Here is a 139,986-nt window from a genome sequence, read left to right as displayed (position 1 = left end):
TTATATCCATGGATGGTGTCCCGGGCCGTGCCACGAACCCCCAACATCTCCTGGGCCTGCGCAGAGTTCCCGTGAGGGGCCTGGGAAAAGGGTTTTTCCTGCCTTTCAAGATTGGTCGAGGGGGGATGGGCTTTGATGGGCCATCAGAGGTCTAATGCAAAAGTCCTGCAGAAGCTGTATTATATGCCACCCTTTAGCACAGTAGTTTACACAGACCCAATCTTATTACCCCATTTGATATCAAACTTTCTAAATTCCTTTAGCGTGTTTAGACTTCTTTTCAAGGTAGAATTGTAGAAAAACACCTCTATTGAACACCATCACACCCTAGGCCTGGACAACAAGATCCCACAAGAGACAAAGCAACCGTCAAGCCCAGAACTTTGGAGGCACTCCAAGGACTGTACGTGCTGTGAAGAAGAGAAAGATGAGGAAGAAGGGGTCCCAAAGCCCCCAAACCCAATTCCCAAGGGGTGTGTCGGGGGCAGAACTGGGCAGAACTGGGGGGTGGAGAGTTCTGGCATTGGATGGACCATCTTCTAAAACTGTAGAACCATTGCCTGGGAGGGCGCGTCGTGTGTGTTCCCCTGGGCCTGTGGGCCTGATTAAAGGACCTGCTCTTTTGAGCTGATCTTACACACTGAATTGGCCTGGAGTTTTCTCTCTTACAGGTTACAGGATTAACTAACTAGGTGGCTTTTGCTAAATGCACGTCCCAAGGTTTGAAGGTCCCACTGCCCATTGCTTTCCAGGTGGTTTGGAACAGTCCACTCTACCATTCCACTTTCCCAGAGGCTGGTGCAGGACAGGGAATATGATCCATCCACTCCATGCCGAGCTCTCTGGTCCAGGTGTGCACAAGGTTGTTTTGGAAAAGAGTCCTGCTGTCCAACCCCAGTGTTTCTGGAGGGCCATGTCTCCAGGACTTGCTTTTCCAGGCCCAGGATGGTGCTCTGGGCAGTGGTGGGAGGCACAGGGTGTGTCTCCTGCCATCCAGGGCTTGTGTCCACCATGGTCAGCCCGTAGAGCTTGCCTTGGTGGGTTTGGGGAGTGTGCTGGGATCAATCTGCCAGGCCTGCCCACATCTCTAGTTCAGCCATCATCCCCCACCCCACAGGGGCTTTACCCTCTTGGCCTCTTTGATGGCAGCACACGTTTCCCAGTTCTGGAGAACCTGGCAGTTGGTGTCCAAGGTTAAATGCACCCCTGGATCACAAGCCCAGCTGGATGTTGCACCTCTTCCCTGAGGACCTGAGGTGTCCTGGGCCCAGTGAGCCAGGAATAATTCCCCCTTGTGTTGCCAGTCCAGCTCTGCCTGAGACACTTTCATCTGGTCAGTCCCATCCCCCTGTCCATTGTTGGATGTCACTCAGGAGCCCAACTCTTGGCTCCCTGTGCATCTCCAGGATGGACTTTCACAGCCAACCTCTCTGCCCAGGTGGCAGGAGGGCCTGCCCTGATAAGGCCTAAAATGCCATCAGACAATGCCAACAGTGCCAGCTCTCATGCCAGCTGTCTGTGAGATCTGAGAGTCACCGGTGCCACCATGGGAATGGTTTTGGTGTTGGATGATGCTCAAACCAGCCTGGTTCACCCAACTCCAAACACACATCCTGCTTTTGGAAGTTGGATGGGACAGAGAAGCTGGTAACTGGCCTGTCCATTTGTGAGGAGCAGTCAATCCCTTCCTACTAGAGAAGTCCAGTCCCCTTTCACACCGGCAGGTTCTTCTGACACAGCCCTGCTTGGGGTAGATGTGTGGAGATTCCTGCCTTGGCTGGGACGCCCTCCAAGGACACTCCTCAAGGCTGAGCAAAAGAAATCTCCCCACGACCGTTGGTCTGGGTGAGTTCCATCAGATCTCTACATAATAATTATTTCTTTTGGCTAACTTTAATATAATTGTTCCAATAATTGCTTCAATATAGTGCACTATCCTATCTTATACTGTACTACTAGTAGTTTTAACCTTCATACTGTGTAGTAAATAACTCTGATTAAGATCTTTTGTCTGATCATTTGTAAGAATAAATGATTCATTTTATATAAATATTCTCATTTGGCCAATCATTGAAATTTGTGGGACAAAAATGTTCCAATCCCACTTCTGTAATTCCTTAAATTTAATTTGTTGACAAAATCTGAGGCGAAGATTGGATCCCTTATTCCTTGAGGCTCTGCAGTGCAACAATGGCTCCTTGATTCCATGAAGTTGCACTGTTTCCCACCGTTCTTGGGCTCCATAAGGCCCTACAGTGTGACAACGACCCACTGATTCCATCATTTTCCCCAGTGTCACAATGGACCCTTGATTCCATGAGATTCCTCAGTGTCCCGTTGGTTCCCTTTGGTTTCAAAAGGTTCTGGGATGTCACACTGGCCCCTTGATTCCCTGACATTCCACAGAGTCCTGGGGTCCTTTTGATTCCATGAGGTTCCGCAGTGTCCCACATTCCCATTGGTTCCAGGAGGCCCCAGTGGATTCCAATGGCCCCTGGATTCCAGGAGATTCCACAGTGTCCCAGGGTCCCTTTGTTCCCAGGAGGTTCCTTTGTTTCCATCAGGCCCTGCCACATCCCAGACTCCCTTTGGTTCCATGAGGTGCTGCAGGGTCACAATGTCCCCTTTATTCCATGAGGTTCTGCCATGTCCCAGGTTCCTTCGGTTCCATGGGGTTCCAGAGGGCCAAAACTCCCTGGTTCTTATCCTTCCAAAATGTGTGGGCCCATTCTCTCCCTGCCTGGGATGGAGCCCCATTGTGTTTGTGCAGGAATGGATCCATGGCCATCCTGCCACTGCACCAATTGAATGCTGCACAAACGTCACTGCAGGCCCGACCCTGGATGCAGGAACAGTCTGGGAACTCCAGGCCTGCTCCCATTCAGCAGAGCCAGTCGGGGTCCCAAAGAGCACAAGTGATTGACTGCAACCCCTGCAGGTCTCTGGCATTGCTGGGGACAAATGCAGGAACTGCCAGGAGCTCTGCAGAGCCCTGACAGTGCCACTGCAATCCCAAGCTGCATTGCCCGGGGCAACCCTCAGCACAGCCAAGGCCACAACCCTTCCTGAAAGGTGTCCCTTCTGGGCAGGGCCAGGGGGACAAACCCCTCCATCTGTCCCTGCACATGTTGTGTCCAATTCTCAGCCCCCACTTAGGGACAAAGTCAGGCTACATTGGGTGTTTAGCTTTGCATTTGCTTCACTCTTTTGTGCTTCCAACACACACAGAACTCTGGGCAGAGTCTGCCCCTCAAAGAACACCAGACCTGACTAGTTGTGGCTTAGAAGGGTTTCTCTAAAAACATGGCAATTCATGTCCTAGATATGGCAATTCTTTGGAGAAGGAGTTTGGGACTGAAAGAACCACAGAATGATTTGGGTTGGAAGGGAGCTAAAAGGTCATCTGGTCTAAGTCCCTGGACATGGACATCTTTTACTAATTGAGATTACTCACATTCCCTGACCTTGGACAAATACAGAGATGGGGCATCCACTTCTCTGGGAACCTGTTCCAGTTCTTGCCACCCTCAATGTTAAATATTTCTTCTGATTATAAATAAAATACTCCAGTCTTTCAGTTTAAAGCAATTGCTCCGTGTTCTGCCACTACAGGCCTTGGTAAAACATATCCCTGTGTTTTCCTTAGACTATGAGCACCAGGTGTTCTTCTACAAACACCTTGGAGAGTACCCAGGGATCTCCCAAGAAAAGATTTGGAGGCCTCAAGCCCATGACCACTCTGTAGGGACTAAGGAGCTGTGGGCTCCATGGTGTGGAGACTGAGGACAGTGCAGGAGTAGCCAGAGAGGGCTTGAAGGGGGGTTTCAGAGATGAAGGATCCTTTTGTCATAGCAGGAAACAGCATGAAAAATAAAGAAATACTGCCAAGTTCAGCTGGAGAGGTCCAGAATGGAAACAAAGAGAAAGGAGTTTCACTCTGAGGGCAATGGTGTGGTGCAACACATCCCCCAGGAGGAGTGTGGATGAGCCCAAGGCTTTGTGTGTGCAGGAAGAGCCAGGGAGGACGCAGAGATGTCAGTGCAGGAAGGTGCCAGCCAGGTGGGGCAGCCGGGGGGATGACGACAGCCTGCAGGAAAGGGGCAGGGCATGGACACCGTAGGACAGCCTGGGCTGGAGAGGAGACAGGGAGGGGGAGAAGCTGAAAGGCCCTGACAGAGCCACCTTCTGCAGGCCTTTGGCCATGGCTGCTGTCTGTGCCCCTGATGCCAGGAGGAGGGGAGTGCCCCTTGCAGCCCTGGGGCCTCATGGCCTCCTTGTCCCTGCTCAGCAGCCTGGCAGGTGCCACCCCATGGGCCTGCCCTTGGCATTGCCAATCCCACATCCCAGTGCCCCAGGAACAGCCCTGAGGAATGAGGCAGGGACAGGATGTGCCTTCATAGGGGCTGGGGGTCAGGGCTTGGTCCTTTGGACTAATAAAACACATCCAGGTTTCCTTATCATCAGAGCCACCTTTCCATTGCTTGTCCATACTTGTCATCACTGGAATTTTCTGTTCCAATTGGAACCTGGGGACACGTTTTCACAGTCGTGTCCCTCAGTGGGACCCATTAACACTACAAGAAACGTCAGCATTTCAAACTCATTTTGACTTGTTGAGAAGTTGTTTGAACTTCCTCTCAGGGACTGAGTCTCATGCAAACAACATCAAACCCCCGAGGGTCATGAAATACCTGGGGCTGTTGCTGTGCTGCTGAGCTGGGCCGGGCTCCTGGCACACAGGGAGCTCCTGGCAAGCAAGAAGAGCTTCAAAGAGACAGCTCTGCTGGTGGAGCAGCTCCTCTGCACAGCCCAGCAGGGCTGAGGGCACTGCCAGGGCAGCTCAGGGACACCAGCAGGGCACAGACAGAGCTTCAAGGGGCTCAGCACTGGCAGGAGGGTTGAGAGCTCCCTGCAGGAGGAATCTTGGCAGGGCTGCAGATGGTGAGTCTGTGGCTGCAGGGCAGTGCAGGGGCAGCTCCTGGAGGCATCTCCTAAAGCTGGTCCAGCCCCAGCTGATGGGATGGGTGAGCAGGGGCTGTTTTGGGGCACTTTGGAAGAGCTGTGAAGCCGGGGGTGCAGCCAGGGGTGCCCAGGGCTGTGGGGCAGAGCAGGGTCCTGCAGCCCAGGGCGCTGTGCTGGGCAGGGACTCTGCTGCCTGCCAGGGGCAGCTCTCAGCCGGCCCGGGGAGCTGATCCCGGGGCTGAGGCACAAGGGCTGTGGGCAAGGAGTAACTCCTGGGAGGGCAGGGAAGGGCTCTTCACCTGTTTAGAGCAGGCTGCAGGTTGTGAGGGCTGCTCTGAGTTCCAGGTCATTACAGAACATTTCTCAGGAGAGTTTTAGAAAGCACAGCAAGTCATGGGATACCTGAAAGTGAAGGATCCTGTTCTTTCCATCTTCAAATATATGTTTTCTGGTTGGGAAATTGGTCCTAAAAATTAATCTCACAGTTCAGGAGGAGGCACTGAAACTCCAAATCTGTTCCTCTTAGAGGAGAACAGACCAGGCAGTATCAGAAATCACCACACCTGTGCCTTACATGTAGCTCTGGGTCACTTTTCCAGCTTCCTCAGGGTTGCTCTGACGTTGCCATCAGAGCCAGCACAGCCAGAGATTCCCCTGGGCAATGCTGCACTGCTGGGCTGGAACAGAGAACATTTAACAAAGCTGCCCTTTTAAACAGTGCTGCCCTGCACTCCTCAGACTGTAGGTATTTGGGTTTACTAAAATTTAATTTGCATGTGAAGTTATGTTCAGGCAGCACGAGGGAAAGCACAGGGCAGATGGGAACAGAGGGAGGGACACTGCAGCTCTCCTGGCTCTGCACTGAGCTACAGAGAGCTGTGCTGTTTGTCCTCTCTTGTTTAAAGTCTCGTTACATTTTGCATCATAAAAATGAGGATTTGTACCCTAACAAGAACGGGTATCAGGTGCAACCATAGGAAATAATAACCACAGACAACATTGTTTTAAGGACATGCTAAGCCTTTCCCCTGAAGCACACACTGTTCCACGTCTTGAGAGTGGAGACTGAACTTTTCTATTCAGGGTGGATGATGCCTGACATCCCGTGGGAGGGTTTGATGCTGTCACAGACCAGCTCCACGTCCCCACTGGAGCAGAGGAAAACTGAGCCCTTGGCAGCACATGGGCAGAGCTCCTGTTCCTCACAGCACCCTCAGCCACCACGAGAAAGGGAAAGGAAAAGCCTTTCAGTTCTGGGGATTTCTATGAGAAATAAAGTGGCTTTGCTTAGAGGAGTCTGTCTTAACTTCTCCCTGTCCTTTCGTGTTTCTGAGCAGTGTCCCTGTGCTGGGAAGCAGCAAATGCCCAAGAGCAGCTCCCTCACCCAGTTCCTCCTCCTGGCATTGGCAGACAGGCGGGAGCTGCAGCTCCTGCACTTCTGGCTCTTCCTGGGCATCTCCCTGGCTGCCCTCCTGGCCAACGGCCTCATCCTCAGTGCTATAGCTGCGACCACCACCTGCACACCCCCATGGGCTTCTTCCTGCTCCACCTCTCCCTCACAGACCCGGGCTACATCTGCACCACTGTCCCCAAAGCCATGCACAATTCCCTCTGGGGCACCACAACCATCTCCTACATGGGATGTGCTGCACAGCTGTTTCTCTTTGCCTTTTTCATGTCAGCAGAGTTCTCCCTCCTCACCATCATGTGCTACGACCGCTATGTTCCCATCTGCAAACCCCTGCACTACAGGACCCTCCTGGGCAGCAGAGCTTGTGCCCACATGGCAGCAGCTGCCCGGGCCACTGGCTTTCTCTATTCTCTGCTGCACACAGCCAGTACATTTTCCCTGCCCCTGGGCCAGGGCAATGCCCTGGGCCAGTTCTTCTGTGAAATCTCACAGTTCCTCAAACTCTCCTGCTCACATTCCTACATCAGGAAAATTGGGCATCTCTTGTTTTCAATCTCTTTATTATTTGGTTGGTTTGTTTTCATTGTGTTCTCCTATCTGCAGATCTTCAGGGCTGTGCTGAGGATCCCCTCTCAGCAGGGACAGCACAAAGCCTTTTCCATGTGCCTCCCTCACCTGGCCATGCTCTCCCTGTTCCTCAGCACTGCAGCATTTTCCTACCTGAAGCCCCCCTCCATCTCCTCCCCAGCCCTGGATCTGTTGGTGTCAGTTCTGTACTCAGTGGTGACTCCAGCACTGAACCCCCTCATCTACAGCCTCAGGAATCAGGAGCTCAAGGATGCCCTGAGGAAAATGATGACTGGATGCTTTTCAGGAAAAATAAAGTGCCTGTTTTCTGGTGCATAGCATTCAGAATGGGACTCCTTCATGGCCCAGCCTTCCTGCTCAGGTTTTTCGTGGCGATCATCGGGTTCTTCTTGCAATAATTTTCTGTGCAATGAAATATTATTTTGCATCTGCCTTCTAATTTAGTGTCTACCCATTGAATTGGACCCAGAGATGTATAAATGGTGAATTGTGCTCACAGAGTATTTAAACAAAATAAACGACCCTGCAGTGCCTTCTTTGTCCAAGACCCTTCTTCTTAGCTGTTCCCAAAGGACAGCACACTGCAGGACAGGGTGTATTTGCAAACGGGACGGGGACAATAATCCCAGCCCAGCAGCACTGCCAGGGAGCAGCAGGGCTTGGTCTTTGCAGAGCTGCTCTCTTGCCACTTCCACGCTGTCCTCCTGAGCCCCTTTCTCGCTGTAAGGCCTGAGTGCTCTCTGAGCACAGTCCTGTGGGCTGAAGCCCTTGGAGCACAGGCAGGGACAGGCCCTGGGAACTTGTGAAGCAGAGCTGGGCTCCCTTCCAGCATCTCCAGGATGCTGTGGGATCTTCTGAGGCCACTGCATGGACTGAGTCACTTCTTCTGGGACCTTGCTCCAGGGCTGGAACTCTCCTGCAGTGTCACCATGACACTGCTGCTCTCTGCTTTCCAGGTTCCATTTTCAGATCCAGTCTTCCCCTCCTGTTCCCAGGGACATCCTGTGAGTGCTTCAGAGCTGCCATCCTGGGGCAGCTCCTGCCCAGCGTGGGCAGGCACAAGGTCTCTCCAGCTGCTCCTCTCCCCTCCCCAGTGCCACTGTTTTCTGCAGCCTCCTCCTCCTTGCCCAGCACAGCCCTCCTGGCACAGTTGGACACAGCCCTTGTTCTACCCCCTCCTCAGGCACCTGCCCAACCCCCTCAGCTCCAGCCTGATGGCCACAAACCTTCAGGGCAGGGAGGCACGAAGCAAAATGCTGAGGGAACCTTTCAGCTGCACTCAAATCCAGTTGGAGGGGTTGGCCTCGAGGAAGAAATCAATTCTCATTTTCCAGAACCAGCAGGACAACCTGTGTTGTGTCCTGGGCACTCCTCTGCAAGTGTGGGCTATGGAAAAGGTTTTGGTGTCAGGGCTATTGAGAAGGCTGGGCAGTGTCACTGGGAGACCTCTCCCAAACCCTTGGAAAGGCCAGAGCCATCCCAGAGCTTCCTGGGGCCTTGGCAAAGGCAGACATGGAAGCAGTCTGCAAACAGGGCAGCAAGGAGGGTTGGCAGAGTTCCACACTGCTCAGGCTCAGCAGGGAAGGGGATAGGGCAAGTCCTCCTGCAGCCATTGCCAGGCATGGGAAGGACAAGGCAGGGATTGCAGAACGCCTGTGGGAGGGAATAGAAGGGGATGTTTTGTGCCCAGACTTTATCAAGGCCCTTGACATGGTTTCCTGTGGTCTCCTTATGGCCAGACTGGTGAGAGCTGGACTGAAGAAGTGGAAGATGTGGTGGGTGGGAAGTTGGCTGAATGAAGAGTGTCAAATAAAATCCATGGTACAAAGTCCTCTTGGCAGCAACTTCCTGGTGAAATCCCTCAGTGACCATCTCTTGAACACCACTAGAGAACATCTTTATTATCTCTCTGTACAATGGGACAAAATGTGTTTTCAAGTCCTTTGTGAATGATGCCAAATTTCAGAGAGCCCTTGAGCAACCTGTCCTGGTTTAAAGACACATATTGAGGTGGGAACTCCAATCAAATTAACTCACTCCCCTTTTATTCCCCACCAGTACAAGGAGACAAAATACAAAGAGGTATAAGTGAAAAAAATAACAGTTTACTGTTGGGGAAGAAGAAAACGACTGGCAGAAATACCAGGCTTGGAGACAGATCTATAACCCCTGAGATGACTAATCTACACCGGAATGGACACTAATACACTGGAAAAGACGTTTATTTACCAGATGTGACTACCATTGGACTGACAGTTTTTCCCCAGTTTTCCCCAGTTTATTGTTGTACTGTTCTAGTGCTGTATGTACCCCAGCTTGTTGTTTTAAAAATCATATCCTCCATATTGTCTCCTTCTTCCCTCACAGTTTTCCCGCCAAACCCTGTTGTTCTGCCCTGTTTTCCCGCTCCTCTGCCTGCTATTGGCTGCTGTTTGGTGCAGTGCAGAGGTAGCTCCTATTGGCCCATTCTCCTGGTGACACCCAGACTCCGCCCATCTCTACCCTGTTGCCCTATCCCAAGAGCCCCTGAGTTGTCAATCCTTTACTCCTCCCCTATCCTGAGTCCAGCCCCTGTTCCAACCCTCTGTAAGTCCCTGCTTGTCCTAATAAAGTTGGCATTGCTTCACGAGACCTCAGCTGTGTCAAGACCCTGATTTGCAGTGCCCGGTCCCATTTTCCTTTCCCCCGCGGGCCGTGGCAGTTCACTGATGAGAAATAGAGCAGCAAAACCAGCAATAGCAACAGAACAGTTCAAAGAACAGCAGAGAGAGAAATTGCTTCCTCTCTGCCCCCCTGCCCCAACTCCCTTTTGTAAACAGATCAAAACAGGGATCAACACGTGCCTGCCTTCCCCCTTTTCCCCCTGAATGAACAAAGAACAAAAAAGAAACCAAGGAAAGAGGGGGCAAAGCCAAATCTGGGCAAATCTCTGGTCTGAGGTCAGTTGTGCTTCCCAAGAACACGCTGACTCCAGAGGTGTCCAAGCGGGGCAGAGCCTGCGACACCGGTCCCTGCGGCGGCGGGGGGGAGGCAGCGGCTCTGCTTGATTCCATGGAGTTCTGGGGAGGCACAGGGGGTGCCCTGAGACTCTTCAGTGTCACTCTGGCCCCTTGGTTCCATGAGATTCCACAGTGTCCCTGCATTCCCTTGGTTCCATGAGGCCCTGCAGTGTCACGGGGCCACTTGATTCCGTGACATTACAAAGAATCAGAACGGCCCCTTGATTTCAGGCCAACTGCACATGGGGCTGCCTTGGGGGGAGTGTGGGCACCCAGACAAGGGAGTTGTCACCCCCTTGGCCTCAGCACATCTGGACTGGTCTGTCTGTCTGTGAGGTTCCCTATTCTAGAGGAATGAGGAAGAACTGGAGAGGGTCTAGAGGAGATCTGACAGGATGGAGCTTTTCTTGGTGCGGGAATGAAAAGAAACTCGTAAAGTGCAGCTTGGAAGGTTCAAACTGGATGTGAGGAAGAAGTGTCACTCAAAGAGGAGCTGCAGGACTTTTGCATTAGACCTCTGATGGCCCATCAAAGCCCATTCCCCCTCGACCAATCTTGAAAGGCCGGAAAAACCCTTTTCCCAGGCCCCTCACGGGAACTCTGCGCAGGCCCAGGAGATGTTGGGGGTTCGTGGCACGGCCCGGGACACCATCCATGGATATAATAACACATAACTTCTTGGAGTGTGGGGGCTTCCCTCCCCCACCCCAATGGATCAAGGCCACCACTTCAACTGACAGCCATTGGAGCTGCAACTGCCAAGTTCCATCTCTGGACCCCGTGGGCAGTGACTATAGACAGCTTTCTACTCTCAGCTTTGCTTTCTCTTACTCTCCCTTACCCTTATCCTGCCTTTCCCTTATGCATTTTCCCTAAAGGTTCTCTTTATGCCATATTGCTGTAGATGAGAGATAGAGATGATAACACCCAAAATGGCAACATACCTGTTTACCTTTGAAACAAAACTGTTCTAAAATAAACCCTACATATATATGTTTTCAAACACCGATTATTCAGTCACCTCCAGCGTGATCCTGCTTGTTCCCAGTATACCCCAGTTGCACCAACATGGTCCCAGCTGCCCTCAGGACGCTCCCAGTCACTCCCAGTATGACCCCAGCCGCCTTCACTGTGGGCCCAGTTGCTCCCAATAGGATCCCAGTTGTGCCCAGCATGGTCCCAGTTGCTCCCAATGGCTCCCAGTGGGATCTCAGTAGCTCCCAGTTGCCCCAAGCGTAGAACCAGTTGCTGCCAGTATGATCCTAGTCTGATCCCAGTATGATCCCAGTACATATGATCCCACTGGATCCAGTCTGGGTCTCGGTGTATCCCGGTGTCCCCCCTGTCCCCCCACCCCGGTGTCACCCCCTTTTCTCTCCCCACAGAGCTCCTGAGCCGGTGGCGGCCGCAGCCCCTCCCCAGAGCCTCGGGCCCAGCCTGGACCCCCCCCATCCCTGTGAGGATTTTGGGGGGTCGTGTGTCCCCCCTCCCCTGCTGTCACTCTGCCTCCACCCGGTTGCTCCCAGTGATCCCAGTAAAGCTTCCCAGTTCTCCCCAGTCCTGGTTATTGGGGGCAGTGGGGGAGGGGCTTGGAGGGTCTCTGTGAGGTGGAGCCGAGTTTGGGGGGGGCAGAACAGGCCCAGGATGGATCGGGAATGGGGACCCCCCTGTGTCCCCCTGTGTCAACCCGCTCTGGAGGGGCTTTGAGAGGGCACCTGCCCCTCAATAAAGCACCCAGCTCACACCAAAATGTGCTGGGAACTTCCCCAAAACCTCCCCACAGCTCCCCGAGGACCCCCAAACACACTCAGAGCCCACCCAGGACCCCCCCCAACCCCTTTTCTGGGGGGACTTCTCTGGGCACTGGTGGTGCTGGGAGCCCCCCCGGCTGCAGGCGAGGAGCTCTCGGGTGAGTGGGGGGTGGGAAGGGGGCAGTTGGTGGGAAAAGGGGGGTCAGAGGGGATAAAGGGGTGGTGGGACCCCAAACTGAGTGGGAGGGGAGTGGGACCCCCCAAAAGTGGAGGGGGAGGGGCACTGAGGTTTGGGGGGTGATGGGGAATGGGTGGGAGAGGTCAGAAGAGTGGGGAAAGGGGAGGGTGGGACCCCCAAACTGATCATGAGGGGGCTCGGGAGTGGGGGATGATGTGGAAGGGGTGGGAGAGCGGGGAAAAAAGTAGGGGTTGAGACCTCAGAGTGATCCTGGTTGGGCTGGGGATCAAGGGGACCATGAAAAAGTGGAAGGAACAGGGAGAAGGGTGGAAAAGGGGAGGTGGTCTGGTGGGTCTGACGGTCCCATGGGAGTCTTGGGGCACAGAGGGACTGGGAAAGGGGGGTGGCTCCCCTGAGCTCCCAACTTCCTGTGGGGTGCTGGGGACTGCTGGATCCAATCTCAGCCTTAGATCATGCCAACACTTTCAGTTTAGAGGAATTACAGAGGTGTGACTGAACCACTTTAGTCCCCCAGGTTTTAATGATGGCAAATCTGATCTCTTGATAGAAATGAATTATTTTGGGTTACAAATGATCAGACAAAAGATTTTCATCAGAATTATTTACTGCACAATAGAAACACTAAAACTACCAGGAGTACAGGATAAGATAGGACAGTGCTCTACACTGAAGTAATTATTGATGCAATTCTACTAAAGCTGAAACAAAAGCAATAATTCTTAATTAGAGGTGGATGGAACTCCCCCAGACCAACGCTGGTGGGGAGATCTCTGCTCTCAACCACCAGGAGTGACCTTGGGGGGTCCCCAGCCATGGCAGGAATCTCCACACACCTCCAGAAAGGTTCTGTTGGAAGAAGCTGCCCCTGGGAAAGGGGACTGGCTTTGGAGCCCCTCCTGCAAGAGGATCTCTGGCCCTTTTCCTCCCCGCTGCCTTCCTGTGCCATGGAGTCCTTCAAAACGGCCTCTCCCACCAGGGTCTCAAGGGGGGATTTGTCCTCCGGGCTCTCCGTCCTCAGCTCGGGGCCTGGGGCAGGAAGCAAGAAGGACAGGGAGGGGATTTGCCTCCGGCCCACAGGGAAGGCCAAGGACATCCCCCCAACTCCGGCCCCGGCAGGACGGCGGCGCCAGCGGGGTTGTCCTGCAGCCGGGGCCATGCTCGGCTGACAGAGCCAGCACAACACCCGCCCAAAGGGACACTGACTGCCTCCTCACCTGCCTGGGGGGCCCAAGGCATCTTCCTCTTCCTCGCAGCCTCCTCCTCCATCCGCCCAAGCTTTGGGAAGGACAAATCCTGATGGGGGGGAAACAAGAGCTGAGCAAGTTGGCTTGGGGGTTCCTCCTGCCCAAGTCCATCTCTAGAACTCATCGGGCATCCCGTGACCATAAAAACCTCCAAAACAGCAAGATTCAGCCCAGAAAAACCCAAAACACAGTGATTCAGGAAAAAACCTCAGAAATAGCAAGAAAACCCTTGCCCCCACAAACTGCAAAAAGTTGGGATTCAGCTAAAATATACTGGAAAATATGAAGATTAGCCCAAAAAATCTCTCCCAGAAATTCCCCCTTTCTGGTCTCTTCCCTCTGGGGTTCAGAGAGTCTCCCCTGTCTGGGATGCTTGGGGTCCCACTTAGGGATACTTGGGAGTGTTGGGGGTCTCAAGGGTCCCTTCTCCTCTGACTCTCGCCTTCAGGGTGCCACATTCCTGGATATTCCCTCTCTCCAGGTTTCCCACTTCATTGTCCTGGGGATCCCAGGGGTCCCCACTGTCCAGGCTTCCCCTTCTCCACGCCCCCCGTTTCAGGCTCCCGGGGGTCTCGGGGCTCCTCCCTCTCTGTGCTCCCCCCTCCAGGCTGCCGGGGGTCCCCCAGCTCCGATATCGCCCCGCTCCACCCTCCACACTCGGCAGCTCCCGGGCTCCACACCCACCCCCAGCACTCCTGGAGGGGCCCCAAACCCGCTGTGTCCCCCCCGCCGGCACCGGGCTGACAATGGAGCTGGCGGGGCCTGACCCAGCAACACCAACCCCCACCATGGGGGGGACCCGCATCCCCCACCCACCGCTGGGGCTCTGCCCCCAACCCAGCCCGGCACCCTCAGAAAACACCTCCCACCCACCCCCAGGAGCCACCCAGGGCTGAGTAGGAACAGGAACAGCAGGAAAACAACTGCCCCCCATCCTGTGCATGCCTGGGAAGGGGGAACTCGTCCCAAATATTCTGGGGGGAGCATGGGGGGTCAGGACATACTCGGGCTGCCAGCACAGATTTCCCTGCAAAGCCTGCACTGAGTCAAGCTCTGGAGAGGAGATGGTGCCCCACGGAGGGGATTGCAGAGGCTCCCTCAGGTCCCCAGCAGGAATCAGGAACCAGGAATAGACACAAAAGGTCCCCCCAAAGATTTCAGGGGAGTGTCCTGGAGGGAGGGGACAGTGTCACCCCACCAGGGCAGGGCTGTCAAGTGGGAGGCTGCTCCAGGGCTCTGCAAGAGGCCTCGTGCTCTGCTCGGCCCCAGCACTGGCTGGTCCCAACAGCCCCGGCTGCCCCCGGCCCTGGGCAGCTCTGCTGCCACAGGCTGTGCCCTCACCGTGGCCCTGCAATGGCCCTGCCTGTCCCTCCCCCGTGGCCCTGCCCGTGGCCCTGTCCCTTGGCTCTCTCTCTGCCAGCTCAGTGTGGGGCACACGGGCTGGGGGTCCCTCCCAAGCCCCCCGGGCAGCCGGCGTTGGCTGGGGGGATGTGAGGGCTGGGCCTGCTCAGCACAGCCCCGGCCTCGTGCCCAGCGCCTCTTTCCTGCCCCACACAAGAGCTTCCCGGCCCCCCCCAGGGCTCCCCTGCTGCTGCCTCTGCTCCTGGCCCTGCCTTTGCTGCTCCCTTGCCTGGGGCAGCGGCTGCAGGGGGGGGATGGCAGCAGCTTCAGCTCCACGGCACTTCCTGGGGGGAGCTCAGCCCGGGGGGCACGGGCAGGGACCTGATGGGGATGGACAGGGGCCCTGCAGGGGAAGGCACAGGGACAACCTGTACAACGCCCACAGCATGGGCATCACCCGCAGCGCTGTCAGCTGCTGCGTGGTACCAGGGCTCTCCAGCGTCCTGGACTACATGGCCAGGCCACACTACTACTGGCACAACAACTCCACGGACATCTAATTCAACACTTCAACTCGGAGCGCGTCGTTGTAAATAGTTCCCCCTTACTAAGTCTTGTGATCAGCCATCAAAGGTCTTGTGATGCTGGGATGGGAGGGTTTGACGGGTACATGGTCCCCTTGATCCCCAGCCCAACCAGGATCACTCTGAGGTCTCAACCCCTACTTTTTTCCCCGCTCTCCCACCCCTTCCACATCATCCCCCACTCCCCAGCCCCCTCATGCTCAGTTTGGGGGTCCCACCCTCCCCTTTCCCCACTCTTCTGACCTCTCCCACCCATTCCCCATCACCCCCCAAACCTCAGTGCCCCTCCCCTCCACTTTTGGGGAGTCCCACTCCCCTCCCACTCAGTTTGGGGTCCCACCACCCCTTTTCCCCTCTGAACCCCCTTTTCCCACTGACCGCCCCCTTCCCACCTCCCACTCACCCGAGAGCTCCTCGCCCGCAGCCGGGGGGGCTCCCAGCACCACCAGTGCCCAGAGAAGTCCCCCAGAAAAGGGGTTGGGGGGGGTCCTGGGTGGGCTCTGAGTGTGTTTGGGGGTCCTTGGGGAGCTGTGGGGAGGTTTTGGGGAAGTTCCCAGCACGTTTTGGGGTGAGCTGGGTGCTTTATTGAGGGGCAGGTGCCCTCTCAAAGCCCCTCCAGAGCGGGTTGACACAGGGGGACACAGGGGGGTCCCCATTCCCGATCCATCCTGGGCCTGTTCTGCCCCCCCCAAACTCGGCTCCACCTCACAGAGACCCTCCAAGCCCCTCCCCCACTGCCCCCAATAACCAGGACTGGGAAGAACTGGGAAGCTTTACTGGGATCACTGGGAGCAGCCAGGTGGAGGCAGAGTGACAGCAGGGGAGGGGGGACACACGACCCCCCAAAATCCTCACAGGGATGGGTGGGTCCAGGCTGGGCCCGAGGCTCTGGGGAGGGGCTGCGGCCGCCACCGGCTCAGGAGCTCTGTGGGGAGAGAAAAGGGGGTGACACCGGGGTGGGGGGACAGGGGGGACACCGGGATACCCCGAGACCCAGACTGGATCCAGCGGGATCATATGTACTGGGATCATACTGGGATCAGACTAGGATCATACTGGCAGCAAGTGGTTCTACGCTTGGGGCAACTGGGAGCTACTAAGATCCCACTGGGAGCCATTGGGAGCAACTGGGACCATGCTGGGCACAACTGGGATCCTATTGGGAGCAACTGGGCCCACAGTGAAAGCGGCTGGGGTCATACTGGGACTGACTGGGAGCGTTCTGAGGGCAGCTGGGACCATGTTGGCGCAACTGGGGTATACTGGGAACAAGCAGGATCATGCTGGAGGTGACTGGGATCATACTGGGAGTGACTAGGACCCCACTGGGGGTGACTGGGAGTGGCTGGGAGCAACTGGGATCATGCTGGAAGCTACTGGGATCAACTGGGAGTGTGTGGAACCACACTGGGGGCAAGGGGAATATACTGGGAGAGACCAAGAGTGACTGGGAACATACTGGGACTGACTGGGAGCAGGCTGAGGTCAACTGGGATATACTGGGAGAGACTGGCCGTGACAGGGATCCTACTGGGAGGGACTGGAACTACAGTGGGGTGACTGGGAGCAAGTGGGACCCTGCTGGGGGCAAATGGCTTTATCCTGAGAGTACCAGGGAACGTCTGGGTTCATCCTGGGTGTGACTGACACCACACAGGGTGTCCCTGGGATCATACTGGAGTCATACTGGGAGAGACTGGGAGGGACTGGAACTACAATGGGGTGACTGGGAGTAACTGGGACCATGCAGGGGGTAACTTGGATCCTACTAGGAGAGATTGGGATCATACTGGGACTGACTGGGAGAATGCTGGAGGCAACTGGGATATCCAGGGAGTGGCTGGGAGTGACTGAGATCATTCTGGGAGTGACTGGAACCATAGTAGGGGTGAAGGGGAGCAACTGGAACCACGCTGGGGGCAACTGGGATCAGAGTGGGAGCAGTTGGGCCCCTACTGGGGTCCTACTGGGGTCATACTGGGAGTGACTGCAATAATACTGGGAGTGTGTGAGAGGGACTGCAGCCATACCGGGGATGAGTGGGATCAAACTGGCTTTCTAGTGGAAGTGTCTGGAAGTCACTGGGATCATACTGGGGGTGACTGGATTCATACTGGGATCATACTGGGAGCAACTGGGACCATGCGGAGGGCAAATGGCATCCTCCAGGGAGTGACTGGGAGTGACTGGGGCCAGACTGGACTCAGACGGGGAGTCCCTGAGAGTGAAAGGAACCATCCTGGGGGTGGCTGGGAGCAACTGGGACCACCTTGGGGGCAACAGGGATCCTATTGGGAATGACTGGGATCATAGTGGGAGTGACCAGCACCATACTGGAATCATAGCGGGAGTGACTGTAAGGAACCAGGATCAAACTGGGAGTGACTGGAACTATGCAGGGGGGAACTGGGAGCCAGTGGGGCCATGCTGGAAGGCAACTGGGAACATCCTTGGAGCAACTGGGATCATGCTGGAAGCAACTGTGAGTAACTGGGAGTGACAGGGAGTGACCGGGATCATCCTGATGGAAACTGGAACCATCCTGGGGCAAGTGGAAGTAACTGGGTGCAGTGGGTTTCTGTGGCTGGGTTTTGGTAGCGGGGGGGCTACAGGGGTGGCTTCTGTTAGAATCTGCCAGAAGCTTCCCCTGTCCCGTGGAGCCAATGCCAGTGGCTCCAGGATGGAATTCCTGCCACTGGCCAAGGCCGAGCCAGTCAGGAGTGACAGCAACGCCTCTGGGATAACATATTTAAGAAAAAGAAGGAATTCCAGCCAGGGAAGAGCGAAGTGAGAACATGGGAATAACAACGTAGACCCCAAGGTCAGCGCAGAAGGAGGGGCAGGAGGTGCTCCAGGCACTGGAGCTGAGGCCCTGCAGCCCGTGGGGCAGAGCAGGGTGGGGCAGCTGTGCCCCTGCAGCCCCTGGGGGAGCATCGGGGTGCAGAGACCCCCCTGCAGCCCCTGGGGGAGCATCGGGGTGCAGAGACCCCCCTGCAGCCCATGGAGGCTCCCACGCTGGAGCAGGTGGATGCAGGAAGGAGGCTGTGACCCCGTGGCAGGCCCAGGATGGAGCAGGGTCCTGGCAGGGACCTGCAGCCCGTGGAGAGGGAAGCCCAGGCTGGAGCAGGTTTTTCCCAGGTAGGACTCATGGCCCCTGTGGGGGACCCACACTGGTACAGCTCATCCGTGAGGGACTGACCCCATGGAGGAGTGACCCACGGGACAGCAGGTTGGGAAGAGCTGCTGCCCGAGGGATGGACTCACGCCGGAGAGGTCCATCAAGGACTGTCTCCCGTGGGAGGGACCCCACGGGAGCAGGGGAAGGACTCCAACTCCTCTCCCTGAGCAGCGGCAGAAACAACAACTGACCGTGACCCCCATTCCCATCCCCTCCCATCTCCCTGCTGGGGGGGAGGAGGGAGAACATGGAAGGAAAGGGGAGGGAAGGTGTTTTTAAGACTGTTTTATTTCTCACTCTTTGTCTCTTATCCTGTTAGTAATAAATATAAGTACTATCCCCACTTGGAGTCTTGTTTTGCCTGTGAAGGTGATCAGTCACTGACCAGGGTCAACCCACTACAAGAATATAAAAAGAAGTAATTTTTTTGGTCTTGTTCTGATGCAGTTAAGGAGCTGGAAAACCAAGACCTGGTGCAGGGAGGTCCAAAGCATGGCTTTGGGTCTGGATGATGGGGACATCACATTTAGAGGGAGACAGACTCTGCTGTTGCTTTCCTAGACTTTGTCCCAGCTTAATGGTGTTTTTCCACCCACAGCAGCATTGCTGGGAGATGTTGCAGTGGCACATTCACCATTCTCTGCCAGGGCAGCATCTTGGCCCTTCCCACCCCACCATGGATTTTCCATTCCTGTGGCAAGGACTTGTCCCCACCTGATATCCGAATGGGAAATGCAACTCCTGGGGGTGGCTTTCATGGTTCCACCACAGGCTGGCACAGATTCTGATCCAGCTTTGAGAAATTGTGTGGTCTACGTGTTCTGGATAAAGCTGTCCCACCTTTGCACGTTGTAACCCAAGAGAGTTTCGGTGGCCAGTTCGTCTATCAAAAGCACTCAGTACTAAAATGTACCAAGTTGCACCTGTGGACAAATCTGCACGAGCTCAATGCCCTGCGTACCCACACAGGCTTTTCTGTCTCGAATCCTGCTCATTGCGTGCCTGAGACTGGATTTATTTCAGCAGCTAAATGGTTCACTGGAGGACTAATTGGCTCTGAGAGCTCCAGTCCTTTGTGACAGATTATTAACCCTTCCCCCTTCATTATAAAAACATGAACTGTAGAGAAACCAAATACCACAGGGCCCCTGCGCCGAGCCCGTCAGTGCTCCCGGCTCGGTGTTCAGCACAGAAAGTCCCTTTTATAGTTGGGAAGCGGAGGGAGAAAATTCTGGAAGCGCGAGAAGGCGGCGATAGCTGGGATGAACTGGTAGCCCTTAGGAAAGGACTGGGAGGTACTGGGATAAACTGGGAGCCCCGAGGAAGGAACCGGGGCTCTCCCGCCATTTGTGTAGCGCTGAGGGCAGGGCGCTTACGCCTATTGCGTAGCTTAAAGCAGTTTACGTAGCGCCCCTCTCTTGCCGTTACCGGCGCCCCCTTACGCCGTTTGCGTAGGGCTGTGGGCAACGGCAGCGCCCATTACGCCGTTTGCGTAGCGCTGAGGGCAGCGGCGTTAGGAGGGGACTGGGATGGACTGGGAACCCTTAGGAGGGAACTGAGAGCCCTTAGGGAGGGACTGGGACAAAGTGGGAGCCCTTTGGAGAGGACTGGGATGAAGTGGGAAAGGTCTGCAAGCCCTTAGGAAGCCACCATGGCCCTCCCGCCACTTGCGTAGCGCTGAGGGCAGGGCCCTTGTGCCACTTGCGTAGCTTCACGCAACTGACGTAACTCCCCCATTGCCATTACCGGCGCCCTCCTTACGCTGTTTGCGTAGCGCCGCAGGATTGCTGGCCCCCTTACGCAATTTGCGTAGCGCCGCTCCATTGCCGGGGGTGTCCAAAAGCTCCTCCAAAAGTCAGTTTATGGCTTTGCAGAGGGCTCTCGGGAGTCACCGAGGGGCTGAATGTAAAGAGAAAAATGAAAGCTTTAGGGGAAAAAAAAGATAACAATTGCATGTCTGTGTTCCCGAGGAGTCGTGGGTGTTTTTAGGCAGCTGCCTGCAGAGGCCATCGCCGTTTCGTGAGGCGGCATTAATGCAGCGGGAGGAGACTTGTTCTGCTGTTCACAGAAATTCGGATTTTAAGGTTTTTCTCCTTGGTTTGAAGCTTCTTCATTCTTCCTTTGCTCTATTTCAGAGCAAAGGCTTTAATTTATAAACTTAAGGGGGAAAAAGTATTAACAACAAGTGAGGAAAACTAGGGGGAAAAGGGAAAAGTTCTTCTGAAAGGATTACAATGTGCAAGCAGAATCAGTTCTCTCTCCAGGAGACAAAAAATATTAGAGGTGTAAATTGGCTCCAAAAATGCCCCCAGGGGCATAGGGAGGATAATCAGGATGACATCCTGGCTGAGCACTCAGCATCCGGGGCATGGCCCAGGTGTGCAGGGAAAATGCAGCTCATCAGGCATGTGTTAAACAGAGAATTTGTTTCTGGTATAAAAAGATGCCTGACTGGTCTGTGCACACACCAAACCAGCCCTTTGTGACTTGCATGGGCCGACTTGACTTCCAGGTTTTGAGACTAAAAGCCCAGCCTATTGCTAGTGCTGCAGAACTGTTTGTTTGATGCAAGGAGAAAACAGGGATTGTGGCAGGAGCGAGGTCAGGCAGATCCCCTTCGGTGCAAAACTCCTGGAGCGAGCTGCAGCATTTCTGTTAAGGGCCTTCTGTGTTGGAGTTGACTTCTTCCACTCCGGGACCTTTCACTTGCAAAGTACATTATGGGGCTCCTTTGTTTAACAAGTCTCTGGGAGCTGTGAGAGAGAGAATTAATGCTGGCATTTGGAAAGACAAGGGATAGTGCTGCATTGGATTTGGGTTTCATGTCATTATTTTCTGGTTCCAGAGTCAGAAAAAGCTGCTCATTTACTTTTCATGCAGCTGTACTGTTTTTTCCTGACTTCTGCCTAGAGCTGATGAAATCGTGCTGTAGGAGGCCTGAAGCTTTTGATCTGATGTTCAGCTTCAACAAATTTCACTTGTGGAGTTTCTGCACTTTGGGGGAGGCTGTAGGTTATAGAAATGAATTAGTGCATCTGCTAAAGGAAGAGGAGTATTAGTCATATTTAAAACCAAGACTAAGTCAGATTCCTCCACATTGGCTGCAGCTGAATTTTGCAAGGTTTCTGATCTCCTCGCTCTGGCTGTGAGGGTGTTTCCTTTTCAAGCCTGTCACCTGCAAAGACTTTTCTGAGACAGTGATTTCTTCATGACAGAAAAGCAATGTAGAGAAACCTCTTTGCTACCCCAAGATCATGATCATTATTTTCTTGATTGCCCTCTTGTACTCTGCTGAGGTTCCATTACACCTGCAGGTCAAATGTAACCTGACTGCAGCACTGATCACAGAGAGCAATAAATATAGTACAGAGCTTTAGTGTGAACTTCATGCCCATCCTTGGTTTGTTTGTGTAAGACTGTGTATTATACAGAGAATATAAAGCATAAAATAGTTTTCATATATAAAAATTACTTTTCCAGCACATACTAATGTGCCTTTCATAACCTCCTAATCAGGTTATGTTTTCTCCTAAACTTAATTCCTCTTTATGACCAAGAGTTGAGTCGACTTCAGCTTCATTTTTGGTTCCAATTTTCATTCTGTTCAGTGTGTGTGTATATATATGTATACACAAGAAGATAGTCCTTTATTAATCTTTTGAGCAGAACACTTTTCATTCGTGCAGCAAAAGTCCTGTCTCTGAATGTTCATTATCAGCACCTGATGTGCTGCCTGGAGCACAATATCCTAATAATTGGAGTTAAAGGGAAAAAAAAAAAGGGCCATTTATTAAAGTTACAGTGTTTCATTTCTGTGCATGTTTTGATTCAAAATTATTCAAGCATTTGACAGCTCCTACACACAGAAACTTATGTCTCCCATGCATTTTTGCACCCCAAAGTGTTCTCTGGTTTCCTTTGTCTCCCACACTACGTTAGAGTATTCAAATGCACTGTGCAGTACCAGTAGCCTGTGGCACATTACAAGAAAATTTGAGACAGTTTCTCAGTTAAATGCATTTTATTTTGACCTATTGCCTTTCACTTGAGTCTAACATTTAGTCTCTTCATAGCCAATATTCTGTTTTATGGAAAGGTTTTAAAGTTTTCCTGAAGGAGATGAGTAAAAGGTGAAGTACCCAAGACAACCTAAATTTATATTATTCCTTTTGCCATTATTATTAAAAATAGGAAAGAAGAAGTAGTGTTGGGGAAAATACAGGGAATGCTGATGCAATTATACCTACATGTGCAAAGCTACGTGCTTGCTTTTACTCTTGAAATTTAGACCTCTGCTTTCCTTCTACAGACTGGGACAGTTCATTTCAGTTGCATTTTGCAACTACTGACATACATGTTCATTCCTAAATTCACTTCATATGCTTCCAAATCCTTAGGACAACATTCAGTTTAGGCACACCAAGAAAAACCTGGAGTGATTCCACCGACCTAAATGTAATTACTCAGTGCTGAATTAAAGGCACAGGTGTGTAACTTCAGACCCATGTGTTTGGAGTAACAAGGAGAGATCAAAATCTCAGCTTTTGTCATTAAATTCAATGTTTCTAGACCTTAATCCAAGACACATTTGTAGAGAGAGGTGATAGCTTCTTTTTAGAGGCATTATTATTATTAAACACTGTTTTCTTGGACTGCTCACGTTTTCTCCCAGCTCACCGTCTAACACTAATCTGTGACTAAATATTAAAAAAAAAGTGAGCTGTGAATGGTTTTAAGCTGAGACAAGATTGTCACTGTTAATGGCTTGGTCAGAGAGAGAGAGTATTTGTTTCAGCATGTAAATCTCTTTCCTGCAATGCTTAAAGCTGCTGATTCTGGAGTTTAGGAGGCCAGCGTGTCCAGAGCTGCTCTAGTCCCTGGGCTGATGAGCTCTCCCAGCTGGGTAAAGCTCTGTCAGGAGCCAGTTTGTAGTGAATTGACTGCAGGCAGAAAATATAAAAGCTCATAGGAAACATGAGCCTGACTCAGGAGCTATTTCTGTTCAGGTGACATTCTAATCCAAGCGTGTGGCGAATCACTACAGCAAAAATTGATTGGACCCCATATCAAACGAGTATTGACAAATATGAAGAAGTTTGTTTTGAGTTAGTAATATAAGGGGTCTTTTATATATATGGTGCATTACAACGGGGGGATTCAGGGCTTTGTCAGACTGTCTATAAAAATTAAAAAATACATGTTTGTATAAAAATCTCCGTTCTATACTTGTGGCTTTGAAGGCCTGGGCTGTTTTTCTTTTCCTTCTGGAGTAGCTGCGATTCATCTCGTTCGATTGGAGTGAATCCATCCCGTTCCCGAGGCCAATGGGAGGAGCGAGCGGGCGGCCATGTTGTGCGGGGGGCGGGGAGGAAGGAGCCGAGATGGCGGCGCTCCCTCACACACACGGCACAGGATGGCCGGGGAGCAGCGGCAGCTCCCGCACGGCTCCCGGGCGCGCTCGGGGGACACCCGGCTGGCGCCCCGGGTGCCGCGCTCGAGGGCCGGGGGCTCTGGGGCTGCGGAGGGCGGCGAGCGGGGCTGCCGAGAGCGGCTGGGACGGGCGGGCAGCAATGGTGCCGGGACTGCGAGCGCTGCCCGCGCCGCTCCCTCGCCGGGCGGGCGCGGGGCCGCCCTTGGCCGCGGGAAGAGCGAGCATCGGAGCAGCGCCCCGTCCTCGGGGCCCCCGGTGCCGGCCAGCGGGCTGCTCTTCGCCAGGTGAGTGCCGCGCTCCTCCTTGTCCTTTGTCCTGGGGAGGGAAAACAAAATGTCCTCGGAGCCGGGAGGGGAAGGGGGCGCTGCCTCTGCCGGCCCCCCCTCCCACCCCTCGCCGCTCGCTGAGGGGACCCGCGGGAACTGTCGGGGACCCCCGGCCGTGTCCTGCCCGTGGGGGGTGAGGGGGAGCGGCGGGACCGGGGGAGCCCCGGTGCCCCTCGGCGGCTGCGGCGCTGCCGTCCCGGCCCTGCAGCACCCGCGGGGGCCGCCCGGCCCGGCCCCGATGCAGCACCGAGGGGGCAGCGGCGGGTTTTGGGTCCCCGGTGCGGCCCCGGGCACAGGGGGGGCACTACGGGAAGCAAAGGTAGGTACTTAAATATGAGTTACAGGATAAGGAAACGGATGAGTTTGTGTGTTACGTGGAAAGCTTTTAAAAACGTTTCTTGGGTGTCAGGTTTGTTTTTAGTGTTCAGTTTATGCGTTTTTCAGAGACCTCACAGTCATTTCTCTTTCTGGAGCATTTTTTATCTTCTTTTCGGTGCCTAATAATTTTAGAAGTTGTAGAACACCTTTTGCAAGACTTTCTAAAAATGCAAGTTTAAATGGAACGCCTGACGTTTGTTATGTGTTAGCTGGCATTCAGCAATTACCAATGTAAGGGCAAAATTGGAATTGTGAATGTATGAAAAGTCTCGAGTTTCTATAAGTTTCGAATAATAGTTTATTATCTGGTAAAAGCAGCAGCCGGCTGGGTGACAGAAATGGGACCAGTTTCCCAAATCTGCACACCCCTACTACAGGGTACATTTAGTATTTATCTTAGCTACTTCATGCATATTAATTATATCCTAGACATAGACATTCTGCAGGTTTTTGCTAAGTATTTAATAGATGGGTTTTCTTACAGCTAAAGCTAAAGGGTTATCTCTACAACCGTCATAATTCATGCGTTCTTGGATGAACAGGCGCCTAAAGATTTAAAGTTCTACTATATTTTATTCTTAGGATAGTAAGGAGGTTTTAGGCCTCTTGACTTTGTGAGGGTCTGTTTTATTTCTTTATGGGGGTGTAATTAAGTTTTACAATCTGTTTGTTTTATTTTGATGTAATCACCCATTTGTTTCACGAATCACGATTATTTATATATCACAAAAAGTCACTGTGATAGAGGAACAGGTAAATATTAAGAACTTTAGTTTTAGTTGGAGGTTGTGTTTAGCCATATTTGTTGGATTTCTATGGTGTACACTTAAGCAAGGTTATAAAACTCCGTGCATGTTTTAAACATTGCAGTTGGAGGTAAATCTGGATTATTCAATACTTCCTCTGCAAATGTGAATCTGTCATTACAACAATATAAGTTTGCCCTTTTTTGGAAATAGAAATACAGGTTTTAGCAACTGCTGGACATCTCCACCTTTATGCAAAATGTTCCGTGTCTTTATTTTAGATTTGGATTATGGTGGTTTTCTAACCCAGCCACAGTTCTGCAGTATAGAACAGGTTCTGGCATACACACTGTGCCCTAAAGAAAGTTCTGGCTGTAGGTGGGTGTCTGCTGGATTTCTCTTTTCTTAAAGATGTTATGGGATTTTTTTTTCCGATAGCTTTGAGTGGTTTCTTTTAACAACTGAAAATAAAATAGCAAGTAATTGTCTCAAAAAATTAATTCCTCTTAATTCTTAGTGTGTTTTGTTTAACAGTTCTGCTTTTTTATATTCAAGGTGTAGGAATTGGAATTTATATTTGGATACCTTTTAATTTAGCAAGGAATGTTTTTTAAAATTGTGTCTTTACCCACTGATTCCAGACTTCTTCTTAAGTATGAAGTAGTGGGGCTGATAAATATAACTGCTGTAAAATAAAATAACATTTTTGCCTTCACAAAAGGCAAGAAAAGTTGGCTGGAAGTAGTGCAAATATAGTGTTCCTTTTGTTAAAGACCCTGGTTTGGGATCTGATGAAAGGTTAAAGAAGCTGAAAGCTTTAAAACTGTTTTCTAAAGGGCAAAAAGATGCATTTTTGGGGAAGATCAAGCAAGGTAGGACTTACAATTCAGAGAAGCTGATGACAGAAGCCATTTTGAAATAACTTTGCTGTCCCTAAAGGTTTTATTTAATTTTGCATAGCTTGGTTCTAAAGACTTTAATGGGAAAAAAAAGCACAAGGGGTGAGGGGTATTGGGTGATAAGTTACTCAATAAAAACGGTTAAATTTGCATTTGATCTCTAAGTCTTTCAAAATTAAAGTAATGGAAGACAGAAGAGCAGATTGCAGTTAGTCATGAGAAGCACAGGTCGTGTGTGTTGTGTGTCAGTCACTGTCATCTCCAATGTGTTTTATTTCAGCCAAGAATGTCCTTTTATTTTTAGAGTTGAGTTGTAAAGATACAGTTACTGCTGTCATAAGTTTTCTTGACTTAATAATTACCTAAAGATCAATACATTTCAGGCCTGTGACTTGTTCTGCTTTTCTAAAGCAAAATGTTGAAAATTTCCATCTTTTTTTTTTTTTTTTTTTCAGGTAGAATGCCATGAACAATTCCTTATTGTCTGAGTGGCTTCAGAGGAAACGTTCATGAGTTATTTTCTCAGGTAAGAGTGGCTGTAACTTGTGGTAGTATGTTCATTTCCTTGTTATTTTTTTATCTTGAAATTTGCCTTTTTGCTACTGTGCAGATGGGAAGAAAAGAAATCTGATTTTTTATGTGGAGGGGGGATATATTTTGTAAAATATCTGGACTTTTAGAAAGATTTTTTTTTTTTTTTTTTTTTTTTGCAGATGCAGGTAGACTGTCTTCAAATAATGTCAAGTTTCTGTGCTCCTTCTGTCTAAATTTGAGTTTCCCCAGCCTGCCTGGTTAGGTGTTCCTCAACCAGACGCCAGGAGGAGACGGCAGAGAGAGCCCGGGCTCCCGCAGGGCTGAGCAGCGAGTCAGGGGCTCTACGCCTCAGGGCTCTGGCCTGTGCTGCAAACTCCTCTAACTTCTGCCTTGGAACCAGTGGAGGAGCACCTGGAGCACACCTCGGTGTTCCAAGGACAGAGACTCCCTGACTCACCGTGGCAGACAGGCAGGAGGAGGCCCAGAAGGGAGGGAGCCAGGTGAGAGCAAAGTGCCCCTCCCGCAGCCTGGCAGAGGGGCTGTCAGGGTGGGCAGCACAGGTGCCATGCCCGGGGCCACTGTCTCTCTCCCTCCAGCATGCGTGCTGTGCCAGCCATCAGAGGCTGACCCGGACATCTGCGGGCAAAAAAGTTTCCTATTTGGGCTCTGTGTCCACAAGCTCTGCCTGGTGAGTTGCTCTGCAGGCTCCCTCCACTTTTTGACAGGCAGTCCCTGCCACTCTTTCCTCATCAGTGAGTGTCCTTTTCCTGCAGTTTTTTGTCAGCAACTCTCCTGACATCCCGGTTCAGCGATGTGATGGTTTCAGTCTAGGCCTTCCTGGAAACCAGCTTGTAACCAGGAAGGAACTAGGAAGGTGACCAAGGAAGTATTCCATGCTATTCCTTTACGTAACCCAGGGTATAAATAAGGCATTGATAAGAGAGTTCGCCCTCTTTCCTCTCCGGCGAGGTTCGAGAACGGTGGGTCCCTGTTTCGGTTGGGCTTATCTGGAGCCGAGGCCTACAGTGACTGCCGTTATCTGCCACGCGTGAGGGGAGAGCCAAGGACCGTGTCTGGCCATCCTGCCTGTTCGAAGGGAAGTGGTGAGATTCTTGCTAGTTTGCCTTCGACTGGCTGTTTGACTTGTTCGGTCCTTGCCCCTTTTTGTCCTTCTCCTTTTTTTCCTCCCCCCCCCCCCCCCTTCCCCCCCTGGTGTGTGGTATTCCCCTTTCGTGTATCTGTCTTATATATAAATATACATATATATATATATACATATTTTTTGCTATAGCTTTGGCTGCTTGGTTTTTCTTCTTTTCCCTCTCTGGGAGGCGGGTCCTTGTTGTCAAGTTTCGGGGGACTTGGCAGGAAGCCAGCTCGAAACTTGTACAAGCGACTAGAAGACTGGAATATTGGTGCAAGGGAGATCCCACATATAGTCTCCCAGGCGGCTCAGCAGGTGAGAGCCTGACAAGAGCAGGGAGATTTGGGCCAGGCGAGGTTTGCTGGAGCTCAGCCCAGACCCCAAGCAAGAAAGCCCAGCCCTTCCAACCAGCTCTGGCACAAGGAGGAGGCCCTGAGGCTGCTGCTGATGGGGCTGCTCTGCTCTTTCCAGAGCTGCTGCATCTGTGGCCAGAGTGGGGCCACCATCCCCTGCTGTGATGGCACAGTGGGAAGGCAGGGACACCCTGCACCTGCCCGATTCCAGGACAGAGGGAGCTCATCAGTTTTCTTTTCCCATCAGGCCACCATCATGGGAGGGCTTTAATGCATTGGCCGAGCTAGAAGAGAGACACAGGCACTGGGATGCCAGTGAGTGCCTTTGTCCAGGAGGCAGGCAGGAGGCAGAGGAGGAGGGGTAAGTTGCCAAAGCTGCACCCCAGGGCTCTGCAGGGCTTGAAGCAGAAGGACCCAGGAGAAGAGCTCAGCACCTCCATGAACTCGTTTGCTTCCCCAGGCCCTGGGAACTGCTCCTGTGCTCCTCCTGTGCTGCCGAGGGCACCCACAGACACTGCTCTGGCCTGGGGACAGCAGAACCAGATGGGAATGTGATGGCTGTGCAGTCCCAGGCACAGGTAAAAGGCAAAGCACCCTGGTGATCCTGGCAGCTGGTGCCCCTGGGCCTGGCAGTGGGTGTCCAGGCTGGGCTTGGCTGAGCTTGTCTGCTCCAGGAGGGCTGGGGGCACCTCTCTGACCTATCTTGTCCCAGGTCTGGAACGATCTTGTCCCTCCTGCTTCCCCTTACAGCCTCCAGTTAAGACCCAGAGCATGTTGCTCTCATGAGGGAGTCTTCTGACGACTTGACAGAATACGAGACCATCACCCCCAGTACGAGCAAACTCCATACCACCCAACAGGCAACATCGGAGGAGACTCTGGAATCCCCCTCCCAGGAGACGAGCAGCTCCAGCCCTGACAGTCAGGTAACATCGGGGTCGTGTCAGTGTTTCCTGCCTCGGAACCAGTGGAGGAGCACCTTGGAAGAGACCTCGGTGTTCCGAGGACAGACGCCCTGCTGACATCACCATGGCAAGCCCCCGAAGAAAGGGAGCAAGCCCCCAAAGAGAGACAGGAAGCCCCTGAACAGAGAGAGGACCAAGCCCCTGAAGACAGGCAGGAAGCCCCCGAAGACAGGGAGCCAGGTGAGAGCAAAGTGCCCCTCCCGCAGCCTGGCAGAGGGGCTGTCAGGGTGGGCAGCACAGGTGCCATGCCCGGGGCCATTGTCTCTCTCCCTCCAGCATGCCTGCTGTGTCAGCAGTCAGAGCCTGACCCGGACATCTTGTGCGGAAAAACTCCGGATAAATGGGCTCTGTGCCCACCAGTTCTGCCCTCCCAACAGCGAAACCAGTCCCGCCAGCCAACGGGACTGGTCAATGCATCAGGAGCCACTGGGAGGGACTGGGAGGGACTGGGTGTCATTATCTAGTTAACTAAACCAAGTCCCTTCACTATAAACCTTAGACAAGGTAAAAGGGAGGTAACTTGTTTTATGTCTTTACAGGGGCCCAATTAAGTTTTACGATTTCTTTTTCTTTTCTCTCTCTGGGTTGTGTTGACCTCAGGCTGTTTTCTTTTTATGTACCTCAAATTGTTCTCCCTTTTACCTTGTCTAAAATTTATAGTGAAGGGACTTGGTTTAGTTAACTAGATAATAACACCTTTCTTAAAAGTTGATAACTGTGTAGATAACAAGCACCCATCTGCTCAGTGTCTGACCTGACAACGTGTAATGTTTTTGCTGTTGTGTAATGAATGTACATATTTTATTTATTTACTTGTATTATACATTTGTATATATATTATTGAAATAAATTGTATATCAATATATTATATATAAATATATAAAGACATTTATATATTAATTTTTAGACATTATTTATGTATTTAAATGTTTATTTTATATGTTTTATATACATTTTATATATTTACATATATTATTGATATATATTATATATCAATATATTTATATATTGATATATAAAACATATATTTTTATATAAATGTATATATTGTTTATGTATTTGAATATTTATTTATTTTATATATATTTTATATATTTATATATTATTGATATATAATATATCAAGATATTATATATAAATATATAAAAACATATACTAATATATATAAATATTAATAACCGGGACTGGGGAGAACTGGAAGCTTTACTGGGATCACTGGGAGCAGCCGGGCGGAGGCAGAGTGACAGCAGGGGAGGGGGGGACACACGACCCCCCAAAATCCTCACAGGAATGGGTGGGTCCAGGCTGGGCCCGAGGCTCTGGGGAGGGGCTGCGGCCGCCACCGGCTCAGGAGCTCTGTGGGGAGAGAAAAGGGGGTGACACCGGGGTGGGGGGACAGGGGGGACACCGGGATACCCCGAGACCCAGACTGGATCCAGCGGGATCATATGTACTGGGATCATACTGGGATCAGACTAGGATCATACTGGCAGCAAGTGGTTCTACGCTTGGGGCAACTGGGAGCTACTGAGATCCCACTGGGAGCCATTGGGAGCAACTGGGACCATGCTGGGCACAACTGGGATCCTATTGGGAGCAACTGGGCCCACAGAGAAGGCGGCTGGGGTCATACTGGGAGTGACTGGGATCGTTCTGAGGGCAGCTGGGACCATGTTGGCGCAACTGGGGTATACTGGGAATAAGCAGGATCACGCTGGAGGTGACTGGGATCATACTGGGAGCGACTAGGACCCCACTGGGGGTGACTGGGAGTGGCTGGGAGCAACTGGGATCATGCTGGAAGCTACTGGGAGCAACTGGGAGTGAGTGGAACCACACTGGGGGCAAGTGGGATATACTGGGAGAGACCAAGAGTGACTGGGATAATACTGGGACTGACTGGGAGCAGGCTGAGGTCAACTGGGATATACTGGGAGAGACTGGCCGTGACAGGGATCCTACTGGGAGGGACTGGAACTACAGTGGGGTGACTGGGAGCAAGTGGGACCCTGCTGGGGGCAAATGGCTTTATCCTGGGAGTGCCAGGGAACGTCTGGGTTCATCCTGGGTGTGACTGACACCACACAGGGTGTCCCTGGGATCATACTGGAGTCATACTGGGAGAGACTGGGAGGGACTGGAACTACAATGGGGTGGCTGGGAGTAACTGGGACCATGCAGGGGGTAACTTGGATCCTACTAGGAGAGACTGGGATCATACTGGGACTGACTGGGAGAATGCTGGAGGCAACTGGGATATCCAGGGAGTGGCTGGGAGTGACTGAGATCATTCTGGGAGTGACTGGAACCATAGTAGGGGTGAAGGGGAGCAACTGGAACCACGCTGGGGGCAACTGGGATCCTACTGGGAGCAGTTGGGCCCCTACTGGGGTCATACTGGGAGTGACTGCAATAATACTGGGAGTGTGTGAAAGGGACTGCAGCCATACTGGGGATGAGTGGGATCAAACTGGCTTTCTAGTGGAAGTGTCTGGAAGTTACTGGGATCATACTGGGGGTGACTGGACTCGTACTGGGATCATACTGGGAACAACTGGGACCATGCGGAGGGCAAATGGCATCCTCCAGGGAGTGACTGGGAGTGACTGGGGCCAGACTGGACTCAGACTGGGATTCCCTGAGAGTGAAAGGAACCATCCTGGGGGTGGCTGGGAGCAACTGGGACCACCTTGGGGGCAACAGGATCCTATTGGGAGTGACTGGGATCATAGTGGGAGTGACCAGCACCATACTGGAATCATAGCGGGAGTGACTGTAAGTGACCAGGATCAAACTGGGAGTGACTGGAACTATGCAGGGGGGAACTGAGAGCCAGTGGGGCCATGCTGGAAGGCAACTGGGAACATCCTTGGAGCAACTGGGATCATGCTGGAAGCAACTGGGAGTAACTGGGAGTGACAGGGTGCATGCTGGGGGCAACTGGCATAAACTGGGAGTGACTGGGAGTGACCGGGATCATCCTGATGGAAACTGGAACCATCCTGGGGCAAGTGGAAGGAACTGGGTGCAGTGGGTTTCTGTGGCTGGGTTTTGGTAGCGGGGGGGCTACAGGGGTGGCTTCTGTTAGAATCTGCCAGAAGCTTCCCCTGTCCCGTGGAGCCAATGCCAGTGGCTCCAGGATGGAATTCCTGCCGCTGGCCAAGGCTGAGCCAGTCAGGAGTGACAGCAACGCCTCTGGGATAACATATTTAAGAAAAAGAAGGAATTCCAGCCAGGGAAGAGCGAAGTGAGACCATGGGAATAACAACGTAGACCCCAAGGTCAGCGCAGAAGGAGGGGCAGGAGGTGCTCCAGGCACTGGAGCTGAGGCCCTGCAGCCTGTGGGGCAGAGCAGGGTGGGGCAGCTGTGCCCCTGCAGCCCCTGGGGGAGCATCGGGGTGCAGAGACCCCCCTGCAGCCCATGGAGGCTCCCACGCTGGAGCAGGTGGATGCAGGAAGGAGGCTGTGACCCCGTGGCAGGCCCAGGATGGAGCAGGGTCCTGGCAGGGACCTGCAGCCCGTGGAGAGGGAAGCCCAGGCTGGAGCAGGTTTTTCCCAGGTAGGACTCGTGGCGCCTCTCTTGCCGTTACCGACGCCCTCGTTACGCCGTTTGCGTAGGGCTGTGGTCAGCGGCGTTAGGAGGGGTCTGGGATGGACTGGGAGCCCTTAGGAGGGAACTGAGAGCCCTTAGGGAGGGACTGCGACAAAGTGGGAGCCCTTTGGAGAGGACTGGGATGAAGTGGGAAAGGTCCGCGAGCCCTTAGGAAGCCACCGTGGCCCTCCCGTCATTTGCGTAGCGCTGAGGGCAGGGCTCTTGCGCCTTTTGCGTAGCTTTACGTAACTGACGTAACTCCCCCATTGCCATTACTGGCGCCCTCCTTACGCTGTTTGAGTAGGGCTGTGGGCATTGCCGGCCCCCGTTACGCAATTTGCGTAGCGCCGCTCCATTGCCGCCGGCGTCGCCGCTTTACGCCATTTGCGTATCCTTGCGCCGTTTGCGCAGCGCGGCGGGGGCGGGCCCGTGTCCCCGCCTGCTGATGTTTATTTATCGGTGTCCAGGCGCTCGACCCCTCAGCCCCTCACACACCCACGGGCCCCACGGCAGCGCGGGGGAGGATCCCGGGGGTGTCCAAAAGCTCCTCCAAAAGTCAGTTTATGGCTTTGCAGAGGGCTGTCGGGAGTCACCGAGGGGCTGAATGTAAAGAGAAAAATGAAAGCTTTGGGGGGGGGGGGGGAATATAACAATTGCATGTCTGTGTTCCCGAGGAGCCGTGGGTGTTTTTAGGCAGCTGCCTGCAGAGGCCATCGCCGTTTCATGAGGCGGCATTAATGCAGCGGGAGGAGACTTGTTGTTCTGTTCACAGAAATTTGGATTTTAAGGTTTTTCTCCTTGGTTTGAAGCTTCTTCATTCTTCCTTCACTCTCTTTCAGAGCAAAGGTTTTAATTTTTAAACTTAAGAGGAAAAAAGTATTAACAACAAGTGAGGAAAACTAGGGGGAAAAGTTCTTCTGAAAGGATTACAATGTGCAAGCAGAATCAGTTCACTTTTGCAGGAGAGAAAAAAATATTAGAGGTGTAAATTGGCTCCAAAAATGCCCCCAGGGGCATAGGGAGGATAATCAGGATGACAGCGTGGCTGAGCAAGTGTGTTCTGCTCTATACCATTGATTTTCTGATGTTTAATACTTCAGCAGGTCCAGGACTTCCAGGACTGTCCTGGTGGCTGTGATCACAAATGACTCATCAGAGCCACTTGAACAAGAAAAGCCTTTCTAAACAAGGGCATTTCTGAGGCTCTTGCTGGTTTTTTTGCCTTCCAGCTGACCATCTTTGACTTCAGGGAGGTTGGTCTCAGGCTCAGGAAGAAGCCGGACAGCCCTCAGGAGACAAAGCTGCCCAAGACTGTCCGGCCCCCAGGCACGAGTGAGAACTCCAGTTCCAAGGTAGCCTTTTCCTGCCCTTTTCCTTGCTGTTTGATGTGACACTTGAAGAGGCTGCGTGCCTTGCCTCCAGCTCATTGAAACCCCTCAGTGTCCGGGTCCTGTTGTCGTTGCAAACTGCTGGTGGTGGTGGAGTTCCTTCTGCTGGGGCAAAGGCAAAACGTGTTCTCCTAGTGAGATGCTGGAGTCCTGACCTGTGCTAAGCCAACACAAATAATTTCTGCTGAAGCTGGTGGGGTTTGCTGGAGTTTAGCTACCATGGCGAAGGCACAATAGCGGGGGAAGGCTGGGGCAGGACACAAGGGCACGAGCTTGCCATTTTCCATTGTCCCACTGAAAGAGCCACCTCTTGCTTTGGTGTTGTCACTGGCAAATGCTGGGAGTCATAGGATTCCCTGCACAGTGGCAGTGCTGGCCTTTGAGGGCTGAGGGCCTGAGGGAATTACTCCCAGTCTAACACAACTCCAGCACTGCTGAGAAAAGAGCTGAACCTTATCCTCATGCAGCACTCACCTTATTTGTCCTATCCCTATCTACTGTGGTACTTTCTTTTTGCCCTTAACCTTCTCTGGTGCTGTTCTCTTCTTACTGGTGTCTAAGCTCTAGAGTCTGGAGTTGTGTGGGCCTCAGTCTCCCTGCCTCAGAGTAAAGGTCACCCAAAAATTGTTTCCTATGGAGTCTGATGTAAATTCTTGAGTTTCACTTACTGCTTGAGTGCTCAGTGAGTGCCCAGAGCTCTGGGACCCCATTAGCACAGGGCTGTGCTGGAGGTAAGCGCTGCCTGGCTTTTTGGAGAAGGAAAGCTGGAGAAACTCCTGCCAAAAGAGCTGCTCAGCTTGAGCCTGCTTGGTGTGGTCCAGCAGCTTTTGATCAGCTCAGAGCAGAGGTGGGTGAACTACTGTTCCCCCAGTGGCAGCTGGGCAGACCTAGTCACCAAGAGCCTGTCCTTCACCAGGGATCAAGAGAGGAGAGTCATTCACGAGCCTTCCTCCCAGCAGCTGAACCTCTCCCTGCTCTCTCTCGCCTCTCCAGTTCTCATCCCCTGACCGGAACAAGACCTTGCTTGAGCCTGTCCCATCCGAGCTGCTGTTTCAGAACTATGTCCTTGGCAAGGTCTGTGAAATGGCCCTGCTTCTGAGGAATAGAGACAAGGTAAGTGCTAGGATGTGGCGCTTTAACACTGTGCTAGAAGAAGAGGAGAGTGGTGTAACCCCCATGGTGTACAGCAGAGCAAGTATCAGCTGTGGCCCATCCAGATTCACCACCCTGGATTTGCAAGATGGTGGGAATTTTCCCGTGCTGAGGATTCTCCCCTGATTTTGGCCGTGCCTTGTTGGTATCTGACATCCAGAGCAATGGGCTCTTGAGGGTTTCCACCTTCACTTGAACCAAGTGTGATTGTTTTGCAATTGCCCACGAAAGCTGAGAAGGAAGAAGTTGAAAAATGTCAGCAATTGTGTTGCCCTGTAAAGAGGAAAACTGAGACCTTTTGAATTTCAGTCAAGGAAAGAGTTTCTCAAATGACTCTTGTGCCAAGAGCAAGCTGGTGGGAATAGACAGCAGGGAGTCCAAATCACCTGGTTTAGAGGTTGTGAGATGGGATTTGGTGCTCAGGGGTTGATACCCTGTGCTAGCAAATGCCTGTTTGCTGTCCCTGTGCCTGTGTTCCCCTGAGGGCAGAAACTGGCAGCAGGGTGGCTGCAGGAATGCCCAGCAGTCTGGCTTGCCTGCACTGGCAGCTGCCTGGCCACAGTCACCAGGCAGCAAGAGCCCCTGGAGAGCTGAGACTGGCTTTTAATAATGAAACCACACTGTCAGTCGGTGCTGCTCATGTTTCTCCAGGCAGAAAATAACCTTTCAAGCCCAGAGTTGACAGGCCCAGCCTGCAGGGCCGTCTGGCTTTCCCTCACTTTGGCAAGCTGACTGCTCCCATCTTCTGCACCAGCCTTTCCTGGCAGTGTCTTGTGCTTCTCCCTTGCTTCTTTACAGCCCATTTCAATTCTCTTTGCCATCTCATTGTGTCGGGGCTTGTCTCTTTCTCTTGCTGTGTTCCTCCTTTTCTCTTCAGTTTCCCAGGAAGGCCAAGTGTCTGGTCTCCTCTGCTGGTGTGCCCATAGGACTGTCTCCCCACAGCTGGACTTCCCCACTCCACCTCAGTCTGTTAGAAGGGAATTTCTTCCTTCCCCCAGGACAATGTGCTGGTTTGCCTTCAGGTAGCACATTCTCCCTCTGGAACAGGGCTGCGTGGCTGTGTGCAGGCAGAAGCAGGCAGATTCTCTGGGCTTGTTGAAATGAGGATGACTTGGTTCAGGTGTTCTATCTCCATACTGCTGGTGCCTGACCTTCCTTCCCAGCAGGCACTGCCCTACTGCCTCTGGCCGAGCCGCTTTGCCCAGGCAGAGGGATCCAAGCTCACCCTTGTGTAGCCTGTGCTTGTACCTCCAGAGCTAAAAGTCTTTTGGGAAATGGGTCAAGGAAGGCTGTCACCAGGGCACACCCAGGCCTCCTCCTGTTTCCATTAGTGGCAAAATCACCATTTTGTGTCTTTCCTGCAGGTTACTCAGCTGGTGAAGGTCACCATGGACAGCTCACCTTATTTCAAGTTGGTTGACCCCAATGGTGTGTGCCATCAGATCCCACCGGGCTCATTTTGCACTGTAAACATCCTTTTCACCCCTGAGGGGAGCAAGGTGAGTTTGGAGGAACGTTCTCTCTAAAGCCAGGGCCTTTGTTGCACACTGGTTATAGCCCAGCCCGTACTGTGAGGTCGGCTCTGGGCTGGGGGCAGGCAGCCTGGAGCTGGTCACACCTTGGCACGGCGTGGTGCTGCCAGGCCCTGCAGCTGGGCCTAGAGGGCTGTGCTTTCCCTCCGTGCCTATTCTTGAACGTTCACAAGGGAAGAGGCAGATGGAACAGCAGGGAAATGACAGGGAGGGGTGTTGATGTTTAGCCACCTCTGGGTTCAGTGGAAGGGATTAAAATATGGAAAATACCAGAGGAACAAAAAGATGATCCAGAGAGCTTTATTGTTTCCCATTGGGATGGAGCAAAAATGATGCTTTTTCACATGCTCTGTTCTCCAGCCTTTATTAATATGAATTAGTGGTCGTTTTTGGGGTAGGAGAGGTCAATTCATGCCCACAAAGGGTCATAGAAAACACCACTTTTTCTTCTGCCATGAGGATGGCACTCAATGCCCTCAATGCTGTGCCAGTTACTTTTCCTGCAGGATCATTTCCACCAGCTTGTCTGCAGCAGTGAAAGGGAAAAGGTCTCTGTGCCAATCCGAGCCATTGGTGCCCGCCCAGTCTTGGACTTCCCTGACCAGCTGGACTTCTCGTTGTGTCCAGTCAACCACAGCACCCAGCAGACTCTGCTGGTTCACAACACCAGGAACCTGGAAGCCTGTTACAGCCTCAGCACTGAGAGGTAAAGCAGCTCATCTGTCTTAGTGCAAAACACCTTTGGGTGATGGCAGAGTTGGGAAAGAGTATCCCAAAGGAACCAGAGCATCCGAGCTGCTGCACTGCAGCCACAGCTGGGAAGGGGCAGGACGTGTGGGGCCTGCTGTTGCTTCTAGTGTTTTAAGCAGGATGCAAGCCCTGAGCTTTGTCTCTCCCAGATTTCCTGGGGACTGCTGGAACACGTTAGTGGTTGGTCTGCACCCTCCTGAGCACCACCACCTTCTGAAATGGCTGCCTCCCACTGTCAGCCAATAAACCCACTGGGCAGAAGCACCTCTCACCTGAGCTATCCTGAAGCACTAAAGCTCTGATTTTTGTGTCTGTCAGGCAAGAGCTGTTTACCTGGTGACAAAGCCAAATTGCTCCTGTTAAATCCAAGCTGCACCAACACATTTGCCTAATGATTTCCCTTGTTTCTCTGGTGGGCCAGGCAAACAGTTACCAGCCTGGATGACACTCCAGAATCCCAGACTGCATTGCTGGGGAATACACAGAAACCTCCTGTTCAGCTCCCTTGATGTGCTGCTCTTAATGGCACTTCATTTAGCTGGGATTGAATCCTTCAGGCTGTAAACAGGACCCTCCTTTTGGGTATTGTGTCCAGGTCACTGTATTGCTCCAATTTGCAGTTGCACTCCTTCAGAGTTTTCATTGTTCCTTTTCTTCCAGCAGCTTTCATTGAAATGTGGTAAAAGGTGCCCTTTCTTAGGCTAAACCAGGATGTTTACAAGGGGAAAAACAACCCCAAACAACCACACTGCAAATTAAACTCATTATTCTCTGGTCTTCAAGGAGGACTTTATTCTCCTTCTTGATTCCTAGGCTGTAATCTCACAGGACAGGTGAGATGCCATTTGCATCTCTTGAATGAGGTTTAGAAGGGACTGGAAAAGAGATTCCTGAGGCAGTCAGTGTCAAGTTGTGCATGCAAATAGCTCTTAACCCTCTCTGTGCTCTTCCCAAACCATTCTCTGCTGGGACTGCTGGCAGTCGGACCCTTGAGCCTCCATGCAGAGTATGGGGGAGATGAGTTCATTTCATCCAACAGGATTTTCTGAGGGCTGCATCTCCTCCAAAGAGAGTCAGTAGCTGTTTCTGATGCTGTGTGTTTTGTCTGTCTTCTGCTGACTGTGGTTGCTTTGCTCCTCGCTTGCACAAGTCAGCTGAAGTGAACTAGACTGCAAATATCGTCCCCAAACCTCCCCCAAGAGTCCTGATCTCTCCCTTGGTCTTGCAGCCCTTTCACTGTCAGCCCAGCCACGGGAACCCTCGATGTTGGTGAAGCCAAGCAAGTGACAGTGGAATATCACCCGCTGGAGACCGGGCACCATTCCACATCCCTGGCAGTGCACTGTGACAGAGGTGAGTGCTGGGCACTGCAGGTGCACTCACCCCGCGTCCTTCCGAACAGCAGAGCCCTTTCTAAGCAGAATAACGTTAGACTTGCTCTGCAAACTACTTGTAGAACTGTTCCTTTCAAAGCCTCCGTGTGTTTCAGTGCTCAGAAGTGAGCAGAGAAGGGGCCAAGGCTGAGTCTGCCCCTGTCCTGGATGTGCTGTGTTGCTGTGTGCTGGTCCATCCCTGGGGGGACCCTGGTGCCAGCATGGTGTCCTCCATCCTGCACCCCCACCCCAGTCCTCTACCAGCACTCCCCACTGTCCCAGCCACCTGAATTCCCCTCCAGCAGCACCGCCCCGTCCCAGCTTCACCGCAACGAAAAGTGCAAACTAGTTAGTGTTTAGGGGTTTGATAAAGAGGATAAAGCCCTCAAACAGGGATGAGATTTTTGAAATCCTGTTTTGCTGGGAGTTTCTGAGTGGAGGAAGGAGGAACCTTGATTCTCCACTGCAGTGTGGATGTGCAGGGCTGAAGTTGTGTTCCTGGACAGTGCTGCCTGTGACGTGGGAGCTTTCCATCCAACTCTCTCCAATGTCATGTGTCTTTTGCTCACCTCTGTCCCCTAAGCTGCTTCTCTGTTGTCTTGCCACAGACCCTTTTTCTATGTTGTCCTCTACATATACATGTAATTTCTGTCTACGAACATTTTCAGGCCCTCGGGTTCCTGTTGGATGACAAATCGTGACAAATTGTCCCTTATTCCCATTTCCCAGGCCATTCATGCTCTCCCAACCTCTCCCATCTGTCTCCCATTCGATTTCTAGGTCGAAGAACCCCATTCAGTCTTCGTGTAAAAGCTGCTCTGTACTTTTAGTCTGTCTCTCTGCCCTTCTTTCTTTCATTTCAAATGCTTCAGCTTGGTGTTTGAGATCAGAATGATATCAAATATTTCTAGACTGATGTGGCCATGGGTTTGGACAGGGAGCGGGATTGGGAGAGGCAGGAGCCCCGTGGGGTGCCTTCAGGAGCCCCTGGGCTGTGACTGAGGTGGGCTCCTTAGAGTCACCCGAATGAATTTGATGCAGAATTGCCTGGGGTCTGAGTGGGTCACCTGAGCACACCTGACAAATCTCACTGTAAATACTGTCACCTGGGGACAGATGTCTACAAACCCACCCAGAAATCAGGTGCTTAAGGTGGTGTCCAGGACATCCTCACACTGTACCCATGGAGCTGTTGGGATTTGATAAATGTACTGATCCATGGAATTACTTATCCAGCTAAAAGCTGGACACTTTCTTCTGTTACCTGTGGTTTGCTCTGCTCCTTGTAATTCCATCAGCAAGGGAGCTGAGCAAAGACTCCTCTTTGCTTTATTCCAGGTGAGGATACCCACACCAGACTTCTTGGAAAAGCTAAGGACTTCAACATCGGGCTGGACAAGTACTCTTTGGAACTTGTCAAGCCACAGAACCCCGGCCATCCACAACAGAAGTAACATCACAGCCCGATTCCAGTGGAAGGCTTTTGCTACTGAGGCAGAGGAGTATCCACAGAAGATCAGGTTGGTCTGAAAGATGCAGTGACATGCACTGCCCAAGGGTAAAACTAACCTATGGCCTCAGGGGGTGCTTGTGCTTTTGAGTGCTTTAGGGTGTTAGGAACAAGTAGGTGTTCCTGCAGAGTTTGCAGGGCAGTCACAGCTCGCAGTAAGAAGCGACAAAGTTGTTCAGTTCTCAGCTCCGGAGAGGGGCAGTTTGCCCAGAGACAGGGGGACCAACCAGCAGCACGGGAGGATCATGTGGCCCTGTCCTCCCTTTTGAAGTGCTGTGGCCTCCACCTTGAACAACGTCAGCGACCTCCAGAGCCACCTAATCAGCACATAATGGGGGACACACAGTAGGCCTGCTGGGAAGCCTGTAACTCCAGAGTATCCCAGCAAATGGAGAAATGGGGAGGGACTTGTGCTCCTGGCAAAGGAGATAAAAGAAGCTGCAACCTCCACTGAGTTGAGAGACCTCCCTGAGGTCTGTTCAGTGAACTCTCCCTTTTATTAGAGTAAAGGTTTATTTTTTCAGTTAGCTCCTCTGTCTCCTGACCATTTATGTGAGTTACTTCTGTACAGTCTCTCATCAGCATGGGAGGTGAGAGTGGCAGTGGTTTTGCCATTCCACATACTCAGGTCTTGGTTCAGTGGTTGTCAGGGGTCCACTCTGGGGGTCCTCCGAGGCGAGTGCCCCCTAAATCAGTCGTCCTATTTGTGACCCCGCTTCTTGCACTCGGGCAGGTATTCCCTTGTTATATAACACAAGGCAGTGGAAGGTGGGGGTGCAGAGTATCAGGGCCTTCTGGCACGTCATGGGGAAATTACTGTCTGTTGATGGAGGTTGAGCAGAGGGTTGCCATCTCAGTGGCTGGATGCCCTCCTCATGCCCAGCACTGCAGGTCAGCCCTGGAGAAACATTTCCGAATGCGCTGCACAGGGAACCAGCCATGGCCAGTATTTTTGGGGCAGGGAGCCAGCCATAGCCAGTATTTTTGGGGCAGGGAGCCAGCCATAGCCAATATTTTTGGGGCAGGGAGCCAGCCATAGCCAGTATTTTTGGTGCAGGGAGCCAGCCATGGCCAGTATTTTTGGGGCAGGGAGCCAGCCATAGCCAGTATTTTTGGGGCAGGGAGCCAGCCATAGCCAGTATTTTTGGTGCAGGGAGCCAGCCACAGCCAGTATTTTTGGTGCAGGGAGCCAGCCACAGCCAGTATTTTTGGTGCAGGGAGCCAGCCATAGCCAGTATTTTTGGTGCAGGGAGCCAGCCATAGCCAGTATTTTTGGTGCCGGTGACAGTGTTTGTCCAAGGCTCTGTCTGTGTGCAGCTGGTAATATCCATGACTGTACTTCCTTTATAACTGTGTTTGAATTTGGCTGGGTGAGGGTGCTGTCCTGTTTATACTCCACTGCCTCAATTTGCTCCCTATGGAGCCTTCTACTTGTCCCCCCAGTTGCCACCTGCAGGTTCTCCACGGCCAGGGGACTGGAGTCTGAGGGAGGAACAGTGATCTGCCAGCTGGGAAGCAGCTGTTCCTTTCTCATCTCTTGGTTGTGATCTTAAAACACTGGAATGATTTCTGCTGCAGCTACCAAGTAATGGAGAGATTAACTGTGCCAAAGGTCTGCAGAGAAGGCCAAAAGGAGGAAAACAAGAAGGTGGTTCAAGGCTAGATGTCCCCCTCTCAGGGCCTCTGTTTTCATGCCTACAAAACCTTTAATGTCACTGAAGAGGTCCCATGCCTGAATTCATCAGTTGGCTTTGAAAGTGCTCTGGGATGCTCTGGTGGAAGGCAGTGTAGAGAACAGGGCACACAGGGTTAGCTTATCCCTGCAGGTCCAGAAGGGAAGAAGCCAAGAGTGATGCTGGTAACCTGCAGCTGAGAGCCAGCTTCTTCTCCCCTTGCCAGGGAAGCCCTGCAGGCAGTGGGGGGACTCCTTGATCTTTATCTGCCTCCCCCAAGCAGCTCTGTGGTAGGAAGAGTCAGTTGAGGTCACCGGTGGGTTCTCCCTCAGTTTTGGCAGTGGCTCTGAGCCAGGAGGTTCTCTTGAGGGCTGCTGGCTTTTAAAACCTCTCCTGAGCTTGTAAGTGTGGAGTAAAAGCACCTGCCCTGCGAGCGACCAACCAGTGATCCTCTGAGCCCTTTGGGAGCCCGTGGCTCAGGCTCAGCCCCTTGCTGGGGAGCTGCTGCTGCTCCTCCCTGAGTTATTTGCTGCTTCTGCACTTACACTCAGCTCTGCAAATCAGCGGCTTATTAAATGACGTGCTGCCTTTTTTTCTCCCTGTGGCTGCAGGCTGTGTCACAATCTGTCTCGGCCACCCCAGGAGATAGCAAAGGCTCTTGTGATGAAGCGCTATGAGGAGCTGGACCTTTACGACCGCGAGTTGGAGAAGGAGACAGCAAAGACTGAAGCAGACTCCATGCTCTTCTCAGATGACGTTTTCACCATTGAGCCCTTGGTAAGTGATAGCTGAGAACCTCCTCCTCCTCCCCCTCCCTGAATGAGGTCACTCGGCAGATCCCCACCTCAGCTGTCTCGATGTGCCCCGAGAGAAGACATGGGGTTTCTGGCCAGGCTGGAGAGCTTGTTGCAAAAAGCATTGCTACCCTGTGGGCTCCTGGCAGGCAGCAGGAACCTGCCTAAAGCTGAGCTCTGCTGCAAGGGCTCAACATCAAGGGAGCTTGGTGCGTGTCCTTGCAGTGTCCAGAGGGGTCGGTTACTGTAGGAAGGGGCACAGCTTACACGTGATGTGTGGGGCTTCCCAGAGGGCATTGGAGAACTGTCAGTTCACAGACTGACCTGAAGCGAAAAGGAGGCCAAATTCAGCCCAAGGTCATGGAAATGCCAAGCCCTCCCTGGAACCAGGACTTACAGCATGTCTGAGTCTCCCTTCCAGTGTCATCTGGGAGCCTGGACACAAGACTTGGAAATGGACTTTTTGAGTTCTTTTGCACACAGGGACAGAAAATCTTTTTCTGTTTCTGCAAGCAAACCCCCATGTCCTTCCATCAACCAGAGCCCTGAGTATGAGTATTGGCACAGCGTGAGATGAGGAATCCCTGCTGCCTGCGCAGTGCAAAATCCCTCCTCGTCTTGGAGTAAACCCTACAAGAATCCCAGCCTCTGCTTTCTTTTAAAAAAAGTGAAACTAAGTTTTTTCTTTCCAAGGAAGGGGATCATGTTCTCTTCTTGGTGACTCCTATAGCCCATCTAAGGCCAAGAGCCACCAGTGTCAGCACAACAGCAGTTTCACACCACTGTAGCTTACAGCAGCACGATGTGACCAAGCGCTTGTGTCAGAGTAGGAATACTGTAGCGTGGGAGCTGATCAGCTGAGCATTAAGAGCATCCTGCGGTTGTGTTGAGCTGGTTTGGGAGTGTTGTTCACTCCTTGCTCTAAGTAAAGGCTTACAGATTGAAAAGAAGAAATGTGATACTGGAAGGTAAATGGTTTGCTGTCTCTTTCTGCTTTAGGAGGGAGAGGTTGGGCCACATTGTTCAGCTGAAATCAAGGTGTTCTTTAAACCCCGAGAAGCCCAAGTCTACAGAAAAGTGGCCTACTGTTCCATCTCAGGTACGGCTCCTTCTCCTCTTTCTCTTACCCACACACAGTGAAGGGGAGGTGCAAATACTCTTCCAGCCCACTGAGCTCCTGTGGAAGTGCTGGGAAGGGTCCAAGGTCATCAGGGCAGTGCTGGCTCATGTCCACTGTCCCTGCAGCTTCCTGGTGGTCTCCCATGCAAGGCCAGGGCTCAGGACACTGATCCCAGAACAGTCCAAGCAGTGCATGGATAAGCTTTCATGCCACGGGTTTGCCAGTATTTCCTCAAAGGCCAAAGAGCTACACAGCAGAACAGCTTTAGGGAACAGGCACTAAGCCCCTCTAGAGCACTGACCTCCAGGATGGCTCCTCATGGATCCATCATCAGGCAGTAGGAGCTGAGGTAGAAATGTGCTCCCTGAGCCCGGATCACCTCCCACTGCCCAGACAACAGCAGACCAGAGGTGGCTGAGCCCTGCTGAGCCCAGGCTGTCTGCAGAAGGACCACCCCTGGCCAGCACCTGCTTCTCTCCCTGTGTGGGAATTGTCACCTTCTGGCTCTCAGGCTGAAGTGTGTCCAGGTGGTGGCCACTGGGCTTGCTGTGCTCAGCTTCCAGGAGTGCTGTCAAGTCCTTTTCTGGGAGCAGTTATCATTACCCCCCACCCCGAGGTGGTGGCTTTGCTGTGCCCGCACAGGGGAGGGAACACTCACAGAGCACAGTGTGGTTCAGGTTCCCCTGTCCTTCCTCTCTGTCTCTGCATGGTGCTGCTTAGTGTTTTTCACCTTAAAGTGGGAGATGGCTGCCAGGTTTCCATCCAGGGAATACTCTGGGTTTGCCCATCTACGAGAAAGAGGTGGGAGGCCCATGGTCCTCCAGCAGCCAGGCTCCTGTTCTGGAGGGTGCTGCAATCCCCTAACCCAGCCACCCTGTTGCTTTCCTTCCTGCTCCAAGCTGATAGATACAAATGTCATGAAACAGCTTTTTATTTAGACAGTAATTGTGCAGGGATAACTCAACAAATGCCATCTACAGTAATTACTCAGGGCTCATGCTAACAAACTCTCTTCTTGCCCACCAACTGCTGTCGTTAGAGCTGTGGAAGGAAAGCATGGATTTAAAAAGTTGCTCCCAAGGCATTCCTTGTGATGTGTGAAACTGTGCATCTCTGTTTGTTGACGTGGTCAGATGAGAATCGTGTTCCAAGCCAGTCACCGAACACGGGGACATTCTGTCAACAAGATGCTGAGTGTCAGAAAGCAGCAGAGGCTGAAGGCTTTGGCAACAAAGCCCTGTGCTGTTGGGCCACCGCCCCCCAATTTAGTTGGAAGCCAGGCAGCAATGTCCAACTCTTTGCAAGCTTTGTCCCTTCACTGAATGGGTTTCAAAGCTCCTCCAAGTGTGTAAGAAGGAAATCACAGAATCATAGAATGATAAGGGGTTGGAATGGCCCTTAAAGATCACCTAATCCCCAACCCCCCTGCCATGGGCAGGGACACCTTCCACTAGCCCAGGTTGCTCAGAGCCCCGTCCAACCTGACCTTGAACACTGCCAGGGACAGGGCAGCCACAACCTCCCTGGGCAACCTGTGCTAGGTTCTCACCACCCTCCCAGGGAAGAATTTCTTTTGTATATCTAACCTATCACTGCAGAAATCATGTTTTAAACTTGGCATCGCTTTTTCAGGGTGCAAACTGGTGGCTAAACGGGAAACAAGCCCGGGGGGTGGGTTAGAAATTGGAAGGAGCTGGTCTCACCCATCTCAGAGTCAGGGACTAGCACTGAGGCAGCCTGGAAAAAACAGGATAAGAGAGTAAGAATTACTCTACTGAAATGGAAATCTCTCCCCAGGCCGTGAGACCAGGCTGCCCCTGCGACTCACAAGGGAAGGCCTCGAGCCCTGCCTCCAACTCAGCTCTGAGGAACTGGACATGGGGAAAGTTTTGGTTGGAGAAGCCTACAGCTACGAGGTGAGCAGCAGGGGCTGGGGTGGATCCTGATGGCTCCTGGGGCAGAGGGGAGCCTGGTGGACCTGTGGAATTTCTGGCAACTTGGGCAGTTGTGAGCAGGGAATATTTGACATACTAGTCAAATCTGGGGGGTTTCACAGAATCTGGATCCTTTTCTGGGGTCTGAAAGGTGTTGTCTGTTGTTCATGAAGCCCCAATTCCTGCTTTTTGACAACCGCCCTTGGAGATCAGCTGGGATGCTTTCTGCAAAACAACCCCTCAACACATGAAAGCAACACTGGGTCAAAAAGCTGAAGTGTTCAGAGGCTTCTGTTCCAGCCTCAGACTGGGCCACAGGAGCATCCCACACTGCACCCCCGACCTCAGAGCCAGGGCTGCCCCTTGTGACCTTCTGGCTGGGCCAGATGGTGCTGCCTGAGTCACCCAGCAGGATGAGCACACAGACCGTGCCTCGTGCCCCTGACAGGGATCCTTTTTCTTCCCCTGCTTGTTAGACCATGGTCTTCCAGTGCCACCTCCTGCTGCCAGCACATGGTGCTTTCCTCAGTGTGTGGTGAGGGCAACAGTCTCCTCTGCAGCCTTTTCCCCTTCTCTGGACAGGTACAAGGCACAGAACTGCCCCGGCAACAGCGAAAAGTTAACCATCCTCAACGACTCCCCCATGGAGGCAGAGGTGCATTTCTCCTTTGAGAATGACAGCAAAGGAGAGACGTTCCTTTTGGACCCTCCCAGCATGAGGCTGCAGCCCAAAGAGAAGCAGGTAGGAGGTGAGCAGGTAGGGCAGGCACCGCAGAAGTGCCGTTCCTCCTGCTCACAGAGGGCTCTTTGTATTTCTGTTTGTGGGGACGGGTTCAGAAGCTGAGTGTTTGGGCGTACCCGACTTCTGCTGGCCTCCTGGAAGACAGTCTCGTCTGCTGGATCAAGGACAACCCAGAGCCAGTGGTCTTCCGACTGTGCTGCCAAGGGGTGCAAGTGAAGCTGAGGGTCAGCCCCCAGGAGCTGCATTTCAACAAGATACTTCTGCACAGGTCAGTCATCCCACGGCTGAGGGCACTCCAAGGCTTGTGACAAAGAGAAGAGGTTTGACTCTGGTTCCAGAGGCTCAGATGGAGCTGCTTTGAGCCGCATTCAGTGGCCAGGCTGGTGTGACCACCCAGCACTGACGCTGAGTGTCTTCCTGTCTCTGCAGGACTGACACCCAGACCCTGGTCCTAAGAAACGACAGCCCACTGCCCATGGCATGGCATCTCAGTGGGCTGGACGACCTTGGAGATGAGTTCTCTGCATCGCAAGGCAGGGGCATCGTTGGGCCTCGCACAGACTTTGAGGTGAAGCTGAATTTCAAGGCTGAGAAGATTGGCATCACAAATAAGATGATCCAACTAGAGGTGAGAGGGGCTTGGGCCTTCCTGGCGGAGCAGGGCAGAGCAAGCAGCCGTGTGCTCTTAGGGACAGAGTCAGGGAGAGCTGCACCTGACAGACACGGGGGACATTAATGCTTTCGCCGAGTTCGGAGAGAGACACAGGCACTGTGATGCCAATGAGTGCCTTTTTCCAAGAGGCAGGCAGGAGGCACAAGAGGGGGGGTAAGTTGCCAAAGCTGCCTCCCGAGCCTCTGCAGGGCTTGAAGCAGAAGGACCCCGGAGAAGAGCTCAGCTTCAAAGCTCCCATGCTTTGGACACTTTGTCCTCACCTCCATGAACCCATTTGCTTCCCCAGGCCCTGGGAACTGCTCCTGTGCTCCTCCTGTGCTGCCGAGGGCACCCACAGAGCCTGCTCTGCCTGAGAAACAGCGTAACTAGCTGGGAATGTGATGGCTGTGCTGGTCTGGGCACATGTAAGAGGCAAACAACCTGGTGACCCTGGGCCTGGTGCCCCTGGGCCTGGCAGTGGGTGCCCAGGGTGGGTTTGGCAGAGCCGCACTGCTCTGGCCTATCTTGACCCAGGTCTGGAACGATCTTGTCCCTCCTGTTTCCCCTCACACCCTCCCGAGATGACTCAGGGCTTGCTGGTGTCAGCGTGGCCAGACAGTCAGAACTGGAGCCTTCTGACAGCTCCAGGGAACCTGAGACCATCAGCCCCAACACAGGCAGCCTGGCGCTACCAGGGCTGTCTCCCGGTTCTCCAGCACTGGAGACCGTCAGCCCCAGCCCCAGCGCCCAGCTGCCATCTCCTGGATCTTCAGCACCACAGACCAGCAACCTCCATACCACCCAACAGGCAACATCAGAGGAGACTCTGGAATCCCCCTCCCAGGAGACGAGCAGCTCCAGCCCTGACAGTCAGGTAACATCGGGGTCGTGTCAGTGTTTCCTGCCTCGGAACCAGTGGAGGAGCACCTTGGAAGCGACCTCGGTGTTCCGAGGACAGACGCCCTGCTGACATCACCATGGCAGACAGACACGAGCAAGCCCCCGAAGAAAGGGAGCAAGCCCCCGAAGAGAGACAGGAAGCCCCTGAACAGAGAGAGGACCAAGCCCCCGAAGACAGGCAGGAAGCCCCCGAAGACAGGGAGCCCGGTGAGAGCAAAGTGCCCCTCCCGCAGCCTGGCAGAGGGGCTGTCAGGGTGGGCAGCACAGGTGCCATGCCCGGGGCCACTGTCTCTCTCCCTCCAGCATGCGTGCTGTGTCAGCGATCAGAGGCTGACCCGGACATCTTGTGCGGAAAAACTCCAGATAAATGGGCTCTGTGTCCACAAGCTCTGGTGACCCTGGGCCTGGCAGTGGGTGCCCAGGGTGGGTTTGGCAGAGCCGCACTGCTCTGGCCTATCTTGACCCAGGTCTGGAACGATCTTGTCCCTCCTGTTTCCCCTCACACCCTCCCGAGATGACTCAGGGCTTGCTGGTGTCAGTGTGGCCAGACAGTCAGGACTGGAGCCTTCTGACAGCTCCAGGGAACGTGAGACCATCAGCCCCAACACAGGCAGCCTGGCGCTATCAGGGCTGTCTCCCGGTTCTCCAGCACTGGAGACCATCAGCCCCAGCCCCAGCGCCCAGCTGCCATCTCCTGGATCTTCAGCACCACAGACCAGCAACCTCCATACCACCCAACAGGCAACATCAGAGGAGACTCTGGAATCCCCCTCCCAGGAGACGAGCAGCTCCAGCCCTGACAGTCAGGTAACATCGGGGTCGTCCCACAGCAGCTTCCCAGAAACTGAGGACAGCAGCTGCTTCAGCAGTCGGGGGCCTGACCGACAGCAAAACCACTCCCGCCGGCAACGTCGGGCCCAAATTCCACACCTTTGGTCCAGAAGTCCCCAGGACAGGACCCATGTGCCAGCACCAAGTCCTGGGAGGCGCAGGCCCAGGCAGAGACACTCAAGGACATTCCGCAGGCGAAACCGCTCCCGCCTGCAACGTCAGACCCCAAATCCATCCGGCCGGTGCAGAAGTCCCCATGACAGGAAGTGCACGCCAGCACCAAGTGCTGGGAGGCGAAACCCAAGGGAAACAGCGGCCAGGACTTGCTAAAGACAACACCACTCCCGCCAGCAGCGTCGGACCCGGAACTCATGCAGAACATTCCGAAGTCGCCATGAGAGAAGCCGTGTTAGAGCACCCAGTGCTGGGAGCCCCACTCACCGCTCAGACGGTGAGACAGGGACCCACCACTGACATGTCCCACATCAGACAGAGAGGAGGAGGCCCCCAAAGGGAGGGAGCCAGGTAAGAAGCAAAGAACCTGGTAACCCTGGGCCTGGTGCCCCTGGGCCTGGCAGTGGGTGCCCAGGGTGGGTTTGGCAGAGCCGCACTGCTCTGGCCTATCCTGGCTGGGCCTGGGGTGGCCTTGACATTCCTGCTTCCCCTCACAGCCTCCTGAGATGACTCAGAGCTTGCTGGCCCCAGCATGGCCTGACTGTCAGGACTGGAGCCTTCTGACAGCTCCAGGGAACGTGAGACCATCAGCCCCAACACAGGCAGCCTGGCGCTACCAGGGCTGTCTCCCGGTTCTCCAGCACTGGAGACCGTCAGCCCCAGCCCCAGCGCCCAGCTGCCATCTCCTGGATCTTCAGCACCACAGACCAGCAACCTCCACACCACCCAACAGGCAACATCGGAGGAGACTCTGGAATCCCCCTCACAGGAGACGAGCAGCTCCAGCCCTGACAGTCAGGTAACATCGGGGTCGTGTCAGTGTTTCCTGCCTCGGAACCAGTGGAGGAGCAACTTGGAAGCGACCTCGGTGTTCCGAGGACAGACGCCCTGCTGACATCACCATGGCAGACAGACACGAGCAAGCCCCCGAAGAAAGGGAGCAAGCCCCCAAAGAGAGACAGGAAGCCCCTGAACAGAGAGAGGACCAAGCCCCCGAAGACAGGCAGGAAGCCCCCGAAGACAGGGAGCCAGGTGAGAGCAAAGTGCCCCTCCCGCAGCCTGGCAGAGGGGCTGTCAGGGTGGGCAGCACAGGTGCCATGCCCGGGGCCACTGTCTCTCTCCCTCCAGCATGCGTGCTGTGTCAGCGATCAGAGGCTGACCCGGACATCTTGTGCGGAAAAACTCCTGATAAATGGGCTCTGTGTCCACAAGCTCTGCCTGGTGAGTTGCTCTGCAGGCTCCCTCCACTTTTTGACAGGCAGTCCCTGCCACTCTTTCCTCATCAGTGAGTGTCCTTTTCCTGCAGTTTTTTGTCAGCAACTCTCCTGACATCCCGGTTCAGCGACTAGAAGACTGGAATATTGGTGCAAGGGAGATCCCAGATATAGTCTCCCAGGCGGCTCAGCAGGTGAGAGCCTGACAAGAGCAGGGAGATTTGGGCAAGGCAAGGTTTGCTGGAGCTCAGCCCAGACCCCAAGCAAGAAAGCCCAGCCCTTCCAACCAGCTCTGGCACAAGGAGGAGGCCCTGAGGCTGCTGCTGATGGGGCTGCTCTGCTCTTTCCAGAGCTGCTGCATCTGTGGCCAGAGTGGGGCCAACATCCCCTGCTGTGATGGCACAGTGGGAAGGCAGGGACACCCTGCACCTGCCCAATACCAGGACAGAGGGAGCTCATCAGTTTTCTTTTCCCATCAGGCCACCATCATGGGAGGGCTTTAATGCATTGGCCGAGCTAGAAGAGACACACAGGCACTGCCTCCTTTGTCCAGGAGGCAGGCAGGAGGCAGAAAAGGAGGGGTAAGTTGCCAAAGCTGCACCCCAGGGCTCTGCAGGGCTTGAAGCAGAAGGACCCAGGAGAAGAGCTCAGCACCTCCATGAACTACTTTGCTTCCCCAGGCCCTGGGAACTGCTCCTGTGCTCCTCCTGTGCTGCCGAGGGCACCCACAGACACTGCTCTGGCCTGGAGACAGCAGAACCAGATGGGAATGTGATGGCTGTGCACTCCCGGGCACAGGTAAAAGGCAAAGCACCCTGGTGATCCTGGCAGCTGGTGCCCCTGGGCCTGGCAATGGGTGTCCAGGGTTGGCTTGGCTGAGCTTGTCTGCTCCAGGAGGGCTGGAGGTACTGCTCTGGGAGGGACCCCACGGGAGCAGGGGAAGGACTCCAACTCCTCTCCCTGAGCAGCGGCAGAAACAACAACTGACCGTGACCCTTATTCCCATCCCCTCCCATCTCCCTGCTGGGGGGGAGGAGGGAGAACAAGGAAGGAAAGGTGGCGGAAGGTGTTTTTAAGACTGTTTTATTTCTCACTCTTTGTCTCTTATCCTGTTAGTAATAAATATAAGTACTATCCCCACTTGGAGTCTTGTTTTGCCCGTGAAGGTGATCAGTCACTGACCTCTCCCAGCTCTTATCTCTACTCAGGAATTCTTAGCTGTTTTTTTTCTCTGTCCTCTGTCCAGTTGCAGAAGGAGAGTGAGAGTGGCTTTATTGGGTACCTGGTGTCTGGCCAGGGTCAACCCACTACAAGAATATAAAAAGAAGTAATTTTTTTGGTCTTGTTCTGATGCAGTTAAGGAGCTGGAAAACCAAGACTGGTGCAGGGAGGTCCAAAGCATGGCTTTGGGTCTGGATGATGGAGACATCACATTTAGAGGGAGACAGACTCTGCCATTGCTTTCCTAGACTTTGTCCCACCTTAATGGTGTTTTTCCACCCACAGCAGCATTGCTGGGAGATGTTGCAGTGGCACATCCCCCCTTCTCTGCCAGGGCAGCATCTTGGCCCTTCCCACCCCACCATGGATTTTCCATTCCTGTGGCAGGGACTTGTCCCCACCTGATATCCGAATGGGAAATGCAACTCCTGGGGGTGGCTTTCATGGTTCCACCACAGGCTGGCACAGATTCTGATCCAGCTTTGAGAAATTGTGTGGTCTACGTGTTCTGGATAAAGCTGTCCCACCTTTGCACGTTATGACCCAAGAGAGTTTCGGTGGCCAGTTTGTGTATCAAAAGCACTCAGTACTAAAATGTACCAAGTTGCACCTGTGGACAAATCTGCAGGAGCTCAATGCCCCGCGTACCCACACAGGCTTTTCTGTCTCGAATCCTGCTCATTGCGTGCCTGAGACTGGATTTATTTCAGCAGCTAAATGGTTCACTGGAGGACTAATTGGCTCTGAGAGCTCCAGTCCTTTGCGACAGATTATTAACCCTTCTCCCTTCATTATAAAAACATGAACTGTAGAGAAACCAAATACCACAGGGCCCCTGCACCGAGCCCGTCAGCGCTCCCGGCTCGGTGTTCAGCACAGAAAGTCCCTTTTATAGTTGGGAAGCGGAGGGAGAAAATTCTGGAAGCGCGAGAAGGCGGCGATAGCTGGGATGAACTGGGAGCCCTTAGGAAAGGACTGGGAGGTACTGGGATAAACTGGGAGCCCCGAGGAAGGAACCGGGGCTCTCCGCCATTTGCGTAGCGCTGAGGGCAGGGCGCTTACGCCATTTGCGTAGCTTAAAGCAGTTTACGTAGCGCCCCTCTCTTGCCGTTACCGGCGCCCCCTTACGCCGTTTGCGTAGGGCTGTGGGCAACGGCAGCGCCCTTTACGCCGTTTGCGTAGCGCTGAGGGCAGCGGCGTTAGGAGGGGACTGGGATGGACTGGGAGCTCTTAAGACGGAACTGAGAGCCCTTAGGAAGGGACTGGGACAAACTGGGAGTCTTTGGAGAGGACTGCGATGAAGTGGGAAAGGTCCGCGAGCCCTCAGGAAGCCACCGTGGCCCTCCCGTCATTTGCGTAGTGCTGAGGGCAGGACCCTTGCGCCACTTGCGTAGCTTTACGCAACTGACGTAACACCTCCATTACCATTACCGGCGCCCTCCTTACGCTGTTTGCGTAGCGCCGCAGGATTGCTGGCCCCCTTACGCAATTTGCGTAGCGCCGCTCCATTGCCGGGGGTGTCCAAAAGCTCCTCCAAAAGTCAGTTTATGGCTTTGCAGAGGGCTCTCGGGAGTCACCGAGGGGCTGAATGTAAAGAGAGAAAAATTAAATCTTTAGGAGGAAAAGAGTCTCATGGCACCCCCTGTGCCTCCCCAGAACTCCATGGAATCATGCAGAGCCCCTGCCTCCCCCCCGCCGCCGCAGGGACCGGTGTCGCCGGCTCTGCCCCGCTTGGACACCTCTGGAGTCAGCGTGTTCTTGGGCAGCACAACTGATCTCAGACCAGAGATTTGCCCAGACTTGGCTTTGCCCCCTCTTTCCTTGGTTTCTTTTTTGTTCTTTGTTCATTCAGGGGGAAAAGGGGGAAGGGAGGTACGTGTTGATCCCTGTTTTGATCTGTTTACAAAAGGGAGTTGGGGCAGGGGGGCAGAGAGGAAGCAATTTCTCTCTCTGCTGTTCTTTGAACTGTTCTGTTGGTATTGCTGGTTTTGCTGCTCTATTTCTCATCAGTAAATTGCCACGGCCCGCGGGGGAAAGGAAAATGGGACCGGGCACTGCAAATCAGGGTCCTGACACAGCTGAGGTCTCGTGAAGCAATGCCAACTTTATTAGGACAAGCAGGGACTTACAGAGGGTTGGAACAGGGGCTGGACTCAGGATAGGGGAGGAGTAAAGGATTGACAACTCAGGGACTCTTGGGATAGGGCAACAGGGTAGAGATGGGCGGAGTCTGGGTGTCACCAGGAGAATGGGCCAATAGGAGCTACCTCTGCACTGCACCAAACAGCAGCCAATAGCAGGCAGAGGAGCGGGAAAACAGGGCAGAACAACAGGGTTTGGCGGGAAAACTGTGAGGGAAGAAGGAGACAATATGGAGGATATGATTTTTAAAACAACAAGCTGGGGTACATACAACACTAGAACAGTACAACAACAAACTGGGGAAAACTGGGGAAAAACTGTGAGTGCAATGGTAGTCAAGTCCGGTAAATAAACGTCTTTTCCAGTGTATTAGTGTCCATTTCGGTGTAGATTAGTCATCTCAGGGGTTATAGATCTGTCTCCAAGCCTGGTATTTCTGCCAGTCGTTTTCTTCTTCCCCAACAGTAAACTGTTATTTTTTTCACTTATACCTCTTTGTATTTTGTCTCCTTGTACTGGTGGGGAATAAAAGGGGAGTGAGTTAATTTGATTGGAGTTCCCACCTCAATAAATGTCTTTAAACCAGGACAGGTTGCTCAAGGGCTCTCTGAAATTTGGCATCATTCACAAAGGACTTGAAAACACATTTTGTCCCATTGTACAGAGAGATAATGAAGATGTTCTCTAGTGGTGTTCAAGAGATGGTCACTGAGGGATTTCACCAGGAAGTTGCTGCCAAGAGGACTTTGTACCATGGATTTTATTTGACACTCTTCATTCAGCCAACTTCCCACCCACCACATCTTCCACTTCTTCAGTCCAGCTCTCACCAGTCTGGCCATAAGGAGACCACAGGAAACCATGTCAAGGGCCTTGATAAAGTCTGGGCACAAAACATCCCCTTCTATTCCCTCCCACAGGCGTTCTGCAATCCCTGCCTTGTCCTTCCCATGCCTGGCAATGGCTGCAGGAGGACTTGCCCTATCCCCTTCCCTGCTGAGCCTGAGCAGTGTGGAACTCTGCCAACCCTCCTTGCTGCCCTGTTTGCAGACTGCTTCCATGTCTGCCTTTGCCAAGGCCCCAGGAAGCTCTGGGATGGCTCTGGCCTTTCCAAGGGTTTGGGAGAGGTCTCCCAGTGACACTGCCCAGCCTTCTCAACAGCCCTGACACCAAAACCTTTTCCATAGCCCACACTTGCAGAGGAGTGTCCAGGACACAACACAGGTTGTCCTGCTGGTTCTGGAAAATGAGAATTGATTTCTTCCTCGAGGCCAACCCCTCCAACTGGATTTGAGTGCAGCTGAAAGGTTTCCTCAGCATTTTGCCCAGTGCCTCCCTGCCCTGAAGGTTTGTGGCCATCAGGCTGGAGCTGAGGGGCTTGGGCAGGTGCCTGAGGAGGGGGTAGAACAAGGACTGTGTCCAACTGTGCCAGGAGGGCTGTGCTGGGCAAGGAGGAGGAGGCTGCAGAAAACAGTGGCACTGGGGAGGGGAGAGGAGCAGCTGGAGAGACCTTGTGCCTGCCCACGCTGGGCAGGAGCTGCCCCAGGATGGCAGCTCTGAAGCACTCACAGGATGTCCCTGTGAACAGGAGGGGAAGACTGGATCTGAAAATGGAACCTGGAAAGCAGAGAGCAGCAGTGTCATGATGACACTGCAGGAGAGTTCCAGCCCTGGAGCAAGGTGACAGAAGAAGTGACCCAGTCCATGCAGTGGCCTCAGAAGATCCCACAGCATCCTGGAGATGCTGGAAGGGAGCCCAGCTCTGCTTCACAAGTTCCCAGGGCCTTTCCCTGTCTGTGCTCCAAGGGCTTCAGCCCACAGGACTGTGCTCAGAGAGCACTCAGGCCTTACAGCGAGAAAGGGGCTCAGGAGGACAGTGTGGGAGTGGCAAGAGAGCAGCTCTGCAAAGACCAAGCACTGCTGCTCCCTGGCAGTGCTGCTGGGCTGGGATTATTGTCCCCGTCCCGTTTGCAAATACACCCTGTCCTGCAGTGTGCTGTCCTTTGGGAACAGCTAAGAAGAAGGGTCTTGGATAAAGAAGACACTGCGGGGTCCTTTATTTTGTTTAAATACTCAGAGAGCACAATTCACTTTTTATACATCTCTGGGTCCAATTCAATGGGTAGACACTAAATTAGAAGGCAGATGCAAAATAATATTTCATTGCACAGAAAATTATTGCAAGAAGAACCCGATGATCGCCACGAAAAACCTGAGCAGGAAGGCTGGGCCATGAAGGAGTCCCATTCTGAATGCTATGCACCAGAAAACAGGCACTTTATTGCTCCTGAAAAGCATCCAGTCATCATTTTCCTCAGGGCATCCTTGAGCTCCTGATTCCTGAGGCTGTAGATGAGGGGGTTCAGTGCTGGAGGCACCACTGAGTACAGAACTGATAGTGCCAGATCCAGGGCTGGGGAGGAGATGGAGGGGGGCTTCAGGTAGGCAAATGGGCCAGTGCTGAGGAACAGGGAAGGCATGGCCAGGTTAGGGAGGCAGGTGGAAAAGGCTTTGTGATGTCCCTGCTCAGAGGGGATCCTCAGCACAGCCCTGAAGATCGGCACATAGGAGAAAACAGTGAAAACAAACCAACCAAATGATAAAGAGATGGAAAACAAGAGATGCCCAATTTCCCTGAAAATGTGAGCAGGAGAGTTTGAGGAACTGTGAGATTTCACAAAAGAACTGGCCCAGGGCATTGCCCTGGCCCAGGGACAGGGAAAATGTATTGGCTGTGTGCAGCAGAGAATAGAGAAAGCCAGTGGCCAGGCAGCTGCTGCCATGTGGGCACAAGCTCTGCTGCCCAGGAGGGTCCCGTAGTGCAGGGGTTTGCAGATGGGAACATAGCGGTCGTAGCACATGATGGTGAGGAGGGAAAACTCTGCTGACATGAAAAAGGCAAAGAGAAACAGCTGTGCAGCACATCCCATGTAGGAGATGGTTGTGGTGCCCCAGAGGGAATTGTGCATGGCTTTGGGGACAGTGGTGCAGATGCAGCCCAGGTCTGTGAGGAAGAGGTGGAGCAGGAAGGAGCCCATGGGGTGTGCAGGTGGTGGTCGCAGCTATAGCACTGAGGATGAGGCCCTTGGCCAGAAGGGCAGCCAGGGAGATGGCCAGGAAGAGCCAGAAGTGCAGGAGCTGCAGCTCCCGCCTGTCTGCCAATGCCAGGAGGAGGAACTGGGTGAGGGAGCTGCTCTTGGGCATTTGCTGCTTCCCAGCACAGGGACACTGCTCAGAAACACAAAAGGACAGGGAGAAGTTAAGACAGACTCCTCTAAGCAAAGCCACTTTATTTCTCATAGAAATCCCCAGAACTGAAAGGCTTTTCCTTTCCCTTTCTTGTGGTGGCTGAGGGTGCTGTGAGGAACAGGAGCTCTGCCCATGTGCTGCCAAGGGCTCAGTTTTCCTCTGCTCCAGTGGGGACGTGGAGCTGGTCTGTGACAGCATCAAACCCTCCCAAGGGATGTCAGGCATCATCCACCCTGAATAGAAAAGTTCAGTCTCCACTCTCAAGACGTGGAACAGTGTGTGCTTCAGGGGAAAGGCTTAGCATGTCCTTAAAACAATGTTGTCTGTGGTTATTATTTCCTATGGTTGCACCTGATACCTGTTCTTGTTAGGGTACAAATCCTCATTTTTATGATGCAAAATGTAACGAGACTTTAAACAAGAGAGGACAAACAGCACAGCTCTCTGTAGCTCAGTGCAGAGCCAGGAGAGCTGCAGTGTCCCTCCCTCTGTTCCCATCTGCCCTGTGCTTTCCCTCGTGCTGCCTGAACATAACTTCACATGCAAATTAAATTTTAGTAAACCCAAATACCTACAGTCTGAGGAGTGCAGGGCAGCACTGTTTAAAAGGGCAGCTTTGTTAAATGTTCTCTGTTCCAGCCCAGCAGTGCAGCATTGCCCAGGGGAATCTCTGGCTGTGCTGGCTCTGATGGCAACGTCAGAGCAACCCTGAGGAAGCTGGAAAAGTGACCCAGAGCTACATGTAAGGCACAGGTGTGGTGATTTCTGATACTGCCTGGTCTGTTCTCCTCTAAGAGGAACAGATTGGGAGTTTCAGTGCCTCTTCCTGAACTGTGAGATTAATTTTTAGGACCAATTTCCCAATCAGAAAACATATATTTGAAGATGGAAAGAACAGGATCCTTCACTTTCAGGTATCCCATGACTTGCTGTGCTTTCTAAAACTCCCCTGAGAAATGTTCTGTAATGACATGGAGCTCTGAGCAGCTCTCACAATCTGCAGCCTGCTCTAAACAGGTGAAGAGCCCTTCCCTGCCCTGCCAGGGGTTGCTTCTTGCCCACAGCCCTTGTGCCTCAGCCCCGGGATCAGCTCCTCGGGCCTGCTGAGAGCTGCCCCTGGCAGGCAGCAGAGTCCCTGCCCAGCACAGCGCCCTGGGCTGCAGGACCCTGCTCTGCCCCACAGCCCTGGGCACCCCTGGCTGCACCCCCAGCTTCACAGCTCTTCCAAAGTGCCCCAAAACAGCCCCTGCTCACCCATCCCATCAGCTGGGGCTGGGCCAGCTTTAGGAGATGCCTCCAGGAGCTGCCCCTGCACTGCCCTGCAGCCACAGACTCACTGTGTGCAGCCCTGCCAAGGTTCCTCCTTCAGGGAGCTCTTAGCCCTCCTGCCAGTGCTGAGCCCCTTCAAGCTCTGTCTGTGCCCTGCTGGTGTCCCTGAGCTGCCCTGGCAGTGCCCTCAGCCCTGCTGGGCTGTGCAGAGGAGCTGCTCACCAGCAGAGCTGTCTCTTTGAAGCTCTTCTTGCTTGTCAGGAGCTCCCTGTGTGCCAGGAGCCCGGCCCAGCTCAGCAGCACAGCAACAGCCCCAGGCATTTCATGACCCTCGGGGGGTTTGATGTTGTTTACATGAGACTCAGTCCCTGAGAGGAAGTTCAAACAATATTTCAACAAGTCAAAATGAGTTTGAAATGCTGACGTTTCTTGTAGTGTTAATGGGTCCCACTGAGGGACACGACTGTGAAAGTGTCCCCAGGTTCCAATTGGAACAGAAAATTCCAGTGATGACAAGTATGGACAAGCAATGGAAAGGTGGCTCTGATGATAAGGAAACCTGGATGTGTTTTATTAGTCCAAAGGACCAAGCCCTGACCCCCAGCCCCTGGGAAGGCAGATCCTGTCCCTGCCTCATTCCTCAGGGCTCTTCCTGGGGCACTGGGATGTGGGATGTGCAGTGCCAAGGGCAGGCCCATGGGGTGGCACCTGCCAGGCTGCTGAGCAGGGACAAGGAGGCCATGAGGCCCCAGGGCTGCAAGGGGCACTCATCTCCTCCTGGCATCAGGGGCACAGACAGCAGCCCTGGCCAAAGGCCTGCAGAAGGTGGCTCTGTCAGGGCCTTTCAGCTTCTCCCCCTCCCTGTCTCCTCTCCAGCCCAGGCTGCCCTACGGTGTCCATGCCCTGCCCCTTTCCCTGCAGGCTGTCGTCATCCCCCCGGCTGCCCCACCTGGCTGGCACCTTCCTGCACTGACATCTCTGCGTCCTCCCTGGCTCTTCCTGCACACACAAAGCCTTGGGCTCATCCACACTCCTCCTGGGGGATGTGTTGCATCACACCATTGCCCTCAGAGTGAAATTCCTTTCTCTTTGTTTCCATTCTGGACCTCTCCAGCTGAACTTGGCAGTATTTCTTTATTTTTCATGCTGTTTCCTGCTATGACAAAAGGATCCTTCATCTCTGAAACCCCCCTTCAAGCCCTCTCTGGCTACTCCTGCACTGTCCTCAGTCTCCACACCATGGAGCCCACAGCTCCTTAGTCCCTACAGAGTGGTCATGGGCTTGAGGCCTCCAAATCTTTTCTTGGGAGATCCCTGGGTACTCTCCAAGGTTTTTGCAGATGAACACCTGGTGCTCATAGTCTAAGGAAAACACAGGGATATGTTTCACCAAGGCCTGTAGTGGCAGAACACGGAGCAATTGCTTTAAACTGAAAGACTGGAGTATTTTATTTATAATCAGAAGAAATATTTAACATTGAGGGTGGCAAGAACTGGAACAGGTTCCCAGAGAAGTGGATGCCCCATCTCTGTATTTGTCCAAGGTCAGGGAATGTGAGTAATCTCAATTAGTAAAAGATGTCCATGTCCAGGGACTTAGACCAGATGACCTTTTAGCTCCCTTCCAACCCAAATCATTCTGTGGTTCTTTCAGTCCCAAACTCCTTCTCCAAAGAATTGCCATATCTAGGACATGAATTGCCATGTTTTTAGAGAGACCCTTCTAAGCCACAACTAGTCAGGTCTGGTGTTCTTTGGGGGGGCAGACTCTGCCCAGAGTTCTGTGTGTGTTGGAAGCACAAAAGAGTGAAGCAAATGCAAAGCTAAACACCCAATGTAGCCTGACTTTGTCCCTAAGTGGGGGCTGAGAATTGGACCCAACATGTGCAGGGACAGATGGAGGGGTTTGTCCCCCTGGCCCTGCCCAGAAGGGACACCTTTCAGGAAGGGTTGTGGCCTTGGCTGTGCTGAGGGTTGCCCCGGGCAATGCAGCTTGGGATTGCAGTGGCACTGTCAGGGCTCTGCAGAGCTCCTGGCAGTTCCTGCATTTGTCCCCAGCAATGCCAGAGAACTGCAGGGGTTGCAGTCAATCACTTGTGCTCTTTGGGACCCCGACTGGCTCTGCTGAATGTCAGCAGGCCTGGAGTTCCCAGACTGTTCCTGCATCCAGGGTCAGGCCTGCAGTGACGTTTGTGCAGCATTCAATTGGTGCAGTGGCAGGATGGCCATGGATCCATTCCTGCACAAACACAATGGGGCTCCATCCCAGGCAGGGAGAGAATGGGCCCACAAGTTTTGGAAGGATAAGAACCAGGGAGTTTTGGCCCTGTGGAACCCCATGGAACCGAAGGAACCCTGGGACATGGCAGAACCTCATGGAATAAAGGGGACATTGTGACCCTGCAGCACCTCATGGAACCAAAGGGAGTCTGGGACGTGGCAGGGTCTGATGGAAACAAAGGAACCTCCTGGGAACAAAGGGACCCTGGGACACTGTGGAATCTCCTGGAATCCAGGGGCCATTGGAATACACTGGGGCCTCCTGGAACCAAAGGGAACATGGGACACTGTGGAACCTCATGGAATCAAAAGGACCCCAGGACTCTGTGGAATGTCAGGGAATCAAGGGGCCAGTGTGACATCCCAGAACCTTTTGGAACCAAAGGGAACCAACGGGACACTGAGGAATCTCATGGAATCAAGGGTCCATTGTGACACTGGGGAAAATTATGGAATCAGTGGGCTGTTGTCACACTGCAGGGCCTTATGGAGCCCAAGAACGGTGGGAAACAGTGCAACTTCATGGAATCAAGGAGCCATTGTTGCACTGCAGAGCCTCAAGGAATAAGGGATCCAATCTTTGCCTCAGATTTTGTCAACAAATTAAATTTAAGGAATTACAGAAGTGGGATTGGAACATTTTTGTCCCACAAGTTTCAATGATTGGCCAAATGAGAATATTTATATAAAGTGAATCATTTATTCTTACAAATGATCAGACAAAAGATCTTAATCAGAGTTATTTACTACACAGTATGAAGGTTAAAACTACTAGTAGTACAGTATAAGATAGGATAGTGCACTATATTGAAGCAATTATTGAAACAATTATATTAAAGTTAGCCAAAAGAAATAATTATTATGTAGAGATCTGATGGAACTCACCCAGACCAACGGTCGTGGGGAGATTTCTTTTGCTCAGCCTTGAGGAGTGTCCTTGGAGGGCGTCCCCAGCCAAGGCAGGAATCTCCACACATCTACCCCAAGCAGGGCTGTGTCAGAAGAACCTGCCTGGATGAAAGGGACTGGACTTCTCTAGTGGGAAGGGATTGACTGCTCCTCACAAATGGACAGGCCAGTTACCAGCTTCTCTGTCCCATCCAACTTCCAAAAGCAGGATGTGTGTTTGGAGTTGGGTGAACCAGGCTGGTTTGAGCATCATCCAACACCAAAACCATTCCCATGGTGGCACCAGTAACTCTCAGATCTCACAGACAGCTTGCATGAGAGCTGGCACTGTTGGCATTGTCTGAGGGGATTTTAGGCCTTATCAGGGCAGGCCCTCCTGCCACCCGGGCAGAGAGGTTGGCTGTGAAAGTCCATCCTGGAGATGCACAGGGAGCCAAGAGTTGGGCTCCTGAGTGACATCCAACAATGGACAGGGGGATGGGACTGACCAGATGAAAGTGTCTCAGGCAGAGCTGGACTGGCAACACAAGGGGGAATTATTCCTGGTTCCCTGGGCCCAGGACACCTCAGGGCCTCAGGGAAGAGGTGCAACATCCAGCTGGGCTTGTGATCCAGGGCTGCATTTAACCATGGACACCAACTGCCAGGTTCTCCAGAACTGGGAAATGTGTGCTGCCATCAAAGAGGCCAAGAAGGGGATGATGGCTGAAATAGAGATGTGGGCAGGCCTGGCAGATTGATCCCAGCACACTCCCCAAACCCACCAAGGCAAGCTCTACATGCTGACAATGGTGGACACAAGCCCTGGATGGCAGGAGACACCCACCTGTGCCTCCCACCACTGCCCAGAGCACCATCCTGGGCCTGGAAAAGCAAGTCCTGTGGAGACATGGCCCTCCAGAAACACTGGAGTTGGACAGCAGGACTCTTTTCCAAAACAACCTTGTGCACACCTGGACCAGAGAGCTCAGCATGGAGTGGATGGGTCATATTCCCTGTCCTGCACCAGCCTCTGGGAAAGTGGAATGGTAGAGTGGACTGTTCCAAACCACCTTGACAGCAATGGGCAGTGGGACCTTCAAACCTTGGGACGTGCATTTAGCAAAAGCCACCTAGTTAGTTAATCCTGTAAGCTCAAGAGAGAAAACTCCAGGCCAATTCAGTGTGTAAGATCAGCTCAAAAGAGCAGGTCCTTTAATCAGGCCCACAGGCCCAGGGGAACACACACGACGCACCCTCCCAGGCAATGGTTCTACAGTTTTAGAAGATGGTCTGTCCAATGCCAGAACTCTCCACCCCCCAGTTCTGCCCAGTTCTGCCCCCGACACGCCCCTTGGGGAATTGGGTTTGGGGGCTTTGGGACCCCTTCTTCCTCATCTTTCTCTTCTTCACAGCACGTACAGTCCTTGGAGCGCCTCCAAAGTTCTGGGCTTGAAGGTTGCTTTGTCTCTTGTGGGATCTTGTTGTCCAGGCCTAGGGTGTGATGGTGTTCAATAGAGGTGTTTTTCTACAATTCTACCTTGAAAAGAAGTCTAAACACGCTAAAGGAATTTAGAAAGTTTGATATCAAATGAGGTAATAAGATTGGGTCTCTGTAAACGACTGTGCTAAAGGGTTGCATCTAATACAGCTACATTAACATCTACATTTACTGCACAACTACTTTTAAATTAAAAAAAAAAATATCCAGAAAGCTTTAAGGCATCACACAAACCGAGTTAGTTAACTCTACCAGTTGAACTGGCCCTGCCCAAAAAGAACCTCTTCGTACCATTGAAGGGGATAAAATCCCTGTGGTCCATGTGAGGAATATGTTAGGGAGGACAGTTTGCATTAGTCCTGCCTTAAGCAAAGGCAAACTCACCCATGGGATTGTTTCTGCTCAAGGACTTGGGTGCACTTGGTGGATGATGCAGAGGGAGGGGAAACACTCTGTGTACCTCCAGGGGTTTTGATTTTTGGGTCAGAACAGTCCGTGATGTTGAATTGTAGAATATTGTTTGCTGAATGACACTCCCACTGTGTGCCAGAACTTCCATGAACAATGAGATCTTTCCTTATGTACATTTTTTTTTATTTTCTATAGTTTTGATGTTTTCTTTTTAAAAAAAGTCATGTTTTCATTCCCTCCTTCTTCAGTAGCCCCCATCTTGTGTGTCCCAGAGAATTAGTCTACCTGGGGAGTCTCATATTGCATTTGAGTGACATAAATGAACCTGCAATAAGGTTTTGTCTGAGATTCCTTTCCTGAGCAGAGCAGGACTGATCAGGAAATGAGAACAGCTTTCTGGCTGCCCCAGCTTTGGGATGGGCCCTGTGCCTGGAGCTGGAAGAGCTCTGGAGGACCACAGGGGCCGGGGCTTTTGTGCTGGCCTGGGGGCATGGGATGGCAGGGAGGGGCTGCAGAGCTCTCAGGATCTCCTGCAGAGCAGAGCAGGGCACACCCGGAGCCTCCTTTCCCTTTTGCCAAGCACGTTCCCCCCCGGCTGGGGCTGAGTCCTCTCGGAGCTCCAGCTCTGCTGTGCCCAGAGGGGCTGGGGCTGTGGTGCCACTGCCCAGAGCAGCCTGCCCTGGGCAAGGCTGTGGGGCCAGAGCCGCCTGGGCTGTGCTGGGGAGAGGCCCTTGGGGGTGGAGAGAGCTCAGGGCAGGTGGGAGAGCTTGGAGGGAGCTGGGCTGGGCTGGAAAGGAGCTGGGAGAGAAAGCCCTGGGTGTGTCTGTGACACTGTGTGAGCGTGCAGGGGGAGGACTCAGCCCAGGGGGGTTGTGGTGCAGAGCCAGGGCCTGTGGAAGGGATGGAAAACATGCAAGTGCCAGCGAGAGGAGGCTGCTCTGTGCCCTTGGTGGCAGGAACAGAGCAGGAAGGTGGCCCAGGACAGTTGTCCCCCCCAGCCTCTCTCCCCAGCCATTCCCAGCAGTGGCTGCTCAGCCCAGGGTTAGGGGTGAGTTTTGCTGGGCCCCCCTCCATCCTCCTGCTGGGCTCAGGGCCTGTGCCAGGGCCATGGCCAGCCCTGCCCGGCCTCTCTGCTGGCCCAGAGCCCGGCAGAGCCTGGAGCAGGGCTGGCTGTGAGGCCCCACAGGGGACATGGCCTGTCCAGGAGCTTGGAGAGGGGCTGAACAGGAAGGCCCCGGGTGCCCAAGGCCAAGGACTGCCCTGGGCATCCCGACAGAGGGGCCCTTCCCCACCCTGAGTGCTCCTGTGCTGGGCTGGGCCTGCCCAGGGGGCTGTGGGACCAGCTGGGAAGCAGCGGGGCACAAAGAGGCCACGGAGCCACTGCCAGGGGGGGACAGCAAGGCAGGGACAGACAAGGGATTGCTGGGCATGGCCTGGGCTGGGCAGGGGGACTGTAGGAAAGGCAAAGCTCCCCTGCAGTTGGGGGCTGCAGGAAAAGTCCAGAGCCCAAAGAGCCTCAAGGGCTGTGTTGGACACCAAGGCTGCAGCAGGGAAAGGCAGGGCTGCTGTGCAATGGGGAGGGGGGTTTAATTCCAGCAGACACTGATGTGGTGCTCAGGGACTCCCTGGCTTCTCTGCCTGAGTCTTTCCTGGAAAGGTCTCTCAGGTCTCTGTGCTCGGGGAAGGGCTTCAGGGAGGAGGAGAACACGTCTGGGCAGGAACCTGCTGAAATCCCCGAGGGACAAATGGCAGTGTGTGCCCCTGCAGGGGACTCAGCCTGGCCATGGCACAGCTGGAGCTGCCTGGCTGGGAGCAGCCCTGTCAGAAGCTGTGGGTGGGCAGGGAGCTGGGCAGGAGGCAGCCGTGTGCCCTGGCACCAGGGGAGGCCAGGAGCACCCTGGGCTGTGGCACCAGCACATCAAGGACGGGCATTCTCCAGGTCACTGCGGCTGAGGAAAACTGAGGAAAGAGCTGGGATGTTTATAAATTGTATCGTGTTTAAATTTTGTTTGTGGGCAATGAAGAGAAACTTTCTGTGTCTCTAAGTCTCACCAGTTCCAGACCTCCCAAAGAACACAAACCTGAGGAGTTGTGGTTCCCACTCCAGTGGCACTTGGAGCTCCCTCCGTACCCAGAGCACAGAGCTCCCTTGTCCCACAGAGTCCTTGGAAATGGAGGGATTAAGGACACAGGACAGGCTGTGGGGACCAGTTGCAGGGCATGGTCAGGGCTTTGGGGTGGTTGTGACCCCAGGGCAGGACCCGGCACTTGGCCTTGTTGAACCTCCTCCAAGTGGCCTGGGCCCATGGATCCAGCCTGTCCAGATCCCTGTGCAGAGCCTTCCTGCCCTCCAGCACATCAACACTCCCCCCAGCTTGGTGTCCCCTGGGAACTGCCTGAGGCTGCACTCGATGTCCTTGTGCAGATCATTGAGAAAGAGATTGAAGTGCCCTGAGCCCAGTGCTGAGCCCTGGGAACACCCCTGGCTGGAACTCCATTGCCCACCACTCCTTGGGCCTGGCCATCCCCACAGATGTTTGCCCAGTGAAGAGATGCTGCAGAATGTGTTTGATAAAGGTCCTGTAAGCCCAGAATATTGGGATGAGTACAGATTTAGCTCTGCACAACACAGAAATTCTTTCACTGTCTCTTTTCCTCCCTCTGTGGACTGAGGGATCTTGTGACTTCAGTGTGTGACTCCCTCTGTGCAAAGGGCAAATATGGACAGAATGCGGGGCAGGGAGTGTTGGGGGGACCTTGGGCTCTGTGCTTGACACAGAAGGTGTTTGCCATTGGTCTAAGACTATCTACTGTGCAAAGAGGACTTCATTGGAGGCAATGTGGACCTAATATACAGCAGGGGAAGGACTTCTGGGTTTTATTGAGCTGTGCCTTCCTCTGGTTTTGTTTGCTGGCAATAAATGAACATCCCTCTGTGTCTCAGGCAGCTCTTTCTCCAAGCCAAGCAGGTGGGAGTTGGTGCCAAGGAGCTGAAACCTGCAGGTCCAGCCTTGAGTGGAGGGAGCTCAGATTTGCCCAAGGCTGCTTTGAGTGCCAGGGGTTTGATGAGGGAATGGTGGGGTGGGGATAGGGATAAAGTCTGATGGATTGTCAGACATAAAAGGGTCCTGATTTTCTGATGTATTCAGACTGAATTAGGAGGTGCTTGGGATCAATATCGACTGGGGATTGCTGATATCAATGTTAAAACAGGAAAAAAGTAAACAGGACACAAAAAAACCATCTTTTTTAATGGTTTTATTAATATAAGATATTCACTTTGAATGCACTTCTGAGATCTGTCTAATTAACCACAAAAGAATTGAAGACTTAGAAGTAAATTATTCCCAGGGGCTTGTCTGGTTAAGATGCCATCTCTGAGAAGAGAGTGTGGAGGAATGAGCAGACAAGGAGACCATCCCTGGGGCTGGGGAAGCAGGAACTCAGAGTCACTGTTTCCAGGTGGCAAATGGACTGTGGGATGTTTCTGTGAGAGCCCCTAAAGGGTTTGCTGGTTTCGGGGGGAGTACAGTTAAATTTCTTCCCCTGCACAGGCCCATCCCCAAGGGTCACACCATGAGCCTGAGAGGATCATGCAAACACTTCTTGAGCTCTGCCAGCCTTGGTGCTGTGCCCGCTGCCCTGGGGAGCCTGTTCAGTGCCCAACCACCCTCTGGGGGAAGAATCCTTTTCTAAGATCCAACCTAAACCTCCCCTGACACAACTCCAGGCCATTCCCTCAGACCTGTCCCTGGTCCACACAGAGCAGAGCTCAGGGCCTGCCCCTCCTCTGCCCCTGCCCAGGAAGTTGGACCTGCAGTGAGGTCTCCCCTCAGTCTCCTCTTCTCCAGCTGAACACACCAAGTGCCCTCAGTGTCCTCACACGCCTTCCCCCCAGGGCCCTTCCCCATCCTCGCTGCCCTCCTTTGGACACTCTCTAATGGCTCAATCTCTCCCTTCCATTGTGCCCCCCCAGACTGCCCCAATGGTGCAGGTGAGGCCGCCCCAGGGCAGAGCAGAGTGGGGCAATCCCCTCCCTGGCCCGGCCGGCCATGCTGGGCCTGATGGCCCCAGGACAGGCTTGGCCCTCCTGGCTGCCAGGGCACTGCTGACTCAGGACCAACTGGCCACCCACCAGCACCCCCAGGGCCCTTTCCCAGCACTGCTTTCCAGCCTCTCCTTCCCAGTCTGTCTGTCCATGCGGGGTTGCCCCATCCCAGGGCAGAATCCGGCACTTGCCCCTGTTGTTGGGGACGGGGTGGGGGCACAGCGGGGCCGCACATGCAGGAGCGGGGAGAGAGGGAGATCTCCCGGGGCAGTTTGTGGCCGCAGGGAGAGCTGGGGGAGTCCTTTTGGGTTTGGTCCGGGACCTGGTTTTTGGCCACCTCTTTCCCTTTTCCTGAGGGGAAGTTTTTCTCCCCACGGGACACCTTTTGGAGAACGACTGAGAGAGAGAGACCGACCCATCTCAGAGCGAGGCATTCTGCTTCCAAGACTGCCTGTGGGGAAAAAGGGACTTCTTTGCTGGCTGTGAGCAGCTGTTGAACTGCCAGGACAGTCCTGCCTTCTCTCCCCCCTCCCTGGATTGCCACAGGTTTCTCCCAGCACACCTGGGGAATTGGGACTTTGTGTTTGTTCTGAAAGTTTTTGATTGCACCATTTGTTGTTTATTTAGATTTTGTTAATAAAAAGTTGTTTCTTTTCCTTTTCCACACTTCCACCTGAAGTTCCTAATTTCTAAGTTGTAATCTTGTTAGATAGTAAGCAAATTATTCTTTATATTATTGTTCAAATAGAGTACCATTGGCCTCTCCAGTTGCGTGTTTGAAAATGGATTCTGTTTCCAGAAGTGCAAGAAGTTCTTAGGTCACCAGGGAGTTTGCTGTAACTGCCTGTCTGTGCTGCCATGGACCCCTGAGGGAGCAGGAAAGCAGCTGAGTGCACCAGTTCTGGAGCATGGGACCCAGGAGCAGGATCCAATGGTTGCCTTTGTGCAGCATGATTAGGTGCCTCTGCGCCCAACGCTTGAGCCTGCCCAGGACTCACTGGACGGCAGCAGAGCCTTGTGGTGCCTCAGCCACTCCTCCCAGTCCCATATCATCAGCAAACGTGCTGAGGGTGCTCTCCGTCCCTTCTGCCAGGTCACTGGGCAACCGGTCGAACGAGGCTGGCCCCAGCACTGAGTGCCACGCTCACAACCCTCTGAGCTCTGCCATTCAGCCAGGTCTCAACCCCCTCAGTGTCCACTCATCTAAGCCACACTTCCTGAGCTGCCTGTGAGGGTGTTCTGGGAGGCAGGGTCAAAAGCCTTGCTGAAGTCATGGCAGACAACAGACACTGCTCTCCTCTCACTTACCCAGCTAGTCACTCCAGCACAGAAGGCTAGGAGACTGTCAGGCATGATTTTCCCTTCCTTTTATTCCACCGGCTTAGAGATGACATGCAGCATGAGCTGTTCTGTCCCCTTTCTGGGGGTGGAGGTGACTGTATTTGACCTGTCATTTCCTGGGTCCATCTTGCTGCCCTTTTTGAAGACTGGAGTGATGTTGGCTTTCCTGCAGCCCTCAGGCACCTCTGCTGGGGAATCAGCATCCCTGATGTGCTGGCAGTGTTCCCTGTGCCAGGGGCAGGAGCAGAGATTTGCCTTGGCCAGGGCTGGAGCCCTGGAGTGGCACTGCCTGAACAGCACTTTTCATCCAACAGTCCTTGGTGGCTGCCCCAGGGCCTGGCATTTGACCCTGTGCTTGCTGCAGCAGCAGCCCCGGCTCTGTGGTTACTGAGGGCTCGGGACCCGCCTCGGAACCTCGGTTGCCAAGGGGCCGCCTTACACTGGGGGGGGGGGGCTGAGGCCATCCATGCCCGTATTTCAGGTGCAGGGTGCTGATGTCACAGTGGCCACTGTGACCCGTGGGGCCAAGGGCACAAAACCGGACTCTGGGCTCGGGCTCAGTGTCACTGTTTCCTACCTCGGAACCAGTGGAGGAGCACCTTGGAAGAGACCTTGGTGTTCCGAGGAAAGACGCCCTGCTATCACCATGGCAGACAGACACGAGCAAGCCCCCGAAGACAGGCAGGAAGCCCCCGAAGACAGGGAGCCAGGTGAGAGCAAAGTGCCCCTCCCGCAGCCTGGCAGAGGGGCTGTCAGGGTGGGCAGCACAGGTGCCATACCTGGGGCCATTGTCTCTCTCTCCTCCAGCATACCTGCTGTGTCAGCAATCAGAGGCTGACCCGGACATCTGCGGAGAAAAAATTTTCCTATTTGGGCTCTGTGTCCACAAGCTCTGCCTGGTGAGTTGCACTGCGGGCTCCCTCCACTTTTTGACAGGCAGTCCCTGCCACTCTCTCCTCATCAGTGAGTGTCCTTTTCCTGCAGTTTTTTGTCAGCAACTCTCCTGACCGCCCCGTTCTGCGACTCGAAGACTGGGATATTGACGAAAGAGAGATCCCAGATATAGTATCCCGGGCGGCTCAGCAGGTGAGAGCCTGACAAGAGCAGGGAGATTTGGGCCAGGCGAGGTTTGCTGGAGCTTAGCCCAGACCCCAAGCAAGAAAGCCCAGCCCTTCCAACCAGCTCTGGGACAAGGAGGAGGCCCTGAGGCTGCTGCTGATGGGGCTGCTCTGCTCTTTCCAGAGGTGCTTCATCTGTGGCCAGAGCGGGGCCACCATCCCCTGCTGGGAAAGACACTGTGACCTGAGATTCCACCTGCCCTGTGCCAAGCAGGGAGGCTGTGTCACCGAGTTCATGCCACCATACAGGTACCTCCTGTCCCCTCCTCCCCACCACCAGGGAAGGGCCCAGCACTTCTCACCTCACCCACTCCTTTTCCCCCCAGGGCCTTCTGCCCCGCACACAGACCAGATCAGTCAGTGTGGGTGACTCCGGAGCCGGGCACCGAATGCCTCATCTGCTTGGAGCCTGTGGAGAACAGACAGACCTTCAACACCCTGGTGTGCCCAGCCTGCAAAACCGCCTGGTTCCACAGGGACTGCGTCCAAGTAGGAGTGGTTCTGTCACCCCGGGGGGCACACAGGGGCTCAGCAGCACCAGGGCCTCACTCTGGCTGTTTGTGTTTCTCCTGCAGAGACTGGCTCTGCATGTTGGACTTTATTCCCTCCTGTGCCCCATCTGCAGAAGTCTTGATGGCACATTTCGCAGGGATATGGCCATCATGGGGATCCGAATCCCCTTCAGGTTGGTGTCCTTCTGCCTGGCTCACAACACAGGGGGTGCAAGTGCTGTGCTGTTCCAGGGCCTGCCCCAGCAGTCCTGGCCCTGCCCTGTTCCGTGAGTCCCGGGTTCAGCTTCCCGCAGGAGTTGGAAATGGCACAGGGGGAAGGCAGGGACACCCTGCAGCTGCGCGATGCCAGGGCAGAGGGAGGTCATCAGTTTTCCCTTTTCCCATCAGAGAGTCATCAGAGGAGGACATTAATGCTTTCGTCGAGTTCGGAGAGAGACACAGGCACTGTGATGCCAATGAGTGCCTTTTTCCAGGAGGCAGGCAGGAGGCACAAGAGGGGGGGTAAGTTGCCAAAGCTGCCTCCCGAGGCTCTGCAGGGCTAGAAGCAGAAGGACCCCGGAGAAGAGCTCAGCTTCAAAGCTCCCATGCTTTGGACACTTTGTCCTCACCTCCATGAACCTGTTTGCTTCCCCAGGCCCTGGGAACTGCTCCTGTGCTCCTCCTGTGCTGCCGAGGGCACCCACAGAGCCTGCTCTGGCCTGAGGGCCAGCATAACCAGCTAGGAATGTGATAGCTGTGCTGGTCTGGGCACAGGTAAGAGGCAAACAAACCTGGTGACCCTGGGCCTGGTGCCCCTGGGCCTGGCAGTGGGTGCCCAGGGTGGGTGTGGCAGAGCCGCACTGCTCTGGCCTATCTTGTCCCAGGTCTGGAACGATCTTGTCCCTCCTTCTTCCCCTCACAGCCTCTCGAGATGACTTGGGGCTTGCTGGTTTCAGCGTGGCCAGACAGTCAGGACTGGAGCCTTCTGACAGCTCCAGGGAACCTGAGACCATCAGCCCCAACACAGGCAGCCTGGCGCTACCAGGGCTGTCTCCCAGTTCTTCAGCACTGGAGACCGTCAGCCCCAGCACCAGCGCCCACTCCGAAAACAACTCCGGCCGGCAACATCGGGCCCAAAATCCACAGCTTCGGTCCAGAAGTCCCCTGGACAGGAGCCATGTGCCAGCACCAAGTCCTGGGAGGCGCAGGCCCACGCAGAGACAATCAGGGACATCCTGCAGGCGAAACCGCTCCCGCCTGCAACGTCAGACCCCAAATCCATCTGGCCGGTCCAGAAGTCCCCATGACAGGAGCCATGGGAGAGCACCGAGTGCTGGCAGGAGCAGCCACATCCAGGAAACATTGCGGACATCCTGCACACAAAATCGCTCCCGCCAACAGCATCAGACCCCAAATCCATCCGGCCGGTCCAGAAGTCCCCATGACAGAAACTGTGTGAGAGCACCAAGTGCTGGGAGCCGCACCCCCAGCCAGGAAGCATCAGGGACATCCCGCAGGCGAAACCGCTCCCGCCTGCAACGTCAGACCCCAAATCCATCCGGCCAGTCCGGAAGTCCCCATGACAGGAGCTGCATGCCAGCAGCGAGTGCTGGGAGGCGAAACCAAAGGGAAACAGCAGCCAGGACTTGCCAAAGACAACACCACTCCCGCCAGCAGCGTCGGACCCCCAATTCATCCAGCACATCCAGAAGTCGCCATTACAGAAACCGTGTTAGAGCACCCAGTGCTGGGAGCCCCACTCACCGCTCAGACGGTGAGACAGGGACCCACCACTGACATGTCCCATGCCAGACAGTGAGGAGGAGGCCCCCAAAGGGAGGGAGCCAGGTAAGAAGCAAAGCACCTGGTAACCCTGGGCCTGGTGCCCCTGGGCCTGGCAGTGGGTGCCCAGGGTGGGTTTGGCAGAGCCGCACTGCTCTGGCCTATCCTGGCTGGGCCTGGGGTGGCCTTGACATTCCTGCTTCCCCTCACAGCCTCCTGAGATGACTCAGAGCTTGCTGGCCCCAGCATGGCCTGACTGTCAGGACTGGAGCCTTCTGACAGCTCCAGGGAACGTGAGACCATCAGCCCCAACACAGGCAGCCTGGCGCTACCAGGGCTGTCTCCCAGTTCTCCAGCACTGGAGACCGTCAGCCCCAGCCCCAGCGCCCAGCTGCCATCTCCTGGATCTTCCGCACCAGAGACCAGCAACCTCCATAACACCCAACAGGCAACATCAGAGGAGACTCTGGAATCCCCCTCACAGGAGACGAGCAGCTCCAGCCCTGACAGTCAGGTAACATCGGGGTCATCCCAGAAAAGCTTCCCAGAAACTGAGGACAGCAGCTGCTCCAGCAGTCGGGGGCCTGACCGCCGGCAAAACCACTCCCGCCGGCAACGTCGGGCCCAAATTCCACACCTTTGGTCCAGAAGTCCCCAGGACAGGACCCATGTGCCAGCACCAAGTCCTGGGAGGCGCAGGCCCAGGCAGAGACACTCAGGGACATCCCGCAGGCGAAACCACTCCCGCCTGCAACGTCAGACCCCAAATCCATCCGGCCGGTCCAGAAGTCCCCATGACAGCAAGTGCACGCCAGCACCGAGTGCTGGGAGGCGAAATCCAAAGGAGACAGCGGCCAGGACTTCCCAAAGGCAACACCACTCCCGCCAGCAGCCTTGGACCCCCAGTTCATCCAGCACATCCAGAAGTCACCGTGACAAGAGCCGTGTTAGAGCACCCAGTGCTGGGAGCTCCACTCCCCGGTGGGACGGCGAGACAGGGACCCACCACTGACGTGTCCCGTGTCGGACAGAGAGGACGAGGCCCCCAGATGGATAGAGCCAGGTGAGGGCAAAGTGCCCCTCCCGCAGCCTGGCAGAGGGGCTGTCAGGGTGGGCAGCACAGGTGCCATGCCCAGGGCCATTGTCTCTCTCCCTCCAGCATGCCTGCTGTGTCAGCGATCAGAGGCTGACCTGGACATCTGCGGAGAAAACCTTCAGATAAATGGACTCTGGGCCCACGAGTTCTGCCGGGTGAGTTACTCCATTTTTTGACAGGCAGTCCCTGCCACTCTCTCCTGATAAGTGTCATTTTTCTTGCAGATTTTTACCAGCCACCTTCATCACCACCCGGCTCACTGAGGAGGACTCAGGGCTTTTCTCCCAAGGGATATCCCAGATATAGTCTCCTGGGCGGCACAGCAGGTGAGAGCTTGACAAGAGCAGGGAGATTTGGGCCAGGCGAGGTTTGCTGGAGCTCAGCCCAGACCGCAAGCAGGAAAGCCCAGCCCTTCCAACCAGCTCTGGGACAAGGAGGAGGCCCTGAGGCTGCTGCTGATGGGGCTGCTCTGCTCTTTCCAGAGCTGCTGCATCTGTGGCCAGAGTGGGGCCACCATCGCCTGCTGTCAAACAGACTGTGACCTGAGCTTCCACCTGCCCTGTGTCACCCAGTTCATGCCACCGTACAGGTACCTCCTGTGCCCTCCTCCCCACCACCAGGGAAGGGCCCAGCACTTCTCACCTCACCCACCCCTTTTCCCCCCAGGGCCTTCTGCCCCGCACACAGCCCACAGCAGGCAGTGGAGGCGACTCCAGAGCCGGGCACCCAATGCCTCATCTGCTTGGAGCCTGTGGAGGACAGAAAGACCTTCAACACCCTGGTGTGCCCGGCCTGCATGACCGCCTGGTTCCACAGGGACTGCAGCCAAGTAGGAGTGGTTCTGTCGCCCCGGGGGGCACAGCAGGGGCTCAGCAGCACCAGGGGTTCACTCTGGCTGCTTGTGTTTCTCCTGCAGGGACAGGCTCTGCGCTCTGGATTTTTATCCCTCCAGTGCCCCATCTGCAGAAACAGGCACACTTTTCTCAGGGATATGGTCACCATGGGGATCCGAATCCCCTTCAGGTTGGTGTCCTTCTGCCTGGCTCACAACACAGGGGGTGCAAGCGCTGTGCTGTTCCAGGGCCTGCCCCAGCAGTCCTGGCCCTGCCCTTTTCCGTGAGTCCCGGGTTCAGCTTCCCGCAGGAGCTGGAAATGGCACAGGGGGAAGGCAGGGACACCCTGCAGCTGCGCGATGCCAGGGCAGAGAGAGCTCATCAGTTTTCCCTTTTCTCCTCAGGCCACCATCATGGGAGGGCATTAATGTATTCACTGAGCTAGGAGAGAGACACAGGCACTGTGATGCCCGTGAGTGCCTTTTTCCAGGAGGCAGGCAGGAGGCAGAGGAGGAGGGGTAAGTTGCCAAAGCTGCCCTCCAGGGCCCTGCAGGGCTTGAAGCAGAAGGACCCAGGAAAAGAGCTCAGCTTCAAAGCTCCCATGCTTTGGACACTTTGTCCTCACCTCCATGAACCCGTTTGCTTCCCTAGGCCCTGGGAATTGCTCTGGTGCTCCTCCTGTGCTGCTGAGGGCACCCACAGACCCTGCTCTGGCCTGAGGGCCAGCATAACCAGCTGGGAATGGGATGACTGTGCTGGTCTGGGCACAGGTAAGAGGCAAACATCCCTGGTGATCCTGGACCTGGCAGCGGGTGCCCTGGGTGGGTTTGGCAGAGCCTGTCTGCTCCAGGAGGGCTGGGGGCACTGCTCTGGCCTATCTTACTCTGGGTGGCCTTGACCCTCCTGCTTCCCCTTACAGCCCCCATGGAAGAGCCTGAGCTTGACAGCCCCAGCCTGTCCACACAGTCAGGCTTGGAGCCTTCCCATGAACCCAAGACCATCAGCCCCAGCACTGGTAACCAGGTGCCATCAGGGATGTCTCCGAGTTCTCCAGCACCAGAGACCAGCAACCCCAGCACCACCCAACAGGCAACATCGGAGCAGTCTCTGCAATCTCCCTCACAGGAGATGAGCAGCCCCAGCACTGAGAACCAGGTGACATCAGACTCATCCCACAGCAGCTCCTCAGAACCTGAGGACAGCACCTGCTCCAGCAGTCCTGGGCCTGACCTGACACAAAACTGCTCGTGCCAGCAACGTCGGACCCCATTCCATATGGCCGGTCCTGGACTCCCCATGACAGTAACTGCGAGTCACATCGAGTTCTGAGAGGCAAAACCCAAGGGAGACACAGCAGCGAGGACATCCCGAAGGCAAAACCACGCCCACCAGGAGTGTCAGACCCCAAATCCACAGAGCCGGTCCCAAAGTCCCCATGACAGGAGCCATGAGCCAGCACCAAGTCCTGGGAGACGCAGGCCCAGGCAGACACAAACAGGGACATCCTGCAAGCAAAAGCACTTCTGGCAGCAATATCAGACCCCCAATACACAGAGCCAGTCCAGAAGTCATCGTGACAGGAGCCGCGTGAGATCACCAAGGGCTGGGAGGTGCAACAGCGGCCAGAAGCATCGAGGACACCCCAAAGGCGAAACCAGTCCCGCCAGCAACGTCGGACCCCAGATGAATGCAGCCAATCTAGAAGTTGCCGTGACAGGAGCCGTGTGGCAGCCCCAAGTGCTGGGAGATGCACCCCCAGCCAGGAAGCACGAAGGACATCCCACACGTGAAACTGGTTCTGTCAGCAACGTATCAAATCCCTTTATCAAATCCCTTCAATAAATGTATAGGACTGCTTTTTAAAATATTTTTATGTATTTGCAAAATTATGCAAGTGGCACTTTTGATGTTGTAGCGTTTAGTATTTTCATTGTAAAGTTTCACCTGACACATTGGAGGCTATTGCAAAGACCAAGGCTTAGTAGTATCTTGTTCAGGTTTCCCTTTCATCCCCCTTGGCTTTTGGCACAGCTTTCCTTTCCTTCCTATTCTATGGTTTCCCCTTGGTGTTGCAAGGGAGATGTTTGGAATGTTTTGCAATCCAGCGGTGCCACCGCCTTGATGCACTGAAGGCAGGGAAGCACTGCCGGGGTGTTGGCAGCCCCGTCCTGTCCCTGCTGCCGGCGGCCCGGGGGCAGGAGCGCCCCGGCAGTGCCATGGCGGGGTTCTCCTCAGGTGTGGGCAGCCGCAGCCCAGCTCTGCGGGGCGGCCCCGGCGGTGCCATGGTGGGGTTCCCCTCAGGGCGGCCCCCACTGCCCGTGCACGGTGGTGTTACCGGGGCAGCCTCTTCCCCAGGCACATCTGTGGGCTGTGACCCAGCGGCGATCGCTTCCTGCTCTAAGAGCCTGCAGGAATGGCTGCCTGGCTCCAAACTGCCCGCCGGGAGCATGCTGGGATCGCAGGGGGAGCTCTGCCCAGGGCAGCCCCCACACTCAGTCGCCCCGAGCCTTCCCGCTCTCCCCGCACATGGCCGGCGCTTTGGGAACGGCCGCGGTCGGCGCTGGAGTGGCGGCGCTTGGGCACGAGGGAGCGCCGCGAGCCCGGGAAAAGAGTCAGGAACATTCTGGCACTGAGGGGAGTGCGGGCGCGGAACTTGGGCACAGAAATGATCGTGGGCCCGAGCGGGGGAGGGTCCTGGGCAATGGAGCGCAGGAGAGGAGGACGGCGAGCGATGAGTGCTGCAGGTTGGGCTTCGCTGCCCTGGAGGCAAAAACTGCACCGTGCACCATCCAGAGATTTCCCATCGACCTTTCCCAAAACCTGCCAAGTGGGACAGGACATCAGACCTGCGCCCTGCCCAGACCCCAGGAAACCCCCCCACGGCAGCCACCCCAGGCCCCACCATGGCAGGGAGGGCGTTTGGAGCAGTCACCCCACATTGTGAGTTCCAGGCCAGGCCAGGCCACTGCTTTCCACACAGCCCCAGCCCCCATTTGCCGACAGGGCTGCCCCTCACACCGCCCTGCTCACCATCTCAGCTCTCTGCGACAGCCCGGCGAGCCCTTCCAGCAGTAGCCTGGACATCCCCACATTTGGACAGCCCTGATGGCTCTCGATGTCAGGCTCGTCAGCCAACTCCTCTGACTCAGCCTTCCTGGAGGACGACTGCAGGAGCAAACAGAGCCGTGAGGGGCCGGCAGAGCCTGCAGGGCTGGCGGGAGGGGACCAGGGCCTTTAGTGGTCACTCACAGCCATGGGTTGGGGTGTGGGGGCCTTCTGCAGAGCAGCGGAAGCACTGTCTACTGCAGCAGGTTGGTAAAGTCCTCCAAGATCTTGGCCAGAGTGGCCCACGGTGGGCCAGTGTCCGTCAGGACGGCGACCGGACAGGACAGGAGTGCACCTACCCCCAGCAACGGGTCCCAGGGAGCCACCACGCAGGCAGGAACAGGCAGGGTGTCCCTGGGGACACAGGCCTGCCTCAGCCCTGGGCGCCCAGCTGCCCTCAGGGTGTCTCCAGGCCCCACTTTGCTCTCGTGTCTCCTCGGGACATCCCGAGAAACCCCATGTTCAGACAGCCCTGCGTGCCCCCAGGACACCCCTTTTCTGTCCCCACACCGCAGAGCCTGACCTGTGAGCCCTTCAGTCACATTAAATGCATAACATTTGCTCAAGCTTAAGAGAAACCATGGCTTTTGTTGCCTCTTCTCTTTCTCCCACTGACCAGCAAGAGCTTTTCCCCACTCAACAGCTCTTCCAGCACCTTCTCCCAAGGCCTTTGCCGCGCCCCAGGCCCCTGTGCGGCACCCCGAGCTGCCCCAGGGGTGGCTGAGTGGCCCTGCCAGGCTGGCGGAGTCTTGAGGGGGGCTTAGGGCTGAAGGGGGGAGGATGGCACCCAGGGGGATTCCTTGGATTCACCAAGGAAGGCCTAGACTAAACTACCCCAGGGATCCAGCTGGAAGGGCCAGGCTCCTCAGCATGCTGGGAGCTTTCATCTGCTGGCACAGCCCAGCTGAGCGGCCGCATTGGTCCATCTGAGGGGCCAGGAGCTGTAGTCCTACTGCTCTTGCCTCAGTTCTGTGTCTCTTCTACAGAATCCGAGCAAAGAAGCCCCCAGAAGCCCAAAGGGCCCTGGAACAGCCCCTCTCTGACAGCCCCAGAGGTGCCCTGGAGCCACTGCCCAGTGTGACCCCACTCAGGCACCTTCATGTAGAGGATTGGTTAGAAATGCGAGGACATATGAACATGGCTAAGGCTATGGATAAGCTGCTAAAGTATAAGATGCAGTCTGACTAGGCCCATGAGAAAGTGTGAGATAGCAGGGCCGTGAGAAAGCAGCAGCGTCCTTGGGTATTCTAAATTGGGCTGAAAAACAGGAGCTGGGCATTACCAAAACAGAGACACTTAACGAGCCACCTGTGTAAACAATGAAAGACAGTTAAGATGATATCACCACCTAACTGAGCACCAATAATGAGCCTAATTTCTGTAATATTCATGAACCTATTATAGAGTGTATATTAAGCTGTTGTCAATCTACAATAAACGAAGTTCCTGGATTCTCACATTGAGGTGTCTAGAGCTTTCCGTCGCGACACCTTCAGAGCCCTGCTCTGCCCTGGGGGGCTGGTGTGGGCGTCCGCGCTGCCTGGGGACAGCCAATGGGGACAACTGGCAGTCCAGGAAAGACGTGGGGAAGGCTATCTTGGCAAAGAGCCCCCCCACTTTGAATTTCCATCCCATCCCCTCAGGACTTGTTCATTTTCCCTTCCGGGCCCTCCAGGCCTAGAGCCCTCCTCATACCACAAGTCCTCTCTGAACCCTCTCTTGTGCTGGGGCTGCCTCAGCCTGGGCCATTTGCCCTCTCAGCACCCTAAGGCACCTTTGGATGTGCTCCAGAGGCCACAGTTTGTCCCCTGGTCCCCACAGTACCCCTCCATCCCCCTCCTCGCACCCTTCCTTGGAGCCTCACGAGCCCTCCCTTGGCCCTCGAGGGACACAAAAGCCCACAGTTTGCTCTTCTGCAGCCAGGAGAGGCCTCTTGGCCACAGACCCACCACAGGACTCCTCCACCTGCCCTGCAGCTGTCTTCAGGCCAGATCATACAATCACAGAACCATTTAGGTTGGCAAAGATCTGCAAAATCATCGAGTCCAAACTTGCGCCCATCCCCACCTTGTCAACTGGAGCAGAGCACTGAGGGAGTGCCATGTCCAGTCTTGTCTTGGATACCTCCAGGGATGGGGATTCCACCACCTCTCCGGGCAGCCCCTTCCAATGCCTGACAACCATTTCCATCAAGAAAAGCTTCCTCATGATCACACACAAAACCTCCTGAGGCCCTCAAGTGCACCCCAGGCCCCGCAGCAGAAACCACCCAGTCATCATGGCCAGGACCCCCGGGGCCCCCATGGGTCAGGAAAAATACACAGCTCGGGGGGGCAACCCCTACAATAAATAACTCGAGTAGCCGTTGTTTTTCTACTTTGCTCGATCCCAGAAGTCGCCCCTGCAGCGGGCCCACGTCTAAAGCTGCTCTTTCCAAGCCTCCTAGTCCTGGGGTTCGCCTACAGAAAATTGTTGAATTTAAAAAAAAAAGAAAAGGTGTGGCAGTGCTGTTCATGAAGCCTTCAGCAGTTACCAAGAGTTCTGTTCTGCAGAGATTTCAACTCTCTCCTAAATTCCACACTCGTGGCTTCAGGCCATGACTTGCCAGAGCAGTCCCAGAGCTGGCCACTGCCCAGAGATGCCCTGGGGCAGCTCAAGGGCCCAAGTGGGACAAGTGCCCCAGGGTGTGTGGGAGCCCTTTGGAGCAGGAGCTGGTGGGCAGGAAGGGCCCAGCTGGGGAGGGGCAGGGAATCCCCCCCCTCCAGCCCTGCTGCCCAGGCTGAGGAGGGTCCTCTCCAGCACAGCAGCACATCGTGTGCCCTTAGGGGCTGCACTGCCAGGGCTGTTCCCAGGAACTGACTGGCCAAGGTGAGGAGTGTCAGAGACTGAAATGGTTCATGACTGTCCTGGGTTAAAAAGGGCTTTCCCCTGAAGTTGGAAAGTGGTTAACCCCAGGAGGTGGTGTTCTTGGTGTTGACCCAATCAGCACCCCTGCAAAATTAAACATATCACAACAGGCTGGAAAAGAAGAGATTACGTAGCCGAGAGAAGAGCGGCAGCCACGGGCTGAGACCACGAGGAGAGAGGGGGCCAGGGAGCCCCACTGGGGGCCAAGACCCCCCAGGCCCCCGGCTGGGGCTGTAGAAACTCGGAACAGTGTTAAACTGGGCCCAGTACTGCGGCCAAGAGCCGAGGGAGTTTTTCTCCACTGTGAGTGGGCAGCAGGAGCGGCGGCAGAGACAGCACCGAACAGAGAGCTGTGGCTGAGAGCCAAGAAGACAGTCAGCAGGAGCGAGGTGGCACAGAGCCAAGCTGAGAGACACAGATGCCCGACAGAGAGACAGAGCACCAGGCTCAGCAGAGACTGTTTGGGGTGAGCCTGGCTTTATTTCTCCAAACCCTTTAAGACCCCTTTTGGAAGGAGGGGGTGGGCTTCCACTTGAAGGGAGTCCTGAAATGCAGCAGCAACTAGAGAGAGAGAGAGAGAGAGAGAAAGAAGCTGAGAAGCTCAGAGATGTCCTGGAGCTGGACCAGGACAGCCAGGAGGAATGTGGAGGGGGGAAGAGGCTTTCCTGCCCCCCTTCGCCATGCTGACAGTTTGAGACAGAGCAAAGGAGCTCTGCTGGAACGCTTGGGGCAAAAACTGAACTGAAAGCCCTAAATGTTCTGACTCAGGAGGAACTTGAATCCCCTGAGGAAGGGACTGTCAGGGGTGCCCAGTACCCCGTGATATGACTGTGGAGAGGCGAGTCTTGTCCCTGCTTTCGCAGTCCACGGGAGAGAGACCTTGGGCTGGAGACGAAGGGCCGAGGGGTGAGAGAAGACCCCTGTGTTGTAATGGAGAGAGAAAGAGATTTTCCAGCTCTGACAAATCCAGCTACGACTGCTGCCTTGAAGAGGAGAGACACTGCTGCCCTGAAAGTGGAAAGGATCTTTTCTTCTTCCCTTCTGAACTTTTATTGGAGGGAAAGGAGGGATTTGATCTAATGTAAATATATTGCTCTATCATAGGAGAGATAGTTAGAATTGTGTATAGAATGTATTATAGTATTTATTTGTGTAAGTAATAAACTGTAATAGAATTCCCTTCCCCCCATACCGAGCTGTGTTTTGTCTGAAAACCCTCTCACACTGAAACAAACGGGGGGGGGGGGGGGCTTGGACTTGGAAATTGGATTTGTGAGGGTCGCAAACTGCCACAATGATTTATGCATTCTGGGATTGCCAGGGCACTTCTGCAGGCTGGGAAGAGGCAGCTGGACCCATCCCCCCTGCCAGTGCTGCTGAAGGTGTCAAGCCCTGAAAAGGCGAGAAGAGCCGTGTTTCCCAGGCCCCTCACGGGAACTCTGTGCAGGCCCAGCAGACCTTGGAGGCTCGAGGCACGGCCCAGAACACTGTCCATGGATATAATAACTCATAACTTCTTGGAGTGTGGGGGCTTCCCTCCCCCACCCCAAACGGGTCAAGGCCACCACTTCAACTGACAGACATTGGAGCTGCAACTGCCAAGTTCCATCTCTGGACCCCGTGGGCAGTGACTATAGACAGCTTTCCACTCTCAGCTTTGCTTTCCCTTACTCTCCCTTACCCTTATCCTGCCTTTCCCTTATGCATTTTCCCTAAAGGTTCTCTCTATGCCATGTTGCTGTAGATGAGAGATAGAGATGATAACACCCAAAATGGCAACATACCTGTTTACCTTTGAAACAACACTGTTCTAAAATAAACCCTACATATATATGTTTTCAAACACCGATTATTCAGTGTCGTTTCACTCTAATCCACCCCAAGGGATTTATTAATAAGAACCTGGGTTACCCCCCCCCGTCTGGGACGGGTGGTAACAGACCCCTTGTAGCAGGATGTTCTACCTGGAAAAGAATCCCGTCAGAGAATGCAAGCACTGCCAGCTCTCTGTGGGGAGTTACTGCTGGTGCCAAGGGGTTGGTTTAGTGTTGAATTGGCCCAAACCCAGCCTGGTTCCCCAACCTTCCAACACACATCCTGCTTTTGGAAGCAGAGTTTGACAGATCAGCTGCTCACTGGCCTGGGAATATGTGACTGCTGATCCATCACTGGAGAAGCATAAAAGCCCAGGGCCAACTTTGACAGAGCAGATTCTTCCACAGACTTTGTTGAAGTGTGTGCAGCTTCTGCCGTGAAGCAGGGACAGCTCTTGATGGTCACTGCCCAGGGGGGAAAAGAAAGAGAGAGCTCTGCCTTGATTTATTTCTATCAGACCCCGCCGGGCCCTCCCCGCTTCCTGCCGGGATCGGACACCGCCGGCGGCCCCGGCCCTGCCGGGCTCCATCAGCCTGAGGAATTGCTGCGAAGGAGGGGCCGGGGCTTCCTCTTGGGCTTCGTCTCCCTGGCGCTGGGAGCTCGGCTTCTACCTGTGCCAGAAGGTGAGGGGGGTCCCAGGGGGTCGTGTGTCCCCCCAGAGCGTCTGTGCCCCCCCGGGGACCCCCCACCCCGGTGTCACCCCCTTTTCTCTCCCCACAGAGCTCCTGAGCCGGCGGCGGCCGCAGCCCCTCCCCAGGGCCTCAGGCTTAGCCTGGACCCCTCCCCGTCCCCGTGAGGTTTTTGGGGGGGTCGTGTGTCCCCCCTGTCCCTGCTGTCACTCTGCCTCCACCTGGTTGCTCCCAGTGATCCCAGGAAAGCTTCCCAGTTTTCTCCAGTGACAGATCTGGGAGACAGTGGGGGAGGGGTTTGAAGGAATCCCAAGGATTGGAGCTGAGTTTGGGGGGAGCAGAACCGGCCCCGGGATGGATCGGGAATGGGGACCCCTCTGTGTTCCCCCAATGTCAACTCGCTCTGGGGGGGCTTTGGGAGGGCACCTGCCCCTCAATAAAGCACCCAGCTCACCCCAAAACGTGCTGGGAACCCCCCTACACTTTCCCAAAGCCCTTCAAGGACCCCCAAACACACTCAAAGCCCACCCAGGACCCCCCCAACCCCTTTTCTGGGGGACTTCTCTGGGCACTGGTGGTGCTGGGAGCCCCCCCGGCTGCGGGCGAGGAGCTCTCGGGTGAGTGGGGGGTGGGAGGGGGGTGGTTGGTGGGATAAGGGGGGTCAGAGGGGATAAAGGGGTGGTGGGACCCCAAACTGAGTGGGAGGGGAGTGGGACCCCCCAAAAGTGGAGTGGGAGGGGCACTGAAGTTTGGGGGGTGATGGGGAATGGGTGGGAGAGGTCAGAAGAGTGGGGAAAAGGGGAGGGTGGGACCCCCAAACTGAGCATGAGGGGGCTGGGGAGTGGGGGGATGATGTGGAAGGGGTGGGAAGGAGGGCAAAAAGTGGGGGTTGGGACCCCAAAAGTGATCCTGGTTGGGCTGGGGATTGAGGGGACCACGGAAAAGCAGGAGGAACAGGGAGAAGGGTGGAAAAGGAGGGGTGGTCTGGTGGGTCCGGCAGTCCCATGGGGGTCTTTGGAAACCAGGTTTTGGGAAAGGGAGTGGTTCCCCTGAGGTCCCAACTTCCTGTGGGGTGCTGGAGGCTGCTGGATCCAATCTCAGCCTTGAATCTTGTCAACATTTTATATTTAGAGGAATTACAGAGGTGTGACTGAACCACTTTTGTCCCCCAGGTTTTAATGATGGCAAATCAGATCTATTGATAGAAATGAAATTATTTAGGGTTATGATGCCATGGAATGTTGATGCTAAAAAATAACTCCAGGGACACCTCCAGGGACAGGGACTCCACTCCCTCCCTGCCCAGCCCATTCCAAGGCCTGATAACTCTCTTGGGAAAAAATTCCTTCCCAATATCCAACCTAAACCTCCCCTGGCACAGCTCCAGACCCAGCCCTCTTGTCCTACTGCTGCTTCCTGGCAGAACAGCCCCAACCCCACCTGGCTACACCCTCCTGGCAGGGACTTGCAGAGAGTCAGGAGGTCTCCCCTGAGCCTCCTCTTCTCCAGCCTCAACACCCCCAGCTCCCTTAGCCTCTCCTCACACCACTTGTGCTCCACTCCCTTCCCCAGCCTCGCTGCTCTTCTCTGCACCTGCTCCAGCCCCTCCAGGGCCTTCCTCAACTCAGGGGCCCAGAGCTGGACACAGCACTCCAGGGGTGGCCTCACCAGCCCTCACTCCAGCCCAACAATCTCTTCCCTGCTCCTGCTGCCACACTCTTCCTCAGCCAGGCCACCATCCATTGGCCCTCTTGGCCACCTGGCCACACTCTGCCTCCTCTTCAGCTTCCTGTCCATCCCCACTCCCAGCTCCCTTTCTGCCTGCCTGCTCTCCAGCCACTCTGGCCCCAGCCCGGGGGGCTGACGGGGCTTCTTGTGGCCAAAGGGCAGGACCCGGCCCTTGGCCTGCTTGACCCTCATCCCCTTGCAATCAGCCCATGGATCCAGCTTGGCCAGGTCCCTCTGCAGAGCCCTCCTGCCTTCCAGCACATCAACACACCCCCAGCTTGGTGTCAGCTGCACATTTGCTGATGAAATGCCTGGTTCTGCAGCAGCTGCAGATGCTCAAGGGGCAGCAGGACCAAGTTGGGCCTGGGGGGGCCTGGAGGCTTTGGGGTGCGGGAGGGTCCTGGGGGAGCTGGGGAGGGGCTTTGGGGATTGGGGGTACAAACCTGGACAGACCAGTACAGACCAGGACAGACCAGTAGCTCCTCACTGCTCCCCAGATCTCTCCTGGAGCTGGGCCATGTTGTCATGGGACACCTGAGCCCCCCTCAGTGCCCTCCCAGTACAGCCCAGTGCCCCCAGTACAGCCCACTGTGTTCCTGTCCCAGGGTGCTGGGCGATCCCTCTTGGAGGGGTTGGAAGGGATTTGAGGGGGGGGCTGCGGGAGATTTGGGGGGATCTGCAGGGGTGGGATGGGGATTTAAGGGGGGCTAGGGGGGCTTTGATTGCATTTAGGGAAGTTAAAAGAGGTCTTGGGGGCTCTGGGGGGTCAAAGGGATATGTGTGGGGAGGGGATTAAAGGGAAAATGGGGGTTAGGGGACATTTGGGGGGGGTTAAAGGGGCCTGGGGGGGAGAGGAGGGGCTGCACCATGAGCAGGTGAATCCTGAAACCCCCCTGGTGTCCCCAAGACCCTCTTGGTGTCCCTAATTCCCCTCTTGACACTCCAAGACAACCCTGGTGTCTCCAGTGTCCCCAGGGCCTCCCCATTGCCATTATTCCCCCCTTGACACCTCCAATTCCACTGGCCCCAAGCTCCATCCCTGATGTCCCCAACCCTCCATCTCATCCCAGGAGCCCCCCCAGAGCCTCTGACCCCAGAAACTTCCCCCCCACATGCTCACAGAAAGGCCAAGGGCATCTGGGGACACCTTGGGGATAGTTGGGGGGCTTTGCAGGGCACTGGGGGATTACTGGGGGATACTGGGACACACTGGGGGGAACCAGGGTGTGGGAGGCATGTCCAGGGCACAGGGTACGTGCCGGGGCAGAGAAGCCCAAGGGAGCATGCGCCGACACAGGTAACCTCATTGGTTAAAGGAGTCACAGGGTGTTAAAGGATAAAACCGCGCCGAATTTGAAATAAACTCTCTTTGTTCACCATCACACGAGGAGGTGTTTTTCCTTATTATATAAGGACATTTGTGTCTCCTACACACGGCGCACCCGAACTTGGGACTCTTTTAACTTATATTAAGTCAGTTTAGATTATCCTGAACCAGGAAACTCGTGGTAGATTCCGGTTATCGAGTCTATTATTTTGACTCGGGAATCTTTCACCACAAAAAACCAAGATGTCTATAACCCGTTGTCTCAGTGACGTCTGAGAAACGGAAAGTTAGTTTAGGAGCTCCCAAATATTAGGAAAAGTGCACAGGAACGAGAGGAAGAAAGAAGAAAGAAAAAGCCGACAGATCGAAGCGGCCGGAGAGGACGGCCCTGATTCCGACCCCGAACCTCGCAGACACGCCAGAAGAAAAAAAAGCCGGCAGGCGAACAGCCAAGTCGGAACTGAAAGTGCTACACAAAGGAACTCCCAGCCATGTGCTCCGGCACCTGCCTGGAGCTAAGGGAACATAAGATGCTTCGTTTCCATAGCAACCTCACAGAGACATTGAAACATTAACTTTACTGCTAAAATCTTACCGTATTCTGAACCAAGACACACACACAAGCAATTACCAAACTTGCAACGCAGGAACAGAAACTCAGGGGACATAGAGGGGGGAGGGAGAGGAGCCGTTCGTGATTTAAGTACTGGGTCAGGAACCGGGAGCCCAAGGGATGCAGGTCAGCGGGAAGGGACGGGGCTTGTGACGCGAGATCCCAGCCCATGGCACCACCGCGGGGGGCCCCGTAATGGTGATGGGGGGGTTAACCCAGTTTATTTGCCACCCCATAGCGCGAATGGTCGCCGACCACACGCCCAGGCATGGGTGCCACCATCTTCCCCACCACACGGACCAGACACCGATCCTTCTCTCTGGCCCCGGCGCAGCCCCGCCCCACCCACAGACACCAAGGGGAAAGCAACCCCACCCCCTGCCCACCGCCCACCACCACCCCCCCAGGGAACCGGGTTCACTGGAGCCACAGAGGGGGAGGAGTGGGGGGATGGGGAGAAGGAACCAGGGATGGTTCCACCGGGAGGGAACGTGGAGGCGAATGGGGGGAAGTCAGTTAACACCTGGGAACAATGTCTGGGCAAGGCACTTCAAGTGGGAAGCTTGAATAATATTCAGCCGTGCCCAAACGAATTCAGCCAAAGCCAGTCCCCTCAGCGTCAACCCCTGTATGGGGCTACAGAGAAACTGAGGCCTTCGGTAAGAGAATCTGGTATGTCCTTAACCAATACTCTCAAGTATTTGGAGGCATTGAGTTCCATCTATTTTTTCACCACATATGACTGGAAAGAACTAATGAAAATAGTTCTTAGTGACACCCAATATACAGTCTGGTTAGCTGACTTTCAGAAAAATTGCTCTGCTTATATTAAATACCCACAGGCAGGCGTCACAGCACACCAGTTAAGTGGGGATGCAAATTATAATTCATTAGATACACAATCTAAATACCATAGAGAAATATGCGACGTAGTAGCCAGGCAAGCCCTAAAAGCTATGAAAAACACTCTCACTACAAACCAAGATAATTACCTGTTTCCCATTAAAGTGTTACAAGGTTGTACTGAGCCAAATTTGAGATGTTTAGACCAGCTGCAGTCTGCTTTAAACAAGCAAGTTGAATACAATGAAGCCAGAGAGATGCTGTATAAGCAGTTGGCTCTTGAAGAGGGGAATACAAGCTGTGAAAGAGCCTTGCAGACCCCTCCTGCAGGGGAAAATTGCAACATTCCTGAACTGGTTCAACCCTACCAAAGAGTTAGCTCTGAGAAGCACCAACCTGCCTTTTTAGCTGCAGCCTTAGATGCCCAGCTAAGAGTACAAAAAGAAGTCAGACACACAGGTAGTTGTGTTAGATGTGGAGACACTGATCACTCTCAGAAAGATTGCCCCTGGAGACCTCTAATAGCAACATTTCATAAGCACCCTAACAGCAGGGAATGGACTGAGTTGTACCAAGGGTGCCATAAGCAAGGCAAGAGATAGGTCGCAAGCATTGCACTGCTTGTGGGGGTACTGCTTGCTGTACTCCTTTGTAGCACCACTTTTCATGTGGAAGAGAGGAAACAACTTAAGGCAAGCCACAATATGCCAATAACCAGCCCCCAAAATACCCATGTACTCTGCACCCCCAAGAAAGGGGACAGGTGGAAAACACTGCAAATGTTAAGAGCAGAACACGCAGTCAAAAAACATGCAGAAGCCTTGCAGCTTGGACTGCCCCTACCTATAAAGCTTCCAGGAAATTGGTCACTAGTGGTAACTGGTTCAAAGAACTATTCCTTTACCACCCTTATACACCATGGGGATGCCCAGAGACTTTTCTCTCTCGTCATGGCCACGAACAATGCACAGCCTATGCAAAATCACTGCTGGGCTGTCCCTCCTCAGGAGATGCAAAGTAACCTGACAAGGTATCAAACAGCCATAATACATCATTATGCAGAGGACACATTGATAACCACGGCCACAAGAAATGAACTGCCATTCATTGTTACTGCTCTAACCAAAATTGTTCAAGATGCAGATCTTCAGATTGTTTCAGGAAGGATCCAGCAACCACAACTCTGGGCTTGCCCTGGACAGGAATCCACGCAGCAAAAAAGTTCTCCACAGCTGCTACAGCTCAAGGTAAAAAACACTTTATATTTACACGAGTTGCAGAAGCCTCAGGGAGCTGTCAATTGCTTAAAACCTGTTTTAACCATAACCACAAGGGGCCTACACCCTCTCTTTGTATTGCTAAAGGGGAACTCCAACCTAAAGTCTGACAAATCTCTAGCTGCAGAGGCAAACCAAGTGTTAGAAAATTGTACCAAGGTGATACAAGCAGACAAAACAGGAGAAATCCTGAAAGGCAAATCTACCTAGTCCTAATTCCCAGCAGGTACCGACTTTGCAGTATTGTTCAGTGGGATCAAACTGAGAGAAGCCCACTGTTAGTTCTAGAATGGCTCTTCCTGCCACACACACACCACCTAAAAAATGTGTAAACTGTTAATGAGATGTTTGCAAAGCTTGTCATTAAAGGCAGAGCACGACTGCGGGAATTGGACAGAAGAGATCCTGCCTTTTGTCAACAGTCCAGCTTCAAAGGACAATTTGGATAGGATGACAGCTGAGGACGCAGGATCCCAAACTGCCTTGGCAAATTTGGGTGGTAATATTTCAATCCATCTCCTTAAGCACAGATTGTGGGCAGAAAATGTGGCTTTTACCTTTAAAAGCCACACCAGATGCAAACCTGAAACAGTAAAAGGTCTCAGAGCCTTCACAGATGCATCTGGGAAAAACACAAAATGCTGCAATGTCTTGAGTAAATCCTGCCACAGAACAGTGGGAACGAGAACTACAGACCGTGAACCAAGGCTCTGTGCAGGTTCTGGAACTGGCTGCCGTTCATATTGCCTTGGAAAGTTTTCTGAACAACCCTTAATGTTGTATCTATGTCTGTTATACTATAAGGTTCATACCCTGTCTTGAAAGTTAATTTCCTTGAGATATTGTTAACCCTCACCTGTTGTTTGAAATGCGTTCTGTTTGGTTCCCGTGATTTACAAAAGGTATGATTTCTATACAATACACACAAATCACATGCTGACAGGTCAGAGTCAATAACTGACAGAAACTAAGAAGCTGGTAAAGCAGCAATGTTTAACACCATACCCAGAGTTCTAGAGCAAGCAAAATTAACTCATTCATTTTTCCATCAGAATGCACATTCTGTAAAGAGCCAATTCCAACCCACGATTAATAAAGCTCAGACATTATCAGGGCATGCCCACACTGTCAAGCAATCACACCCATGCCATCTCAGGAAAGCATTAACCCTAGAGAGTTAATGGCAAATGAGATCTAGTGAACAGATATACACATCTCTGAACTGGACATATTGAAATATGTACATGCACATAGATACACATCCACAAAACATAACTGCCACAGCATCCACTGGACAAAACGCAAGAGTGTAAAACACAATGATTTAGTTGCTTAGCAACCTTTGGTACCCAAAAATGGATTAACAATAATAATAAAACAGCTTTACTTCCTATCAAATAGGAAAATTCTCACGTCACAACCATTCCACACTAACCTATAAGACAAGCAAATGACACATTGAAACACATACTAGATAAAAACAAAAAGGGTGAGAATCTGTGTAGCCTGCAAGAACATCTGTAAAAAGCTATGTATGTTATCAGTTTTTTAAATTGTGACAGCACTGAAAAGCGTAAGTATGAAAAGCAACATAAACCCCAGGCTTGTGCCTCTCCCGAACCACTGGTCATGGTAAGGAACTTGATTTCAGGACAGTGGACGAGATCCCTAGATTTTGTGACGGGGGAGGGAGCTATGCCTGTGTAGCTACAGGAAAAGAACTTAAGCAGATTTCTTCCAGGTGTGTAAAATCCTATTCAGGTACACGACCACAGCAGCAGGAACCAGAGTAACACAGAAGTTTAAAAAGAGTTATGTTTATGTTCCAGGTTTACATTAAGGAATGACCAATGTGGTAAAAAGCAGTCTGTAAAATGTGTGTGTATGTGTGTGTGTGAGTGAAGGTGGCCACCGACGAATGAAAATGAATGAAAAGAGTGAATGAATGAAAGAGTTGTTTGACTGGTCAAATATTAAAACACAAAACACCTCACTAAATACATTACCTCAGCCACAAGGTCACTTCTAAGAAAATTTAGTTTTGCTAAGATTATCCTGTTTTTTAAATAAAGTTGAATTCCCTAGTTATAAAACCCCTCAGATTAATAAAGGTTGTAAGTTTATACACGGTTGGCCTAAGGCCCCTAAGTTAATAAAGTTATTTCTCCAAGTTGCACTACCCTTTAGGAATATAAGAAAGTTTTATAAGGTATACCATAGAAGTATAAGAAACCAAGCAAGCGATGTGCTGGGTCATTGCAAACCTTGGTAGTTTACAATGTACTGTTCTGAATGTTTGCACTGTTGTTGTTTTGCACTGTTTTCGTGACTTCTTTAGATAATTAAGAGCAGGGTGATGTGAGAGGTGTGTCCAGGGCACAGAGGACGTGCCGGGGCAGAGGAGCCCAGGGGACCATGTGCAGACATAGGTAACCTCATTGGCTAAAGAAGTCACATGGTGTAAAAGGATAAAACCACACCGAATTTGAAATAAAGCTCTTTTTGTCTCAGCACCACACGAGGAGCAGTTATTCCTTGTTACACAAGGACTTTGCGTCCCCTACAGGGTGAGTGGCTTGGCGTCGGCTGAGGAGCTCTGGCTGTACGAGTTCAGGTTGATATAGTAAAGGGACTCAAGAAATTTAGGGTTGCAAGGAAATAAAGAATTTATTGAAGAACAAATAAGCAAAACGGCGAGCCGGGCGATCGGAGGAAGCCCCTTGTTCCTGCCACGGTCCGCAAAAGGGAACAACAGGGCAGCACTTCTTATACCCTTTCACAACCACCTCCCCCCAATGTCACCTCATCTGTCCTTTGGCTCCAGTTTCGCGGGTTAGATTCTGTTTGGTTCCCCTTTCGCAGGCTGTAGTGGTTTGAACCAGATTTTCCCCCAGAGGCTAAGAAAGTGGTAACCCCCAAGGGGTGGTGGCACTTGAGCTTTGAACCAATCTGCGCTCCTGCAAAATGTAAACATACCACAAGCAAACGGAAGAGAAGAGTTGTAGTTTTGTTGTTGTAGGAGAGGTAGCCATGTTGTGAGCCACGAGGAAGGGGCTCGGAGCCCCTTGGAGGGCTCTGGCCCCCTCCCGACCCCCGGCTGGGGGGACTGCAGAGACTTGGAACAGTGTTAGACTGTTAGTAGTTAAGCTGGGAGATGTTTTCTCCACTGTGAGTGAGCAGAGACAGCAGCGGCAGACGCAGCGTCCAGAGACTCTGGCAGAGAGCCAGGACAGATAAGAACTGAACCGGAGAAGCAGCAGAGACATGCAGCTGAGTAAGGGAGACACCGAGTTGTCCCAGAGAGCCGAGAAGGAGAGTCAGCAGCAGAGCTACAGAGTTTTGGGGGTAAGAACTGAACCAAACCCCCCAAACTCCTTTGAGACCTCCAGGAAAGGAGGGACATGGACTCCTATTTTGGAGAGTAGTTTTGGATGTGCAGCACCGGAGGGAGAGGAGCTGAGAAGCTCAAAGATGTCCTGAAGCTGGATCGGGACAGAAAAGGAATGTGGGGGGAGTTGACCTTGGCCCCCCCGCTGCTGCTGACAAGCCTGGCAGCCTGGAACAGAGCACAGGAGCTCTGGTAGAACTCTTGAGGCAAAGGCTTGCAACTGAATGCTGCCCAAGATGTTCTGACTCAGGGGTGAATCCCCCGAGGAAGGGACTTTCACGAAGATGCCCCTGCATTTCGTGATATGCCTGTGGTGAAGCCAGCCTTGTCCCTGCTGGCAGTCCACAGATGAGGCCTTTGCTTGGAGTTGAAGGAGAGCCAAGAGGGGTGAAAGGAGACCCCCTGTGTCTTGAAGACCCTCGTTTTGGAGACGACGGGCCAAGGGGCTTGGAGACCCTCTTGTGTGTATTGAAAAGAGATCCAGCTATCAGCTGCTGCATGTGAAGAGGACTGCTGCCGTAGAGAAACTGCTCAGAGACTAGAAGGGATCTGTCCTTCTTCCCTCCTGGACTTTTATTTGGAGGGGGGAAGAGATCTGATCCATTGTAAATACTTATGTCATGGTAGAGATAGCTAAGATTGTATATAATGTATTGTAGTATTTATTTGTATAGTCATTGTAATATATTCCCTTTCCCCCATTTGGAGTCTGGTGTGTTTTGTCTGGGAAAAAAACCCCATCTCACATTAGATTGAGATGTGACAAGGGGCTAGGACGAGGGAATTTAGATTTTGAGGATTTCAAACCATGACACGGGCCGACTCCTGTTTGGTTCCTCTTTTTGCAGGCTAATCCTGTTGCTGGGAGACATCAGCCAATAGACCAGTAGTCAATAGTCTCTATGGGCCGTGATGCTGGAATTTTCCATTGCAGGTAGTGGTTTTTCAATCCAGACCTCGTGGTCTACCCCTCCCCCTGCTTTCTCCATTTTGATTCCTACAAATGTGCTTAGAACAAGTACTTTTAAGAACAACAAGGCATAATGTGACAATTCATCTCTGCGTTGTGGTTTGTTAGTCAGCAACTCAACAGATCTTGTGGTTAGTTATTACACAACTCTCAAACTTGTGCTTTTAACAAAACGCTAAATATAACATTATAACATTATTGATTTGTCTCGTACTTCGATCTGCAAATTTATTCTTTAATAATCTATAAAAAGGTCATAGATTTCTGACAGGGCCCTGATGATGAGATCTTTGCACTCAGCACTGTCCTTCATGTACTCGTGAGCTTCGACGTTGTTCAGACTGTAGGAGTGCCAGTCGAACCTGGAACATGCAAGGAAGAGGTTAGAATACTAATGCTGATGGTTTCCCCCTCGGCAGCCTTTGGGGACAGCTTCAAAGCTGTGCTGCACCCACCTTGTCCAGCAAGCAGGCGATGTACTGCCTCCTGTTCTGCGGGTCGTGAGCGATCCACCTCAGCACAGCCTCGAGCATGGCTTCTTCTCGCCTCACGTTGAGCTCATCCTTCTCGATGATATGTGCCAGCTCCTCAGCAGAGAGGGCTAGGAACTCCTCGGACACCTGGGACACCTCCTCGAAGTGATGCAAGATGTAAGCGCAGGCGGCTGCGCGCAGGTCAGGGCAGTAGTAATAGCTAGTTAATCTCCAGATGCCAATGCAGTTCTCAAAGCAGAGCCTGGAATGGAGGAACTCGCAGCACAGGTTGATGATGCCCATGACGTTGAACTGGTCTGCTGCAGCCAGCAAACTCTCAACGTTGTCCTCCGTGATCGGTACTGTCCCAGTGTAGGCGTAATCGATGATGAGACCCATCATTTCAGCTGAAACACCAGGGATTTGATAGACCATCTTGTCCCAGTTGGTAAACAGTATCCTGAAAACACAGCACTGCTGCATTAAATCCTGTCCTTGGGTCCCCTGTGTTTCCCGAACTCCCAGGGCAACAGTTTAGGCACTGGCAGGAGCCCTGCTGGGAGGCCCCATAGTTTATTAATTAATGTTTTACTTGCTGGTTGTTTGAAAAAGGAGAGAAAGCCTCTGGCTGGGGACAGGGAGCACCAGGGTGAACGGCCCTCATGCTTCCACAGGAATCACAAAATCACAAAATGGCCTGGGTAGGAGGGGACCTTAAGGATTATCCCATTCCAACCCATGCCATGGGTAGGAACTCCTTCCACTAGACCAGGTTGCTCCAAGCCCCATCCAACCTGGCCTTGGACACTTCCAGAGATGGGGCAGTCACAGCTTCTCTGGGCAACCTGTGCCAGGACCTCACCACCCTCACAGGGAGGAAGTTTTTCCAACTATCTAATATAAACCTCTGTCAGTGTGACGCCATTACCCCTTGTCCTGTCACTCCAGGCCCTTGTAAATAAATTCTTGTGTTTCCAGTACTGACCCGAAGTAGACACTGCAACAGGAGAGGATTTGCTTGTGCGCTTTGAATTCCACTCCATCAACTGCTATGATGACATCACAGGGTCTCTCTTCAAGGCGGAGCTCGTTGGAGATGCAGCAATTCCTTTCTCTCGTCTCCCTCTCCATGTTGGAGGATGAGCTATCCCCCACCTTGGAGTCTGAGGCAGAGTGGACCTATCTGATGTGCGTGGAACACTCTGGTGTTGCCTGGAAACATCCAGCGCTGAACCCACTCGCTGGCTCTGGATTGTGACCCGTGATGACATCACAACCACAGGGGTGACCCAGGCCCAACATTCCCTGGTTGCCCGGCGCCTTCACTTCCCCTCGGCCCAGGTTCTGCTGAACCCCGGGCCTGCACAATGTTAATGGTTGCTGGGAGCAAAATCGTCTGTGTGATCCCCCAGCATAAGAATAATGAATAATAATAATAATAAATAATCCTCAGTATTATTTTGCCAGAGTGTAAAAGTCCCGAAAGGTGGGCACTGACTGCTGCTGAAGTGCCTTGTGCCACCTCACCCAGGAGGAAGCTGAGGCACAGCCCAGCTCCTGTCAGTGCTGAAGTCGCACACACTGCCCCTGATTTGGCACTCGAGGTGTGCCAGGGGAGGTTTAGGTTGGCTCTTGGGAAAGCTTTTTCCCCAAAAGGGCTGTCCAGCCCTGGCACAGCTGCCCAGGGCAGCAGCGGTGGCGTCCTCATCCCTGTCCAGGTTTAAAAGCCGTGTGGCTCTTGGGGACATGGGTTAGTGGTGGCCTTGGCAGTGCTGGGGGACGGTTCTCTGCGGGCATTTCCCGCACAGGGTTCCGCGACTCCGCGTCCCCGGCGCTGCGGGGCGGTTCAGTGCCGGGCCCTGCCCGCGGCTTCTTTATTGGAACCTTTCCTTTCTGTTTCGCCCTCCCCGCTCGCTGCGGCAGAAACGAAACCGCCGGTCCCGCCCCGCGCTGCTGCGGGCGCCGGGCGGAGGCGCAGCCGGGGCACGGGGGGTCCCCCCGCACCCCCTGCCCCGAGCACGCCCCGAGTCCCCCCCGGCCCCGCGGCCGCGTTCCGGTCCCGCCCCCCCGGCCCCGCCCCGCGGCTGCGCGGCCCGGCGGGAGCGGAGCGGGAGCGATGGTGAGCGGGGTCCGCGGGCCGGGAGCCCGGGCTGGGGCAGCGGCGGCCCCGGGGCTGGGCGGGGGAGCGCGGCCAGGAGGGCGCTGGAGGCTCCTCGGTCCCACCAGGGCGGCACCGAGCGGGGTCTCTGCTCTGCCCGCAGGTGCCCGAGCTGGAGAAAGCCACGGTCCGGATCCGGCAGCCCGAGCGCGTGCGGGGGATCCTCCGGACCCTCCGGGAGCAGGGGGTGGCCAAGCTGCAGGTACCGGCCCCGGCGGGGCAGGAGGTGCATCGCTCACGCTCCGTCCTTGTCTCAGCTGGCCCTTCCTCACCCCCCCGGCTGCGGCGCGGTGTGCAGGCGGAGGGGAGAAGCCCCAGAGGAGACGGAGGACGGGGCTGGTGGCTCTCCCCGGACGGTCCTTTTGGCTCCCGGTTATGAAACTCAAACCGTGCCCCACTCCCCAAACCCCTCCTCCGCCCAGGCAGCTCAATAAGAGGAGGAAGGGGAGGGATGTTTGTACCTGCAGTGTCTGTCTGGAGTGAGGTGAGGGTCAGCCAGGCTGCCAAGAGCTCCAGGTGTGCTCAGAGGGAAGCTGCTCAGTGACACAGTTTGGTTGTGTTTAGGAAGTGTGATGCTTTGGAAGACTTCAGAAATGCTGGTTGTGTTGTTTATAGTCTGTTTAGACCTGATGTTCACTCTGTTCTTTTCCCTCTGTCCGACACTCCAGCTGAAGGACCTGCTGCACTATTACTATCCCATTGGAATTGATCCCAACCGGACTCTGGAAGAGAAATGTCCCCTCATGGTGGAGTGGTGAGTGCTGTGCATGATGATCTTGACCTTGCCCTGACAACCTCTTGTCCCTGAGGACTGCAGGACGCAAGGCTTGAGCTGTCCCTGGGCTTTGTGGTGATCCTGGGGAATTTAGTTGTGATTCTGACCGCCGAGGGCCTCTGCCCCAGAGCTCACTGCTGCCTTTCCCCAGGTGGACCAGGGCCCATGAGCTGCTGGTGCAGCAGAAGATCTGCAAAGATGACATGGCCCAGATTGTCAGAGAGTCAGAAGTGATGCTGAGGTATGGACATGGGGCTGTGGTGCTGAGGTATGGACATGGGGCTGTGGTGCTGAGGTATGGACATGGGGCTGTGGTGCTGAGTTATGGACATGGGGCTGTGGTGCTGAGGCACAGGCACAGGGCTTGGCTGCCCTCGGCCCTTCTCTCCTGCCTGTGCAGCCAGGTTTCTCTGCTGTCACCAGGCTCTGTGCTGCTGAGCTCACTCCCTGGCTGCAGGCTGCTCCCTTCCTGCGCAGAAACCGCTTCCCCCTCCCTTGGGCCTTGGCGAGGAGCAGCCGAGGGGCCGGCACTGGGCATGGCTCTCCATGTGCAGGGCGGGATGCGGGGGCAGCTCCTTGCTTCCAGCAGAGATTTGTTCTCTGCACTGGAGCTGCTGGGCCTTGTCCAGGCCCTTGGCTCAGCAGCAGATTTCACCCACAGCACAAAACCTTTGCTCTAAAACTTGCTGCTACAGCTGCCCTGGCAGCGATGGCCCTAAGGCTGGCTCAGGGAGCTGGGCTTTGACTGAGCTCCCAGGCTCAGGGAGGAGATGGCACCGTACGTCTGGGTTTTCTTGAGCCCAAGTTCCCCTTCTGCATGGAATTGTGTCCTGGCAGACTGAGGCTGTCACAGGTTGGCCTGATGGTCCTGCCAACCAGTCTGACCTGTTGCACATTTCCCACGTGGTTCCTGGCAGTGCCCTGTGCCCCCGCTGAGCAGGGGGTGTGATCAGGAGGTGCCAGACAAAGGGCTGGAGTGCTCCATGTTCCCGTGAGCACCCGCCCGACCACTACACCCAGAGCTCTCCGGGGTTCTGCACAGGGAAGGCCACAGGAATGCTGGTGCCACGGAGAGCTCGTGCTGTTTGCAGAGCTCACCTGTGTGTTTCTGTTTGGGAAGTGCTGGACAGAAACAGGAGCTGGGCTGGGCACGCTGCCAGCCCAGAACACCGGGCACCGTGCTGGGAGCTGGTAACACAACCCCATGCAATGGACACTCCTGCTCTAGGGATGGCTTCAAGGAATTCTTTGATCAGCTGCACAAGAACAATGTCCCCCTGTTCATCTTCTCTGCTGGCGTCGGTGACGTCCTGGAGGAGATTATCCGCCAGGCCAGCGTCTTCTACTCCAACGTCAACGTGGTGTCCAACTACATGGACTTTGATGATGACGTGAGTTTCTGCACCACACTGGTGTGGTGAGAGGAAAGGTGTGGGCTGGGACCAAGGGCTGGGACACGATTAACAGTGCCACCACTGGGTTAAGAGCTGTCTGTCTGTCTGTCCTGTGTGCTCAGGGAGTCCTCACGCACTTCAAGGCACCCCTCATCCACACCTACCACAAGAACAACACCGTGCTGCAGGCACAGATTACTTCCAGCAGCTGAGCACGAGGACGAACATCATCCTTGTTGCCGGTGTATTTTGGTTCTAAAAAAATCTCCGGAGCAGTTAATTAGGGGTGAGATATGAAAGGGTTTATTTGCCAAGGCAATAGATGATATAGACGCGCGCGCGCCGGGCATGCCCGAAAGGTTACCTTTTATAACATTATCCATCCAATCCCAGATGTGTCCACCCTTTGGCCCTTCCTCTGGACCGCTCCTGGCCCTCCCCCTGAGAATTGGGTCTGGGGTCTTTTTGGGACCACTTACTTCATCATCTTCAACTTCATCAGAGCACAAAGGGCACATATTTACCTAATTCTTGACCTATTCTGTGGTTTAGGCCCAGATATGCTGTTCTGTCAACTGTCTAGGCCTTGCCTTGACAAAAGACTAAACAATTCTGCTGTATTCAGAAGCAGGATTGATATGGGGAGCACAGAATGGGGTAAGAGGGTTAGGGAATGTATAAACAAGGGTACTGGAGAAAGGGAAAGGGACAAGGGACAAAGAAGGAAGGGGTTTCTGCTTTTAAACCTACTTATAAAACTCATAAGTCTTACAAATATTAGAGAAATGAAAACCATTAGGGGCTTAAGGCATCAGTTCCCCCCTTAGAGACTGGACAAAACCCAAAGGTCTTTGTCCAATCTCTACTACTTACACCTACAGCAACTATATAATAAGCTATCCAGTTTTTACACTAGTATTCAGATTTAGCCTGGTAACCATGAAGTAAGTTTGTGAAAATAGACTTAATGAAACATCTTAAGAATTACCAATATGCAATTTAAACTTGTTGCTAAATTTCAGCCAAATCCGTAGTGCAAATTCAGCACTCACTTATAAAGAATGTTTGGTGCATTTTGCTAAAGCCAAATGTAAATTTAGGCTTTAAACTTAATTCATAGTTCCTGGCCATACTAAGCAATACAAACAAGAAAAGCAAACTTAAACACTATTTTAACAGTTCTTGTAACAGTCCTTGCTGTTCTACTCGTCTCAGGAACAGAGGTTTCTCTTCTTCTTGGATGAAATTCAGGGTCCTTGATGATAACTGTCCACGTTGGAGATGGTCTGCTGGACTTAAAAACAGTTCTTTCCATTTGGCTTGCAGGAGTTTCAGTCTTTAGTGTAACATAAACTTAGTCCTTGGGCTGGAACAGATGAGCAGGAGTGTCTAGCTTCACAGGCTTAGGTGACATGATGTATTTTTGCAGTTCCTGCAAAGCAGATCTTAAAACATTAAACAATTCTACAGATAAACCTCTTTATGCAACTAGGGAGTCCATGAAGTGTGACTCTCTGATGACAATTTCACAGGAATTTTGGATCTTGGAATTCCTGCATTTCAATCTTCTGAGAGAGGAGCTTGTGCTTTTATCAAATAAAGCGATTAACTGCCAGTCACAGATATAATAGGCCAGTCAAGAGCTTACCTGAAGCAGACTGCGTCTGGATGCAGACAGCACCCTGGCAGTGCCAGTAGCCCACCGCAGAGAGCTTATACTCTCTGGACAAATTCTAGGCCTTACCGGGGGCAGGTTGTCCTGTTCCAACCTGTCCCAGACTGCAGTCAATCATCTTTACCTCATGGAGTAGTCTTACAGGGACTCCTTGCCTCCATGGATAAAAGCTGCCTCACCTGTTAAAATAGGTACATTTATAGATATGGGAATATCAACCAAGCAATAAAGTTAAGAAAGCATTTTTAGTACACTATTTAAGTAACTTAAACCTATTATTCCAACAACGATGTTACCGGATTGTCTCAAGGATTGTAAGCAATGGTGCAAGCCAGATTTTGGGTCTTATTGGAGGGTTCACAAAACCAGTGCTGTAATTCCTGGTTAGCAATCAGAAGCAGGATTCTCATGATGCAGCGTTGAACCTGCTAGAGTAGTACCGCTGCTTTACAGAAGCTGTGATGGCATCCAGGTAAAGGGTCACTTTGTGCTTTCTTGGCTCCGCTGCTTTTCACTACAGCATTGATGCCACTTTCTTATCCGTCCTCTGTTTCAGTGTAGGACTTTCTTTGCAAATTCAGGTTCACACACATTCCTAGATGACACTAGATAAAAAGCATCTTAAAAAGATAAACAGATTCCACAATCACATGCAAATTTTACGGACCCTTCATCAAACTGCTTTTAGGAGAAATTCTTCCACAAGCTGCAGAGAGACATAGATGTTTACAAATTTTTGTTGGAACAAGATAAGTGCAAGTACAAACATTGTAGGCTTCGAAGCAATTCATGTAACAAAAGCAAAAGCAATATAAGCCTTCAATTCTTAGCAATTAAGCTAACAAAAAGCGAAGCTTAAAACAATATAAAATAGTAAGTGACAAAGAAACACAATAATTACAGTATATGTATACGTTTCTGTACCACCTTTTAGTGCAAACTGATTTCAATTGTGTCAGAAGGCTTTTACCTACTCACTCTTGGTCTGGTGTATTGCGTTTGCAGTTGAGACATGTGTCTACTCTTGCATAAAAGTTGTTCTCATGGCATCTCAGTTTGAATTTTAGTGGTACAGCTTCCAGGGTTGTTTGCTGGAACAAACTGTCTGTGAACATTTAACTTCTGACACATTGTTAGTTTACATTTAAAATAGATCAGTATTCCCCTTTTCTGAGTTAGGGTAGGAAATATTCTTTCACAGGTTATGAGCCTGCGGCAGTTTTAAAAGATAGAAGATGCAAGGGTTAGTAAATAGTTTCTTTTCCCTTAGATAGTTCTCACAGTTTTCAAAGCATCACCTTATTACCTTATGACATATATTGCACCAGCGGATTTTAGTTTTTGTGTTCGCCGGGAATTTATACTGCTTTTGTCTTCCCTTCCCCCCTTTCGGTCTGATGGGGGGAGCGGAGGGTCCTGTGTTAGACTGGACTGGGACTCTAGCTACTGACACCGCTCTCTTGCTCACAGCCGCTAAGGTGTTATGAATTGCTCCACTCGTGTTGGCCACAGCCAGGAAATAATTTGCCTTTGCCCCTGCTACGGCCCCCGCTCTGTCTGCGGAGGCGGCAGCAGCTCCTGTAGCAAATCTAGATTTTAACTGTCCCACAGTTGGACTCACTCTTTGTGTGTTGGTGGTTAACGCTGCCCCGGCACTCGCAGAGCGGTGCCAGTGCCTGCGACGGTCATGTGATTTTCTCCTTCCTTTCCTACACATTGGGGTAGGTTGGGCACTGGCTGCTCTGGCTCTCGGCCTTGCTCCGCTTGTTATGGGAGCAGGCATCTTTATTGTTATGACAACTGTAAAGTCGTCGGGTGGCTTTAAAATCTCCACGACACTCGCATCCACTGCAGCTGCCTGCGTGGGATTAGATGTTACAGGGGAAGGAACTATTCCCCCCATGCCAGCTCGTACGGATAGGGGAGGCTCTATACTCTCATCTATTCTGTTTGTTCTAGCCTTTCTCGCAGCTCCCGGTGTCATTGCTACTTCCCGACCTCTGGTCACGCCTGCCACACCTGGGGCGGTTCCCGAAGCAGCAAGGGCAGAGCTGGGTCCCGCCACCCCTGCAAAGTCAGTGGCCCCATCTCTCTCTCGCGCTGCTACGCTCAACGGTCTCATAGCCTTCCTGGTACTCGCATTTGCTGTCTCTGCCTGGACTATACCAATAGGAGCCAAAACCTCTTCATTGGTCGGAGCAACAACTGGGACTAGCTTTTCCTGTCTTCGCTTTATTGTGCTCGCCACAGTTTTAAGCTTCGGGATCGCTCCCTGCTCTAATCTCGCTTTCTCCATCACACGCATCCTCACTGTATCACACACAGGCAACACTTTTTTCTTCACGGCACCAGCCAGTTCTGTCGCCATGGTAACGGCCATTCTAGAAGCCTCCCCTGCTCTCTGAGCCGGGAGTTCTGTTGCCGCGGCAATGGCTGTTCTTATAATCGCCTCACCACCCACCATACTAGCTTTCTGCTCTCTGTTCTGGTATACTGCCCAGGCTATCTCTAATAATTTCTTTTTTATATCGTTTGTGGACCGTCCCACAAACAAGCGTGCCAGCTGTTTCTTTCCCACGTCTGATTCTAAATCAATATCAATATATTTTCTAACAACATCTTTCAATCTGTTCAAAAACTCTGTGGGCGACTCATTTGCCTTTTGCCTGGTTTCATACATTTTGGACCAGTTCATATCCCTTGCACTTGGGGCATGCAATTCCGTTCTAACAGTTCTTATATCGCTATCACCACCGATAAAACCAGCTGCCTGAGCACCCATCCTTGGTGCTGGGCTACTCGTTCTCAGAAACACTTCTACATTTGGGGCCGACGCCTTCTCTTCACTGCTACCGGTACAACTATCACCTTCAGTTATTACTAGTTTCTCTACTTTCGAGCTCACTTCTGCTGCTGTTATGACAACTTTATCTACCCTGGCAAAGCTGCCAGCTGCTGCAGAGCTACAGACTGCTTCCCTGCTCGGTGGAACAGACAGGGCAGACTCCGCAGCCATTGCCCCTGTGGGGCCAGGAGTTTCTCCTGCTGTTTCTCTTGTTGCAATCAAACTAGATGTTATTTCTGGGCTAGCCAGCCCCGCAGCATCTGCATAACTTTCGCTCTGCTCTGCCGCGCTGAAAGCGGCTTCAACAAAAGTTGATTTCACCTGCACCTCTGTGCGTACTCCAACTAAACCGACAGGACTCACTTCCGTTGGACCTGAGCTAACTTCTCCAGAGGCTTTAATTTGCCTAATCCCTCCCGGTGCAGCCAAATCCACACCAGGGGGTCCGCCGATGGCTCCTGCCTGCTCAGCAGGGGCTGGTCCCCGGGCAGCTTCTCCTGCATCTCTAGCCTCTCCCAGGCTGTTTGTTCTCTCATTAGGTGACATTAACACATTTAAATCACCATTCCCCGTGTTTTTAAATAAAACTCGTGAGACAGGGGTAGTTTTAACTTGATCTTTTCCCTCTTTTTCTAACTCTATTTCCGATTTTTCTGCCCTTTCTGAGCTTTCGTTTCTCTTATCTTCCACCCCCAATCCAGGACGTGTTAATAGGAACAAAAACAACTCTGCGTATCGAATTTCTCGCCACCTCTGTTCTACATGAAGAAGCGAGATCAATCGAAGCACTGTATTGAGTTCAAACGGACCAAATTTCGGCCATGCTATCCCTCTCAGTTGTCCAAACAACGGCCAAATATTTAGAGACAACCTACACAGCTCTTCCTTCTTTAAAGGTGCCTCAGAACCAGCTAAAGTTTTCCAGTGTTTTAGAACCAAACTAAGGGGGGTTTCTTTAGGGATCTTAAATTTTGAATCCACACAACCCATGCTTGCAAAACAGAAGCAAACCAGTCAAACACACTGGGTCTCGAGATGACAACCTTTAGGTCACGAGGCTGTTAACGTAACCTCTCAGCTATTTACCGAGTCACACCGACTCCAGAGCCCCACCGGCTCTCCCACAGCGTCAGAGCACCGGAGGGCGTCCCCTCCAAAACCAGAACAGCCCCTAGGCTGAACTCCCGCCCTGACCTGGGTAATTGGCGAACCAACCCGTTCGCCTCCCCCTGAAAATTGACTCTCTAGACTGTTTCGAGGGCCCAAGTCAAAATTTTCAGGAATCCGTGCCCCCTATCCCGGGACACAAAACTTTCCCGCAGCTGCTAATTAACCAGATAGGTACCGTTTCCTTATCTCACCTCTATGCTCCGTGCTTGTTTTCGTGGGTTCCGTGGAGCTGGGCTTCTCAGACCGGCGGGAATTTCTCTCAGATAAAAGCCGGCTTGCTGAGGAATATTCCTGCTGATGAAAATTCCAGTCTGAAGAAGTCCCCGGTCCAGTTCTCCCCGTGCGGGTTCCACCACTGTTGCCGGTGTATTTTGGTTCTAAAAAAATCTCCGGAGCAGTTAATTAGGGGTGAGATATGAAAGGGTTTATTTGCCAAGGCAATAGATGATATAGACGCGCGCGCGCCGGGCATGCCCGAAAGGTTACCTTTTATAACATTATCCATCCAATCCCAGATGTGTCCACCCTTTGGCCCTTCCTCTGGACCGCTCCTGGCCCTCCCCCTGAGAATTGGGTCTGGGGTCTTTTTGGGACCACTTACTTCATCATCTTCAACTTCATCAGAGCACAAAGGGCACATATTTACCTAATTCTTGACCTATTCTGTGGTTTAGGCCCAGATATGCTGTTCTGTCAACTGTCTAGGCCTTGCCTTGACAAAAGACTAAACAATTCTGCTGTATTCAGAAGCAGGATTGATATGGGGAGCACAGAATGGGGTAAGAGGGTTAGGGAATGTATAAACAAGGGTACTGGAGAAAGGGAAAGGGACAAGGGACAAAGAAGGAAGGGGTTTCTGCTTTTAAACCTACTTATAAAACTCATAAGTCTTACAAATATTAGAGAAATGAAAACCATTAGGGGCTTAAGGCATCATCCTGCTCGGGGACTCCATGGGTGACCTGACGATGGCAGATGGCATTCCCAGCGTGGAGAATATCCTCAAGATTGGCTTTCTCAATGCCAAGGTGGGTGTGAGGAGCAGTGTTGTGTTTCCCTGCCAGCCTTCCCCAGGTGCCAAGCTTTGGGGCAGCAGGGAGGGGCAGTGATGTGGAGGGGGGCTCCTGCTGCGTCTGGGGCATTGTCAGGGTGGTTATTGATCCCCTTTCCAGTAGCGAGGGCTGTGGGTGCAGTATCTCCGCCCTCAGCTGTTGGTGTTCACAGTCTTCCCCCCTCCCCACCCTGTCCTGACGGCCGTGCTGTAGGTGGGAGAGCGGAGGGGGAAGTACCTGGAAGCCTATGACATCGTGCTGGAGAGCGACGAGACGCTGGACGTGGTCAGTGGGATTCTCCGGTACATCCTTACTGAGACATGAGCTGGGAAGAGGCATCCCAGCTCCGGCCCCGCAGCAGGCACTGGGCAGGGAATGTCCTCCCCGGGACAGAGCTGGAGGGAATCTGCTGGTACTGGCTGGGCTCCGTCCTGACCTCACTAATGCCCTCAGCCCTGGAGAGGGAGAGAAGAGATGGAGGAATCTTCTCCATTCCCTTTACCCCAACTCCCTGGTTCTGCTGCTTCCCTCTTGGACTGGCTTCGTCCAACTTGGACTTCATCCCACGGGGAATTCAGGCCCTCTACCTCCCAAGGCCACAACAAACCATTCCATGTTTCAGGAAGAGATATTCTGCAGCTGCTTCAGCAGCTGAGTGTGGAATGGAGATGGTTTGCTGTGGGACAGACCCGGTTTAGATGAAGTTTTAGAGTCACTGTGTTCTTCACTAAGAAAACAAATCTCTCTCCTCCTGTTTTCCTGTTTCTGAGCCCTGCTGCCACCACTGGGCTGGTGTGGCCCTGCCAGGCATTGCATTCCCCAGCCCTACATCCCTCATGGAAACCTGCAGCTCCCTGGCCTTGGGTCCCACCTCGTCCCTCTTGCACCAAGACAATTCTTACTGTGGACAAAAAGCTTTTCCAGCCGTCCCTGAAGGCCCCAGAACTCAACTGCTGCTGCTGCCCAAACCCAGAAGTAAGTTTGTCTGCCAGGGTTGGGGCTGGGGTTTGGGTGGGGTGGGAGAGGAGAGGCCAGCCGGCAGCATTTTGGGTTTTAAGGAACGTTTGAGCTGTCTGTGTTTCTGTCCTAAACTTCTGGGCTGATCCTAGGCTGATCCCAGGGTTTCGGAGCAGCAATAGGAAAAACCCTTGTTGTTTCTTACGACGGATTAGTGGGATGGGGGAGACCTCCAGGCCTTAGGGTGCCAGCCCCATTACCTGCAGGTGAATGCCCTTCCCCCTGCCCCAGCACGTGGCCGGCGACCCCGCAAGGAGCCCACACAAACCACCAGGGAGGGATGGACAAAAGAGAGAGTTTATTTGTGGGGTAGGGGTTTATAAGGCTTTTAGGAGGGTCAAAAGGGGGCCAATCACCAGTTCAGGGGCACAGAAAAAACCAATCAGGTAAGGGGTCAACAGCCAACAGGAAGGGGTTAACAAGGACCAACGAGAAACACCTCAGGACACCTTCCCAGGATACTCCTGTATGGGAGACAAGTCCCTCCCAGGGGGTGTCGGGAAGAAGAAACAGTAACCTTGCAGAAAATACAAAAAGCCATTTTGAAACATGTTTAAACCACATTAAAAACTTCTGTTTCTATAACATTTGTACTGTTTTCTTCTTTTTCTTCACTAGTCCATCTCTGACAGGACTTCTTCCATCCTGCATATGGCAAATCCATTGCCACAGCTCCTCCTTTTCTGTTTCCTAAAGCTGGATATGCTTTAAATGATTGAGAGGTTCTGGCACAACTGAGCAAGCATGGAAAGACACACATAAAGAGAAACACTGCGGAAAGTCCTAGTACCATAACTACAATAATTTTCTTAATAGTGGAAGAGAGGCCTTTGAAGGGCAGCCAGTTGAAAAAATCATCAAAGGTCAGAGGATCAACTTGCTTGATTTCATGAACTAAGGACTTAAGCTGATTAATCTGGGAGTGGATAGATTGGGAGTGATCAGAGAAGTTGAGGCAGCAGAGGCCTTCAAACTCCTGACACCCATGGCCATTTACTAGAAGGAGAAAATCTATTGCAGCACGATTTTGTAACAAGGCCTTCTTATTGGTTTGGGTATCTTGTAATAGATCATCAAGGGCAGCACTGGTGGCATCAGCTTCTTTTGCAAGCCAACATCCCATTCTGGTAAGGAGCATTAAGGCTTTTGTGGAGCTGACAACTGGAAGCAGACCACTTAGAATGTTTGCGGTGTCGGACCAAAAAAGCATGTTGGAATTGAATTCTGCTGTGAATTCCCTCAAGGACTGCAATTTTGCTAAGGGATGTTCTTCAACTGGAGGTGGGGGTGCTGCAGCCACAGGGACCTGCACTGCCTTAGGTGGAGAAGGTGGTTTTGGTTGTGATGGATAGAAGTTAAGAGGTGGGTGTAAACCTTGGAATTGCCTGCACACTCTATGACGTGGGAAGGGTGAGGTTGTTTGGAGGTTAAGGTTTCTTTTTGCATGACTTTTGGGAGGACTTACAGGTAAAGATTTCATAAGGGTAGCTGGATTGTACAGTGTTAATTTTCCAAATGTGCAGGAGCCTCCAGCAGCTAATCTGGGAATCATATTCCAGACTCTAAGTCCACAAATAAAAAAGATTCCTTTTGGAAGAATAACTGAATCAGGGGTAGTATGTATCTGGTAAGGAACCTCTTCCTTGCACCAGAAACTGAAGTTGGAATAAGGTCCATAAGAGGTGATATTAATTAATTCAGGAGGGGCAACATATTTGTTGTGAATGAAGTAAAAACAAAGAGGAGATATGATACTCCCCAAGATTTCTAATTCCTCAGGTCTCTGCCACTGATAGCTAAATGTCTGTCTGTCATGTGAAGTTTTTGCTGGTCTTGTGAGACAATGGATTTTTAAACTGATCATGGTCATCACACCAGGGGATATATTGATTTCTAAAATCACCCCATTCTCTGGGTGTCCAGGGGATTCCTACCAGACAGGTCTTAAAAGGGTGAGAGAGATCTAAGGTAGAGAGACAGATAGAGTCAGTATTTAGTGATTGTGCCAGGTTTAGCCAAACATTTTGACCAGGGAGCATTACCCAATTTGGAATTGTTGGAGGAGGTGTGGCAAGGGCTCCTGACGTTAAGTCTTTCTGATTTGCTGGTGTTATGCTGCACACAAAAACCAGGATTATCCCAAAAGTGATGCTGATGGGGGATCGCTTCCTGTAGCTGGTGCTGAATCTGCTGGTGCTGGATCTGCTGCTGGTTGAGCTGGGAGGGAAACTTCTTGGTGGATCCTCACTAGTCTGGACGGTATCCATCTTGGACCTGCTCCTGTGGAGACACAAGCATGTCCTCTTCCCCGGACAATTAGAGGGACAGGACCGAGCCATTCTCCTGTCAGGATATCCTTGTATTTTACCTTAGCTTCCCCCGTTTTTAATTTTCCAGCTCCAAAATGATGTCCAACAGGTGAAACATCCTCATGCAGCCTATTTAAAAAATTGAGCACATACAATGCCTTGTTTCAACGTTCTGATGGAGAGAGACCTACAGTTGTTTTTTCTTGTTTTTTCAGCATATCTTTTAAGGATTTGTGAGTTCTCTCTACTATCGCTTGGCCCTGTGGAGAGTGAGGAATGCCAGTGGTGTGAACTATTCCCCACATATTGAAAAATTCTTTAAGGGAAGCAGAAATGTATGCCGGGGCATTATCTGTTTTAATTTGTTTTGGAATGCCCATTATGGCAAATGCTGAGAAAAAATGTCTTTTAACATCTTTAGCTTTTTCTCCTGTATGTGCAGTGGCAACAATGAGTCCTGAGCAAGTGTCCACTGATACATGTACATATTTCAACCTGCCAAACCATGGTACATGTGTCACATCTGATTGCCAGAGATCTAAGGAGCTAAGGCCTCTTGGATTAACTCCTTCAGATCTCACTGGAGTTACCAACTGACAGTCTGGACACGCAGACACAATGGCTTTGGCTTGAGAGGTAGATAACTGAAACATTTTTTTCAGTGATATAGAATTTTGGTGGAAAAAGTTATGAGAAATTTTTGCTTTTTCAAAATTGTTGGGTGTAGGTACTGTGTTAACTGGGAAAGCTGAATTTGCTGCTTTATCTGCCACAGTGTTCCCTTCTGTAAGTGGGCCTGGGAGGCATGTATGTGATCTAATGTGAGTGATATAGAAAGGATGTTTCCTCTGTTGGATTAATAGTAACAATGTTTTAAACAGGGTAAACAACTTTTGATTGTTCAAATCTTTTAAATAACTATTTTCTATGCGACTTACAACTCCTACAACATAGGCAGAATCTGATACCAAATTCAGAGGCTGTGGAAAAAGTTGGAACGCTCTTACCACGGCTGAGAGTTCAGCAATCTGAGATGAACCTTCAACTTGATGAACATCTGTCTTCCATTCTCCTTTTTCAAACCAGGCTACCACTGCATTACTGGACCTCCCTGAGCCGTCTGTGAAGGCTGTCACAGCTTTCTTCAAAGGGCTAGTAGAAAAGTTATTTCTCAGTCTGGGTTGAGAGATGGAAAGAAACTGCAGAAAAGGAATTGCTGGTAGATGGGTTATCAGTTTGCCTGTAAAATCTGACATAACCAGTTGAAAATCAAACAGATGTAAATCATGATAACACAGTTGAGATTTGGACAGCGGAACATAAAGAAAATCTGGGTCCTTCCCTGACAGTTCTAACATTCGGAGTTTGCCTTTGTGACAGACTTTTGCAAGCATTTCAGGCACAGTAAGAATTGTCTTTGAAAACTGGTGACTGAGAAATACCCATTCCCACAAAAGTAATTTTTTGGATTTTGAGTCTAATTGTCCTATTACAGCAAAAGGCTGTTTTGGTCCACGAAAGATTAGCAATGCAGTAGGTAATCCTTCTACTCTCCTGTTTACCTGTTGTTCTGAAATGTTTTGGTTGATCACTTCAATAATATTTTCTGCTTCTGGTGTCAAGTGACGAGGAGAAGTTAGTTCTGCTTCTCCCTTAAGGAGCTGAAACAAAGGAGCTAAAAAATCTGTTGAGAAACCAAAAAAGGATCGTATCCAATTGAGATTTCCCAAAAGAGACTGCAGATCGTTTAGTGGTTTTATTTTGGTGGGCAAGGTTACTGCTTGAGGCCTAAATGTTCTCTCTTCTATTATCAGACCAAGGTACTTCCACGGAGAAAATTCTTTGTTCTTTTTCTGGGGCTATTTCTAACCCATGATTACTCAGGGTTTTTTTCACAGACTTATGTACCAATGTCAATTTGTCAGTATTAGGGGCACTGATCAATAGGTCGTCCATGTAATGAAAAATGATAGCTTCAGGAAACTGAGATCAAACTGGTTCAATTATATTGGACACCACAGGTTGACATATAGTGGGACTGCTTTTCATCCCTTGTGGCAACGTGAGCCAACTGAGACGTTTGGAGGGTTCAGCTGCATTAAGAGCTGGAACAGAAAATGCAAATTTGTGTGTATCATTAGGATGGAGGTAGATATTAAAAAAACAGTCCTTAATGTCTAAAATAACAAGTGGCCAGTCTGCTGGGAGCATGGCAGGGGAGGGTAGCCCAGCTTGGAGGGCTCCCATCAGCTCTATGATATTATTGGCTTCTCGTAAATCATGTAATAACCTCCATCTCCCAGATGTTTTTTGATGTGAAGATAGGAAAATTCCATGGAGTGTTTGTGGGGACTAATCTGGTTTTGTCCAATTGTTCTTTTACCAAATTATGAATTTGCCGCAATTTCTCTCCTCTGAGGGGCCACTGGTTTATCCACACTGGTGTGTTTGATGTCCATGTGAGAGGTGGTGCCTGCGGCTCTCCAGTGGCCCTCATCACAAATTTGGAATGGATAAGATAATTCCCCACTGTGTTATTACATCTCTGCCCCACAAGGTTAGTGGAATGTCCAATATAAAAGGCTTAGATGAAGCTACCTTACCCTGTGGGCCTTGGACCAGAAGTGGCAAAATGCTCTGGAGAGGAGTTTTGGATCCTCCTACTCCCTGGATGTCGACAGCTGGCCTTGTTGTACCCCAGGTGCTGGGCCAATCTTTGGCAGAGATTATGGAAATGTCCACACCCGTGTCCAGTAAGCCAGACACAGATTTCTGTTGGCCTGAATTAGGAGAGAGAAGAGTACATTCTATTATAGGTCTGTCAAGAGTAACCTTTTGAGCCCAATTTATGCAAATTCCCTGTTCATCCTGGGTTCCTTCCTCTATGGGTATGACCTGTGCTATTTGATCTTCTGGATTAATCACTGTGGGTACAAAGTTAGGTTTAATTACAACAGACACAACTTTAGGATCTTGGAGACTCATAACCATAGGTAACACAGTAATGCCTAATGCAGTTGCAGAATCTGTTCCTGTGATAACACATTTACCTTTAAAATCTGAAACCTGAGAAGAAGCAGAAGCCAATAACACAGTGTGATACTCTGTTTTTTCTAAGGTTTGAGGTTTTGAAGTTGCTAGCTCCAATTAAAGGCACCTGTTTGGGGTTTTTGTTGGGAACTGTTTGAGAGGGGTAGATTAGATTGCTTAAAGGAGCTTTTTATGTCCACGTGCCGCTCTAAGCGCTCGCCAAGCCGTTTCCCGAATTCTGTGTTGTGAGGAGGCCTGGGTGAGAGTGGGTTTCCATCTCTGTCAAATAGAGATCGACAGTCTAGAGCCCAGTGTAGCCCTCTTTTACATCTGGGGCAAAGGCCTGGACGAATGGTTTTTTGAGAATTGGGGTTTTGAAATGTTGGGCAGTTAGCTTTTATATGACCTGGACATTTGCAATTATGGCATATTATTTTGGAGGGGTCTAGGGCTGCTGCTAAGGCTTGGGTCATTTTTTCTGCCGTCTGCTGAGTTGCTTCCGCAATTTGGTTGCCTAATTGTATATTAGCTTCAGCTAATTGGTTAGACATTGACACCTGAGCTTGGACCAGGCTATTTGCCAATTTGTCATCAGGGCTAATATCTTTACAAGCCTTTACCATATCCATGGGGGTAGGGTCACGAAGGTTTCTGAGTATCTGTTGACACTGTGCATTTGAACTGGAGATAGCTAGCTTCAGGAATAGGGCATCTTGTGCTTCTTTCACATTGATTTGTTTTTCTATAGATTCTTTTAATCGTTCTGCAAAGTCAATAAAAGATTCATCAGGCTTTTGAGTTACATTATTGAAAGGTGGAGTTGTTTGAGAGGCATCAGCTACTGATTGTAGTGCCTGTAATGCCATATTTCTGGTAGCAATTAAGTCTTGTTTTGGAATTTTGGCCTGATATGTATTTGCAGCATATGGACCCTCACCAAAAAGCATTTGTATTGTAGTTTCTATAGGTCTACGTGTAGTGGTACTAGTTTCATGAGCATCCTTTCTAATTAAAGCTTTCCATTCATCTAAAACCAATGTTATTTGCACCTTATTTACCAAGGATCTCATTATATCTTTTAAATCATTTGGAGTTAGTACAAAGGCTGAGAATAAAGATGACAGAATTCCCATTGCATATGCTGAATTTAAACCATAAGTTGTTACTGCCTTTTTTGCATCCTTGAGAAGGGGTATGGCTAAGGGGTCCCATACCGGGGGTGCACCTGGATTATAAAACACTGGATATGCCTGCAATAAATTTAAACCATTAACATGACTAGGAACGTTATTTATATCATTACAATTATTGGTATGGTTGGTTCCTGTGGAAGAAAGAAAAGGGTTAAAAGGAGAAACAGAATTGTTAAAATTATTTGACATATTTGAAAATGGATTATTGAGAGAAAACTGGTTAAATGTTGTTAAGGATTGTGAACGGTTTGTAGCTGGAAAACTGTTTGGTGAGCCTGGTGCTGCTGAGTCAGTCACAGCTAGATCCACGCTGTGAGAGGTGGGGGAAATCCTGTCCGTTAGGGGAGTGAGTCTGTGATGCTCGGTGGTGAAGGTGTTCTGAAGCTGTGGGTGTCCTTGCCTGTCGCGGCACGATGTAGGAAGAAGCGGGGGGAGCTGGAGCTGCAGGGCAGAGGTTGTCCCGTCCCCGGGCAGGGAGGGGGTCCCGATGACGTCATCCTGTCCCGCTCGGCATCCCTAGGGAAGGCAGGAGCTCTCGCTGTCGGTCCGGTGTGGTTGGAAGCTGGGAATTCCCCGCCTCCTTTGTTTGGCCATGCGGGGATGGTGGCCGGGGGCTGCGGCTGTGAAGCTGCCTGGGGAAGCTGCAGTTGGTGATCTCCCGCTGAGAGCTGCCGGGCAGGAGGGGCTGGGGCTGAAGCCACACAAACGCCTGCTGGATTTTTCTCGGCACAGCTCTGCCCCGAAGAGTGCCTGTGGCAGCTATTCCGTGTCAGGGGCGGTGGAATGAAGTTTTGTGTCACTGGGGGTGTGCTTGGAGCGGTGCTGCTAGTGGGTTGAAGAGAGTCTGGGCTCGGGAACGGCGAGATGGGATCGCCTGCTCTCGGAGGGAGAGGGGGTGGGAGGCGGGGAGGGGTCCCGCCGGTGTTGGCTGCGGGCGGCTCCTCCTCTCCTCGCCCCACCGGCAGCCGCGACGGAGGAGCCCGGGACGGGGCAGGGGCCGCCTCGGTGCTGAAGCCCGGGATGGGGGTTGCCGCCCCGGGTCCGACCCGTGTAGGGGGCTGGGGCGGGGCAGCACCAAAACCAGCAGCCAGATCAGGGACCGGGGGCGCGGCACCGCCATGCGCCGACCACGATGGGGGGCTGAAGGGGGACCCCTGCCCGCGGCTGTTGGACGGGGTCTCCATCTCCCCCCTCCCCCGTTTCCCGCGGCGACTTCGGTCGCCCCCCCTCTCCTAGATCCAGGAGGAAAGCTGCGGGGTTCTCCCCTAGGGGCTTGGGATTTTTCTGTTGCATTTCAAGTATTGCTAAGACGTGAGTCCGAGCTATGTTGGCATGTACTGCTGCTTTATCGTTGGAATTTGCAGCCATCCATATCTGCCTGCCTAATAAATCCCAATCTTTAGTCGTCAGACAGAAAGGAAGTTGAAAGTCATTTTTAACCATAACTTTGGAAAGGCATTTTAAAGCTGTTTTGTTAGTCAATTTGCCATTACAACTCAATAAATTTTTCAAATGCTTATAGTTCTCTTTTTCAGTCTTAGAGAGGGAAGCCCCCATTTTTGTTTGTTTTTTTGTTGGTTTTTTTTTAAGGGAATATGCCGGTGCCTGCTCCTACCTGAATGTCGTCAGGAAGGTTGAGGTATTCAAAACAGACTGCTGTCCCGTGGTGACATAGTTCGCTAATACCTTGCTGCTTAGACGCCGGTCTGTCGTCAGAACACAGACTCGCCCCGTCTGTGCCTTAGGGCTGCTTATATCTTCACAGAAGAGTTCAGACAATCGTTGCCTCACCACGAGGGCACCATTTAGGACGGATTAGTGGGACAGGGGAGACCTCCAGGCCTTAGGGTGTCTGCCCATCACCTGGAGGTGAATGCCCTTCCCCCCTGCCCCCCAGCACGTGGCCCACGACCCCGTAAGGAGCTCACAGACCACCAGAGAGGGAGGGACGAAAGAGGAAGTTTATTGTGGGGAAGGGGTTTATAAATAAGGCTTTTAGGAGGGTCAAAGGGAAACCAATCACAAGTTCAGGGGCACACAGAAAAAACCAATCAGGTAAGGGGTCAACAGCCAACAGGAAGGGGTTAACAAGGACCAATGAGAAACACCTCAGGACACCTTCCCAGGACACCTTGTATGGGAGACAAGTCTCTCACAGGGGGTGTCGGGAAAAAAGAAGCAATGACCTTGCAGAAAATACAAAAAGCCATTTTGAAACATGTTTAAACCACATTAAAAACTTCTGTTTCTATAACATTTGAACTGTTTTCTTCTTTTTCCTCACTAGTCCATCTCTGACAGGACTTCTTCCATCCTGCATATGGCAAATCCATTGCCACAGTGGCTCTGGAGGTCACTGACATTGTTCAAGGTGGAGGCCACAGCACTTCAAAAGGGAGGACAGGGCCACATGATCCTCCTGTGTTGCTGGTTGGTCCCCCTGTCTCTGGGCAAACTGCCCCTCTCCGGAGCTGAGAACTGAACAACTTTGTCGCTTCTTACTGCGAGCTGTGACTGCCCTGCAAACTCTGCAGGAACACCTACTTGTTCCTAACACCCTAAAGCACTCAAAAGCACAAGCACCCCCTGAGGCCATAGGTTAGTTTTACCCTTGGGCAGTGCATGTCACTGCATCTTTCAGACCAACCTGATCTTCTGTGGATACTCCTCTTCCTCAGTAGCAAAAGCCTTCCACTGGAATCGGGCTGTGATGTTACTTCTGTTGTGGATGGCCGGGGTTCTGTGGCTTGACAAGTTCCAAAGAGTACTTGTCCAGCCCGATGTTGAAGTCCTTAGCTTTTCCAAGAAGTCTGGTGTGGGTATCTCCGCCTGGAACAAAGCAAAGAGGAGTCTTTGCTCAGCTCCCTTGCTGATGGAATTACAAGGAGCAGAGCAAACCACAGGTAACAGAAGAAAGTGTCCAGCTTTTAGCTGGATAAGTAATTCCATGGATCAGTACATTTATCAAATGCCAACAGCTCCGTGGGTACAGTGTGAGGATGTCCTGGACATCACCTTAAGCACCTTATTTCTGGGTGGGTTTGTAGAGATTTGTCCCCAGGTGACAGTATTTACAGTGAGATTTGTCAGGTGTGCTCAGGTGACCCACTCAGATCCCAGGCAATTCTGCATCAAATTCATTCGGGTGACTCTAAGGAGCCCCACTCAGTCACAGCCCAGGGGCTCCTGAAGGCACCCCACGGGGCTCCTGCCTCTCCCAATCCCTTGTTGCTGACAAGCAAAGATTCCTGGGGGCAGGTGTGAAGAAAGGGAGGTCCAGGGGAGCAAGGGAAGTGAAGCCCACAGCAGAAGGGGACTAAGGTGAGGAAACAAGACACAATGCTCTACCACATTCAATATGACAAAGCACTAGAAAATCAACACCATGAAAGCCATCATCCCCTCCCTGTCCAAACCCATGGCCACATCAGTCTAGAAATATTTGATATCATTCTGATCTCAAACACCAAGCTGAAACATTTGAAATGAAAGAAAGAAGGGCAGAGAGACAGACTAAAAGTACAGAGCAGCTTTTATACGAAGACTGAATGGGTTTCCTCAACCTAGAAATCAAATAGGAGACAGATGGGAGAGGTTTGGAGAGCATGAATGGCCTGGGAAATGGAAATAAGGGACAATTTGTCACGATTTGTCAGCCAACAGGAACCCGAGGGCCTGAAAATGTTCTTAGACAGAAATTACATGCATATGTAGAGGACAACATAGAAAAGGGGTCTGTGGCAAGACAACAGAGAAGCAGCTTAGGGGACAGAGGTGAGCAAAAGACACATGACATTGGAGAGAGTTGGATGGAAAGCTCCCACGTCACAGACAGCACTGTCCAGGAACACAACTTCAGCCCTGCACATCCACACTGCAGTGGAGAATCAAGGTTCCTCCTTCCTCCACTCAGCAACTCCCAGCAAAACAGGATTCCAAAAATCTCATCCCTGTTTGAGGGCTTTATCCACTTTATCAACCCCCTAAACACGAACTAGTTTGCACTTTTCGTTGCGGTGAAGCTGGGACGGGGCGGTGCTGCTGGAGGGGAATTCAGGTGGCTGGGACAGTGGGGAGTGCTGGTAGAGGACTGGGGTGGGGGTGCAGGATGGAGGACACCATGCTGGCACCAGGGTCCCCCCAGGGATGGACCAGCACACAGCAACACAGCACATCCAGGACAGGGGCAGACTCAGCCTTGGCCCCTTCTCTGCTCACTTCTGAGCACTGAAACACACGGAGGCTTTGAAAGGAACAGTTCTACAAGTAGTTTGCAGAGCAAGTCTAGCGTTATTCTGCTTAGAAAGGGCTCTGCTGTTCGGAAGGACGCGGGGTGAGTGCACCTGCAGTGCCCAGCACTCACCTCTGTCGCAGTGCACTGCCAGGGATGTGGAATGGTGCCCGGTCTGCAGCGGGTGATATTCCACTGTCACTTGCTTGGCTTCACCAACATCGAGGGTTCCCGTGGCTGGGCTGACAGTGAAAGGGCTGCAAGACCAAGGGAGAGATCAGGACTCTTGGGGGAGGTTTGGGGACGATATTTGCAGTCTAGTTCACTTCAGCTGACTTGTGCAAGCGAGGAGCAAAGCAACCACAGTCAGCAGAAGACAGACAGAACACACAGCATCAGAAACAGCTACTGACTCTCTTTGGAGGAGATGCAGCCCTCAGAAAATCCTGTTGGATGAAATGAACTCATCTCCCCCATACTCTGCATGGAGGCTCAAGGGTCCGACTGCCAGCAATCCCAGCAGAGAATGGTTTGGGAAGAGCACAGAGAGGGTTAAGAGCTATTTGCATGCACAACTTGACACTGACTGCCTCAGGAATCTCTTTTCCAGTCCCTTCTAAACCTCATTCAAGAGATGCAAATGGCATCTCACCTGTCCTGTGAGATTACAGCCTAGGAATCAAGAAGGAGAATAAAGTCTTCCTTGAAGACCAGAGAATAATGAGTTTAATTTGCAGTGTGGTTGTTTGGGGTTGTTTTTCCCCTTGTAAACATCCTGGTTTAGCCTAAGAAAGGGCACCTTTTATCACATTTCAATGAAAGCTGCTAGAAGAAAAGGAACAATGAAAACTCTGAAGGAGTGCAACTGCAAATTGGAGCAATACAGTGACCTGGACACAATACCCAAAAGGAGGGTCCTGTTTACAGCCTGAAGGATTCAATCCCAGCTAAATGAAGTGCCATTAAGAGCAGCACATCAAGGGAGCTGAACAGGAGGTTTCTGTGTATTCCCCAGCGATGCAGTCTGGGATTCTGGAGTGTCATCCAGGCTGGTAACTGTTTGCTTGGCCCACCAGAGAAACAAGGGAAATCATTAGGCAAATGTGTTGGTGCAGCTTGGATTTAACAGGAGCAATTTAGTTTTGTCACCAGGTAAACAGTTCTTGCCTGACAGACACAAAAATCAGAGCTTTAGTGCTTCAGGATAGCTCAGGTGAGAGGTGCTTCTGCCCAGTGGGTTTATTGGCTGACAGTGGGAGGTAGCCATTTCAGAAGGTGATGGTGCTCAGGAGGGTGCAGACCAACCACTAACGTGTTCCAGCAGTCCCCAGGAAATCTGGGAGAGACAAAGCTCAGGGCTTGCATCCTGCTTAAAACACTAGAAGCAACAGCAGACCCCACACGTCCTGCCCCTTTCCAGCTGTGGCTGCAGTGCAGCAGCTCGGATGCTCTGGTTCCTTTGGGATACTCTTTCCCAACTCTGCCATCACCCAAAGGTGTTTTGCACTAAGACAGATGAGCTGCTTTACCTCTCAGTGCTGAGGCTGTAACAGGCTTCCAGGTTCCCGGTGTTGTGAACCAGCAGAGTCTGCTGGGTGCTGTGATTGACTGGACACGACGAGAAGTCCAGCTGGTCAGGGAAGTCCAAGACTGGGCGGGCACCAATGGCCCGGATTGGCACAGAGACCTTTTCCCTTTCACTGCTGCAGACAAGCCGGTGGAAATGATCCTGCAGGAAAAGAGACTGGCACAGCATTGAGGGCATTGAGTGCCATCCTCATGGCAGAAGAAAAAGTGGTGTTTTCTATGACCCTTTGTGGGCATGAATTGACCTCTCCTACCCCAAAAACAACCACTAATTCATACTAATAAAGGCTGGAGAACAGAGCATGTGAAAAAGCATCATTTTTGCTCCATTCCAATGGGAAAGAATAAAGCTCTCTGGATCATCTTTTTGTTCCTCTGGTATTTTCCATATTTAAATCCCTTCCAGTGAGCCTAGAGATGGCTAAACATCAACACCCCTCCCTGTCATTTCCCTGCTGTTCCATCTGCCTCTTCCCCTGTGAACGTTCAAGAACAGGCATGGAGGGAAAGCACAGCCCTCTAGGCCCAGCTGCAGGGCCTGGCAGCACCACACCATGCCAAGGTGTGACCAGCTCCAGGCTGCCTGCCCCCAGCCCAGAGCCGACCTCACAGCACGGGCTGGGCTATAACCAGTGTGCAACAAACGCCCTGGCTTTAGAGAGAACGTTCCTCCAAACTCACCTTGCTCCCCTCAGGGGTGAAAAGGATGTTTACAGTGCAAAATGAGCCCGGTGGGATCTGATGGCACACACCATTGGGGTCAACCAACTTGAAATAAGGTGAGCTGTCCATGGTGACCTTCACCAGCTGAGTAACCTGCAGGAAAGACACAAAATGGTGATTTTGCCACTAATGGAAACAGGAGGAGGCCTGGGTGTGCCCTGGTGACAGCCTTCCTTGACCATTTTCCCAAAAGACTTTTAGCTCTGGAGGTACAAGCACAGGCTACACAAGGGTGAACTTGGATCCCTCTGCCTGGGCAAAGCAGCTCGGCCAGAGGCAGTAGGGCAGTGCCTGCTGGGAAGGAAGGTCAGGCACCAGCAGTATGGAGATAGAACACCTGAACCAAGTCATCCTCATTTCAACAAGCCCAGAGAATCTGCCTGCTTCTGCCTGCACACAGCCACGCAGCCCTGTTCCAGAGGGAGAATGTGCTACCTGACGGCAAACCAGCACATTGTCCTGGGGGAAGGAAGAAATTCCCTTCTAACAGACTGAGGTGGAGTGGGGAAGTCCAGCTGTGGGGAGACAGTCCCATGGGCACACCAGCAGAGGAGACCAGACCCTTGGCCTTCCTGGGAAACTGAAGAGAAAAGGAGGAACACAGCAAGACAAAGAGACAAGCCCCGACACAATGAGATGGCAAAGAGAATTGAAATGGGCTGTAAAGAAGCAAGGGAGAAGCACAAGACACTGCCAGGAAAGGCTGGTGCAGAAGATGGGAGCAGTCAGCTTGCCAGTGAAGGAAAGCCAGACGGCCCTGCAGGCTGGGCCTGTCAACTCTGGGCTTGAAAGGTTATTTTCTGCCTGGAGAAACATGAGCAGCACCGACTGACAGTGTGGTTTCATTATTAAAAGCCAGTCTCAGCTCTCCAGGGGCTCTTGCTGCCTGGTGACTGTGGCCAGGCAGCTGCCAGTGCAGGCAAGCCAGACTGCTGGGCATTCCTGCAGCCACCCTGCTGCCAGTTTCTGCCCTCAGGGGAACACAGGCACAGGGACAGCAAACAGGCATTTGCTAGCACAGGGCTATCAACCCCTGAGCACCAAATCCCATCTCACAACCTCTAAACCAGGTGATTTGAACTCCCTGCTGTCTATTCCCACCAGCTTGCTCTTGGCACAAGAGTCATTTGAGAAACTCTTTCCTTGACTGAAATTCAAAAGGTCTCAGTTTTCCTCTTTACAGGGCAACACAATTGCTGACATTTTTCAACTTCTTCCTTCTCAGCTTTCGTGGGCAATTGCAAAACAATCACACTTGGTTCAAGTGAAGGTGGAAACCCTCAAGAGCCCATTGCTCTGGATGTCAGATACCAACAAGGCACGGCCAAAATCCGGGGAGAATCCTCAGCACGGGAAAATTCCCACCATCTTGCAAATCCAAGGTGGTGAATCTGGATGGGCCACAGCTGATACTTGCTCTGCTGTAAACCATGGGGGTTACACCACTCTGCTCTTCTTCTAGCACAGTGTTAAAGCGCCACATCCCAGCACTTACCTTGTCTCTATTCCTCAGAAGCAGGGCCGTTTCACAGACCTTGCCAAGGACATAGTTCTGAAACACCAGCTCGGATGGGACAGGCTCAAGGAAGGTCTTGTTCCGGTCAGGGGATGAGAACTGGAGAGGCGAGAGAGAGCAGGGAGAGGTTCAGCTGCTGGGAGGAAGGCTCGTGAATGACTCTGCTCTCTTGATCCCTGGTGAAGGACAGGCTCTTGGTGACTAGGTCTGCCCAGCTGCCACTGGGGGAACAGTAGCTCACCCACCTCTGCTCTGAGCTGATCAAAAGCTGCTGGACCACACCAAGCAGGCTCAAGCTGAGCAGCTCTTTTGGCAGGAGTTTCTCCAGCTTTCCTTCTCCAAAAAGCCAGGCAGCACTTACCTCCAGCAGAGCCCTGTGCTAATGGGGTCCCAGAGCTCTGGGCACTCACTGAGCACTCAAGCAGTAAGTGAAACTCAAGAATTTACATCAGACTCCATAGGAAACAATTTTTGGGTGACCTTTACTCTGAGGCAGGGAGACTGAGGCCCACACAACTCCAGACTCTAGAGCTTAGACACCAGTAAGAATAGAACAGCACCAGAGAAGGTTAAGGGCAAAAAGAAAGTACCACAGTAGATAGGGATAGGACAAATAAGGTGAGTGCTGGATGAGGATAAGGTTCCGCTCTTTTCTCAGCAGTGCTGGAGTTGTGTTAGACTGGGAGTAATTCCCTCAGGCCCTCAGCCTTCAAAGGCCAGCACTGCCACTGTGCAGGGAATCCTATGACCCCCAGCATTTGCCAGTGACAACACCAAAGCAAGAGGTGGCTCTTTCAGTGGGACAATGGAAAATGGCAAGCTCATGCCCTTGTGTCCTGCCCCAGCCTTCCCCCGCTATTGTGCCTTCGCCATGGTAGCTAAACTCCAGCAAACCCCACCAGCTTCAGCAGAAATTATTTGTGTTGGCTTAGCACAGATCAGGACTCCAGCATCTCACTAGGAGAAAACGTTTTGCCTTTGCCCCAGCAGAAGGAACTCCACCACCACCAGCAGTTTGCAACGACAACAGGACCCGGACACTGAGGGGTTTCAATGAGCTGGAGGCAAGGCACGCAGCCTCTTCAAGTGTCACATCAAACAGCAAGGAAAAGGGCAGGAAAAGGCTACCTTGGAACTGGAGTTCTCACTCGTGCCTGGGGGCTGGACAGTCTTGGGCAGCTTTGTCTCCTGAGGGCTGTCCGGCTTCTTCCTGAGTCTGAGACCAACCTCCCTGAAGTCAAAGATGGTCAGCTGGAAGGCAAAAAAACCAGCAAGAGCCTCAGAAATGCCCTTGTTTAGAAAGGCTTTTCTTGTTCAAGTGGCTCTAATGAATCATTTGTGATCACAGCCACCAGGACAGTCCTGGAAGTCCTGGACCTGCTGAAGTATTAAACATCAGAAAATCAATGGTATAGAGAAGAACACACTTGCTCAGCCACGCTGTCATCCTGATTATCCTCCCTATGCCCCTGGGGGCATTTTTGGAGCCAATTTACAGCTCTAATATTTTTTGTCTCCTGGAGAGAGAACTGATTTTGCTTGCACATTGTAATCCTTTCAGAAGAACTTTTCCCTTTTCTCCCTAGTTTTCCTCACTTGTTAATACTTTTTTCCGCTTAAGTTTAAAAATTAAAACCTTTGCTCTGAAAGAGAGTGAAGGAAGAATGAAGAAGCTTCAAACCAAGGAGAAAAACCTTAAAATCCGAATTTCTGTGAACAGCACAAGTCTCCTCCCGCTGCATTAATGCCGCCTCACGAAACGGCGATGGCCTCTGCAGGCAGCTGCCTAAAAACACCCACGGCTCCTCGGGAACACAGACATGCAATTGTTATATTCCCCCCCCCCCCCCCCAAAGCTTTCATTTTTCTCTTTACATTCAGCCCCTCGGTGACTCCCGACAGCCCTCTGCAAAGCCATAAACTGACTTTTGGAGGAGCTTTTGGACACCCCCGGGATCCTCCCCCGCGCTGCCGTGGGGCCCGTGGGTGTGTGAGGGGCTGAGGGGTCGAGCGCCTGGACACTGATAAATAAACATCAGCAGGCGGGGACACGGGCCCGCCCCCGCCGCGCTGCGCAAACGGTGCAGGGATACGCAAACGGCGTAAGGCGGCGCCGCGGGCGGCAATGGAGCGGCGCTACGCAAATTGCGTAAGGGGGCCGGCAATGCCCACAGCCCTACTCAAACAGCGTAAGGAGGGCGCCAGTAATGGCAATGGGGGACTTACGTCAGTTGCGTAAAGCTACGCAAAAGGCGCAAGGGCCCTGCCCTCAGCGCTACGCAAATGACGGGAGGGCCACGGTGGCTTCCTGAGGTCTCGCGGACCTTTCCCACTTCATCCCAGTCCTCTCCAAAGGGCTCCCACTTTGTCGCAGTCCCTCCCTAAGGGCTCTCAGTTCCCTCCTAAGGGCTCCCAGTCCATCCCAGTCTGCAGAGGGGGGTCTCTGCACCCCGATGCTCCCCCAGGGGCTGCAGGGGGGTCTCTGCACCCCGATGCTCCCCCAGGGGCTGCAGGGGCACAGCTGCCCCACCCTGCTCTGCCCCACGGGCTGCAGGGCCTCAGCTCCAGTGCCTGGAGCACCTCCTGCCCCTCCTTCTGCGCTGACCTTGGGGTCTACGTTGTTATTCCCATGGTCTCACTCCGCTCTTCCCTGGCTGGAATTCCTTCTTTTTCTTAAATATGTGATCCCAGAGGCGTTGCTGTCACTCCTGACTGGCTCGGCCTTGGCCAGCGGCAGGAATTCCATCCTGGAGCCACTGGCATTGGCTCCACGGGACAGGGGAAGCTTCTGGCAGCTTCTAACAGAAGCCACCCCTGTAGCCCCCCCGCTACCAAAACCCAGCCACAGAAACCCACTGCACCCAGTTCCTTCCACTTGCCCCAGGATGGTTCCAGTTTCCATCAGGATGATCCCGGTCACTCCCAGTCACTCCCAGTTTATGCCAGTTGCCCCCAGCATGCACCCTGTCACTCCCAGTTACTCCCAGTTGCTTCCAGCATGATCCCAGTTGCTCCAAGGATGTTCCCAGTTACCTTCCAGCATGGCCCCACTGGCTCCCAGTTCCCCCCTGCATAGTTCCAGTCACTCCCAGTTTGATCCTGGTCACTTACAGTCACTCCCGCTATGATTCCAGTATGGTGCTGGTCACTCCCACTATGATCCCAGTCACTCCCAATAGGATCCTGTTGCCCCCAAGGAGGTCCCAGTTGCTCCCAGCCACCCCCAGGATGGTTCCTTTCACTCTCAGGGACTCCCAGTCTGAGTCCAGTATGGCCCCAGTCACTCCCTGGAGGATGCCATTTGCCCTCCGCATGGTCCCAGTTGCTCCCAGTATGATCCCAGTATGAGTCCAGTCACCCCCAGTATGATCCCAGTAACTTCCAGACACGTCCAGTAGGAAGCCAGTTTAAACCCACTCATCCCCAGCATGGCTGCAGTCCCTTTCACACACTCCCAGTATTATTGCAGTCACTCCAAGTAGGACCCCAGTAGGGGCCCAACTGCTCCCACTCTGATCCCAGTTGCCCCCAGCGTGGTTCCAGTTGCTCCCCTTCACCCCTACTATGGTTCCAGTCACTCCCAGAATGATCTCAGTCACTCCCAGCCACTCCCTGGCTATCCCAGTTGCCTCCAGCATTCTCCCAGTCAGTCCCAGTATGATCCCAGTCTCTCCTAGTAGGACCCCCTGCATGGTCCCAGTTACTCCCAGCCACCCCATTGTAGATCCAGTCCCTCCCAGTCTCTCCCAGTATGACTCCAGTATGATCCCAGGGACACCCTGTGTGGTGTCAGTCACACCCAGGATGAACCCAGACATTCCCTGGCACTCCCAGGATAAAGCCATTTGCCCCCAGCAGGGTCCCACTTGCTCCCAGTCACCCCACTGTAGTTCCAGTCCCTCCAGTAAGATCCCTGTCACTCCCAGTCTCTCCCAGTATATCCCAGTTGACCTCAGCCTGCTCCCAGTCAGTCCCAGTATGATCCCAGTCACTCTTGGTCTCTCCCAGTATATCCCACTTGCCCCCAGTGTGGTTCCACTCACTCCCAGTTGCTCCCAGTAGCTTCCAGCATGATCCCAGTTGCTCACAGCCTCTCCCAGTCACCCCCAGTGGGGTCCTAGTCGCTCCCAGTATGATCCCAGTCACCTCCAGCGTGATCCTGCTTATTCCCAGTATACCCCAGTTGCGCCAACATGGTCCCAGCTGCCCTCAGAACGATCCCAGTCACTCCCAGTATGACCCCAGCCGCCTTCTCTGTGGGCCCAGTTGCTCCCAATAGGATCCCAGTTGTGCCCAGCATGGTCCCAGTTGTTCCCAATGGCTTTCAGTGGGATCTCAGTAGCTCCCAGTTGCCCCAAGCGTAGAACCACTTGCTGCCAGTATGATCCCAGTCTGATCCCAGTATGATCCCAGTACATATGATCCCGCTGGATCCAGTCTGGGTCTCAGTGTATCCCGGTGTCCCCCCTGTCCCCCCACCCCGGTGTCACCCCCTTTTCTCTCCCCACAGAGCTCCTGAGCCGGTGGCGGCCGCAGCCCCTCCCCAGAGCTTCGGGCCCAGCCTGGACCCACCCTGTCCCTGTGAGGATTTTGGGGGGTCGTGTGTCCCCCCCTCCCCTGCTGTCACTCTGCCTCCACCCGGCTGCTCCCAGTGATCCCAGTAAAGCTTCCCGTTCTCCCCAGTCCCGCTTATTAATATTTATATATATTAGTATATGTTTTTATATATTTATATATAATATCTTGATATATTATATATCAATAATATATAAATATATAAAATATATATAAAATAAATAAATATTCAAATACATGAACAATATATACATTTATATATAAATATATGTTTTATATATCAATATATAAATATATTGATATATAATATATATCAATAATATATGTAAATATATAAAATGTATATAAAACATATATAAAATAAATAAACATTTAAATACATAAATAATGTCTAGAAATTAATATATAAAAGTCTTTATATAATTATATATAATATATTGATATACAATTTATCTCAATAATATATATACAAATGTATAATACGTGTAAATAAATAAAATATGTACATTCATTACACAACAGCAAAAACATTACACATTGTCAGGTCAGACACTGAGCAGATGGGTGCTTGTTATCTACACAGTTATCAACTTTTACGAAAGGTGTTATTATCTAGTTAACTAAACCAAGTGCCTTCACTATAAATTTTAGACAAGGTAAAAGGGAGAACGATTTGAGGTACATAAAAAGAAAACAGCCTGAGGTCAACACAACCCGGAGAGAGAAAAGAAAAAGAAATCATAAAACTTAATTGGGCCCCTGTAAAGACATAAAACAAGTTACCTCCCTTTTACCTTGTCTAAGGTTTATAGTGAAGGGACTTGGTTTAGTTAACTAGATAATGACACCCAGTCCCTCCCAGTCCCTCCCAGTGGCTCCTGTTGCATTGACCAGTCCCGTTGGCTGGCGGGACTGGTTTCGCTGTTGGGAGGGCAGAACTGGTGGGCACAGAAACCATTTATCCGGAGTTTTTCCGCACAAGATGTCCGGGTCAGGCTCTGACTGCTGACACAGCAGGCATGCTGGAGGGAGAGAGACAGTGGCCCCGGGCATGGCACCTGTGCTGCCTACCCTGACAGCCCCTCTGCCAGGCTGCGGGAGGGGCACTTTGCTCTCACAGGCTTCCTGCCTGTCTTCAGGGGCTTGGTCCTCTCTCTGTTCAGGGGCTTCCTGTCTCTCTTTGGGGGCTTGCTCCCTTTCTTCGGGGGCTTGCCATGGTGATGTCAGCAGGGCGTCTGTCCTCGGAACACCGAGGTCTCTTCCAAGGTGCTCCTCCACTGGTTCCGAGGCAGGAAACACTGACACGACCCCGATGTTACCTGACTGTCAGGGCTGGAGCTGCTCGTCTCCTGGGAGGGGGATTCCAGAGTCTCCTCCGATGTTGCCTGTTGGTTGCTATGGAGTTTGCTCCTACTGGGGGTGATGGTCTCGTATTCTGTCGAGTCGTCAGAAGATTCCCTCATGAGAGGCAACATGCTCTGGGTCTTAACTGGAGGCTGTAAGGGGAAGCAGGAGGGACAAGATCGTTCCAGACCTGGGACAAGATAGGTCAGAGAGGTGCCCCCAGCCCTCCTGGAGCAGACAAGCTCAGCCAAGCCCACCCTGGACACCCACTGCCAGGCCCAGGGGCACCAGCTGCCAGGATCACCAGGGTGCTTTGCCTTTTACCTGTGCCTGGGACTGCACAGCCATCACATTCCCATCTGGTTCTGCTGTCCCCAGGCCAGAGCAGTGTCTGTGGGTGCCCTCGGCAGCACAGGAGGAGCACAGGAGCAGTTCCCAGGGCCTGGGGAAGCAAACGAGTTCATGGAGGTGCTGAGCTCTTCTCCTGGGTCCTTCTGCTTCAAGCCCTGCAGAGCCCTGGGGTGCAGCTTTGGCAACTTACCCCTCCTCCTCTGCCTCCTGCCTGCCTCCTGGACAAAGGCACTCACTGGCATCCCAGTGCCTGTGTCTCTCTTCTAGCTCAGCCAATGCATTAAAGCCCTCCCGTGATGGTGGCCTGATGGGAAAAGAAAACTGATGAGCTCCCTCTGTCCTGGAATCGGGCAGGTGCAGGGTGTCCCTGCCTTCCCACTGTGCCATCACAGCAGGGGATGGTGGCCCCGCTCTGGCCACAGATGCAGCAGCTCTGGAAAGAGCAGAGCAGCCCCATCAGCAGCAGCCTCAGGGCCTCCTCCTTGTCCCAGAGCTGGTTGGAAGGGCTGGGCTTTCTTGCTTGGGGTCTGGGCTAAGCTCCAGCAAACCTCGCCTGGCCCAAATCTCCCTGCTCTTGTCAGGCTCTCACCTGCTGAGCCGCCTGGGAGACTATATCTGGGATCTCCCTTGCACCAATATTCCAGTCTTCTAGTCGCTGAACCGGGATGTCAGGAGAGTTGCTGACAAAAAACTGCAGGAAAAGGACACTCACTGATGAGGAGAGAGTGGCAGGGACTGCCTGTCAAAAAGTGGAGGGAGCCTGCAGAGCAACTCACCAGGCAGAGCTTGTGGACACAGAGCCCAAATACGAAACTTTTTTGCCCGCAGATGTCCGGGTCAGCCTCTGATGGCTGACACAGCAGGCATGCTGGAGGGGAGAGAGACAGTGGCCCCAGGCATGGCACCTGTGCTGCCCACCCTGACAGCCCCTCTGCCAGGCTGCGGGAGGGGCACTTTGCTCTCACCTGGCTCCCTCCCTTCCGGGCCTCCTCCTGCCTGTCTGCCACGGTGAGTCAGGGAGTCTCTGTCCTCGGAACACCGAGGTCTCTTCCAAGGTGCTCCTCCACTGGTTCCAAGGCAGAAGTTAGAGGAGTTTGCAGCACAGGCCAGAGCCCTGAGGCGTAGAGCCCCTGACTCGCTGCTCAGCCCTGCGTGAGCCCCGTCTCTCTCTGCCGTCTCCTCCTGGTGTCTGGTTGAGGAACACCTAACCAGGCAGGCTGGGGAAACTCAAATTTAGACAGAAGGAGCACAGAAACTTGACATTATTTGAAGACAGTCTACCTGCATCTGCAAAAAAAAAAAAAAAAAAAAAAAAAATCTTTCTAAAAGTCCAGATATTTTACAAAATATATCCCCCCTCCACATAAAAAATCAGATTTCTTTTCTTCCCATCTGCACAGTAGCAAAAAGGCAAATTTCAAGATAAAAAAATAACAAGGAAATGAACATACTACCACAAGTTACAGCCACTCTTACCTGAGAAAATAACTCATGAACGTTTCCTCTGAAGCCACTCAGACAATAAGGAATTGTTCATGGCATTCTACCTGAAAAAAAAAAAAAAATGGAAATTTTCAACATTTTGCTTTAGAAAAGCAGAACACAGGCCTGAAATGTACTGATCTTTAGGTAATTATTAAGTCAAGAAAACTTATGATAGCAGTAACTGTATCTTTACAACTCAACTCTAAAAATAAAAGGACATTCTTGGCTGAAATAAAACACACTGGAGATGACAGTGACTGACACACAACACACACGACCTGTGCTTCTCATGACTAACTGCAATCTGCTCTTCTGTCTTCCATTACTTTAATTTTGAAAGACTTAGAGATCAAATGCAAATTTAACCGTTTTTATTGAGTAACTTATCACCCAATACCCCTCACCCCTTGTGCTTTTTTTTCCCATTAAAGTCTTTAGAACCAGGCTATGCAAAATTAAATAAAACCTTTAGGGACAGCAAAGTTATTTCAAAATGGCTTCTGTCATCAGCTTCTCTGTAAGTCCTACCTTGCTTGATCTTCCCCAAAAATGCATCTTTTTGCCCTTTAGAAAACAGTTTTAAAGCTTTCAGCTTCTTTAACCTTTCATCAGATCCCAAACCAGGGTCTTTAACAAAAGGAACACTATATTTGCACTACCTCCAGCCAACTTTTCTTGCCTTTTGTGAAGGCAAAAATGTTATTTTATTTTACAGCAGTTATATTTATCAGCCCCACTACTTCATACTTAAGAAGAAGTCTGGAATCAGTGGGTAAAAATACAATTTTAAAAAACATTCCTTGCTAAATTAAAAGGTATCCAAATATAAATTCCAATTCCTACACCTTGAATATAAAAAAGCAGAACTGTTAAACAAAACACACTACAAATTAAGAGGAATTAATTTTTTGAGACAATTACTTGCTATTTTATTTACAGTTGTTAAAAGAAACCACTCAAAGCTATCGGAAAAAAAAATCCCATAACATCTTTAAGAAAAGAGAAATCCAGCAGACACCCACCTACAGCCAGAACTTTCTTTAGGGCACAGTGTGTATGCCAGAACCTGTTCTATACTGCAGAACTGTGGCTGGGTTAGAAAACCACCATAATCCAAATCTAAAATAAAGACACGGAACATTTTGCATAAAGGTGGAGAAGTCCAGCGGTTGCTAAAACCTGTATTTCTATTTCCAAAAAAGGGCAAACTTATATTGTTGTAATGACAGATTCACATTTGCAGAGGAAGTATTGAATAATCCAGATTTACCTCCAACTCCAACTCTAACCTGCATGGAGTTTTATAACCTTGCTTAAGTGTACACCATAGAAATCCAACAAATATGGCTAAACACAACCTCCAACTAAAACTCAAGTTCTTAATATTTACCTCTCCCTCTATCACAGTGACTTTTTGTGATATATAAATAATTGTGATTCGTGAAACAAATGGGTGATTACATCAAAATAAAACAAACGGATTGTAAAACTTAATTACACCCCCATAAAGAAATAAAACAGACCCTCACAAGGTCAAGAGGCCTAAAACCTCCTTACTATCCTAAGAATAAAATATAGTAGAACTTTAAATCTTTAGGCGCCTGTTCATCCAAGAATGCATGAATTGTGACCGGTTGTAGAGATAACCCTTTAGCTTTAGCTGTAAGAAAACCCATCTATTAAATACTTAGCAAAAACCTGTAGAATGTCTATGTCTAGGATATAATTAATATGCATGAAGTAGCTAAGATAAATACTAAATGTACCCTGTAGTAGGGGGGTGCAGATTTGGGAAACTGGTCCCATTTCTGTCACCCAGCCGGCTGCTTGCTTTTACCATATAATAAACTATTATTCAAAACTTATAGAAACTCGAGACTTTTCATACATTCAGAATTCCAATTTTGCCCTTACATTGGTAATTGCTGAATGCCAGCTAACACATAACAAACGTCAGGCGTTCCATTTAAACTTGCATTTTTAGAAAGTCTTGCAATAGGTGTTCTACAACTTCTAAAATTATTAGGCACCGAAGATTAAAAAATGTTCCAGAAAGAGAAATGACTGTGAGGTCTCTGAAAAACGCATAAACTGAACACTAAAAACAAACCTGACACCCAAGAAACGTTTTTAAAAGCTTTCCACGTAACACACAAACTCATCCGTTTCCTTATCCTGTAACTCATATTTAAGTACCTACCTTTGCTTCCCGTAGTGCCCCCCCTGTGCCCGGGGCCGCACCGGGGACCCGAAACCCGCCGCTGCCCCCTCGGTGCTGCATCGGGGCCGGGCCGGGCGGCCCCCGCGGGTGCTGCAGGGCCGGGACGGCAGCGCCGCAGCCGCCGAGGGGCACCGGGGCTCCCCCGGTCCCGCCGCTCCCCCTCACCCCCCACGGGCAGGACACGGCCGGGGGTCCCCGACAGTTCCCGCGGGTCCCCTCAGCGAGCGGCGAGGGGTGGGAGGGGGGGCCGGCAGAGGCAGCGCCCCCTTCCCCTCCCGGCTCCGAGGACATTTTGTTTTCCCTCCCCAGGACAAAGGACAAGGAGGAGCGCGGCACTCACCTGGCGAAGAGCAGCCCGCTGGCCGGCACCGGGGGCCCCGAGGACGGGGCGCTGCTCCGATGCTCGCTCTTCCCGCGGCCAAGGGCGGCCCCGCGCCCGCCCGGCGAGGGAGCGGCGCGGGCAGCGCTCGCAGTCCCGGCGCCATTGCTGCCCGCCCGTCCCAGCCGCTCTCGGCAGCCCCGCTCGCCGCCCTCCGCAGCCCCAGAGCCCCCGGCCCTCGAGCGCGGCACCCGGGGCGCCAGCCGGGTGTCCCCCGAGCGCGCCCGGGAGCCGTGCGGGAGCTGCCGCTGCTCCCCGGCCATCCTGTGCCGTGCGTGTGAGGGAGCGCCGCCATCTCGGCTCCTTCCTCCCCGCCCCCCGCACAACATGGCCGCCCGCTCGCTCCTCCCATTGGCCTCGGGAACGGGATGAATTCACTCCAATCGAACGAGATGAATCGCAGCTACTCCAGAAGGAAAAGAAAAACAGCCCAGGCCTTCAAAGCCACAAGTATAGAACGGAGATTTTTATTTCAAGCAAGTTTCAAGCCTGTTTCCATAACCATCTGCATTCTTGTCTCCTGTGTGCAGGGAGCACTGTAGGGCATTTCTCGATTGCTATATAAGAGTTGACAAAATGATGCATTATTCAGTAAATTGCCACATGCAGGGAAGAGAAACTGTACCTTTTCTTCTAAAATCTTACAAACGTATTTTTTTAATTTTTATAGACAGTCTGACAAAGCCCTGAATCCCCCCGTTGTAATGCACCATATATATAAAAGACCCCTTATATTACTAACTCAAAACAAACTTCTTCATATTTGTCAATACTCGTTTGATATGGGGTCCAATCAATTTTTGCTGTAGTGATTCGCCACATGCTTGGATTAGAATGTCACCTGAACAGAAATAGCTCCTGAGTCAGGCTCATGTTTCCTATGAGCTTTTATATTTTCTGCCTGCAGTCAATTCACTACAAACTGGCTCCTGACAGAGCTTTACCCAGCTGGGAGAGCTCATCAGCCCAGGGACTAGAGCAGCTCTGGACACGCTGGCCTCCTAAACTCCAGAATCAGCAGCTTTAAGCATTGCAGGAAAGAGATTTACATGCTGAAACAAATACTCTCTCTCTCTGACCAAGCCATTAACAGTGAGAATCTTGTCTCAGCTTAAAACCATTCACAGCTCACTTTTTTTTAATATTTAGTCACAGATTAGTGTTAGAGGGTGACCTGGGAGAAAACGTGAGCAGTCCAAGAAAACACTGTTTAATAATAATAATGCCTCTAAAAAGAAGCTATCACCTCTCTCTACAAATGTGTCTTGGATTAAGGTCTAGAAACCTTGAATTTAATGACAAAAGCTGAAATTTTGATCTCTCCTTGTTACTCCAAACACATGGGTCTTAAGTTACACACCTGTGCCTTTAATTCAGCACTGAGTAATTACATTTAGGTCGGTGGAATCACTCCAGGTTTTTCTTGGTGTGCCTAAACTGAATGTTGTCCTAAGGATTTGGAAGCATATGAAGTGAATTTAGGAATGAACATGTATGTCAGTAGTTGCAAAATGCAACTGAAATGAACTGTCCCAGTCTGTAGAAGGAAAGCAGAGGTCTAAATTTCAAGAGTAAAAGCAAGCACGTAGCTTTGCACATGTAGGTATAATTGCATCAGCATTCCCTGTATTTTCCCCAACACTACTTCTTCTTTCCTATTTTTAATAATAATGGCAAAAGGAATAATATAAATTTAGGTTGTCTTGGGTACTTCACCTTTTACTCATCTCCTTCAGGAAAACTTTAAAACCTTTCCATAAAACAGAATATTGGCTATGAAGAGACCAAATGTTAGACTCAAGTGGAAGGAAATAGGTCAAAATAAAATGCATTTAACTGAGAAACTGTCTCCTACAGCACGATTTCATCAGCTCTGCCTCCTCAAGAAGTCAGGAAAAAACAGTACAGCTGCATGAAAAGTAAATGAGCAGCTTTTTCTGACTCTAGAACCAGAAAATAATGACATGAAACCCAAATCCAATGCAGCACTATCGCTTGTCTTTCCAAATGCCAGCATTAATTCTCTCTCTCACAGCTCCCAGAGACTTGTTAAACAAAGGAGCCCCATAATGTACTTTGCAAGTGAAAGGTCCTGGAGTGGAAGAAGTCAACTCCAACACAGAAGGCCCTTAACAGAAATGCTGCAGCTCGCTCCAGGAGTTTTGCACCGAAGGGCATCTGCCTGACCTCGCTCCTGCCACAATCCCTGTTTTCTCCTTGCATCAAACAAGCAGTTCTGCAGCACTAGCAATAGGCTGGGCTTTTAGATCAAAACTAGTGTCTCAAAACCTGGAAGTCAAGTCGGCCCGTGCAAGTCACAAAGGGCTGGTTTGGTGTGTGCACAGACCAGTCAGGCATCTTTTTATACCAGAAACAAATTCTCTGTTTAACACATGCCTGATGAGCTGCATTTTCCCTGCACACCTGGGCCATGCCCCGGATGCTGAGTGCTCAGCCAGGATGTCATCCTGATTATCCTCCCTATGCCCCTGGGGGCATTTTTGGAGCCAATTTACACCTCTAATATTTTTTGTCTCCTGGAGAGAGAACTGATTCTGCTTGCACATTGTAATCCTTTCAGAAGAACTTTTCCCTTTTCCCCCTAGTTTTCCTCACTTGTTGTTATTACTTTTTTCCTCTTAAGTTTAAAAATTAAAACCTTTGCTCTGAAAGAGAGCGAAGGAAGAATGAAGAAGCTTCAAACCAAGGAGAAAAACCTTAAAATCCGAATTTCTGTGAACAGCACAAAAAGTCTCCTCCCGCTGCATTAATGCCGCCTCACGAAACGGCGATGGCCTCTGCAGGCAGCTGCCTAAAAACACCCACAGCTCCTCGGGAACACAGACATGCAATTGTTATATTCCCCCCCCCCCCCCCCCCCCCCGCCCAAAGCTTTCATTTTTCTCTTTACATTCAGCCCCTCGGTGACTCCCAAGAGCCCTCTGCAAAGCCATAAACTGACTTTTGGAGGAGCTTTTGGACACCCCCGGGATCCTCCCCCGCGCTGCCGTGGGGCCCGTGGGTGTGTGAGGGGCTGAGGGGTCGAGCGCCTGGACACTGATAAATAAACATCAGCAGGCGGGGACACGGGCCCGCCCCCGCCGCGCTGCGCAAACGGCGCAGGGATACGCAAACGGCGTAAGGCGGCACCGCGGGCGGCAACGGAGCGGTGCTACACAAATTGCGTAAGGGGGACGGCAATGCCCACAGCCCTACTCAAACAGCGTAAGGAGGGCGCCGGTAAGGGCAATAGGAGAGTTACGTCAGTTGCGTAAAGCTATTCAAATAGCGCAAGAGCCCTGCCCTCAGCGCTACGCAAATGACGGGAGGGCCACGGTGGCTTCCTGAGGTCTCGCGGACCTTTCCCACTTCATCCCAGTCCTCTCCAAAGGGCTCCCACTTTGTCCCAGTCCCTCTTTAAGGGCTCTCAGTTCCCTCCTAAGGGCTCCCAGTCCATCCCAGTCCCCTCCTAACGCCGCTGCCCACAGCCCTACGCAAACGGCGTAAGGGGGCGCCGGTAACGGCAAGAGAGGGGCGCTACGTAAACTGCGTTTAGCTACGCAAATGGCGTAAGCGCCCTGCCCTCAGCGCTACGCAAATGGCGGAGAGCCCCAGTTCCTTCCTCGGGGCTCCCAGTTTATCCCAGTACCTCCCACTCCTTTCCTAAGGGCTCCCAGTTCATCCCAGCTATCGCCACGTTCTCGCGCATTCCATCTGCTTCCAGCCAGCTCCTGCCATACAGAAGGCTGAGCCAAGGAGCGGTTTTGGCTTCTGCTGGCTGGCTTGTGTGCTCAAGGGCTGCCTCCCTTCAGGCTGGTACCTTCCCACACGCAGCAAAGACCTCAGCCAGTCCACTGAGGTGGTGATAGTCCCCCACAGCTCAACCCACTGTGTCTCTAAGAACAGAAAAACTTCCTACAACTTGCTAGGAGGAAACCCTGCAAGGAGTCCACAAGAAAAGCTTGGGGGACAGAGAGACCAAGGAAAGAAACTATGTCCAACATGTGGCTGCTGCTTAGACAAGCCAAGAACAGGGCACACCTTTTCCCTCTGTGAGTGATCACGCTGCACAGTTAATGAATTTACCTTTTCCAGTGGAGTCCTTTTCCATGTCTGCAGTGTGGAAGGCACGGAGTGCGGACTGCGTGCTTTTCAGGAAGAAAACTCCCTGGTCATCCATGATATGAACTGTAAACTGAGAAAAGGGAACACGGAGCACAATGACATTGGTGTGAGTAGAGGCTGGCACGGGGGTTGAGCCCGTACGGCCGCTGGTCCAGCACGGGGAACCCAGACCACCTCCCCACCTCAAACACAGCGCCCAGCACAAAGGTTACGTGAAGTCACACAGGGAAAAAAGGTTGTTCAGAAGCATATGGACAGAACTGACATAGAGCCAAACAGGACAGTCAGTCACGAGCAGAATGTAACAGAACCACAACTAAGTTTAATTAAAATGGAGTCAACCAGTATCAAATGCAATCTCATGGAACTGGGACGTCACCCACACCCACATGAGAACAAAATGTGAGCTGGGAGATGGGGGAAAAACACCCCACCACCTTTCTTGTCTTGTGTTCAACTGACAAGGAAAGACTGGACAGAAAATCACATTTTTTGGGACCTTTCCTCCACAGGACAAGCACTTGTTCCCAGCCCAGAGCATTCCCCGAGCAGGTCCTTACCTTTGTGGGTATGATGCCATTGTTACAAAGGACCAGGGGGAGTGTCTGTGAATCCCCCAGCAGGAGCCTCCTGAAGCGCAGCACAGGGGTTCCTCTCTTACTCCGAAGGCCCGGGCACTCGACTGTCACCTGAGGCACGTGCCCCTCTCCACTGACAGTGAAGGTCAGCTCTTGGGGTTTCATCTTCACGGAGCTGCTGGAGAGGCACAGAAACCATTTCAGCCAGAGCCTTCCAGAATAACAGTTCTAAATAATTTCCCTCATTTGAATCATGCCGTACAGCAGATAAATAACGAGGCACCGGAGGAGACGTGGCAAATCCTCTGGCTGCAGTGATAGGAGACATATGCAACAAGCAAAAGCACACCATGAGAACAGTACGAAAGCAAGAAGGGAAAACCAAATCAACAGCACCGTCAGTAAAGATTATTTCCAAGGATCCTAAAGAAGGAATTGCTTGTTAGGGCAGAAAGCTGACTTCCCTGTTCCAATTCAGCCACTAAAGGCTTGGGGAAGGGCAGGTCAGAGCCCCAGTACACAGGTGCCAGGGAGAGGAACTGGGCTTCTCTTTGATAAGAGCTCCAGTCACTCCCCTGATAAAAAAATTGCTTAATGTATGCCTGGAAACCACACAGGATCACTTCCTTTTACACAAATAAAGAGGAAATCTTGACTTGCTGGCACAGAAACTGCTTCATCTGAGCATTTGTCCTTGGAAAGCCCCAGCTCAGCTGTTGCACTTGTCAGTAACTTCCAGCTGGCTACCTAAGGCTCTCTCTTCAGAGTCCCTCACACAGCCTGAAGTATCCTCCTCATTTTCCTGCTCTGCTCTGCCTAATGCTTAATGCCCCCTACATCATCTCATGCCAGGTACTCTGCCTAAGGGCACTGAAAGCATTAGAGGCACCAAGAGGAGAGGCAGCTACCCGAACGGTCCCCCCAATACTTCACAGGGTCACTACCTTTTTGGGCTAACAAGGGAAGCTGTGAAAGTGCACTGGTAGTCCTCCTTTTGTTCTGGAGTGAAGGTCACTGTAGCAAAAGCGTGGGATAAGCCAGGAATGCTCATCTCAACAGGATCCAACTTGAAGATGTTGCTGATGAGGCTGTGAGGCTTGGGGGGAACCCACAGTGCAGTGTTAGTGTCACATCTTTCAATGTGACCCAGTACATTCCTAGATGCATCCCTGGGAACAGCCCCAGACAGCCTGTCTTGCTTCATGCTTCCCTGGGCAGGCTCCCTCCATGCCAGGGGATGCTGACCTTGCGCCAATGCCCAGGCGAGCAAAAGCTTGCTTTGAGGGCTGGGCAGCCACCCCAGCACATGTGAGAGGTTGGGACGGCACAGAAACCCTTCAAATAACCCAGGACTGGCCTTTCAAGAGAAGGAAAAGCCAGGAAATGCTCTGCTTTGAGCTCTGGCCCATCGGTCTGTAACAGCCCCTCTCTGAGTGTGCTTTCGAGAGATGTTCAGAAGGATTCCCACCAAAGACCCAGAAGCGTGAGCCAAAATTTGCTTGAGAGATGTGGAATTCAATGCAAGTGCCCCCCTGGCATTGCTGCTCTGCCCTGCAGTTCGACCGGCACTGAGCTGGACTGGTCCAGCTGGGCCAGAGAACGCAATAACTCTGGAGAACAAGGCAGGCTCTCACATGGCCTTTAGAGAGCAGCGCTCACCTTGGCCTCTTGTTCTTACCTCTCCAGGCAAGGCTTTGATGGAGAGCACAACGTCACATGGGACACTGCTGCCATTAGAGATCTTGAAGCGAGCCGTGGCCCGTTGCCCAACCTGAACTTTGGTGAAGATGAATTTGTTATCATCTCTGATGAACACACCGTTGCCTTGCACCGACTGTAACGTCTGGCGGAGATTGACGTTGCTGTGGATCGGGTACTGCTCAAAGATGGACGTGGCATCTTCAACAAGCGCTGCAGACAGACCAGAGGAAGGGCTGAGGCTGGAGAACCTCTGCTGAATTTACCTGGACCCAGTTGGCCTCTCAGAAAGCTTGATAAGCCCTTTCTGTCCAGGTGACTGCAAAACCCAGCCTTGGATGAGAGAGCTCAGTTAGTGAGGGTGGAGCTCAGACAACCTCAGTCTTAAAGGGCATTGCTTTCCTTTTATGCTTCCACACATCCCTCCCAGCCTCTCCCCAATGGTGGACTTGAAAAGGACTGTAGCCTCTGAGGATTTTAGGGTGGGACTTCAGGACCAGGGTGCCTCTCTATCCAAGTAGCAAGTTTAGGTGCTGATCAGCAGCAGGACTGCCCACGGCAACCTGTGGACAGCACGTACCTGGGAGGCAGGACTCGGCAGTCAGGGTAAAGGGAATGCCGAGGGGATTGTCCTTGGGGTCTCTGTTGCTGATGTCAATGTACAGCTGCTCCTCGCATTTCCCCTCTGCTCCTGGGCTGCAATCCACTGTGATCTTCTGCTGGCCCCCAGGACCGACGGAGCCGGAGCAAGGGGACACCATGAACACGCCTGCAGTGAGCTGAGCCTGCAGAAAGAGCGCCAGGACAGGCTGATGCCCAACAGCTGTGCCCTGAACACCCCCAGCAAGGAGGATGCCACGCCTTGGCCTCCAGCTGGGCCCGAGCACCCAGTGGCAGGGCAGGGAAGGATGATTCCACGGCCCAAAGGCAGCCCCAGGATGAGATGAACAAGCCAGGAGGAGCTGCACGTCTGTCCCGAGTGGCAGAGAGAAAGGAGTTGGGGTGAAGAGAATGGAGGTGGTAGCTGGGATCCTTCAACCTCCAGGGGTACAGGAGAGCAGAAAGGACTGAGAGAAATGCCGGGAGAGAGGGAGGGGATTGGGAAGAAGAAAAAGCAGAGCTGTCAGTGCTCTATGGATTGGGAGTTCAGATGGGGACAGTTTGCTCCTGTGGTGTTCCCAGATCTGTGCTGGCTAGCAGCCACCAAAAACAGGACCTGCTCCCCTCTCTTGACCCCACAACTGCAGGTCAGAGCCAGAGCATGGGACTGTCAGTGGAACTGAGCAGATAATGGACTCTCCATCCCACAGACCATGTCCTACCCCCAGCCTGGGCACAGCTGCATCCTCCCCCATCCCCTGCAGCAGCACACGCTGGGCAGGAGCAGGAGCCACCCACCTGTGTGGAGCGTTTTCTTTCCCTGACCGAGGGAGCAGATTCCTCTTGCTGTGAACTGAGAGGAGAAAGCAGAGACATCTGTCATGCTGAGCTCCCCTGCCTTTGTCTGAGGCCAAAGCTGGCCTTCCTCCCCATGCAGGAAAACCTTCCTGCTCCCGATGGCCCCCGGAGAGCTGCCTGCAGCACCCATTGCTGCAGCTCATGGACAGAGCAGCTCTGTCACCAGCTTTGTCCCACACATGGGGATACTGAGGTGTTGTTTTGCTCCCTCTTCCCAAGCCAGTGACCCAAATGGACAATAACCCAGGTCTGGCTGCTGAAGCCAGGCAAGGCCTAGAGAGCAATTGTTATATAACCATACGAAAAGCAGAGAGTTAAATTCAGAATACAGATTTAAGCAGAAGCACAAAGAATGTAGTCTTAGAGACAGCAGAGGCCATAACTCATTAAAGAATGCAGGATACATTGACACAAAAGAACAGAAACATATGTACTCAGGAAAACAGAAGGAACTAAGAGGCTAAAATTGGTATATAGAATGAAAACAAAGGCTGATAAGGAAAGAGGATGAGCTAAAACCCAGGCATCCTTGCCAAGATATCAGGAACCTCCGCCAAATAAGCTAGAAAGGTAGCCAAAGCAGGAAAGTTCACAGAAGTTCGTGATGGTGATGGGAGGAGGGCCGGGGACTCATGAGGCTGAAGAACAGGAACGACCCTCCCAGATTCTCCCCAAATTGAAGACCACATCTCTAACTCCGCCTAGACTCCGCCTGTTATGAATATTAAAAATGTATGTCACAATATTATGCATATTCATGATGTATGATGCAATTACTTGCCAAAAATTGTATAAAAAGACCAGCTGTGAGTTGCTGAATCGAAGCAGTTTCCCCAGGGAGACCTGGCTGCTTCCCGGCACCGTGAATAAAACATACCTCCTGTTTAAAGGCTACAAACTTTGTCTCTGAGCAGTTACTCCGTCCGTGCCTTATTGGGGGCATAAAATTGGCATCACTGCCTGTCACACACCAGCTGTGTGGTGGTGCCTCCTCAGACAGAAAGGCTGGGGCAGGTCTTCTCTTACCTTTGCAGTGGAGGTGCTTGGTGGATGAGGAATTTGAAGTTGAGGGCGCCTTTGTTCTCTACAATTAAGACCTGGCGCTTCTTGGTGCCCTTAACCATGGCACCAAAGTCGATGGGCGAGGCAGGCTCGATGCTGTACTTGCTGTACACAGCTCTCACCAACACCCTCACTGGGATGGTGGCAACGGTCTTGCCTCCTTGACCCGATTTGAGATCAGTGACCTGCAACCAGAGGAGGGGCTGGTAAACACAGCAGAGAGGCCAGCCTCTACCTCTGTCCCCACCCCAGGCCTCCAGCAGCTCACCTTCCCTTTTTAAAGGCCTCTTCCAGAGCCAGATTTCCAGCTCTCTTATGAAGCCTCCCAAATGGTTTTGGAAGTCTCTGTTTGTGTGTGTAGGAGAGAGGATGCCCCAGCTAAAGCCTGCTTTGCACAAGACACCTCTCCTGCTTATGCTCCCAAGACACACTGTGCTAACACAGCCGGGCCCAGGCAGCTCACCTGGCAGAGCAGGATGGGTTTGCTCTCGAGAAACACTTCAGTTGTGGGGTGGAAGAGGACCTCAACTTTCACAGGTGGCTGGGAGGCTTTCAGCACAGCCCCCTGCGGCCGGACAGTGAAGGGAGATTCCAAGTCGCCCCTCTTGGCACTTCCAGTGGTCAGCTTGAAACTGTGGAGAAAGGGAAAGAATGAAGACCTCTGCAGTTGAAAGCACAGGTGCCACCAGCACAGCCAGCACTTTGCACAGGACCAGAAAAAAAAGAAAAGGGAGCAGCATGGGAACAGGTTCTAGCCATGGACAGAGGGAGAACGCAGGCCTGGGAGCCTGAGGAAAAGCTCAGCACCAGGCAGCTGGACTCACCTGTACTCAATGTCATATAAGCCTTTGTTCTGCAGACTCAGG

General features: G+C 52.4%; 4 protein-coding genes and 6 long non-coding RNA genes across 11 annotated transcripts in view; 5 read left to right on the top strand and 5 right to left on the bottom strand.

Moving 5' to 3' along the window:
- Nucleotides 1–23,838: 23,838 nt before the first annotated feature.
- On the top strand, nt 23,839–27,155 carry LOC135406149 (uncharacterized). Of its 2 annotated transcripts, XR_010426168.1 has the most exons (4): nt 23,839–23,972; nt 25,420–25,516; nt 26,493–26,563; nt 26,751–27,155. It is a non-coding gene; the product is annotated as an uncharacterized LOC135406149 (long non-coding RNA). The 2 variants fall into 2 exon arrangements; XR_010426167.1 differs by lacking the exon at nt 25,420–25,516.
- A 9,477-nt stretch (nt 27,156–36,632) lies between these two features.
- LOC135406183 (uncharacterized) lies at nt 36,633–38,825 on the top strand. The gene is made up of 3 exons (XR_010426201.1): nt 36,633–36,664; nt 37,189–37,403; nt 38,676–38,825. It is a non-coding gene; the product is annotated as an uncharacterized LOC135406183 (long non-coding RNA).
- A 3,906-nt stretch (nt 38,826–42,731) lies between these two features.
- On the top strand, nt 42,732–45,738 carry LOC135406208 (uncharacterized). Its single transcript, XR_010426226.1, has 3 exons — nt 42,732–42,780; nt 43,797–43,896; nt 45,715–45,738. It is a non-coding gene; the product is annotated as an uncharacterized LOC135406208 (long non-coding RNA).
- A 4,723-nt stretch (nt 45,739–50,461) lies between these two features.
- Nucleotides 50,462–74,845, top strand: LOC135406289 (PHD finger protein 7-like; the record flags this gene model as incomplete). The annotated part of the gene is made up of 5 exons (XM_064640711.1): nt 50,462–50,558; nt 73,684–73,790; nt 73,868–74,224; nt 74,439–74,552; nt 74,686–74,845. Coding segments are annotated over exons 2-5 (645 nt in total), but the record flags the coding sequence as incomplete, so codon positions are not given.
- Nucleotides 74,846–74,927: 82 nt separating this feature from the next.
- LOC135406218 (uncharacterized) lies at nt 74,928–75,941 on the top strand. The gene is made up of 2 exons (XR_010426235.1): nt 74,928–75,049; nt 75,160–75,941. It is a non-coding gene; the product is annotated as an uncharacterized LOC135406218 (long non-coding RNA).
- A 16,957-nt stretch (nt 75,942–92,898) lies between these two features.
- Nucleotides 92,899–94,499, bottom strand: LOC135406079 (kelch-like protein 10). The gene is given in 4 exon segments (XM_064640637.1): nt 92,899–93,034; nt 93,036–93,058; nt 93,152–93,629; nt 94,155–94,499. Coding segments are annotated over 4 exon segments (750 nt in total). The 5' UTR covers nt 94,301–94,499; the 3' UTR covers nt 92,899–92,931.
- A 20,324-nt stretch (nt 94,500–114,823) lies between these two features.
- Nucleotides 114,824–117,755, bottom strand: LOC135406172 (uncharacterized). Its single transcript, XR_010426191.1, has 3 exons — nt 117,548–117,755; nt 116,151–116,275; nt 114,824–114,913 (listed from the first exon to the last, which is right to left on the bottom strand). It is a non-coding gene; the product is annotated as an uncharacterized LOC135406172 (long non-coding RNA).
- A 7,065-nt stretch (nt 117,756–124,820) lies between these two features.
- On the bottom strand, nt 124,821–127,145 carry LOC135406145 (uncharacterized). Its single transcript, XR_010426164.1, has 2 exons — nt 127,080–127,145; nt 124,821–125,441 (listed from the first exon to the last, which is right to left on the bottom strand). It is a non-coding gene; the product is annotated as an uncharacterized LOC135406145 (long non-coding RNA).
- A 7,114-nt stretch (nt 127,146–134,259) lies between these two features.
- Nucleotides 134,260–139,275, bottom strand: LOC135406288 (hydrocephalus-inducing protein homolog). The gene is made up of 7 exons (XM_064640710.1): nt 139,085–139,275; nt 137,999–138,053; nt 137,181–137,385; nt 136,581–136,813; nt 135,847–135,998; nt 134,885–135,080; nt 134,260–134,394 (listed from the first exon to the last, which is right to left on the bottom strand). Exons 1-7 carry the CDS (start codon nt 139,180–139,182, stop codon nt 134,260–134,262), a joined length of 1,074 nt encoding a protein of 357 aa, XP_064496780.1. The 5' UTR covers nt 139,183–139,275.
- A 143-nt stretch (nt 139,276–139,418) lies between these two features.
- Nucleotides 139,419–139,986, bottom strand: part of LOC135406083 (hydrocephalus-inducing protein-like) — a 2,313-nt gene continuing 1,745 nt past the window's right edge. Inside the window, exons 4-5 of the mRNA XM_064640640.1 lie at nt 139,945–139,986; nt 139,419–139,752 (exon numbers count right to left, since the gene is read on the bottom strand). The exon at nt 139,945–139,986 is cut by the window's right edge and continues 58 nt beyond it. Coding sequence (XP_064496710.1) covers nt 139,533–139,752; nt 139,945–139,986 — 262 coding nt within the window. The 3' untranslated portion in view covers nt 139,419–139,532. The remainder of the gene's footprint in view (nt 139,753–139,944) is intronic.

This window comes from Pseudopipra pipra, chromosome W, assembly GCF_036250125.1.
Source record: "Pseudopipra pipra isolate bDixPip1 chromosome W, bDixPip1.hap1, whole genome shotgun sequence".
Lineage (NCBI taxonomy): Eukaryota > Metazoa > Chordata > Aves > Passeriformes > Pipridae > Pseudopipra > Pseudopipra pipra.
The sequence above is the reverse complement of the archived record's forward strand: the minus strand, read 5'-3'. Positions and strand labels throughout refer to the sequence as shown.

Coding starts and splice junctions, on each gene's coding strand:
- LOC135406288 (XM_064640710.1), bottom strand. CDS start 139,182: ATGGTTAAGGGCACCAAGAAGCGCCAGGTCTTAATTGTAGAGAACAAA. Junction 138,054..139,084: donor CAAGCACCTCCACTGCAAAG/GTAAGAGAAGAC, acceptor TTCTCCTCTCAG/TTCACAGCAAGAGGAATCTG. Junction 135,999..136,580: donor TCAAAGCCTTGCCTGGAGAG/GTAAGAACAAGA, acceptor GTTCCCCCCAAG/CCTCACAGCCTCATCAGCAA.